At 45.8% G+C, this 121,896-nt stretch overlaps 1 protein-coding gene across 5 annotated transcripts; it reads left to right on the top strand.

Moving 5' to 3' along the window:
• Nucleotides 1-810: 810 nt before the first annotated feature.
• On the top strand, nt 811-101,013 carry LOC132399936 (PHD finger protein 20-like). 5 transcript variants are annotated; one of them, XM_059980887.1, is made up of 22 exons: nt 812-1,500; nt 27,978-28,079; nt 34,428-34,599; nt 40,020-40,104; nt 44,767-44,855; nt 47,598-47,916; nt 48,009-48,146; nt 50,733-50,882; nt 53,687-53,881; nt 54,833-54,880; nt 56,956-57,237; nt 58,471-58,683; nt 64,332-64,424; nt 67,759-67,896; nt 68,541-68,711; nt 71,768-71,952; nt 77,015-77,114; nt 79,393-79,588; nt 84,404-84,821; nt 85,343-85,363; nt 91,897-92,077; nt 100,476-101,013. In XM_059980887.1, exons 2-22 carry the CDS (start codon nt 27,997-27,999, stop codon nt 100,616-100,618), a joined length of 3,420 nt encoding a protein of 1,139 aa, XP_059836870.1. In that variant the 5' UTR covers nt 812-1,500; nt 27,978-27,996; the 3' UTR covers nt 100,619-101,013. The 5 variants fall into 5 exon arrangements, with proteins under 5 accessions (XP_059836874.1, XP_059836870.1, XP_059836869.1 ...); XM_059980886.1 differs by having other exon boundaries at nt 54,833-54,892; XM_059980891.1 differs by lacking the exon at nt 50,733-50,882 and having other exon boundaries at nt 811-1,500; nt 54,833-54,892.
• The last annotated feature ends 20,883 nt before the right edge of the window (nt 101,014-121,896 follow it).

Below are 121,896 nucleotides of genomic sequence, written 5' to 3'. Positions count from 1 at the left end.
TTGCGTGCAGGTGTTCAGCCTTTTGAACGTAGCCAATGAAACACCTGCATTTATATGTTGCTTTTACCACATCATATTTGAAGCAGTTTCCCGATGACGGGTCTCCGTCTGAAACGTCGACAGTTTATTCCCCTCCGTAGATGCTGCCTAGCGTGTAAGACTCTCAGGACCTTCTGTAGAGCAGGGAATCTTAATCTGGGGCCTACCGACCCCTTGCTCAATGCTGTAGGTTACAGATAATAGATAATGGGGATAATAGGTTCATGGCATAGCAAAGGTTAGGAACCCTGCTTTAGGGAAATCCAAGTTCCTGCTGCCTCTAGATGTCGACGAACTAAACCCCGTGCAAAAGCCTTTTGAACACTTGGAAGTTTGTAGGGGCTACGTGACAGTCGAAGCTGCTAACACTAAAGTATATCGAACCGATGGATCTGTAAACAGCTTGCACCTTCTCTTTGTATTTCGTGTGTTTATCTTAATACATTTCATAAACCCTTATTGTCGAAATAAAAAATCCAATAAATTGTAAACATTTTTTCCTCAAACGCCTCTCCTGTTCCCACTTTAAAAGTACGACTAAGGTTTTGCAGGAGAACGCAACTACACGATTTGATCAATAGTAAGTGATAAAGGGAATGAAACGCAAGCGGGACCATAAAGATGTGCAGTAATTATCACCGTTCGTATGGACTAATATCTTCAACGCAGCACTTCTTTTCCTTCCTTTTCCAGTTGATACACGAGGTCGGCTACATTTCCTTGTATCGACGTTCCCTCAGCTGCGCGCATGCGCCTGGGGATCAGGAGGGGGAGGGTTAGCAGTTGCTGAAGGGGAGGAAGGGCACCGCCGGCCGGTGTGAGTAATACTAGAAAGAGCCGAGTCCAAGGTGGGGATTACAAATCCGATGGAGGTCAATCAGTCGGGGCGTGCAGTACGCCGGCGGTAGATGATCCACGTTGCTCGCTCTTCGCTTTGCCCATTGTATGCACGTCCCCTCCGGTTCCGCCCTGCCCTGCCCTGCCCTGCCCCGGGAACCGAGGCCGACCCACTCGCCTCCCTCCTCCGCCGGGTCCGGCCTCCCCGACCCCGCCAGACGGAGAGAGAAAAAAACCGGGGCTGGTGGAAAAAAAAACGCGGCGCACTCGAACTTGCTTCTGATTGACGGCGGAATTCCAGCCAACGAGAGACTAAGCCCATGTCGGTGCTCCAATCAGGAAATCCGGTAGGCGGTGCCGTCCCCGCTCGGCCCCGCCCCTAGTTTGGATGCGGCGCGCAGCCGAATCCCACCCGGATTGTGTGTTTATTGCTTTTTCCCTTTTTAAAAATCCCCCCCCTGCGGCTGATTTGCATATTTTGGGAAGTTTGTACTCTCACCCTTCCGAGAAAGGGGAGAGGAAGAGACACCAGGATCTGTGTTTTGCTCCCCCTACCTCCGTGGAGTTTGTACATGAGGGAGAAAAGAAGAGTCGTCACAGCGAAGGCGGCATGGACAGAGCAAGGTACGGGGTGACGGCGGCGGCGGCGGGCAGGCGGGCAGCGGCTGGTCGGCCTGCCGATCGCCCCGGGAGCGGGTCCGCTGGTGCCCGCGGGCGCGCTGCCATTTGTTTATTTATGAACGCGGCCGCTCGATACACCGGCCGGGGATACATCTCCACGCGGCGGGACGGTTCCCCACCCTCTCATCTTCACCCCCACCCTCGCCCAACCCCTTCCCCCACCACCTTCACTCCAAACCCCCTCCAGCGACACCTCCCCTCAGCAGCTCCCCCCCACACACCACTCCCACCCGACTACACCCCTAGCACCACCCTACTACCCGCCTCCAGCACCCCACTTCTCCCAGACACCTCTCCACTAACACCCACCACCACCCCACTACCCCCCCAACACCACCCCACTTCTCCCCAACACCACCCCACTACCCCCCAACACCACCCCACTACCCCCCAACACCACCCCACTAACACCCACCACCACCCCACTAACACCCACCACCACCCCACTACCCCCCACCACCACCCCACTACCCCCCAACACCACCCCACTAACACCCACCACCACCCCACTAACACCCACCACCACCCCACTACCCCCCACCACCACCCCACTACCCCCCAACACCACCCCACTTCTCCCCAACACCACCCCACTTCTCCCCAACACCACCCCGCTTCTCCCCAACACCACCCCACCCCCAGCACTCCACTAACCATCACCCCCACCATCACTCCACCTCACCCCCCCACCAGCACCACTCCACTACCTCCTCACCACCACCCCCTCAGCCCCCTCCCTCACCTCCCCCCACCATACCCACTCCCTTATATCCCACACCCCTTCCCTCCTCGCCGCTCCTGTGGGGCAGTACGGGACTTTCCTTCCATTGTTCCCCTCCCCCAACACCCTACCTCTTGCAGGACTTTACTAATTGCTTCAAACCTCTCTCCCCACCCAACCCCTCCACGCCTCTCTCTGCTGGGTAGAGAATTCGAGAGGCTGTGTCCCCAGGTTCAATGTGATCCCATCATTCTCCATCCGGTATGTTTCAATAAAAATCACCTTTCTTTTGTTCTCCAAAGAACATACATCTGATTTCTTATACCCACTTACCCCAGGAATTAACCAGTGAGCCTCTGGCTGCCTCTGTAACCTCTGGGCAGAGGCCTGTCCAATTGTTGCAGCGCCTGCCCAGTGCAAGGAGAACCGGCTTGCTGCTCTCTTCCCCCTCAGGCTGTGGCCCCTCCCCCACCCTTGGGTTTCACCCCCCCCCTCCACTGGGGCCACCCCATCCCTTGGAGTTTATTCAACTCCTTTGAACCCCTCCGTCCTCCAAAGCAATCCTCTCCTCTGGGTCTCCTTTATCTGCCTTTGTAAATTTACTATACCAGCCCCACCCCCACCCCATCCAGTCACTGCCAGTGTCTTCCTCACCCCTCTAATTCTGTCCTCTCCCCCACCATCCCTCTCAGGTAACGTCACTCTCTGAGCTTAGCCTCTTCCCTCTGCTGGGGGTTCAACACCTCCCACTAGGTGCTGTTCCAACCCCTTTAAGATGTGGCTACCTCAATGCAAGGGGTTGCTCTCTGCCCTTGGGATCGGCTGACCCCCCCCCCCCCCCCCGCCCCATGGGCTTTTCGCTCCCCTCTGCAATGGTTGCCCACTCTCCCTGGTTAAGATGGGTAGATGGGTTTAATTTCACCCAGGACACACCCAGATTTCTGCAGCCCTGGGGAGTTATCCAGTCTCTATTCTCTCACTCGGTAAGTCCTTTTTCTCCATGCACGCACTCCCCCCCCCCCCCCCCCCCGGTTTAAATCTCCTACCCCTCTTCCATCTCAGATGGGCTTCAGACATCTCCACTCACCCCCAGCTGACTTTAATCCTGCCCACATCTCCCCTCCCCCATCCCCCATCCCACATCCCTCTATTTATTGATTTCCCTCCAGACCTCCAATTCACTCCCTCTGGGCTCATCTAGCAATTCACCCATCCATCCTGACCCCCCTCCCCCACCCCAGCCAGGTATTCAGACTCTCACTGCATTTCCCTAATTGCCAGGGTTGTAAACTACCAACACAAACCCTCACTTCTTGGTTCTCAGCCCGAGGTTCAGAGGATCTGTTGATGTTCCCTGCTATAAAGAAGGAATCCATTTTGCTCTGGTGCCAGTGTTGGCTCTCTGGACAATTTTTCCAATGAGTCCCTCTGGCCCTGTAGACGAATGTTTCATCTTCAGTTTCCCCTAATCTTCAGGCGTGGGAGGAACATGATCAATGCCGGGGAAGAGGGATTAGATTAATCAGTCATTGGTTTAAATAGTTCAGCACACTGTGGACTGAAGGGCCAGGGCTGGACTGTTTTGTGCTTACATATTTCTCCGTCGAGCATTTACGAATCAACCTCTTAACCACTCTGACCTCTGTGCTAAGTATCTCTCTTGAGCTTCGAATGAAGTGTTTCATCTTTTATCTGCTGTGAAAACCCATGCCTTCTAGTTGTTGGTGTTACCCAGGTTACAAACACCCTATTTGTGGACACTATAATTGGGAGCCGAGTCTCACTGGGCCTTTGACTTGGGTCTCTCACTGGAGTCACTGAGGCCTGCTCTTCCCTATCTCGCTCGGTTTCTGTGATCCTCACTCACAGTCTCTCATTTCCAAAGTACAGACAGCACAGGTTATGGTGGGTGGCGATGCGTCTCTACCAAAGGAGGGTCTCCTTCCCTCCGCTAACCTTGGCAAGGTGTAGCACCCGCTTAGCCTCCTAATCAGGGGCACAGGAGCAGGTGGTGGATGGTTGTATGAGCAGCCGGTGTACATCACAAGTCCTGGTTATGCGACCACTGACACCAGGCAGACAATCTCTGAAGTGTATTGATAATGGCTGGGGTCACCCATCTTGTAAAGACACTGCCCAGAAGAGGGCAATGGTAAAACACTCCTGTAGAAAAATTTGCCAAGAACAATCATGGTCGTGGAAAGACCGTGATTGCCCTTGTCATATGACATGGCATATAAAGAACAAGCAGGTTAATGGACGGTTCTGAGGAATAGAACCTTGGTAGTAACCCAGAGACAATCCTTGCTAATCCTGCAGGTGGAAGCAGTTTCTGTTTGTTTATTCCATCTGTATGGTTGAAATCTCCTTCCAATCTTCACTGTTTGGGATTAACTTGGTCTTCCAGTCTCACTGTTACAGGAGCCCAGCAACCTGGTTGGAAATCTGCCTCCTCTGAGGCCTGAATGTCCTTTCTTTACCATGGAAATTCCAAACTATTGCTCACTCTGGTGAAGGGGCTTGTCATGGCCATTCTGGGACACCCCAATTACCTGTCGTCCCCACTGGATATTCAGCTTTCATCTGTGGCTCCAAGGAACCGTTTGCATGTGACAGGTTCTACACCCTGGTACACCGCTTTGGCAGGCACATTGAACCAGGTGAGGGTAGCTGGCGGTGAGATAGGGACGTGTCTGTCCTAGCATGCGGGGTCAACTTCGGTGGACTGAGCTGATGAGATCCAGTAGGTGGTTCTGCAACACTCTGTGGAGAGCGAAGGGCATGACAAGGTACCGAAGACGTCATGGTCATCCACTGCAACCGAGGAAGACCCTAGTTTGTGATGACTATTCATACCCTGGACTCGGACTTCAGAGGTCAAGAGAGTGGAACTGCCCCATGTACAATGGCTTTTGCACTTTAAAAACGCTCCCGCACAGGCTTTCTGTCTTAGCAGACATCCAGCCAATCCTCGCTTCATTCGCATTTTATTCTGTAGAGGTAAATGCAAAAGTTTATGAATGTTCAGTGGCCAGTTTATTAGGTACAGGAGTAGACCCGGTGTGCTCGTCTGCTGCTGCAGCCCATCCACTTCAGGGTTTGACATGATGTGTGTTCAGAGGTGCTCCTTGCACACCACTGTTGTAACACATGGTTATTTGAATTATTGTCACCTTCCTGTGGGCTTGAGCCAGTCTGGCCGTTTTCCTCCAACTTCTCTCATTTATAAGGCGTTTTTACCCCTCACGGGATGTTTTTTTTTCTTTCTCACACCATTCTCTGTAAACTCTAGAGACTGTTATATGTGAAAATCCCAGGAAATCAGCAGTTTCTGAGATACTCATACCACCCCATCTGGCACCAGCAATTCTTCCATGGTCAGTGTCACTTTGGTCACATTTCTTCCCCCTTCTGATGTTCGATCTGAACCGCTTGACTGTGTCACATGCTTTTATACATTGAGTGGCTGCCACATGACTGGCTGATTCAATATTTGCATTAGCAAGCAGGTGTACCTAATAAAGTGGCCACTGAGTGAGATTATCAAAAGTTAAACATGTATGGGCAGAGATTGGGAAGGTTAATGAGATTTAAAAAAAATAGGAAACTGGGGTAGATAGCTTTAGCAAAGCGTCAGAGCGTCCCCACTGGACTGATTGATAAAGCATAGAACACTACAGCCTATACCAACCGATAAGTCTTTGGACTGTGGGAGGAAACCGGAGCACCTAGAGGAAACCCAGGTGGTCACATACAAACTCCTTACAGGTGGTGGTGGGAATTGAACTTGGGTCACCTGCGCTGTAAAGTGTTGTGCTAACCACTACAAAACCATGCCATATTGTGCCGAGCTTTATAGCCTCCTCTTAAGACCACCCTTCCCTCCTACATAAACCTCCATTTTCTAGTATCCATATGGCTATCTAAGAGTTCTATAAAATGTGCCCCTAATGTATCGGCCTCTGCCACCTCCCCTGGCAGGGCATTCCATGCCCCCACCACTCTGTAATGAAAAACATACCTCTGGCATCCAGTCACCTTAAAACTATGCTCATACTAACCATTTCCACCCTGGGGGAAAAAGTCTGTAAGTGAAAGACTTTTGTTTTACATGCCATCCATACAGATCATTTCATGGCATGAGTGTATTGAGACAGTACCGGGGAAAAGACATAACAGACTGCAGAATGGAATGTTACACTTACAGAGCAGGCAGGCTGTGAGGTGCAAGGCCATGTGAGATGGGTTATGAGGACAAATGTCCATATCATACAGGAGGGCAATTTGATTCACTCTGTCATTTCTCTTTCACTGTCCTGGTACATATGGTAATGATGGACCTGTTTCGTCATCGTTATGTGCTGTGTCGTAAGCTATCGTGGTCTTTGGCCACAATTGTTCCTTGGCAAAGTTTTCTGCAGAAGTGGTTTGCCGTTGTTCAGTGTCTTTACAGGATGGGTGACCCCAGCCATTATCAAAACTCTTCAGAGATTGTTTGCCTGGTGTCAGTGGTTGCATAACCAGGACTTGTGATATGCACCAGCTGTTCATAAGACCATCCACCATCTGCTCCCGTGGCTTCACGTGACCCTGATCGGGGGCTAAGCAGGTGCCACCCCATGACCAAGGGTGATCTGCAGGCTAGTGGAGGGAAGGAGCGCCTTACACTTCCTTCGGTAGAGACTTACAGTAGCTCCACCCCACTACCCCTATCAGAAGCAGTTTGCTATTTTAGTTATTGACTTTCTGCTCTGTGTGACTTGGCCCTTTGTCTCCTATTTGTCAGTTTAGTACGGCTTTCATTACTGAAATATGCATGCATTCCCAGAGCAACAACAGGCTCTGCTGGAGGCGCTCAGTGGGTGTAGCTGTATTTGTGAGGGGGTGGGGGGGTGTGAGGAATCGTCAATGTCTCAGGTCAAAGCCCTGCATCAGGTCTATGAAGGGTTTCAACCCCAGAACCTTGAAGTTTCTTCCCCACTGTCCTCCACTCTCCCCCATGCTGCTTGGCTTGCAGAGTTCCTACTGCAGATTATTACATGCAAAATGCTGGAGGAACTCAACAGGTCAAGCAGCATCTCTGAACGGAAGTGAACAGTTGGTGTTTCAGGCTGGAACCCTTCATCAGGGCTTAGGCCAGTGTAAACTGGCAAGTTTACAGAGCATTTTGCAAGTGTGTTAAGTGTTATATTGTGGCGACCCACTTTCTGCGCAGGTGAACCGGCTCACAAATAGCCAGCGCGCGGGGGGGAGACTTTAGTAATGCACCTCTGATGTCATTTCCGCCGGGAGAGGGCGGGCGCTAGGGATTTAAATGCCAGTACCGCGAAGTTTGAATAAACTAGTCTCGAAACGACTTACGACTGCGTGTTGTTATTTCAGCGCTGTGTGTAGCACATCGCTACATTGGTGACCCCGACGGTTCAAACGGGATTTGGACCAAAGATGACCGACTCTTCATCTGTTCACGCAGTTTCACTAAAACTGCCGACTTTCTGGACACTGCAACCACGTGTGTGGTTTAGCCAAGCAGAAGCCCAGTTCCAGATTTGGCAGATATCCTCTGATTCCACGCATTACTACCACGTGGTGAGCGCCCTTGACCAGGAGACGGCCGCCCAGGTTGCGTATTTCATACAGTCGCCCCCAGAAGAAGGCAAATATGAAGCATTCAAGGCGCTGCTCATTGATACCTTTGGCCTCTCAAGGCGTGAGCGGGGTGTCCGCCTGCTTCACCTGGACGGCTTGGGAGACAGACTGCCGTCAGCATTGATGAAGGAGATGCTGTCCCTGGCTGACAGACACAAGTCCTGCCTCACGTTCGAGCAAGAGTTTCTAGAGCAACTGCCCGAGGACGTACATCTGCTGCTGGCTGACACAGATTTCAGTGACCCCCGGAAGGTGGCGGCTCGGGCAGATGTGCTGTGGAAAGCCAAGAGGGAGAGTGTGGCGTCCGTCAGTCAGATTACCAGACCACGCGCCCAACAGCATACCAGACCAGGCCCGGCAGGGGGGCGCACACAACACAGAGGCAGGAGTGAGGAGGCCAGTGAACAGTGGTGTTTCTACCACCAGCGGTGGGGCACAAAAACCCGTTGTTGTCGCCCGCCCTACAAGGGCCAAGGCCAGGGCCAGTTGCTGCTAATGACTATGGCGGCTGGCCACCAGGACAGCCTCTTGTACGTCTGGGACAAACAGTCCGGACGCCGCTTCTTGGTCGACACCGGAGCAGAGATCAGTGTCTTGCTCCCGACGGGGTACGACACCCGCAACAGGAAGCCAGGACCCACCCGGAGGGCCGCAAACGGCAGCATGATACGGATCTACGGCTCCCGCACAGTGCAGCTGCAGTTCAGCGCCAGCCGGTTCACGTGGGACTTCACACTGGCCGCCGTGGCCCAACCACTCCTGGGGGCAGACTTCTTGCGAGCTTACAGCCTGCTGGTCGACTTGCAAGGGAAAAGACTGGTACAGGCCGAGGCTTTCCAGACATTCTCCCTGGGTGAAGCCAAGTTGCCGGCCCCACACCTGGACTCCATCACGCTGTCGGACAACGAATTCACCAGAATCCTGGCGGACTTTCCATCGATTCTGGCACCGCAGTTCATGGCAGCCATGCCCAGACACGGGGTACAGCACCACATTCTGTCCCAGAGACCACCCCTCCACACCAGCGCACCAAGGCTCCCCCCCCGGAAAAGCTCCGCCTGGCGAAGGAGGAGTTCAAGAGGATGGGGGAATTAGGGATCGTACGGAGGTCCGACAGCCCATGGGCCTCCCTCCTGCACATGGTGCCCAAAGCAGCCAGGGGTTGGAGACCATGCAGCGACTACCGCAGACTGAACGAGGCTACAACTCCAGACCGTTATCCCGTGCCGCACATACAGGACTTTGCAGCAAACCTGCACAGGGCAAGAATCTTTTCCAAATGTAGACCTCGTCTGGGGGATACCATCAAATCCTGGTGCACCCTGAAGACATCCCCAAAACAGCACTCATCACCCCGTTCGGCCTGAAAAATGCCGCACAGACGTTCCAGCAGCTAATGGATGCAGTGGGACGCAACCTGGACTTTGCGTTCATCTATTTGGACGACATCCTTATAGCCAGCAGTTGTCGTCAGGAGCATCTGTCCCACCTCTGCCAGCTCTACTCCTGCTTGTGTGTCTTTGGCCTCACGATCAACCCAGCCAAATGCCAGTTCGGTCTCGATGCCATCGACTTCCTGGGCCACAGGATTACCAAAGACAGGGCAACACCTCTGCCCGCCAAGGTAGACGCGATCCGCCACTTTACCCGGCCCAAAACGGTCAAAGGCCTGCAGGAGTTCGTTGGTTTAGTGAACTTCTACCACCGTTTCCTCCCCTCAGCAGCCCGTATCATGCGTCCTTTGTACAGCCTGATGTCGGGTAAAGGCAAGGACATTACTTGGGACGAGGAGGCCGCGGCTGCTTTCGTTAAAGCCAAGGAATCCTTGGCAGATACCGCGATGCTGGTGCACCCCAGAACGGACGTTCCGACTGCCCTCACGGTGGACGCATCCGACACAGCAGTCGGTGGGGTGCTGGAGCAGCTCATCGAGGGGCGCTGGCAACCCCTGATATTCTTCAGCAAGCACCTACGACCACCCAAACTCAAGTACAGTGCTTTCAACCAGGAGCTGTTGGCACTGTATCTGGCAATCCGGCATTTCAGGTACTTCTTAGAAGGCAGGCCGTTCACCACGTTCACGGACCACAAACTGCTGACCTTCGCGTTCACGAAGGTGTCCGATCCCTGGTCGGCTCGCCAGCAGCGATACCTGTCCTACATCTTGGAGTACACGACGGACATCCAGCATGTCTCTGAAAAGGACAACGTCGTGGCGGACACACTCTCCAGACCAGCTGTACAGGCCCTGTCCCTGGGGGTGGACTATGCAGCACTGGCGGAGGCACAGCAGGCAGACAACGAGATGCCCAGCTATGGGACCGCAGTCTCAGGTTTGCAGCTGCAGGACTTCCTCGTAGGCCCAGGGGAGAGGACCCTCCTGTGTGACGTGGCTACCAGCCAACCTCGCCCCATCGTCCCGGCAGCCTGGAGGCGGCGAGTTTTCGACTCCATACACAGTTTGGCGCACCTTTCTATCAGGACAACTGTCCGGCTGGTCTCCAGCAAGTTCGCGTGGCACGGACTTCGCCAACAGGTCAGTGAATGGGCAAGAACGTGTCCCCAGTGCCAAACAGCCAAGGTGCAGCGGCACACTGAAGCCCCGCCGCAGCAGTTCAAACCCACCCACCGGAGGTTCGACCGCATTCATGTGGATATCGTGGGCCCCCTACCAGTGTCCCGAGGAGCGCGGTACCTCCTAACTATGGTAGACGGGTTCACGAGGTGGTCAGAGGTGGTCCCACTCACCAACACACCTGCCGATTCCTGCGCCCGAGCTCTGATCGCAACCTGGGTAGCATGCTTCAGGGTACCGGCCCACGTTACCTCTGACAGAGGCGCCCAGTTCACCTCCAGCCTGTGGTCGGCTGTGGCAGCCTGTTGGCATCATACAACTGCCTACCACCCACAGTCTAACGGACTAGTGGAACGCTTCCACCATCACTTGAAGTCGGCTCTCATGACCCGCCTGAGAGGACCTAACTGGGTGGACAAGCTTTCCTGGCTCCTGCTTGGAATTCGTACATCGCCCAAAGAGGATCTGCACGTCTTGTTGGCTGAGTTGGTGTATGGCGCACCCCTGGCCGTCCGGGAGAGTTCACACCAGCCCCAAGAGAGGAAGAACCTGCAGCAGTCCTGGACAGGCTATGCAAAAGGCTCGGCAACCTGGCCCCCATACCAACTTCACAGCATGGACGGACCCCGGCCCATCTACCCAAAGACCTGCAGAACTGTAAGTTTGTGCTTGTACAAAGGGGCGGACACCGGGCACCGCTACAGCAGCCGTACAAGGGACCATTCAAGGTGATCAACAACAACGGGTCCACGAACGTTCTGGACATTGGGGGAGAGAGGAGGTTTTCACAGTGGACTGACTCAAACCAGCCCATGTGGACTTGGCGCAGCTGGTCGAGGTTCAGGCACCGTGGGGTGTATTGCCGGTTCTGGGGGGGGGGGGGGGGTGAGTTATGTGGCAACCCACTTTCTGCGCAGGCGAACCGACTCACAAATGGCCAGTGCACGGGGGGGAGACTTTGGTAATGCACCTTTGACGTCATTTCCGCCCGGAGAGGGCGGGCGCTAGGGATTAAATGCCAGCGCCGCGAAGTTTGAATAAACTAGTCTCGAAATGACTTACTGACTGCGCATCGTTATTTAAGCACCGTGTGTAGCACATCGCTACAAGGTTGCGTTTACAGAGGAAGTTCAGAGCAGGCAGGCTGTGAGGTGCAAGGCCATGTGAGGTGGGTTATGAGGACAAATGTCCATATCATACAGGAGGGCAATTTGATTCACTCTGTTATTTCTTTTTCACTGTCCTGGTACATATAGTAATGATGGACCTGTTTCGTCATCGTTATGTGCTGTGTCGTAAGCGATCATCTTTGGCCACGATCGTTCTTGGCAAAGTTTTTCTACAGAAGTGGTTTGCCATTGCCTTCCTCTGTTCAGTGTCTTTACAAGATGGGTGACCCCAGCTATTATCAATACTCTTCAGAGATTGTCTGCCTGGTGTCAGTGGTCGCATAACCAGGACTTGTGATATGCAGCAGCTGCTCGTATGACCATCCACCACCTGCTCTCATGTCTTCACGTGACCCTGATCCGGGGCTAAGCAGGTGCTACACCTTGCCCAAGGGTGATCTGCTGGCTAGTGGAGGGAAGGAGCGCCTTACACTTCCTTTGGTAGAGACGTGCAGTAGCTCCACCCCACTACCCCTATCAGAAGCAGTTTGCTATTTAGTGACTTTCTGCTCTGTGTGACTTGGCCCTTTGTCTCCTATTTGTCAGTTTAGTACGGCTTTCATTACTGAAATACGCGTGCATTCCCAGAGCAACAGCAGGCTCTGCTGGAGGCGCTCAGTGGGTGTAGCTGTATTTGTGAGGGGGTGGGGGGGGGGAGTGTGAGGAATCGTCAATGTCTCAGGTCAAAGCCCTGCATCAGGTCTATGAAGGGTTTCAACCCCAGAACCTTGAAGTTTCTTCCCCACTGTCCTCCACTCTCCCCCATGCTGCTTGGCTTGCTGAGTTCCTACTGCAGATTATCACACGCAAAATGCTGGAGGAACTCAACAGGTCAAGCAGCATCTCTGAACGGAAGTGAACAGTTGGTGTTCCAGGCTGGAACCCTTCATCAGGGCTTAGGCCAATGTAAACTGGCAAGTTTACAGAGCATTTTGCAAGTGTGTTAAGTGTTGTATAACTGATTGTCAGCCTCTTTCTATTGAGTCAAGAGAGGTGTCGACCATAAGATTTGGGAGCACAATTTGGTCATTTGGCCTATCTAGTCTGCTCCAGCATTTCATCATGGCTGATCCAATTCCTCCTCGGCTCCAATCTCCTGCCTTAAATATACGTAACGACTGTTATATACATAACAGCTGCCTGTGGCAAAGAATTCTACAGATTCACCACCCTCTGATTAAAGAAATTCCTCCTTACTTCCATTCTAAAAGGTGGCCCATCTATTCTGAGACTGTGGTCTTGGACTCTCCCACCATAGAGAACATCCTCTTCACATCAACTCTATCAAGGCCTTTCACCATTCGGTAGGTTTCAAAGAGGTCACCCCTCATTCTTCTGAATTCCAGTGAATACAGACCCAGAGCCATCAAACATTGTTCACGTGACAAGCTGTTCAATCCTGGAATTATTTTTGTGAACCTCCTTTGAACCCTCTCCAGTATCAGCACATCCTTTCTAAGATAAAGGCCCCAAACCTGCTCACAGTACTCCAAATAAGGCCTTACTGGTGCTTTATAAAGTTTCAACATTACATTCTTGTTTTATATTCTAGTCGTCTTGAAATGAATGCTAACATTGCATTTGCCTTCCTCATCACCGACTCAACCTGCAAGTTAATCCTTAGGGAATCCTGCACAAGGGCTCCCAAGTCCCTTTACGTCTCAAGTTTTTTTAATTTTAGAAAAATACCATTTAGAAAATAGTCAACCCTTTTATTTCTTCTACCAAAGTGCTTGACTATATACTTCCCGATATTGCCATTTCTTTGCCCATTCTCCTAATCTGTCTTAAGTCCTTCCGTAGCCTCTACTTTCCCAAAACTACCTGCCCCTCCCCCATCTTCATATTGTCTGCAAACTTTGTAACAAAGCCATCAATTCCATCACATAACGTAAAAGGAATAGGTCCCAACACAGACCCCCGTGGAACACCACTAGTCACCAGCAGCCAACTAGAAAAGGCTCTCTACATTCCCACTCTTTGCCTCCTGCCGGTCAGCTACTGCTTTAACCATGCTAGAATCCTTCCTGTAATGCCATGGACTCATAGCTTCGAAAGCAGCCTCACATGTGGCACCTTGTCAAAGGCCTTCTGAAGTATACAACACCAACCAATTCTCCTTTGTCTATCCTGTTTGTTATTTCTTCAAAGATTTCCAACAGATTTGACACGGCAAGATTTTCCCTTGAGGAAATCATGCTGATTACAGTCTGTTTTATCATGTATCTCCAAGTACCCTGAAACCACGTCCTTAACAATCGACTCAAACATCTTCCCAACTGCTCAGGATTGACTATAATTTCCTTTCTTGTGTCTCTCTCCCTTGTGGAAGAGTGTGCAATTTTCCAGTTTTTCAATTTATAATGTTTCTTGAAAAATCATTACCAATGCCGCCACAATCTCTTCAGCCACCTCATTAACCACCTGGGGTGTACACCGTCTGGTCCATATGATATCTACCTTCAGACCTTTCAGATTCCCAAGAATCTTCTCCCAAGTAATGGTAACTTTACACACATCATGCCCGCTGACACCTGGAGCTTCCCCAATAATGCTGGTGTCTTCCACAGCGAAGACTGATGCAAAATACTTGTTCAATTTTTCTGCCATTGCCTTGTCTCCCATTACTACCTCTCCAGCTTTGTTTTCCAGTGACGTGATCTCCACTTGAGTCTCTTTTACACTTCCTGTATCTAAAGACACTTTTGGTATCCTCTTTACTATTATTGTCTAGCTTACTTTCGTTTTCTATCTTTACCACCTTAATGACTTTTTTAGTTGCTTTCTGTTGGTATTTAAAGGTTTTCCAGTCCCTTATGACTAAGTTTTGCTCTATTATATGCTCTTTCTTTGGCTTTTATGTTGGCTTTGACTTCTCTTGTCAGCCACGGTTGTATCACATTGACTTTAGAATATTTCTTTCTCTTTGAGATGTTTATATACCATGCTTTCTGAATTGCTTCCAGAAATTCCAGCCATTGCTACTCTGCTGTCATTCCTGCCTATGTTCTCTTCCAATCAATTCTGGCCAGCTCCTCTCTCATGCCTCTGTAATTCCCTTTACTCCACTGGAATACTGATACAACTAACTTTATCTTCTCCTTCTCAAATTTCAGGCGGACTTTGATCATATATGATCATTCATCCCCAAGGACTCCTTTACCTTAAGCTCTGTAATTATTTCTGGTACATTGCACAACACCCAATCCAGAATAGCAGATTCCCCTAGTGGGCTCAACCATGAGTTGCTCTAAAAAGTTATCTCGTAGGCATTCAAGAAATTTTCCCTCTTGGAATCTAGCGCTAACCTGATGTTTGCAATGTACTTCCATATTGAATTTTTTTCATGACTATTGTAATATTTGTCCTTTTGGCATGCATTTTCTATCTCCCATTGTTACTTGTAGATGACGTTCTTATGACTGTTTGGGAGCAGTCTCCCATTAGGGTCTTTTTACCCTCACAGTTCACTGGTTCTGTCCACAACAATTCAGCACCTTCTGACCCTATCTCATCTCTTACTTTTTTTCTTAGCAATATTTGTATTGTTTTTTAAAATCAGGAAAGCATAGTACAAGGTAGGTTTGTGCAGTACGTAACAAATGTACAGTTCACATCTATGAAAGAGATGCACCCATAGTACAAACATGCTTTGGTTGCCTCCCTGCCCCGACCCACCCCTCCTAATCCCCATCTCCGAGCCATCATTACATTAGCAAAAAGGGTTAAACAGAACCTTTATCCCCACAGAGCTGCATTGGTGTAGAGAAGGTGTATTTTCCTAACACACAGTAACTGTGATATGCTTACATGTCTGAGTTCGTAGAATTTTACCGGAGAATGCTGCAAGTCAGGGAGTTATGTGCAAGGGAAAGGAAGAAAGGATGAACCTTAAGTTTGGCTGGGAGTTCTGAAAATATTCAAGAAAGGGTCCCCGCACCTTTTGGAACTTTATGTCCAAATTGAGAGTTGAATAATGGATCTTCTCGAGTTATAGACTGGACGTGATGTCCGTAAGCCACTGAGCATGGGTGGGCAGGACTGTGCGCCTGGCCAAAAGAGAGGCAAAAGACAGTGTGCCATGTTTGGTCGGACTTAGGTTCGTGTCCCCCTCTTGGGAGGGGCCGAAAAGAGCAAACAGTATTTGGGATAGGGTTTGGAAAACAGCTTTTCCAAGCTGGGGCATGTCCGATACATGTGAATAAGGGAAGCCTCGCCCCTTTTGCATTTGTCGCAGCAGACATTAACATCTGGGTAAATGTGAGGTAATTTAGTTTTAGACATATGGGCCCTGTGTACGACCTTGAACTATAACAGGCAGTGGCGGGCACGTAAAGAGGTTGAGTTAACTAACTTGAGAACTGAATCCCATACATTGTCTGACAGTGAAAAATTTAAATCTTGCTCCCAGGCAGTTTTAATTTTGTCAGGGGGGCGCGCCTCAAAACCGCTAGCTTGTCACAAATAGATACTAGACCTTTGCGCAATGGATTCATGCAGAGAAACATATCAATGACGTTTGTGTCGGGTGCCTCAGGGAAGTTTGATAACAAAGGGCTGATAAAATGTCTAATTTGCAAATATCTGAAGAAATGAGTGTTGGGTAAGTTAAACATTGCAGACAACTGTTCAAATGATGCAAAGCAGTTGTCTATAAAAAGATCTTTAAAGCACCTGATGCCCTTTCTATACCAGTCTTGAAATGTTGGATCATGTATAGAAGGCTGGAAGAGGTGATTATGTAGAATAGGACTTGAAAGAGAGAAGCCATGGAGACCACTATACTTACTGAACTGAACCCATACTCTCAGGTCAGGGTGTGCCTGATAACAGGATTAGCAATTGGTTTAGCCGTAAGAAAAGGGAGTGCGGATCCAAGAAGTGCGGGAATAGAGAAATTCTTAATACAGTTCAGCTCCATTGCCACTCATAGTGGGCAGTCAGATTGGTTGTGGAAATAACCAGTAATGTAAGTGGAAATCATCTCTTTCTAATGATTTAATTTCATTTTTTTTTATCAATAAACCCACGTTGACCCTGCTGCCTTTCTGCCTGTCCTTTTGATACAATGTGTATCCTTGGTCGTTAAGCTCCCAGCTTTAATCTTCTTTCAGCAATGATACAATGATGCCAGTCTGTAACTGTGCTACAAGTTCATCTACCTTATTCCATATACTGCACACATGCAAATAAAACACCTTCAGTTCTGTATTCACACTCTTCAATTTTGTCCGCCTTTTATGTTGCAACTCAGCCTGTTGACTAATTTTGGCCTCTCCTGGCCAGGAGTCTCATTACACACTGCTTCTGTTTGTAAACCAACCACCTCATCTTCTGTACTATCGCTCCAGTTCCCGTCTCCCTGCCAAATTAGTTTAAACACATCTAGCCAATCTGCCCGCAAGGATGTTGGACCCTTCACATTTAGGTGTAACCTGTCCCTTTTGTACAGGTCACATCAATCGCAGAAGAGATCCCGATGCCCCTGCCCCCTGCGCCAATTCCTCAGCCACGCATTCACCTGCCAAATCATCCTATTCTTACCCTCACTGGCACGTGGCACAAGTAGCAAACCAGAGATTACTACCCTGGAAATCCTGTTTCTCTGCTTTCTACCTAGCTCCGTAAAATCTCTCTTCAGGACCTCCTCACCTTGTCATTGGTGCCAATATGCACCAGGACTTCTGGCTGCCCACCCTCGCCCTTGAGAATAAAAACATAGAAAACCTACAGCACATTACAGGTCCTTTGGCCCACAAAGTTGTGTTGAACATGTCCCTGCCTTAGAAATTATGCTGTCTGGTCGCTCTTCAATTCAGAGAAACTGCCTTTAAAACCTCGATCGACATCCTGAATAAAAAGTAGCTCTTCTTAGCACCCCTGATTGTATAGATAGGTTAACTGTTAAGGAGACCTTTTCCACTGAGGTTAGGTGGGACTACAGCCAGAGGTCATGGGTTAAGGGTGAAAGGTGAAAAATTTAAGGGGAACATGAAGGGAAACTTCTTTACTCAGAGAGTTGCACTTGCCAGCGCAAGTGGTGCTTTCAAGCTCAATTTTAATGTTTAAGAGTAGTTCAGAAAGGTACATAGATGGTAAGAGTATGGAGGGCTATGGCTCAGGTGCAAGTTGATGAGGCTAGGCCAGGGGTCGGCAATGTTTACCACTGAAAGAGCCAATATGGACCCATTTTCCACAGAAAAGAAAACACTGGGAGCCACAAAATGAAATAACACTGCATACAACGGGTTTTTTTTGCCTTTATGCTATGTATAAACAAACTATAATGTGTTGCATTTATGAAATTGATGAACTCCTGCAGAGAAAACGAAATTACATTTCTGCATGCAACAAAAACATTTTGAACTCTGAAAAAAAGACGTTGGGTTGAAGGTTACTCCATAGTTAGCCTACCTTGGATCGAAGAATTAAAAGAAAGTGCGCACTGGCGGGTGTCAGGCATTGGCAGTGGTGATGTATATTAATAGCGATAAAAAAACACGTTGTAGCGGTGTGCTACACGCAGCGCTAAAATAAAGACTGCAGTCAAAGGTAACTTTATTCAAACTAAAAAGCCTTGCTTTAAAGCCTCCCTCAACCCGTCCCCGTGGGCGCGGATGCTCCAAAAGACACGTACTCACAAACCCCCATAGGCTATCTCCCTTAGCCGGAACGGTGGCTAATTGTGAGCCGGTTCGGATGTGCCAGGAAATGGTGTCTACACAAAGTTTTCAGATTGTACAAGATCACCATAATCTTCAAATTTCAAATTACATTTCAAAAGCTAACAAACCACGGGGAGCCGCATCACAGAGATGAAAGAGCCGCATGTGGCTCCGGAGCCGCAGGTTGCCGACCTCTGGGCTAGGCAGTTTAAATAGTTTGATATGGACTAGATGGGCCGAAGGACCTGTTTCTCTGCTGTACTTTTCTATGACGCTTGAGTCCTGATGAGGGGTTTTGGCCCAAAACGACTGTCTGTTCCAATCCATACAGAACAGCCTGACCTGCTGAGTTGCTCCAGTATCATGAGTGTGTTTCTCAACCCAAAACATCAGCTGCTTATTCCAGCCCATTCAGAGCAGCTGGACCTGCTGAGTTCCTGCCGCGTTACATCTGTGTTGTCTCAGCCCAAAACATCAGCAGTTTATTCCTCTCCATAAGGAGCAGCCTGACCTGCTGAGTTTCTCCAGCATTTTGTGTGTGTTCCTGTCTTTTAAGAATGCTTGTAGTTCCCTCTTTAGTCGAGGTGTTGGGCCTGATGCGTCCGTGATCGTCAGAGTATTTTCTTACCTAGTCGATTCTGGGATGCAGAAGTGCATTTACTGGAACTCGATACAGGCCAGGTCACTTGCAGTGGATTCTGTTTGCCCTTGCCTGCTTTGGGCACTGCAATGAGTGATCAGACCTGAGTCTCCTTGTTCTTTAAGACATTGGTCAGAGGGCCGCAGCTCTTGGTCTGGTCATTATCATTTACCTGCTTACTGATTGTTTATTGAAGGTTTAAGATGGAGGATGTCCCTCCAGTAGTGATTTTTATTTTTACACACACACACACACACACACACACACACACACACACACACACACACACACACACACACACACACACACACACACACACACACACACACACACACACACACACAGACACAGACACAGACACAGACACAGACACAGACACAGACACAGACACAGACACAGACACACACACACAGACACACACACACACAGACACACACACACACAGACACACACACACACAGACACAGACACACAGACACACACACACTATTCTATTCCCCACTCTGGCCTACCTATCACCTCCCACTGGGTTCCCTCCTCTTTCCTTTTCTCCTATGGTCCACTCAGTCTCTCCCATCAGATTTCTCCCTCTCCTTTTGCCTTTCCCAATCACCAGGCTTCACCTACCACCTTCTAATCAGTCCTCCTTCCCCTCCCCCCATCACCTTTTAATTCTGGTATCTTGTCCCCTTCCTTCCCAGCCCTGAAGAAGGGTCTCGGCCCGAAACATGGACTATTTATTATTTTTCATAGATGCTGCCTGATCTGCTGGGTTCCTCTGGCATTTTGTCTTTGGTTTATAGGATGCTGTGATTGATTTTATAAGACTCCTGCCATCTATTATCAGCTTACTATAAGGTAGCTGTTACTAGGCACTTTCTGATTGAGTTGGGCAAAAAAGCCTAGGCTGATTAGCAAACACGAGGAAATCTGCAGATGCTGGAAATTCAAACAACAACACACACAAAATGCTGGTGGAACACAGCAGGCCAGGCAGCATCTATAAGGAGGAGCACTGTCAACGTTTCAGGCCGAGACCCTTCGTCAGGACTTGGCTGATTAGCGGCTGTGCTTAATAAGATTTCTTTGGTGATTTTGGTGACTAAGTAAAGTCAAGATCTGGTTAAGGTATAATTTTTTCACTCTTCTGACAGTATAATTTATTTTGCAGCATGTTAGCAGAGTGGCTAGCACAATACTTTACAAAATTCAAAGTAAACTTTTTATCAAAGTACATCTATGTCACCATATACAACTCTGAGATTCATTTTCTTCTGGGTGTTCACATGGAACCTAGAACATAGAAGTCTTTAGCACATTACAGGCCCTTTGGCCCATAATGTTGTATCGGTCGTGTAACCTGCTCTAGAAACTACCTAGAATTACCCTACTGCACAGCCCTCTTTTTTTTTTAGTTCCATGTACCTATCTAAGATTCTCTTAAAATATCCTATTGTATCGACTTCCACCATCATCGCTGGCCTTGCATTCCATGTACCCACACTCTCTTTGTGAAAAACTTACTCCTGACCCCCCCCCCGTACCTACCTTCGAGCCTTAAAACTATGCCCCCTCATGTTAGCCATTTCAGCTCTGGGGAAAAAGCCTCTGGCTATCCACAGTAGGACAAAAAAACAATAGAATCAATGAAAAACTGCACCCAAGGACTGGCAACCAATATAAAAAAGACTATTTGTGTAAATAGAAAAAAAAGACTTAATAATAAATAAATAAATAAATAAATAAATAATAGTGAACATGAGTTGTACAATCTGAAAGTGAGTTCATAGGTTGTGGAATCAGTTCAGTGTTGAGCTGAGTGAAGTTATCCAGTCGGGTTCAGGAGTGTCACCGATCGGGGTTCTATTTCTGCTGCCAGTTAAGGAGTTTGTGCTTTTTCCCTGTGGCCACATGGGTTTCCTCCGGGTGCCCTGGATTCCTTCCATATTCAAATCACATATGGGTAGGGTTAGTAACTTGTGGGCGTTCTATGTTGGTGTTGGGAGCTTGACGACACTAGCCGGCTGCCCCCAGCATGTTCAGGGACCGTGGTCGTTGAAACAAATCCCGTCATTTCACGGGATACTCAGTGGCCACTTCAGTAGGTATACCTGTATACCTCATTAATGCAAATACCTAATCAGACAATCGTGTGGCAGCAACTCAGTACATAAAAGCATGCAGAAATGGTCAAGAGGTTCAGTTGTTCAGACCAAACATCAGAATGGGGAAGAAATGTGATCTAAGTGACTTTGACTGTGGAATGATTGTTGGTGCCAGATGGGGTGGTTTGAGTATCTCAGAAACTGCTGATTGCCTGGGGCTTTCATTCACATCAGTCTCTAGAGCAGGGGATCCCAATCTGGGGTCCAAGAACCCCTCGGTTAATGGTGGGTATCCACGTACCCCTCGGTTAATGGTGGGGTCCACGTACCCCTCGGTTAATGGTGGGTATCCACGTACCTCTCGGTTAATGGTGGGTATCCACGTACCCCTCGGTTAATGGTGGGGTCCACGTACCCCTCGGTTAATGGTGGGGTCCACGTACCCCTCGGTTAATGGTGGGTGTCCACGCACCCCTAGGTTAATGGTGGGTGTCCAAGCACCCCTAGGTTAATGGTGGGTGTCCACGAACCCCTCGGTTAATGGTGGGGTCCACATACCCCTCAGTAAATGGTGGGGGTCCACATACCCCTCGGTTAATGGTGGGGTCCACGTACCCCTCGGTTAATGGTGGGGTCCACGTACCCCTTGGTTAATGGTGGGGGGTCCATGGCATGAAGGAAGTCGGCAACCCCTGATCCAGAATTTACAGAGAACAGACGAAGAACAAAATTTTGCAGCCAGTGAGCGTCAGTTCTGTGGGTGAAAGTGCCTTGTTAATGAGGGAGGTCAGAGGAGAATTGGCAGACCAGTTCAAGTTGACGGAAAGGCAACAGTAACTCAAATAACCACACGTTACAACAGTAGTGTGCAGAAGAGCATTTCTGAACACACAGCACGATGAGGATGGGCTACAGCAGCAGAAGACCAGGAACATACATTCTGTGGCACCGTATTAGGTACAGGAGGTATCTAATGAAGTGGGCACTGGGTATATGTTCCAATGTGACAAAAAGCTAAAGTCAGTCTCTCTTAATGAATACGGTGATGGAGGAAATGCACAGTGAGTCTTTGCCGCTAGTGCTGATGGATGGAAGGGGAAGTATTGGTGTGTAAGTGCTGTTGAGTATCAGACGTCTGTCTCGGAGGGAAAGGAGACTTTTAACTTCAGCGCAGCTGACACCAAATGAATAACCCATGTGAGGATCTGCAGCTTCAATCTCACGCTGTGTTTATTGTTGGGTACAGCTGCAATGAAAAACTTGCTGGGAGCAGCATTATAGGCACAGACTCAAACAACAACACACAGGGCATAAGTTAGACACACGTCAGTGAAGGAAAAAGGCTGTAAAGCAAGACCCTAGTGCAAAAAAAAAGCTGTAATCAGAGACCTGTCCATGGTGGTCCATTACTGAGATGTTACTGGGATTATGCAGGTCAGTTGAATCTTACCTGTTATCCATGATCAATCCTGTGGCTATCACCTTCCTCTGCCTCGACCCACTTCCTGTTGGTGGTACGGTAATGTAGCAGTTAGGAATCTGCATAGGTGATGAAAGATTAGGGTTCAATTCCCACTGCTGTCTGTACAGAGTTTGCACGTACTCCCCGTGACCACATGGGTTTGCTCCGGGTGCTCCGGTTTCCTCCCACACTTCAGAGACGTACAAGTTAGGGTTAGTAAGTTGCGGGCTCGTGACGTTGCCGCCAGGAGCCTGGCGACACTTACAGGCTGCCCCCAGTGCAGCTTCCGGCCGAGTCAGTTGTTGGCACAAACAACACTTTCCGCTGTATGTTTCGATGTACACGTGACAAAGCAAATCTAATGTTTATGATTGTCAGACTCCAGTATTTCATTACTCGTTGTTTGTCTCTGTGAACTTGAACCTCTGCAAACTCTGCAGCCTTCGTGCTAACATCTCATCTGTCCAATGTCCATTATCCTTGTGTCCGCAGACCAGCGCTGACCCTCCCAGGATCTCCCACCTCCCCATGCTCAGAGGGAGTGCACAAGGGCCACATACAGATGGCACCTGGAGTTGGTCCGTGGAGCTGAGAGGCAGCAGCTTTACTGAGCCGCCCAATCTCGTGAATCTTCACTGCACTCCCTCTATTGTAATCGTACCTTTCCTTGGTTAGAGAGACCAGACACCTCCCTTCCTGCATAACCTGGCAGTCGTGCCAGTGAGTTTCTTTCTCGGGGTATGTAGCCCAAGATGGTGCACAGTGCTTCTGCTGTGGTCTTGCCAGTCATTGCTCGGGTCACACCGGATTTACAACACTGCCCTATTTTGTCCTACCTTCTGTACTACATTCACAATCGACTCGATCTTCCCCACTGTGAGGCTGAAACAACAGAGAGACTCTTAAATAGGCACATGGATGAAGGAAAAATGGAGGGTTATGTGCAATGCAGAAGGGAACATATGTTCAACATGAGGTACAGACTCAGTGGGTTTAAAGGCCACGCAGACTGGGAGACTGTTTCGCTGAACACCTACGCTCTGTCCGCCAGAGAAAGCAGGATCTCCCAGTGGCCGCACATTTTACTTCCACGTCCCATTCCCATTCTGATATGTCTATCCATGGCCTCCTCTACTGTCAAGATGAAGCCACACTCAGGTTGGAGGAACAACACCTTATATACCGGCTGGGTGGCCTCCAACCTGATGGTATGAACATTGACTTCTCTAACTTCCATTAATGCCCCTCTTCCCCTTCTTACCCCATCCCAGATATATTTAGTTTTTTTTTCTCTCTGCCCATCATTCTGTCTGTTCTCCATCTCCCTCTGGTGCTCCCCTCCCCCTTTCTTCTCCCTAGGCCTCCCGTCCCATGATCCTTTCCTTTCTCTAGCTCTGTATCCCTTTTGCCAATCACCTTTCCAGCTCTTAGCTTCATCCCACCCCCTTCAGTCTACTCCTATCATTTTGCATTTTCCCCTCCCCCTCTTATTTTCAAATCTCTTACTATCTCTCCTTTCAGTTAGTCCTGACGAAGGGTCTTGGCCTGAAACGTCGACAGTGCTTCTCCCTATAGATGCTGCCTGGCCTGCTGTGTTCCACCAGCATTTTGTGTGTGTGGCTTGAATTTCCAGCATCTGCAGATTTCCTCGTGTTTACTTTTGAAAAACAGGACTGACTGGTCTTGGCAGACATTTAGGTTGGTATGGGCGAGTTGGGCTGAAGGGCTGTCTCCGTGCTGTTTAGCTCTTGAGAATTTGCAGAAACTTCTGACCAATGTCACACACACTTTACAAGATTCAAGTTTATTTGTTGCATTTACATCTCAGTATACAGTGGAAAATGTGCTGTTTGCTTTTAACAACCAACACACCCAAGGACATGCTTGGGGTGGGGGGGTGGGGTGAGAAAGCCAGCAGTGTCGCCAGACAGTCTGTTGTATTTATCGTTAGTATTCCTCAATCTGTCATGGTTGTACATCCTGAGACCAAGATGAGTATAATGGTGATCTTCCCCAGCAGCTCCCTCGAACAATATAAATCACAATCGGACCTCACTTGAGTGACATTGATTAAGACTTGAATGTCGACTCAGTACACTCCCCCTGCACCGAAGTGTGTTGGAATTATTTTAACTACAGTCAGGAATGCTGTTTCCTTCTCATCTGAAGGACGCCATTTCCAACTGCGGCCATCCCTCACTTTCTGCTGCTCCAGGATTTAAACACACAACCTTCTGACGAAGGATCAAGGGTACCCGGCTGACCCCAGCAGGTCTGTCACTCTGTGTACTTGCGGGCGAATTCTCCCAGCTTTAACCATGAAGTGTTGCAGAGGTTTCAGTGGTGAGTTGTGTGGAACAGAAACTGCAAGGTATCACCCTGCAGAGGATAGTAAAATCCCCAGGGTCTCCCTCCCCCCTATCTGTGACATTTACTGGCAGCCCTGTAGACAAAGGGCAGAAAGCGCTGTTGAGGATTCCTGCCACCCATCCCACAATCTCTGACCCACTGCGCCAGGAAGGTGGCACAGGAGCATAAAGACTAGAGCTGCCAGATTGGTTGACAGCTTTCTCCCTCAGGGTGTGAGATTAATGAATACCCTGCCGCCACTGAGGTCTCCTCACTAGTACAGCAAGCTGTTTAGTGCTTCATGCACAGGCACACTATTTGAATCATATTTAATTAACTTGTATCTGGTAATATTTTTGTTTATGTGCTGTGTACGATATATACCCAGAACAGTACAACACAGGAACAGGCCCTTCAGCCCACACTGTTGTACCGCACCAGCTAAAGAGCAAATCAAAAGCCTCCGAGAACTAATGCATCCCACCTACACCATGTCCATATCCCCCCCCCCCATCTTCCTCACATCCCTCTGCCTATGAAATGTCTCTTAAAAGCCCCTGATGTACTTGCCTCTACCAGCATACCAGGCAGCACATTCAAAGCATCTACCATTCTCTGAGTTAAAAAAAAACTTACCCCTCACATCCCCCTCGAACCTTCCCACTCTCACCTCTCAATGCAGGCCCTCTGGTATTAGACATTTCAGCGCTGGCTCACAGTTACTGCCTGTCCACCCTATCTACGCCTCTCATAATCTTGTAGATCTCTATCAGCCTCCTGTGCTTCAGAGAAAACAACCCAGCCTTGCTTGCTCTGTAAACCAGAGAGCTTCCTGCTAAACCTCTTCTTCACCCTCTCCAAAGTCTCAACATTCTTCCTATAGTGGGGTGTCCAGAACGGTCCTCAATACTCCAGATGTGGCCTAACCAGAGTTTTATAAAGTTACAACATAACCTCTTGGCTTTTGAGCTCAACCTGTATGTCTTGTGGGTGTACCGCGCTCCTGAGGAACATTGTTCCGTTTGGTTGTGTGTGTGTATATATATATATATACAGTCAGATGACTACAGTCTTGAACTTGAGTTTTATTGTGCACAGACTCTGAGCTCATTGAGTCACAAAGCTATTCTTGGATAAAGCAAGTTCCCTGTTTTACAGAGCAGTGAAACTGATAATTTGACATGCTTGGGCTTTTACAGATCATACTGTTCAGCTTGTTGAATGGTATTCCGAGAAATAACACCAGCGTTTTTAATTCAGTGCAGGTGGTGGATGGTCATACGAGCAGCTGGTGCATATCACAAGTCCTGGTTATGTGACCACTGGCACCAGGCAGACAATCTCCGAAAAGTATTGATAATGACACTGCTCAGAAGAACGCAATGAGAAACCACTTCTGTAGAAAAAAAATTGCTAAGAGCAATCATGGTCAAGACCACGTCATAGAGAAGGGGAATCAACATGTTTATTTCTTTTGATAAACACTAGCCAACTTGCCGAGTTCTTCCAGCGTTTTGTGTGTGTTGTTAAGATTTCCAGCACCTACAGAATCTCTTGTGTAAAGAATTTTGCACTTTCCTCACTTATTTATATTTGACAACAAATTTCATTACATTTGTCAGGGCTAGTACACCTGAACCCTTAATTCCCTGGTCTTCCTGACGTTACACAACACAGCTGAACATTATGAGTTCCAGTGAGATTAAAGGGAGTGCGGATGTGCTTTGAACCTAGGGCCCTGGAGAGTTCAGAGGGAGTGCTAGTGAGCCAGGAGCTGAACCACTGGGATTTCCAAAGAGTAGGTTACTGTATCATTGAAAAGCAGCACAGTAGAGCAGTGGTTAGCGTGAGGCTTTACAGTAGCAGCAAACAGAACAAAGTAGTTCACTTCCTGTTGTAATGTGAACAAGATCACCGGAGAGACACTGAAGATAGTGGATATAGAAATGTTCTATCCAACAAAAATGAGCAGCAGGCATCATACTGAGAGCAGGCCTCCCGACCCAATTCTATTTGTGCTGAAGATCAAAATAGCAGCAGGACAGTTCTATGGTTACATCGTATCTACAATGCTTCCTTTGAATTACATATAAAGTTTTCACATACCTGCTTCACACCCGCGCTCTGGACACCCATAATGAATATTAATTAGCTTTATCAGTCCACCGGAGTCCACAGCTTCAGGACAACTGTTGTTCAGGGCGGCATTTTAAATTGAGTCCACGCTCATGTCTGAAGATTGGTTGCTGGTGAAATCATTATTTGCTATATACCCTGACTGCAGAATATGCCCTAGCCCCACTGTCTGTGAGGAGTTTGTACATTTCCACTCTGATGCATAGTTCCCTTTGGGTGCTCTGGTTTCGTCCCACATTCCTAAGATGTACGTGTAGTAAGTTGTGGCCAGAGGCACAATGACACTCGCAGGCTGGCCCCGGCACTTCCTTGGACGGTATGGGGACTTAGCTGCAAACGATGCGTTTCACCGTTTGTTTCGCCACATGACAAATGAAGCTAATCTTTAATCCTTAAGAATTGCTGCCGCTTTGAGGGCACAAATTAGATGCCCCGCTCCTCTCCACGTTATTTCAGTAACAGCGCGTCACGAGATGGGCGGCGCGGTAGCATGTGACTAGCATATCGCTTTACAGCGCTGGCAATCAGCGTGTCAAAGGTTACAGGGAGAAGGCAGGAGAATGGGGTTCAGAAGGGTAATAAATCAGCCATGAACAAATGGTGGTGCAGATTTGATGGACTGAATGGCCTAACTTGCTCCTGTGTCTTCATGGTGTTATTCATCTACACATATTAGGGGTAATTTAATGCGGCCAATCACCCTGCTAGCCGGCAGGTCCTTGGGATGTGGGGAAGAAAGAGACTGCCTGGAAGAAGGCCATGTGGTTACGGGGAGCAGGCGCGGCTTGTTACGGGGAGAAGATTCAAGCAGTGCCAGAGGTCAGAACTGAGCCCAGATGCTGGAGCAGAGAGAAAGCAGCTAGAGCTTCTGGTTCGCGGGGACGCTATGCACGGTGTGTTTTGGCACTGGCACATCATTAACTTACAAAGGTTCGTCTGTTCCGTACAGGGAATAAAGTGTGTTGAAGATGTCCAAGAAGCCTCCGAGTAGGCGGGGTATTACGTTTGAAGTGGGTGCTCGCCTCGAGGCACGAGATCGACTGAAGAAATGGTGAGTGTTGTGGGTCGGAGCCACTGCTCTGCTCAAAGCCTAAGGCCTTGCACAAAAGTAAAATTGGCTCCTGTCAGAAAGTACTGCGATATTTATTTTCCCCAGTCTGCACAGTCAGTTCATCTACCCAGTCTCGACATTTGAAATTAAAATTTATTTGAATCCTGCTTTGTGTACAGCTGTTCTTCACAAGTGCGAGCTGCTTTCAGCACCAGAATTATCACTGCACACACAAAATGCTGGACGAACTCAGCAGGTCAGGCACTACCCATAGAGAGGAATGAACGGTGGACTTTTCGGGCCAAGACCCTTCAGCAGCAGAATTTGCTGCCTGATCTGCTGAGTTCCTCCAGCATTTTGTGTGTGTTATTCCAGACGTTCCTGTGTTGAAACACTGAGGAGAAGGTGTGTCCTGGGTGGTAGGGGTCGTTAATCCTTTAAGTCTTTCAGCTTTTAAAGGTTTGATAAATTTCTCTTTAAGAAATTAAGGCAAGTTGCAGGAGGAGGGGTTAGTAGAAACTGTTTTTGTGGTTTGTAGAGTGTAGGTCAGTAGAATGTTGGAGTCAGATCTTTCAATGATAAAGTCAGGAAGCACTTGTGAGCACATACACATACACACTATGGACAATTGTAAGGTTTCCACAAATAGCATATCAGTCAATCTTAAATATGAGGTAAGCTGAATATTGAAAGGCCAAGATAGAGTGGATGTGGAGAGGATGTTTCCTAAACTGGGAGAGTCCAGGACCAGAGGGCACAGCCTCAGAATACAAGGATCTCCCTTCAGATGAGGAGAAATTTCTTCAGTCAGAGGGGGTTGAATCTGTGAATTCATTGCTGTGGACAGCTGTAGGGGCCGAGTCATTGGGTATATTTAAAGCAGAGGTTGATAGTAAGGGTGTCAAAGGTTACGGGAAGAAGGCAGGAGAATGGCGTTGATCAGCCATGGTGGAATGGTGGAACAGACTCAATGGGCCGAATGGCTTAATTTTGCTCCTGCGTATTATATGCGTTTCTGTTTGTGTTTCGTATGCTCAATGCAGTGTGTCAGTGAGGTCCTTGTTACATCGAGACTGCTGACTGAGTCATGCATTTCCCTTGGGCAGAAGTTCTCTGCCCCTGTTTTTTTTTCAGATTCTCCTGTCCTTTTGATTAATAAGGGAGCCAGAAGAATGGGTTTTGAGAGGGATAATAAATCGGCCGTGACTGAATGGTGGAGCAGACTAAATAGGCCGAATGGCCTAATTCTGCTCCTGTGTCTTACAGTCCTATTAACCAAGCTGCTCAGCTGCACAGTCACAATGGTGTATGACAGGAACAGTGATCCCTTGTTCCCATCTCTGTGTTAACACGCAAGGGTGTCCTGGGATGGTGAAATAGTAACGTTATTCAAACAGACACTTACTTTCGAATCATTGTCCGTAGTTCCGAAGACCCGTGGGACATTGTAAATCAAATTAGTAACTGAAGGAGAAGTGGGTGACATTGAAACATTTATTTAAGATGTTTTATTTCAAAGTTCAAAATGGAAGTTCAGAGTACATTTATTATCGGAGTACGTATACCTTTTACAATCATTTGAGATGTGTCTCCTAACAGGCAACCACAAAACAAAGGCACCCGCACAAAAAAAAAGAGTAAAACAACTCATGAAAAAAGAGCATTGAACATCTGATGTCTGATGAAAAAAGAAACATGCAAACAGTAACCACAAGCAAATAGTGTTTCTGAGCTGAAGTCTGCTAAGAGAGTCCCAGAATTCAGCACAGAGCTGAGTAAACGGCGTGGAGCACCAATCTGAACTGGCCCCCATCTCACCTTGGGGCCCCTCCACCCGGACCTTTTCAGTCTGACCGATCATTGATCATTGGGTTCTGCCGCTTAGAGCAGGGATCTGAACTGGCCCATCTCTCGCCTCGGACCTCAAAACCCTGACCTTTGCAATCTGGTTCCTTGCCTTCGGACCGCGACACCTTGACCTTTTCAAACTGGCCCGGCGCTTAAATTTCTGTCTGTACAGCAGGTTTTGCCACTTGGAAACGCTATATTTCACCACCTTGATTTGGTCTGTAAATCTCTGTCCAAACATCGTGTCCAGTAGCATTGACACACACTGGGGCCTGGACCCCAGGGCTTCAATTCGGCCTGTGCCTGACCTTTCACGCTCTTACATGCTCTTGGTGACAGGCCCTCTACCTTGCCTTGACTTGGTTCTGTCACATCAAATTGCCTCCAGGCCCAAAGGGAAGTTAATGACTATACTTTTGCAGTGATCATTTGCATGAAAAAGTGTGGTTAACAAAGTATTAAGTTGCTTTCCTTGTTTTATTGGCTACCAATCAGAAGTTGCAGGATGCAGTGGGAAGGGAGGAGGTCTGAGTGCAGGCAAATTATACTGGACAACAAACTTTTTCAAAAATGTTGCTTCCTCAGAAAGTTTTCCTGATTATGATAGAACTCTAAAGAAGACAAATTTGAGAGTTAAACACGAGGAAATCTGCAGATACTGGAAAATTCAAGCAACACACACTTTGATAATAAATGAACCTTTGAACCTCTTTAAGCTGAATACAAATATGATTTCAGAGTACTTGTATCAACGTAGGAATTTGGAGAAACAAAAAAAGTTAACTTTTATTGAATATAATGGTTAATTGCATAACAGTACTGACGCTTTGCTATAGTTCAACTAAGTTAAAAATATTTTGTTAATGAATTTCTGTTAATGAGTATCTGAGGTTATTGCTTAAGTGTCCAACAATAATTCACTGACATTGATGGATTCCAGTTGCCCTGATACCATTTCCCCATGACCACAGTGTCCTGGTAAAACCTTTCACCGTGCTCATCACTGACAGCGCCAGGATTTGTGGGGAATAAGTCTAAATGGGAATGCAGAAAATAAATCTTCAGTAACATTTTGCACTTCATGGTTTTGTATGCTTTTTGTCAACCAGCTGCATGTAGTTTGGTGCTCTGTAGTTGCGAAGAAAATTTACAGCAACTTCCTTGAATACCTTCCACGTGATTTTCTGCAGTACCGTTAGAAGTTCTTCAAGTTGCCTGTCATTGATGACCTGTTTTGATTTGTGGACCAACAAAAATGCCTTCCTTAACCCTGGCATCAGTTATTCTGACTTGACAATAATAGGTGCAGGAGTAGGCCATTCAGCCCTTTGAGCCAGCACTGCCCTTCACTGTGTTCATGGTTGATCATCCACAATCAGTATCCCCGTTCCTACCTTCTCCCCATATCCCTTGACTCCGCTATCTCTAAGAGCTCTATCTAACTCTTTCTTGAAAGCATCCCCAGAGAATTGGCCTCCACTGCCTTCTGAGGCAGAGCATTCCACAGATCCACAACTCTCTGGGTGAAAAAGTTTTTCCTCAACTCTGATCTAAATGGGCTACCCCTTATTCTTAAATTGTGGCCTCTGGTTCTGGACTCCCCCAAATATCGGGAGCATGTTTCCTGCCTCTAGCATGTTCAATCCCTTAATAATCTTATATGTTTCAATCAGATCCCCTCTCATCCTTCTAAATTCCAGTGTATACAAGCCCAGTCACTCCAATCTTTCAACATATGACAGTCCCGCCATCCCGGGAATTGACCTTGTGAATCTACGCTGCACTCCTTCAATAGCAAGAATGTCCTTCCTCAAATTTGGAGACCAAAACTGAACACAATACTCTAGGTGTGGTCTCACCAGGGCCCTGTACAACTGCAGAAGGACCTCTTTGCTCCTATACTCAACTCCCCTTGTTATGAAGGCCAACATGCCATTAGCTTTCTTCACTGCCTGCTGTACCTGCATGCTTACTTTCAGTGACTGGTGAACAAGGACACCTAGATCTCATTGTACTTTCCCTTTTCCTAACTTGACACCATTCAGATAGTAATCTGCCTTCCTGTTCTTGCCACCAAAGTGGACAACCTCACATTTATCCACATTAAACTGTATCTGCCCACTCACCCAACCTGTCCAAGTCACCCTGCATCCTCCTAACATCCTCCTCATATTTCACACTGCCAGCCAGCTTTGTGTCATCTGCAAATTTGCTAATGTTACTTTTAGTTCCTTCATCTAAATCGTTAATGTATACTGTAAATAGCTGCGGTCCCAGCACCGAGTCTTGCGGTACCCCACTGGTCACAGCCTGCCATTCTGAAAAGGACCCATTAATCCCTACTCTTTGTTTCCTGTTTGCCAACCAATTTTCTATCCATGTCAGTACCGTACCCCCAATACCATGTGCTCTAATTTTGCCCACTAATCTCCTATGTGGGACCTTATCAAAGGCTTTCTGGAAGTCCAGGTACACTACATCCACCGGCTCTCCCTTGTCCATTTTCAAGGTTACATCCTCAAAAAATTCCAGAAGATTAGTCAAGTATGATTTCCCCTTCGTAAATCCATGCTGACTTGGACCGATCCTGTTACTGCTATCCAAATGTGCCGCTATTTCATCTTTTATAACTGACTCCAGCATCTTCCCCACCACTGATGTCAGGCTAACTGGTCTATAATTCCCTGTTTTCTCTCTCCCTCCTTTCTTAAAAAGTGGGATAACATTAGCCACCCTCCAATCCTCAGGAACTGATCCTGAATCTATAGAACATTGGAAAATGATTACCAATGCATCCATGCTTTCTAGAGCCACCTCCTTAAGTACCCTGGGATGCAGACCATCAGGCCCTGGGGATTTATCAGCCTTCAGTCCCATCAATCTACCCAACACTATTTTCTGCCTAATGTGAATTTCTTTCAGTTCCTCTGTTACCCTAGGTCCTCTGGCCACTATTACACCTGGGAGATTGTCTGTGTCTTCCCTAGTGAAGACAGATCCAAAGTTACCTGTTCAACTGTCTGCCATTTCCTCGTTCCCCATAATAAATTCACCTGTTTCTGTCTTCAAGGGCCCAACTTTGGTCTTAACTAATTTTTCCTCTTCACATACCTAAAGAAGCTTTTACTATCCTCCTTTATATTCTTGACTAGCTTATCTTTGTACCTCATCTTTTCTCCCTGTATTGCGTTTTTAGTTATCTTCTGTTGCTCTTTAAAAGTTTCCCAATCCTCTGGCTTACTGCTCATCTTTGCTATGTTATACTTCTCTTTTATTTTTATGCTGTCTTTGACTTCCCTTGTCAGCCACGGTCACCCCCTACTCCCCTTAGAATCTTCCTTCGTCTTTGGAATGAACTGATCCTGCACCTTCCGTATTATTCCCAGAGTTATGAATTGAAATAACAGATATAGGTAATTTCAAAGAAGTGGTGTGTGGCAGGGAAATTTCATGGTGATTTCCATAATCGCCAGCCCAAAATCTCTAAGATATACCCAGAAGTATTCGGGAAACACAATCTTTGTTGTCCAGTATTATTCACATCAGGTCCAGTGAAACATGTGGTGAAAAGCATTGTTTGCTTTGACGACTAGCATATCCAAGGGCAAGTGTCATCACATGTTGTGACGCCGGCACAGTGTGCTCAAAATATTCTGCAGAACAACACGAACATCAACAATAACCAGAAAACATGTTAACAACAGGAAAACCCACCCTCTCACTCACATACACGAGATCCGTTCCTGAGGACTGCTAAGTTCTCCATTGGTCAGCAATGTGTCATATCATTGAACATAGGCTTTCTATCTTCCGTTTTATAGAACATTCGCTCTGGCCCTACCCACGCACAGAGAGCTGCTGCTCACTGGGTAGTTTGTTTACTCCACCATTCTCTGTAAACTAGAGACGGTTGTGTGTGGTGTTCAGCAGTTTCTGAGATACTCAACCCACCCTGTCTGGCACCAACAATCATTCCACTGTCAAAGTCACTTAGATCACATTTGTTCCCCGTTCCGTTGTTTGGTCTGAACAACAACCGAACCTCTTGACCACGTCTACATGCTTTTATGCATTGAGATGCTGCCATGTGATTGGCTGATTAGATAGTTGCATTAACGAGCAGGTGACAGGTGTACCTAATAAAGTGGCCACTGAATGTACATCAGAATGCGCATCATTTGAGCTAACACACCTAAGGATGTGCTGGGGGCGGCCTGTGCGTGTTACTGTATATTACATGCCCACAATCCTCAGCAGAACATCACAGAACACAACAATAGCAACAGAACAGCAGCAGCAAACTACCCATTCATATGAACAGGCCTTCAAATCCAGGACAGGCCTCAGGCCTCCAAAATCCAGTCTCGGCCTTCAACTTATGGACTTCCAATCAACCTTTGGGCTCTGATTTTCCAGTGTTGACCCCTGGACGTGCCAGTGTCATCCGGAGAATAGGCTGGCACTGACCATGAACTTTGGTTTCCATGTGTTTCCCCACAGGTACACGGCGCACATAGAGAAGATTGATTATGAGGAGGGAAAGGTGTTGATTCACTTCAAGCGTTGGAACCATCGGTACGATGAGTGGTTCAGCTGGGATAGCGTGTACCTGCGACCCCTGGAAAGACCCCTCCTGCGGAAGGAGGGGGCCAAACTGGACGAACCAACCGTGGTGAGTTACTGGTCGCATTCCACTCTGTTCCCCACTGGGGAGAGTCTTAAAGCTTTAGTCAAATGTAGGAGGGATTCTCCACAAGAAACACAGAAACATCTCAGAGAATCACTGATGGTAATCAGCAAACAATAAAAAATGGAGAAAATGTTGATGAGTTGCACGTTGATTTAAGAATCCTTTATTTGCCTTTAGCTCCCATTTATTTCTCCTAGACCAGGAGTTCCCATTGTTTTTATGCTGTGGAACGGTACCGTTAAACAAGGAATCCGTGGACCCCAGGTTAGGAACTCCTGCTTCAGACTGATTAGTTGCAATGAACAAACTTTCTCCAGTCGTCTTTGGCTAGCTGCTGTCTCTTTTGTGCAGTGCTCATAGTCTCTGTCGCAGACATTTTCCTTGTATTTCCAGATAGTGATAATGATCTTAATTCTGATTTTTATTTTATTGATGTATCGCATGGAATAAGCACTTCGAACCACGCCGCCCAGCAATCCCCCAATTTAATCCTAAACTAATCACAGGACAACTTACAGCAACCAATTAACCTACCAACTGGTACGTCTTTGTACTGTGGGAGTAAAACTGGGACACTCGGAGGAGACCCACATGGTCACAGGGAGGACGTACAAACTACTTACAGGCAGCGGCGGGAATTGAACCCACGTCACTGGTACGGTAAACCGTCGTGCCAACCAATACAATACTGTGCTGCTCCATCTGGAACCCCCGCCCCACCTCCCACCTACCCTGCTGTCCCCACCAATTCACCAGTACTCTCCCAGCTCTGTCTATAGCCTTGGGGCCCTTGGGACCTGCCATTCTTCCCAATTGTGTTCCATCTCCAGCCCCTCTCTCAAGGTCCCCATTAGGATCTATGCCTTTCAGCAATCATTTAGTCACTGTTGCTACCTATGGCACGGTTTCTCCTCTTTCTGATTTCTCTGAAATATTCTGCGGGTGCCTGAAATCTAGAGTGAGACACATGAGGTGCTGAAGGAATTCAGCAGGTCAGGCAGCGTCAGAGGAGGGGAATAAACAGTCTATGTTTTGGGCTGAGGCCTTTACCAGGACTGGAAAAGAAGAGGGAAGAGACCAGAATAAGAAGGTGGAGGAGGGGAAGGAAGGTGATACCAACTTCCTGCCTCCTCAAATAATTCCAGAATCCTCGTGCAATCTGTCAAAGTGGGGCCATGTTTAACTTCCGGTAGCTTCTCTCCACTCCCCCTTCCCTCGTTCCCCAATTCACGTCATAATATGGGGGCACAATTTTAAGTTGATTGGAGGAAAGAATAGGGGGAGATGTCAGAGGTAAGTTTATTTTTATTACAGAGCGTGTTGACTATGTGGAATGTACTGCTGGGCTGGTGGTAGAGGCAGATACATTGCGGACATTTAAGAAACTCTTCAATTGGCTGATGGGTGAATGAAAGCTGGTGGTGTCATATTGGATGGAAGGGTTAGATTGGTCTTGGGGTAGATGAAGGGGTCAGCATGATATTGTTGTCCAAAAGGCTTGTACTGCCCTGCTTTATTCTGTTTTCCTTTCTCAGCCCTTCTCTACTCCTCACCTGATGACAACCCCCTTTGAAGGTTCTTGGCTTGTAATGTTGACCCTTTATTCCTTCTCATAGATGCTGCCTGATCTGCCAAGTTCCTCCCGCATTTTGTGTGTTACTCTCCTTGCCTCCCTCTGGTGCCTCTCCTCCTTTCCTTTCTACCACTCTTCTATCATATTTCTTCATCTCCGATCTTTTACCTCTTCGATCTATTCCCTTCCAGCTTCTTATTTCATCCCCTCTTCCCCCACCCATCCACCCACTTCCCCCCTCACTCGTCTCACCTATCACCTGTCAGTTTGTACTCTTTCCTCTCTCTCACCTAATTATTCTGCCTTCTTTCCTCTTTCTTTTCCAGGCCTGATGAAGGGTCTCGGCCTGAAATGTGACTGTTTATTCCCCTCCAGAGATGCTGCTGGCTTGTTGAGTTCCTCCAGCATTGTTTGTGTTGTTTGTGTGTGTGTGTGTGTGTGGGGCTCAAGATAATCCAACATCTTCAGCCATGTTGTTGCTTTTCCTGCTGTTCAGCAGATTGTCCAAAAGGTGGCGATGTTGTTTATGGGGAAATATACAGCAACAAGTGTTCCAATTGTTACAGCTGGTATTATACAGGTTCCCCCCCCCCCCCCCCCAGCAATCTGAAGGTAGAGCGTTCCTATAAAACCATTTGTAAACTGAATGCAAAGAAGCAAAGAAGCAATTACCATTAATTTATATGGGAAAATTTTTTGAGTGTTCTCAGATACAAAAAAACCTACCAAATCAAAGCAAATAACACATAAAACCTAAAATAACACTAACATATAGTAAAAGCAGGAATGATATAATAAATTTATACCCTATATAAAGTAGAAATATTGTAGGTATGGTGTAGTTTCACTTATCAAACTCAGGAAGGTAGCGAGCCAAAATCGATTTGGAGAAAAAAAATCGGCACATACACGCATGTGCAAACAACTGCCCGCACAAGGCTTCACGGTCATTGTAGTCTTTCTCGGGGTAAAAACATGTATAAAGCAGGCGTCTTATTTACATAAAAGTGAAAATCCTCTTTGGTTAGCGAAAACAGGTACTAATGTAGGTCTTTTGTAACAGTGAGTTGTTGTAAATCGAACGTTCGAAAAGTGGGGGCCACCTGTATATAAAACAACAGCAGCAAGTGTATTGGTCAGTGTCTTGGAAGCCAAGGACTTGCAGCAAAAGATATACTTTTCTGCAAAGTCTGTGCTTAGTAAGCAGGGTCTAATTAAACAGCCAAGAAAATCTGACGGTGCTGGAGATCCAAGTAATGCACACAAAATGCTGGAGGAGCTCAGCAGGTCAGGCAGCATCTATGGAAAAGTATAAACAGTCGTTTTGGGTTGAGAAATGTCGACTGTTTACACTTTCCATAGGTGCTGCATGGCCTGCTGAATTTCTCCAGCATTTTGTGTGTCTTAGTCTAATTAAACGGTGTATTTTTGTATTGGTAAACAGGCGGTAGATGCTGGAATCTGGAGCGACAAACAATCTGTTAGAGCAACTCAGTAGTTCGAGCAATATCATTAGGGGAAAATATTGCTACTGTTTTTGGTCCTGATCCTCATGACTCCTCCCCGTCACAGCCACTCCCTTTGTACAGAATCAGAATCAGGTTTATTATCACCAGCATGTGACATGAAATCTGTTAACTTAGTAGAAGCAGTTCAGTGCAATACATAATATAGAAGAAAAAACACAAAATAAAATATTAATGAAAATAAGTATATCTATTACAGTACACGTATATTGAATAGATTAAAAATCATGCCAAAAACAGAAATATATATTTAAAAAAAGTGAGGTAGTGTCCAAAGATTCAGTGTCCATTTAGGAATCAGATAGCAGAGGGGAAGAAGCTGTTTCTGAATCGCTGAGTGTGTGCCTTCAGGCTCCTGTACCTCCTATCTGATGGTAACAGTGAGAAAAGGGCATGCCCTGGGTACTGGAGGTCCTTAATAATGGACGCTGCCTTTCTGAGACACCGCTTCTTGAAGATGTCCTGCATTCTTTGTAGGCCAGTACCCAAAATGGAGCTGACTAAATATACAATCCTCTGCAGCTTCTTTCAGTTCTGTGCAGTAGCCCCTCCATACCAGACAGTGATGCAGCCTGTCAGAATACTCTCCACGGTACATCTGTATAAGTTTTTGAGTGTATTTGTCAACATACTAAATCTCTTCAGACACCTAACAAAGTATAGCCACTGTCTTGCCTTCTTTATAACTGCATTGATATGTTGTGACCAGGTTAGATCCTCAGAGATCTTGACACCCAGGAACCTGAAACTGCTCCCCTCCCCTGGTGCGCACTCTCCATTAATGCATACTAAAACATCCTCGTTCTGATGAAAAGTCATTGACCTGAAAGTTCACTCTGATTCTGTGTCCATGGATGCTGTTTGACCCATAGACCTTAAGGCACAGGAGCAGAATTGGGCCATTTGCCCATCGAACCTGCTCTGCCATTCCATCGTGGCTGGCTGATCTATTTATTTATTGAGGCAGATTGGGAACAGGCCCTTCCTGCCCTTCGAGCCATGCCACCCAGCAATTCCCTGATGTAACCCTAGCCTAATCACTGTGGGAGGAACCTGGAGCACCCGGAGGAAACCCACTTGGTCACGGGGAGAAGGTAGAAACGCCTTACAGGCAGCGGCAGGAGTTGAACCCGGGTCACCTGTACCGTAAAGCGTTGTGCTAACGCTACGCTGCCGTGTTGCCCATCCCTCTCAACCCCATTCTCCTGCCATTTCCCCGTAACCCTTTAATGCCCTGTCTAATCAAAAACCTATCAACCTCCACTTTAAATATACCCAATGACTTGGACTCCGTAGCCATCTGCAGCAATGTATTCCACAGATTCGCCTTCCCTGGCAAAATAAACTCTCCCCAATCTGTGTTCTAAAATGGCATCCTTCTATTCTGCGGGCTGAGCCCTTTGGCCCTAGCCTCACAAAGTCACTTTCTGCCACCCAGTTCTCAGCCTCAGAGTATGGGATAAGCATCTCCTATTAAAAGTAGCTTTGCCAGGAAATGTTTCTACCTGAATAACCACTTTTAAAACTAAAAATAGAACCTGCCAGTTTGCAGCTAGCCGTACCATTATCCATTACTGTCACAATGAGGACAAAGATTACAAACAAACAAAAAATTGATAGATCTAACAAAAGCCAAAATTAGCTGTCCCCAATTTCTGGAGTGGCAAGATAATGGGCTGTGGTGAACATCTGTGGTTGGTTTTTGCTAAGATATGAAAAGAGTTTTTGAAATATCTAGAGGCCACGGGTTAAGTGGGGGTGGGGGAGAGAGGTGAAATGTTTAAGGAGAATGTGAGGGGGAACAACTTCACTCAGAGAGTCTGGAATGAGCTGACAACAGAAGCAGTGGATGCGGTTTCGATTTCAACATTTAAAAGAAATTTGAATGGATGGGTGGGAGGGGTATGCAAGACAATGGGACTAGAAAGCTTAATAGTTCAATATGGAATAGATGGGCCAAAAGGTCTGTCTCTGTTCTCTATGACTTTCTGGAAGGTGTATCAAAAGGATGTATCTTTCAGGAGAACTCTCCACAACCAAAATGCAGATATTTATTGTTAAAAGAGGAGCATATAGTTATATTAAATAAAATATTCGTACCGGAACTTTGTTGAAATCCTCAGCAACAAGATAGAGTGCAACTGCAGTTATAACATCCATTGAGTGTCTCCTGCAACTTGTTTTTATTGCAGTATTGTTTTCTTCAAACTTGTGTATACACTGTACAGGAGAGTGCAGATCTCTGTGTTTTTCTTGGCATCAGTGGCAGCACATTTAATCTTGATTGTTTCTCCTGTGTTTAGGAGTTCCGGCCCAGTGAGCAGGTGCTGGCGTGTTGGTCAGATTGCAGGTTTTATCCAGCCAAAGTCATTTCAGTCAACAAGGATGGTAAGTGGGCGAGGTAACGCAGGCCCGTGCTGCTGGAAATCCGGACACACACACACACACACACACACACACACACACACACACACACACACACACACACACACACACACACACACACACACACACACACACACACACACAGACACAGACACACACAGACACACACACACACACTATTTCGGCCTGAGATCCTGTGTCAGGACTGAAAAGGAACAGGAAGAAACTGGAAAATAATGCTGAGATCTTGAGTTTAAAGAGTCTTTGAAAGTCTGGCTTCTTTCTCCCTTCCTTTACAGTCTTGATGAAAGTTCTTGGCCTGAAATGTTGACTGTTTATTCCTCTCCATGCATATTGCCTGACCTCCTGAGTTCCTCCAGTATTTTGTGTGGTTACTCTGGAACTGAGGGTTTTTTGTTGCTGAAAGCAGGGTGTCTTTAAAATGGGAATGGAAGAGAGGGGAAGACAAGGGAGGGGGAATTGCAGATAATCCAAGAGGAGGACAGAAAGGGAAGGAGTTAAGAAGAGTGAGGCAGTTCTTGAACGGGAGAGGTGGAGAGTCTAAAGAAGGAGATTTGGGGTTTTTGCTTGTGAATGTGCCAGGAGCAAAGAAAATTAGACATTTGCTAGAGCCTGGAACGTGCAGATATATGTTGGTTGGATGCATGTGAAAAGATAACTAAGTTTATTAGTTAAGTAAGGATTAAGTAAATAAATAAGTTAAATAAGTAAATTAATTAAATAAATTAGTTAAATAAGAATAGCGAGAACCACATCTTTGTATTGAATGGCATACAGAAACAATTAATGGAACAAGCATGCTTATCACCAGCACAAGATATCTGCTGTCTCTGCATGATGACATCTTTCTCAGAGTTCAAAGTAAATTTATTATCAGGAAGTATGTATCTGTTAACATAACTTACCGTGAGATTCGTTTTCTTGCTGACATTTACAGGAACATTTTAAAAAAAATGGAATCTATGAAAAACTATACACAAACGATGACTGATAAACAGCCAGTGTGCAAAAGGAGAGAACTGTGCAAAAACAGTACTGAGAACTTGAGATGTAAAGAGTCTTGGAATCAGCTCAGAGTTGCGGTGTGTGAAGTTATCAAAGCTGATTCAGAGACTGTTGGTTGTGGGGTAATAACAGTTCCTGAACCCAGTGGTGTGGCACCTTTTGTACCCGCGTAAGACATAGAACGTACAGCACTAGACAGGTCATTGGGTCCACAGTGTTTAGTGTCCTCTGTCCCTCCACAGACCTTCATTCCCTTTATATTCATGTGTTTATCTATAAACACGTTCCCTCTGATTTTTGTTTTACCCCCACACAGACCAACCATTGCTCTGAGCAGGAAATTTTTCCATAGCTTGAAAACTTCATATGTTCTGTGTTTTATTTGTAATATGTATACTATGAATATTTAGAATGAAAATTTAAAAATCACATACTTTTGACTTTATTAATTAAAGTGTATAATGAATTACATTGGAACAAAGAAAATCTTCCATGTTTCATAAATTTTTTTCTGGTTTGCCTTCAATCCAGCTGCAGGGCAACAAAGGCTATGTGCGCGGAAGCATTGCCGTACACGGACGGCTTAGAGGCAGCAGAGTCTGCAAGCCTTTTATACTCCCAGACCGCCTACTTTTCATTACTACCTCTGATAACCTATTCCAAGTACCTACCACCCTGTTGATTTTTTTTTTAAACCTACCCCTAAAAGTACATATGAACTTCCTCACCCCAACCGTAAAAGCGTGTCCTCATGTTTTTGACATTTCTACCATGGGGAAAGAATTCTGACGTCCCACCTATGCCCCTCTAATTCCCACAAAAACCTCTATTAGGTCGCCCCTCAGCCTCTTACGCTCTAGAGAAAGCAACCCAAGTTTGTACAACCTTCGAATACCTTCTAATCATTGGGAAGGAGATGCAGAATCCTGAAGGCACAATCTCAGTGATTCAGGAACAGCTGCTTCCCCTCTGCCATCTGATTCTGGAATGGTCTTTGAACCCATGAGCGCTACTACCCCCAATGCTTTTTTATTTCTGTTGTTTTGCACTAATTTTAATTATTTAATAGACAAAGATATATACTGAATGTAATTGAGTTTATTTTCTGTATTTATTTTTCACGTACAGTTTCATTGTATTGCTGCCATAAAGTTAACAAATTTCACGACCTATGCCACTGATATTAAATCTGATTCTTTCTAATCCAGCCAGGCTGGATTAGGGGTGCCTTCAGTGGATGGAGGTGGAGGGGGGGGGCTTTCTGGGCAGGGAGGGATAAGGAGGTTAAGGGATGGAGATGGGGAGGTGGTTCTGGGGGAGGGAGGGGTGTGCAGGTTAGGATTAGGGGTAGGTTTAGGGGATGGGAGTAAGTGCCTGGCGGGCAGAGAGGGGCCTGGCGGAGAAGTTCTTCAGCACTCTCTCCGCACCCTTTCCATAATTGGGTGACCAGGGCGACACACAATACCTGAAGTTCTTGTGGAGTGAATCCTGGTAGAATTGACTCCAGGTTTTGAGCATCTTTGTTGCTCACAATGTAACATCGTCGCTTCAAGCAATGATCAGGAGTTTGAATCTTACAGTAGGGGCTAGGGAATTTATACTCGTTTACGTAATGTGCAACTGTAACGCTGAAGAAACTGCTAAGCTGTCATACAATACTTTTCTGTTCAGTGATCTAATTGTCGATATTGTGAATCTTTTTATTTGTGAATTTTTTGTTACTTTATATTCTGTGGGTGAGTTACAGTACTGTGCACAAGTCTCAGTCACATTTCTGGCTAGGGAGCCTAAGACTTTTGCACAGTACTGCAGTAATTGGTAATTTTATGTATTGCACTGCCACAAAAAAGCCCTAAATTTCATGCCGTATGTGAGTAATGATAAGCGTGATACGAAATGTCATCTCTGTGCGAGCTGGAGAGCAATCAGAAGCGAGAGTAAAGCCTCCCATGGGGATTTTGGCACCCGCTCACGACTGACCAGGAGAAACAACTGAAGTTCCCACAGAGACCAGACGACCTCCTTGCCTCAGAGGCGGTAAAACACATCGTCCTGCTGGAGCCGAGACCAGACGTCCTTCTTGTCTCAGAGGCAGTAAAACACATCGTCCTGCTGGAGCCGAGACCAGACGTCCTCCTGGAGCTGAGTCCAGACGTCCTTCTTGTCTCAGAAGCGGTAAAACATATCGTCCTGCTGGAGCTGACAGTGCCGTGGGAGGAGTGCTTGGAGGAAGCCTGCCAGATGCGAGGAACTAGTCAGCAACTGTCCAAGGCAGGGATGGAAGGCAGAGCGCGTGGCCGTTGAAGTAGGCTGCCAGGGCTTCACAGAGCCCTCAGTGATTGGGCATCACTGGTACAAGGAGGCAGAGAGCCAATGGCAGCATCACTGAGGCATCAGAGGAAACCCTCAAGATGGCTCTGGATGAAGAGAGCCAGTCCATGGGGATCTGCAGCACACATGTGGTCACTTTATCAACCACAGCTGGTTGCCTGGGTGAGGGTTATTGATCCCTCTAAGGTGTTTGCCACATACACATCTTTTGCTACTAGCTCAGGGAATTTCATAAAGAACTTGTATTGTGAGGGTGGACTTTAGGACCCGGAGGAGCCAGGGAGCTCAGGAACCACCGCCCATGGCTGCTGTTGAATCCACCGTATTGTCGTTCCGTGATGGAGGCAGTTAACACATTAAAATTAATGGATAGATATTTCTCATCGTGTTTATTTCACTCACCGCAGATTTATATTTACGTTAACTTACTCCTGTCTCTGTCTGGGGACTCAGCAGCAGTTGTGGACGGCGTTCCTGAGCTCCCCGACTCCCCCGGGTCCTAAAGTCCATCATGACACAAATTCTTCGTGCAATTCCTTTGTGTGCTAGTGGCAAAAGACATGTGGACACCTTAGAGGGAGCATTGGTGAGGGTGTCTGATGTGAAAGACCTGAAATATCTGATGACCTCTGGATACATCATCATGTGTTCAGAGCGTCGTGAGATGTATTCTTCAGAAGAATTCTGATATGGGTCTTTATTGTGAACTGAGAGTGGGAAGGGGACAGGAAGAGGGGAATCATGGTTGGGAAAAGGGGAAAGGACAGGGGAGGGGAAGCACCAGAGGGACATTCTATAATGATCAATAACCATGTGTTTGGAATCAAATGACCATTCCTGGTGTCAGGGCTGGGACTGTCTGTTTACTTGTGTCATAAAGACACCTAATGTCAGACTTCTGGAGTATATTTTATAATTTAAAAAATTTATTTGTAGTAATGTTACTTTGTGTTGAGTGAATTATATGCACTAGGCTTTCCACATTGGTCTGGTGGAACGTTTCACTTGGTGGTATATGTTTGAATGACAATAAATTTCAACTTGAACTTGGTGTTAAAGGAATTGGTTGTCTTTGCCAATCCTATTCTCTGTGTCCGTGAAGTGGTGATTTTGGAAATTACCATCAAGCCAAGAGATTTCCAGGACATTGGGTCCGTGTTACGAAGGCGAGCTCATCCTGTGGGTGAATATAAAACAATGGAATCAGTTAGCATGTGGGAGACAGATAGTGTCTTGCTCTTCTCCTTCAGTGTTCTGCTGTTTGGGACACGAGCTGGTCTCTGATCGATTGTATATTTTGTGTTTCAGCTTCTTACACAGTCGAGTTCTATGATGGAGTTGTTCAGAATGTGAAGAAAATCCACGTCAAGTCCATTCCTAAATCCTCCCGGGAGAAGGTATGTCTCCGGTTCTTGTAAGCCCAACCTCTGCACGTTGAAGATCATTCACTTGGAAATGTTAACCTTTCTCCAAATGAGTGTTAGCGTTACAAAACACAATATGATTGGACTATAGTAAAAGCAAGGATGTATTGTGAGGCTTTACGTACACCACATTTGGCATACTTTGAGCAGTTTTGGGCCCCTTATCGAAGAAAGGGTGTTGTCGCATTGGTGAGGTTCAAGAGAATGATCCCAGGTATAGAAGAGTCAATGTATGTGGAGGGTTTGGGGCTCTGTGCCTGTGCTCACCGGCGTTTATAAGAATGGGGGGGGGTTTCTTATTGAAATCCAAAAGCCGTAAGACCTAAGAGCAGAATTAGACCATTCAGCCCATTGGATCTGCTTTGCCATTCTATCATAGCTGATTTATTACCCCTTTCAAATCCATTCCCCTGCCTTTTCCGAGTAACCTTTTGATGCCCTTCCTAATCAAGAACCTACCAACCTCCGCTAAATATACCAAGTGACTTGGCCTCCACAGATTCATCAACATCTGGCTAAATAAATTCCTCTTCATCTCTGTTTCAAATGGACATCCCTTTATTTTGAGGCTGTAGCCCCTCGTCCTAGATTTCCCTACTTTAGGGAACATCCTCTCCACATCCACTATCTAGACCTTTCAGCTTTCATTGAGATCCCCCTTATTCTTTTAAACTCCAGTGAGCACAACCCGGAGCCATCAAACACTCCCGGAACATTGACCCTTTCATTCCCAGGATCATGTGAACCTCCTGGATCCTCTCCAATGCCAGCACATCTTCTTTTAGATAAGGGGCCCAAAACTGCTCACAATACTCCAAGTGTGGCCTTGGAATGAATTTTGAGAGGATGTTTCCAGGAGTGGGGGGAGCCTAGGATCAGAGGCCACAGCCTCTGAAAAGAGGGTTGTCCTTTTAGAAAAGAGATGAGGGATTTCTTCAGACAGAGGGTGGTGAATCTTTGGAATTCATTGCCACAGACAGCTGGAGACACTAACCTATGTTTAAAGCGGAGTTTGGTTCTTGATTAGCAAGGGTGTCGAGGGTAGAATGGGTTTAAAAGGAATAATAAATAAACCTTGATGGAATGGTGGAGCAGACTCAATGGGCTGAATGGCCTAATTCTGTTCCATTATTTTATGGTGTAAAGCAGGTGTTTCCCAGCCTGGGGGCCCACCAGCCCCCTTACTTAACGGTATTGGTCCATGGCATAAAAAAGGTTGGGGACCCTTGGTCTGAAGTATTTTGCAGAAGAGTTTAAACATTTTGCTGGATGTAGAGCAGGGGAACTATCTAGAAAAGGGCTGGATTGGGTGATGCTTCAAATGATCAAATCATTTCCACGTACTGTTCGTACAGATACAATTATTGCACAGTGCATTGAGGCAATGGCAGTGCTATCACTCGAGTTGAGTATGATGTTCTCCTGAGGGTTATCTATTGGTGGGTCCTCAGGTGTCTGTAGAGGCCGAACAGGGATCCACATATTCTGGTGCCGTGTGGGCATGAGTAAGTGGTGGCTGTGGTTGGTGTTGGGTCTTTTGACTGTTCAGTCTCCTTTAGGAGCTGCTGCTTGTTCTCTGGGGCACAGCAGAGGTCGTTCTCATGTAGCGCAGCTCCCTCTCAACCAGATTTCCTCCAGGTGTATCTGTTTGTGCAGTGCCCTCCCAGTTTTAGGTGTAATGTTAAATCTGTTCAGGCTGAGTTTGATGTTAACTTTGAAGCATTTCCATTGCCCCCCAGGTTACTTCAGCTGGGAGGAAAAGATTTGTTGAGGAAACGTGTTGGGCATCCAAATCACATCCCTGCCCATCGGATTTGATATTGCTTTACTGTGGTGGAGATACTGTTCGTGTTGGCCTCCTCCAGTACACTGGTGTCAGTGGGTCTGTCCTTCCAAATGATCCTTAAAATCTTTCCTAAGGATCTTTGGTGGCATTGTCCAGGGATTTCAGGTGTCTACCGTAGGTGTCCATGATGCAGTTCCATACAGTAATGTAGAACACACTACTGCTCAATGGACCAAATGTTTTGTTTTTGACCTATAGGTTGCCATCTTCAAGTTGAGGTAGTATAATGTGATGTAATGTAATATTTTAATTCCGATTCCCACTTCCGTTCTGACATGTCAATCCATGGCCTTATGCCAAGACGAGGACACCCTCAGGGTGAAGGAGCAGCACCTTATATTCTGCCTGGGCAGGAATATCGATTTCTCTCTCCCCCTCCTCTTCCTCTATTCCCTACTCTGGCCTCTTACCTCTTCACACCTGCCTATCACTAGTCTTTGGGTCTCCTCCTGCTTCCCTTTCTCCTATGGTCCAGTCTCCCTCCTATTAGATTCCTTCCTCTCCAGCCCTTTACCATTCCCACCCATCTGGCTTCACCTATCACCTCCCAGCTAGCCTCTTTGCCCTCTCCCCACTTATTCTGCCATCTTCCCCCTTTTTTCCCAGTCCTCATGAGAATGCCATCTGTGTATTCCTCTCCATAGATGCTGCCTGACTTGCTGAGTTCCTCGTGCCTTTTGTGTGTGTTGCTCAGTATAATGTGATGATCTCTTCTGAGCACTGGAGATGACTCTATGTAATCTGAATCTATTTGCCTGTTGTGATTCTGCTGAAAGCAAGATTTGCTTTGTAGCTTTGCCTTACTGTGTTCGTGCACCGAACACTAAACTCAGCCTGAATGTGCACCTCACACTTGCTGTTGTTTTCAGAATGCAGCGAGTGGGCGGAACAAGGAGAACGGTTCCGGGGGTGGCCGGCGAAGGGAGAGGTTCAGGAAGAGCTCGCCGTCTCTCGTTGGTCAGCAGACCGGCGAAGGCAAGCTGGCCGAGAAGGATGGGAGGGAGGAAGAGGCCAAGCCTGTCCAGAAGGAGATGGAGCAGGGGCAGCGCAAGTCGCCCCAGGAACTGGCCGCGGAGCCAAAGACGGCAGCGAGCTCTCTGCCGCCGGGGACCCCGCCCCCTGCCCCGCAGCCCCAGAAGCCAGAGGAAAAGCGGAAACGCGGGAGACCCCCTTCCTCCGGGCACGCAGGTGAGACGCGGCACTGGCCGGGCCTCCGGGCGTGGGGGCGGGCTGGGCGTAACTCGCAGCTAACCTTCCTCCCCGTGTCTTCGCCCCACCAGGTAGCCATTCTAAAGGGGCAGCCTCCCAGGATCGCCGGTTACTGCCATCGCGTCAAGGGGGCACCGGAACGGGGAAGAGGAAATGTGCCTCGGCTGCCTCGATGCTGTCCAAGCAAATGAAGTTCAGCAAAGCCTCGGGTCAGTGTCCCATCTAAGGGTCCAGAGGGAAAACTTCAGATCTGCAATGAGTGGAAGCGGGAGCAGGCCATTCAGCCCATCCTCTGGCTGCACCGTTTCACCTTCCTGTTACCCAGAACATAGAACAGTACAACACACTACAGGCCCTTCGGCCCCCATGTTATTCAACCCATTAACTTACTCCAAGGTTAATCTAACTCTTCCCTCCTACATAGCCCTCCATTTACCCTTCATCCAAGTACCACCTAAGCATCTAACGGTCTGTTAAATGTCCTGAATGTATCTGCCTCTGTCACCTCCCCCAGCAGCGCATTCCACACACTGTCCACTCTGTGTATAAAGAAAGCTCTCCCTTGCACTTTCCTCCAATCATCTTAAAATTATGTCTTCCCCTATTAGTTATTCCTGTCCTGTGGAAGAACTCTGTGGCTATCCACTCGATCTTATCTTATACACCTCTATCAAATCACCTCTAATCTCCTTCGCTCTAAAGAGAAAAGCCTTAGCTTGCTCAACCTATCTTCATAAAATATGCTCTGCAATCCAGCAACGCCCTGGTAAATCACCTCTTTAACCTCTTTAAAGCTTCCAAATCCTTCCTATAATGAGGCGACCAGAACGCAACACAATATTCCACGTGGGGTCGAACCAGGGTTTTATAGAGCTGCAGTATTTTCTCACAGCTCTTGAAATCAATCCCCTTACTAATGAAGGCCATCACACCTTCTGAACCACTCTGTCAACTTGCACAGCAACTTTGACGAATTTATGGACCCCAAAGTCTCTCTGTTCCTCCATGGTACTAAGAATCCTGCCATTAACCCTGTTCTCTGAAGCCTGGAAGTTCGACCTTCCAAAGTGAATCACTTCACACTCTTCCAGATTGAACTCCATTTGCCACTTCTGAGTTCAGCTCTGCATCCTTTCAGTGCTCTGTTCAAACACCATAATCCCTAGATTCACTTAACACACACAAATCTTAAGCAGTTTCCATCCTGAGTAATTTCAGAAACTGTGCCACCACAGCCCTTTATGCTACCTCCGAAGAAGTTTTGTATCACTGTCCTGAATGGCCAATTCTTCCTTTTATCTCTGTGATATCTAGGTCTAGCTGCTCTGGTCAGGGGAGGGACCCCTGTATTGCCCTAGGTGTTACTGCAAGCTCAAAAGAATAGTTTGCTTCTTCTCCGTGCTAATGCCAATCCCAGGAATTGCCCTGTTCAGAGTTTGCTGCCTATTGTTTCTTGCACATCTCTGATTATTTATCTCATCTTCTGTCGTCACAGCCACGCCTTCACCTGTCCAGGCCTCGTGTGTGAAATTCCCTCCGTCTCCACTCTCTTCTCCTTTACCTTTATTCCTTAGATCATTATTTCATGGTTAATGATCAGCTACGAATCACATCTTGCAGACAGCCTTTGTGCATAAGACATAGGATCAGAATTAGGCAACGCTGAGTCTGCACCGCCATTCCATCATGGCTGATTTATTATCCCCCTCAATCCCGTATTCCTCCCCGTAACCTCTGATGCCCTTACAAATGAAGAACCTATCAACCTCTGCCTTACATATACCCAATGACTTGACCTCTGCAGACGTCTGTGGCAATGAATTCAGAATCAGGTTTATTATCACCTGTGTATGTCATGAAATTTGTTGTTTTGTGGCAGCAATACAATCAGATATATGTATTATACACACGTAGACACATGTACATAAATATAAATATGATATATCAACACATACAAACAAACTGGATGAACTCAGCAGGGCACCCTGGGCACCATCCGTTGAAATTTGTCAGGACGAAGGGTCTCGGCCCAAAACGTTGGCTGCTCATTTCAACGGATGCTGCCCGACCTGCTGAGTTCATCCAGCTTGTTTGTACGTGTTGATTTGACCACAGCATCTGCAGTGTACTTTGTGTTAAATATGACAGGTGTGTGTGTGTGTGTGTATATATATATATATATACAGGTGTTCCCCCCCCCCCCCAAAGGTAGAGCATTCCTGTGAAACCTTTCTTAAGCCGAAATGGCGTAAAGCAAAGGACCATTAATTTATATGGGAAAAATTTTCATAAAAGCGAAAATCCTCTTTGTAATGCGAAAACAGGTTACTAATGTAGGCCTTTTGTAAAAGCGAAGTGGAGTAAAGCAAACATTTGTAAAGCAGGGGACGCCTGTGTGTGTGTGTATATACATACGTCTGAAGAAGTAATGCAAAAATAGTGAGGTACTGTTCATGGGTTGGTTCATAGTCCACACATTCACCACCCTCTGGCTAAAGAAATTCCTCTCCATCTCCAATCTAACGCCGTTTGAAGTTTTTAATGCTGGAAATCCAGAGTAACACATGCCGAGTGCTGGATGAACTCATCAGGTCAGACAGCATCTGTGGAGAGGAATAAAGAGTCAACAGTTCAGGCTGAGATCCTTCATCAGTCGTGACAGAGGGTCCAGGCCCTAAAACGACTGTTTATTTCCACGGATGCTGACTGACCTGCTGAATAACTCTGGATTTCCAGCATCTGCGGAACCTCATGAGCTCATCACTAACGCATATACCTTTATGTTGCTTGGACAGACCAGGGTCCACCCACAGGCAGCCAGGGGCAGAATAGGAGGCGGTCCTTGCGTCTTGCTTCTGGTGACAGCAACCCATCAACCACAAACACACCCAGTGATGGAGTGGAGCCCCGAGGCAAAGCAAAGGAGCCCGAGAAAGCAGAGGAAGGTGAAGTATTCGATGCTGCCTGTACTGTGCTTCCACCAAGTGTTCATCAATTTGAGGAAACAGCGAGCCTGCAGAGAGTTTAGGGGAATGGGCAAAGAGATGGCAAGTGAACTACAATGTTGGAAAGTGTATGGTCATGCACTTTGGTGGAAGAAATAAACAGGCAGACTATTATTTAGTTGGGGAGAGAATTCAAAATGCGGAGATGCAAAGAGACTTGGGAGTCCTTGTGCAAGAGACCCTAAAGGTGAACCTGCAGGTTGAGTTGGTTGTGAAGAAGGTGAATGCAATGTTGGTATTCATTTCTAGAGGTATAGAATATAAGAGCAGGGATGTGATGTTGAGGCTCAATAAGGTACTCGTGAGACCACACTTGGAGTATTGTGTGCAGTTGTGGGCTCCTTATTTCAGAAAGGATATACAGTCGGCCCTCCTTATCCGCGGGGGATTGGTTCCGGGACCCCCCACAGATACCAAAAAACGTGGATGCTCAAGTCCGTTATTTAACCTGTCCTACTGTGGTCGTCTTTAGGACCCAGCAGAACCCTGGACTTTATTTAACATGACTCAGTGCGGTGGACATTAGGACCTGGTGGTGCAGCTCTGAATCCACAGTGTTTCTGTTCACTAAAATAATGACGATTGAAAATAACGTGGAAGTATTAAAGCGATGGGAAAGAGGTGAAACTCCATCGGTCATTGGAAAAGCGTTAGGTTACGGTTGGTCAATGATCGGAACAATTTTAATGGAGCACGTGAAAGGCCCTGCCCCGATGAAAGCTACAATTATTACTAAGCAATGCAGTGGTTTAATTATTGAAATACATATGTTTCTTAAGTGTTTTATATGCAGAGAAGGGTAAAATATATACTATATACTAAGAAAAACGTTGACTAACTGACACTAAATAATACCGGATATACCTGTTCCAACTTCAAATCCTTCTTAAAGACGGACTCAGGAACAGAACTCGTTCATAACACGGGGACTGCCTGTACTTTTAAGTCATTTCTAGATTATTTATGATACATAATACAATGTAAATAGTTGTTATAGTGTATTGTTTAGGGAACAACGACAAGAAAAAAATAGTCTGTACATGTTCAAACAACGAGTACTGGAGAGAGAACTTCAGGGTTTTCCCAATCTGCGGTTGGTTGAATCCATTCATGTGCAATCCGCGGATAAGGAAGGCTGACTGTACTGACATTGGAGAGGGTTCAGAGAAGATTCACGAAAATGATTCCAGGAGTGAAAGGGTTACTGTATGAGGAACGTCTGGCGGCTCTTGGGCTGTATTCCCTGGAGTTCAGGAGAATGAGGGGGGATCTCATAGAAACATTCCAAACGTTAAAAAGCTTGAACAGATTAGATATGGCAAGGTTATTTCCCATGGTAGGGGTTTCTAGGACAAGAGGGCATGACTTCAGGATTGAAGGATGTCCTTTTAGAACAGAGATGTGGAGAAATTACTTTAGTCCAAGGGTAGTAAATCTGTAGAATTTGTTGCCACGAGCAGCTGTGGAGGCCAAGTTATTGGGTGCATTTAAGGCAGAGATAGATAGGTTCTTGATTAGCCAGGGCATCACAGGGTATGGGGTGAAAGCAGGGGAGTAGGGATGACTGGAAGAATTGGATCAGCCCATGATTGAATGGTGGAGCAGACTCGATGGACTGAATGGCCTTCTGCTCCTATATCTCATGGTCTTGATATGTCCATGTCTGCATACGTTCCAACCCCACCCCGGCACTCATTTGCCACCATTCTTGCAGCGCTCCATGTCGCTGTTCCTAACATCCAAACTTCTCTCAAACATTGAAATCGAGCTCTCATGCACCACTTGTGATGGCAGCTCATTCCACACTCTCATGACCTCTGAGTAAAGAAGTTTCCCCTTGTGTTCCCCTTAAACTTCTCACCTTTCACCCTTAATCCCAGACTTCTGGTTATAGGCCTTCCCATCTTCAGTGGAAAAAGCCTGCTTGCATTTACCCTATCTATACCCTTCATAATTTGTATCAAATCTCTTAATCTTCTACACTAAAGAATAAAGTCCTCACCCGTTCAGTCTTTCCCTGTAACTCGGGTCCTCCAGACCCGGCAACATCCTTGTAAATTTTCTCTGGAGGTCGGTGACCAAAACTGCACCCAATAGTCCAGATTAGGCCTCACCAATGTCTTACACAACTTCATCATAGCATCCCATCTCCTGTACTCAGTATATTGAGAGAATCTCCCACGTGGGTGGGATCTTTGATTATGCTGGCTACTTTACTGAGGCGATGAGAAGTGTAGACAAGAAGCCATAGAACAAAGGTTTCTAACCTAAAAATGCCATGGACCCCAACCATTAACTGAGGGGTCCATGGCATGGAGCAATGTCTGCGGTTTCTTGCAGTCATGTGCAGATCAGTTGTCACACTGAGCTGCAGTACATCCAGACAGAATGGTGCACTGATTTAAAAGTTAGTAAGAGTTGACAGGGACATGCTGAATTTCTGTGTGAAGGGAACAAAATGGGAGCTGTTAAGATTAGGATGATCGGCATACCCTCAGTGTCCTGAAGGTCCTGTTTCAATGCAGCACTTCTCCACGACTCTGTGATTTACATGCACTTTGCAAAGGATGCAGTGCTTCAAAGAAGGGTCTCGGCCCAAAACGCTGACTGTTTACTCTTTTGCTGAGTTCCTCCAGCGTTGCGTGTGCGTGCGTGTGTGTGTGTGTTGCCGTGATTTTATGAGCTGTATTGTGGTGGTGTGCTGAACTGCTTACAAGCTCTGTGACTGTGTTTGCTTCTCACAGCCGCAGCAGCGTCCGAGCCCCCAGCCGAGGCCCAGCAAGCCCCTGCTATCCAGGCCCGGTGTTCCCCCGAAGCTCCGGCCACCCCTTCGGCGCCCGAAGTCGCTGCTGCCGCTCCGGAGCCCCAGGCCAAAGAGGCAGCCAAAGCAGACTCCCCCGAGCCAAGCGCTGAGCCGAGAGAGGCTCCACCTGAAGCTGGTAAGACGGAAGTGGGTGCTGGTATTGCACAGATAGTGTGTGCTGAGGACGGTGCGCCGACTGCGTTGGTGTGGTTTATGAGAAAGGATGTGAAAAGTATGAGCTGGTAAAGGTTACCTGGGTCTCCTGATCAGCTGAATTCAGTCTTCAATACATTTGAAGATGCCTGGTGTGTGTTAGTCATGTGTTCCACAGGGAGGTCCATTATAATCGGGGTGCTACGGAAGCACAGTGGGTGGCGTAACACTGTTACAGCACCGGCCACCAGGATTCAATTCCTGCCACTGTGCGTAAGGAGTTTGCTCATTCTCCCATAACCTTGTCGGTTTCCTCCCACGTTCCAAAGACGTACGGGTCAATTTAGCTGTTACTGTGCTAAATCATTATTTGGGATGAAAGTAGAAAGGAGTATCGTGTGCACTGCCCCCGTCACGTTTCTCACCTCACCTGGAGAGAGAGCCTCTCCTCTGGCTCTCTAGGCGACTCCTAAAGGCATTAGAATTTGGAGATGTGGTGCTTCACTGTGGGGCTGTCAGAGGTCAGTCACCCTCTGCCCTTCTGTTGCTTAAATCCGTTCGGGATGGCATGGCCGCCTGACACTATTACAGTATCAGCGATCCGGGTTCAATTCCCGCTGCTGCCTGTAAGGAGTTTGTACGTTCTCCCAGTTCCTCCCACATTCGAAAGATGGTTAGTCGATTAATTGGTTATATGGGTGTAAGAGCCTTGCTCTATCTTTAAAATAAAAACGTGACTTCACTGTTTTCAGCAGTAATGTTGCGATTATAAGGCATTTTATTTTTTTGGAAAGTGGAAGAGAGGGCACCTTCTCACACCCTCCCCCCCCCCCCCCCTTCAGAAGCATCATCCCTCTCTCCCACATTTAGGAAAGACACTTTCCGACAGTGCACAGGACCCACAAGTAATTCTCTTCTGTTTTCCTCTTCTCAGCTCCTGTTGTGAAGCGTGTGCCTCGATCCCAGAACCCAAACAGATACAGTAGGGAACCCTGTATGTTTCTGTCATAGCGAGCCCAGCAAGAGCTTGCTGCTGCGACGTCCCTATCCGTCCGCCTGCTGCCTCTGTGGGTGCGCGCGTGTGTGTGAGAGAGCACGGGTGTGTGCGCGTGTGTGGGCAGGTGTGACCGCGGGTGGGAGTGCAAGCACGTGTCTATGTGTCCTTCTGCTTATCCACGCTAACAACGCTTGTGTACGGGCTGTGTGAAGCACGAGCAGGAGAACTTCATCGCCGGTTAGCCTCCAGAATAACGGGACGTGCCTGAGTTACAGACTAACAGGGCTTGTTTAAGTTCCAGATTCTCGTAAGTAATGACAGAGAAACGGTGCTTGTCTCAGTTCCGGTTTCTTGTCAGTAATGGGGCAGACCCCAGTGGCAGAGCAGAGGGGGCGGGCCGAGTGGCGGGACAGACGGGGGCGGGCCAGTGGTGGAGGAGGTAGAGACGGGCCTTGTTTGTTCACCAGAAGGCTCTAGTGTTGCGGTTCCTTAGTCCATACTGCAACCAACGCCGGCGGTGGAAATGAAATGGAAACAATACCTCACAAGCTGGGTGGCATCTGTAGAGAGAAGTGCTTGAGATAATAGTGTGGTTCAGTGGACTTTCAACAGAACCATTGTGGGTTACTATTGGGCCACAGATTCTGGACTCGAGATTCGGACGTGGAAATCTTAACCAATACGCACTAGGTGCTACAGGAACTCAGCAGGTCAGGCAGCGTCTATGGAGGGGAATGGACAGTCGTCGTTTTGGGTCCAAGCCACTTCATGGGGACTGGATGAAGACCCAAACCATTGACTGTTCATTCCTCTTCTTAGATGCTGCCGTTTAGGCCACCTGCTGAGTTCCTCCATGTTGCTCAAGAAATGCTCATGCTGTGAGGAACTCAATCCTGTCCGTTGTGTGCTATTTGGAGGAATTGAACCATTCGGTGTCTTCTGTGCAGGGGATTTTCCCGTTGACGTCTGTGGCTGATGCGTGTTGAAACACTTGCTTCCCGCATATCCTTGCTGTCGACAGGCGGGTGAATGGGGAGCCAAGTCAGTGGCCCCGGTCAGAAGTTGGTGTAGAGTAACTCCCCACTTTCTCCATCTTCTGACTTTGTATATAACCAACCTTGCTCAAGGCCACGTTGTACCCTTCTTCCTGCTGCCTTCCCTGCTCTGCTCCTGAAGACAAACCCCTTGTGTGACTGAAGTCATTCATCGTCCAGCAGCCAGTCACATTGAGTGTAATTCTGTTGGAGTGCCAGCAACCCAGGCTCAGTTCTGCCACTCTCTACTTAGACCTCTTTTCTGTGATCTCGTTACCCTGCCGGGGCAAGTCTTAATGCAGGGATTTTGACCCAAAGTGTCGACACTCTCCCCGCCCCACATAGACACCGTTTGAGCCGCTGAGTTCCTCCAGCAGGTTGCAGCTTTCTTAGAGAGGGCACTACAGGACAGAAACAGGCCCTTCAGCCCATCTAGTCATTGCCAGACTTATTCTGCCATCAGCCCACACCCGGATGGTAGCCCTCTGAATCTCCCCCATCCATGTATTTATCCAAACTTCTCTCAAGTGGTGAAATTAGATCAGTATCCACCACTTCCTTTCCACGCTCTCACCACCCTGAGTGAAGAAGTTCACCCCAAACTCTTCACCTTTCACCCTTAGCCCATGATCTTTGGTGCTAGTCTCACACCAACCTCAGTGGAAAAAGCCTGCTTGCATTTACCCTATCTATACCCCTCACGATTCCTTGCAGTTTGTTTGGAAACAAAGGCACGGTTGTGGCTAGGATTGCTGTCCCCCGCTGTTGAACACTCTGTCTTACTCCTTGATGGTAATATTGACATAACCAGCAGGGTGCTTTTCCTTGCTTCACACTCTGAGCATAACAGCCAAGTGGATCTTGCTGTCACTGCACTAGCTTAACGTAACAGTAACTCCTCTCTAAGCTGCTGATGTATGGTGGGCTGGAGGGGGGGTGTAGGGCAAGAGAGTTGCCAAATGATTTTAGAAACACTTTTTCCTTACTTCTCTCCTCTTACCCTCTCCTACCCCGATTCTCCCTCAGTAACCAATGCTGCCCAGAGCCCTGAGGAACAGCTCCCACCCAAGGCGTTGATCATTGACCTGGACCACAACAAGTTCAAGTGCAAGATTGCCGAGTGCTCGAAGGCGTTCCGCAAGGCCAAGATGCTGCACTACCACATGAAGTACTACCACGGTATTGAGAAGGCAGAGTCGGAGCAGGGGTCCCCCAAGCGGAGCATGCAGACCCGCGGCTCCTGCCCCTCGGAAACCGAGTCGCTCCTGGACAGTCCCAAGAGACGCCGCACCACCTCGGGATCCTTGCGTGAGTATCTAGCCATGGGGTCAAGTGTGTGTCGCAGGAGCAGGCAGTTCGGTCCATCGAAACTGTGCTGGCCCTTTACCAGCTACTTTGTTACAGATTGTAATTTCATGATTAGATTTTTCTCCAAATTGCAGAAATGTTTAATGTATTTAAATCGTTCAGTTGTCAACGGATTGGAACACATGTGTCCAGCTGACTAGCCCTGAACTCTGACTACTGCTGGAGACAGGCAGTCAATTTGCTATCATGTCATACAACCATAAAGTACAGGGACAAATTAGGCCATTTGGCCCATCAAGCCTGCTCTGCCATTCGGTCATGGCCTGATTTATTAACCCTTGCAACATCATTCTCCTGCCTTCTCCCTTTGACAGTGTTACTAATAATGTACCTATAAAGTCCTGAAGAAGGGTCTCAGCCTGAAGCGGCCCAAGATGCTGCCTGGCCTGCTGAGTTTCTCCAGCATTTCGTATGTGTTGCTTTGGATTTCCAACATCTGCAGACTTTCTCATGTTCTAAAGTACCTATCAACCTGTGGCAATGAATTCCACAGATTCAATATCCTTTAGCTAAAGAAATTCTTTCTCATCTCTATTCTGAAGCTGTGCTCTCTGGGCCTAGACTCCATCACTATTGGGAACATCCTCTCCACGTCCTCTCTTCCAGGCTTTTCAATATTTATAGGTGTCACTGAGATTTCCTCTCACCCCACCCATTCTTTTGGACTCCTGCAAGTACAGGCCCAGAACCATCAAATGCTTCTCGTAGTTTCATACCTGTAATCATTCTTGTGAACTTCCTCTGGAACCTCTCCAATGCCAGCACATCCTTTCTTCGATAAGGGCCCAGAACTACTCTCAGTACTCCGAGTGCAGTCTATAGATGCCTTATATATCCTTTTATATTCTTGTCTTCTTGAGAAACGAATGCTAACATTGCATTTGCCTTCTTCACCACTGACTTAACTTGCAAGTTAACATTTAGGAATCCTGCACTAGGACTCCCAAGTACCTCTGCACCCCCAAGTTCTGAATTTCCTCCTCATTTAGAACATAGTCCTTTGCTCCTTCTACCAAAGTGCCTGAGTATACGCTTCCTGACGTTGTATTCCATCTGCTGCGTCTTTGCCCGTTAATGTACGTCCGGTGTGAACACTGAAGGTGCTGCCTATCATTTGGTCAATCACTCCAGTAGGAAGCAGGTCTCAAAGGCGGCGTTTGTGTTCCCTTTCAGATGGGTCCCAGAGCACGTCCCAGCGGGACACCCCATCGTCCAGCGTTGACCTGAAAGCCGCGAAGCTGAACGAGAAGAGGCGCATTTCAGCCCCGTCCTCCCTTGAATTGTCTGCTCAGACCAGGCTGTCCCTGCGGGACAAGAGCAAGGACAACCAGGTGGAGAGGTCCCACAGGAGGCTGCAGGATCGGGAAAGGGGCTTCGTGGACAGTGGTGAGAAAGAGGGGATGAGTTTGTACCCTGAGAATTTCCCACCTTGGAGAAGCTGCCTCTAGTTCTGCCTATTTGTGAGAATTATCCCCAGAAAGAAAGGGTTAACGTACAAGAAGTATTCGAAGGCTCTGGGCCTGCTGGAGTTTAAACTAATGAGAGAGGATCTCACTGAAACCTATTGTATATTGAAAGGCCTAGATAGAGTGGATCTGGAGAGGATGCTCCCTATAGTGGGGGTTCATGGTCCAGAGTACGCTGCCTCAATAGAGGAACGTCCCTTTAGAACAGAGATGAGGAGGAATTTCTTTAGTCAGAAGGTGGTGAGTCTGTGAAATTCATTGGCACAGTCACTTGGTATGTTTAAAGTGGAGGTTGCTGGGTTCTTGATTAGTAAGGACATCCAAGGTTACAGGAAGAAGGCAAAATAAAAATATGGAAATTATATATAGGCCTCAATAGTAGGCAGGATATGGCATTGAGATTGCAAATGGAAAAGATAAAGCCTTGTAGTAAGGGTAATAGCACAATTGTAATGGGGGACTTCAATATGCAAGGGGATTGGGAAACTCAGGTTGGTGTCGGATCACAAGCGAGGGAACTTGTTGAATGCCAGGAGGTGGCTTTTTAGAGCAGCTTGTGCTTTGGGAAAGCCTATCTTAGCTTGGGTGTGGTGTAATAACGTGGATCTTATTAGTCAGCTTAACATAAAGGAACCCTTGGGAAGTAATGATCATAATACTGCAGTTTGAGAGGGAGAAGCATAGCTCACACGTATCAGTGTCGCAGTGGAATTACAGAGGCATGAGAGAGGAACTTGTCCAGGTGGGTTGGAGGAGGATACGGCAGAGCAGGGATGACTGAAGTTTCTGGGAATAGTTCACAAGACACAGGATAGATATGTCCCACAGAAGTAGTTCTCAAATGACAGGGGTGGGCAACCGTGGCTGATAAAGGAAGTTAAGGACTGCATAATAGCCAAGGAAGGGCCATATAAGGTAGCAAAAGTGAGTGGGCAGTAGGATGACTGGGAAGCTTTTAAAATCCACCAAGAGGCAACTAAAAAAGCTATAAGAAAGGAAGAGATGAAATATGAGGGCAAACTAGCCAATGATATAAAGCAGGATACTGAAAGTTTTTTTCTGTTATATAAAGAGTAAAAGGATGGTGGGAATTGATATTGGACCACTGAAAAATGATAAGGTAGTAATGGGGAACAAAGAAATGGCAGATGAACTTAATAAGTACTTTGCTTCAGTGTTTACTGTGGAAGACACTAGCTATAAGCTATATGCCAGAGGTCCATGAGAGTCGGACCAGAAGTGAGTGCCATCACTATTACAAAGGAAAAAGTGCTGGGCAAACTCAAAATCTTAAAGTGGATAAGTCACCTGGACCAGATGGACTACATCCCAGAGTCCTGAGAGAGGTTGCTATTGAGATAACAGATGCATTGATCATGATCTTTCAAGAATCACTTGATTCAGGCATGGTCCCGGAGGACTGGAAGATTGCAAATGTCACTCCACTCTTTAAGAAGGGAGGAAGTTACAGGCCAGATAGCCTAACCTCAGTGGATGGGAAAGTGTTGAAGTACATTATTAAGGACGAAGTTTCGGGGTACTTGGAGACTGATGATAAATACGTCAAAGTCAGCATGGTTTCTGTAAAGGGAATTCTCACCTGACAAATATGCTAGAGTTCTTCGAGGAAGTAACAAGCAGGGTGGACAAAGGAGAGGCAGTGGATGTCATTCACTTAGATTTTTAAAAGGTATTTGATGAAGTGCCACACATGAGGTTGCTTAATAAGATAAAATCCTATGGTGTTACAGGAAATCCTATAGTGTTTCATGGATAGAGGAATGGCTGACAGGCAGGAGGCAGTGAGTGGGAATAAAGGGGGCCTTTTCTGGTTGGCTGGTGGTGACTAGTGATGTTCCTCAGGGGTCAGTATTGGGACCGCTGCTTTTCACATTGTTTGTCAATGGTTTAGATAATGGAATTGTTGGCTTTGTGGCAAAGTTTGCGGATGATACGAAGACAGGTGGAGAGTTAGGTAGTGCTGAGGAAGCAATGCGATTACAGCAGGACAGACAAATCGGAAGAATTAGCAAAAAGTGGTTAGTGGAATTCAGTGTTGAGACATGTATAATAATGCATTTTAGTAAAAGGAACAATACTGCATACTGTTACCTAAATGGTGAGAAACTTCAAACATCAGAGGTGTAGAGGGACTTGGGAGTCCTTGTGCAAGACTCCCTGAAGGTCAATTCACAGATTGAGTCTGTAGTAAAGAAGGCAAATGCAATATTGACATTTATTTCAAGGGGTATAAAATATAAAAGCAAGAACATAATGCTGAGGGTTTATAGGACACTTGTCAAGCCACACTTGGAGTATCATCAACAGTTTTGGGCTCCATATCTCAGAAAGGATGTGTTGTCATTGGAGAGGAGGTTCATGAGGATGATTCTGGGAAAGAAAGGGGAACATATGTAGAGCGTTTGGCAGCTTGGAGCCTGTATTCATTAGAATTGAGAAGAATGCATGGGTATCTCATTGAAACCTACTGAATGCTGGAAGGACTAAACAGGGTGGATGTGGAGAGAATGTTTTCTATGGTGGGGGTATCCAGAACTGGAGGGCACAGCCTCAAAATTGAGGGCAACCTCTTAGAACAGAAGTAAGGAGGATTTTTTTTTAAAGCCAGAGAGTGGTGAATCTGGAATGCTCCGCCACAGGCTGTGGTGGAGGCCAAGTCCGAGGGTATATTTAAAGTGGAAGTCGTTAATTCCTGATTGCTCAATATGGAGCAGAGAGTGAATCTGTAAATCTGGCAGGGGCAAAGGATGTTGGGAATGGTGAGGGTGGAGAAACGCTGGAGAGGTGGGGGGGGGGACGGACAGGTGGCAGAGGAGAGCCGGGGCGGGTGCAGGTACACCCAGCCCTGAGACCCCAGGCAAGGTCATTTGATTCCAAACAATTAGGCTATTGATTATTACAGAATGTCTCTCTGGTGCTTCTTGCTCCCTTCCCACTCTCAGTCCACGAAAGAGACCCATATCAGAATCGGTGTATCATTACCTGCATGTGTTATGAAATCTGCAGCAGCAGTACAGTGTAATACATAAAAATACTACTGGACTGTGTAAAAGGCTTAGGCACCCTAGTGCCTGAGACCATACTGTATTTCTGATGGTCTCATGGTTAGAGAAGTGCCTAAGATGTTTCCCTTGGGCTGCTGGGTCTTATTTCTGGTGGTCACCAGCAACTGATCATTATCCTTTTGGTAGATAACGGGATTGTTTCCAGTTACTGTGGTCTTGTCCTGACACGTCAGGGATCTATGGCTGCTGTGCCACTCCGAGATCAAGACTCAGATTTATTTATCACACGGACATCGAAACAAACAGTGAAATGCATAGTTTACGTTAACGACCAACCCATCCGAGGATGTGCAGGGGACAGCCCAAACGCAAGACTTGCCACAAGTTTCAGTGCCAACATAGCATATCCACCATGCTCAGCAGAACAACACAGAACACAACAAACCCTGTTTTCCCCCCTCCCACCCACACATGTACACAGTCCCCTAACCTCAGGAAGGTCAAGGCCTCGATATCGGACTGCCAATTCAAGCCTCAATCCTCATAATCAACTCCTGTCACCAAGCACTAAGCCTCAAGCTCTGCTCTCACTGATTTGTGAACCTGGGGGAGAGGAGTGGTTGGTGGTGTTTGACACTTACCCCTCTTGTCCATTCCTGTCCGTGTACCTCTCAAAGTGTCTTCGAAGTGTTGTTAATGTATTTGGAATCATGTGTCCAGTTTTGATCACTCTGCTGTCGAAAAGATATCATTAAGCTGGAAAGATAGCTGAGAAGATTGTTGGCTGGACTTGAGAGACTGAGCTTTGGAGAGAGCTTGGGACTTCCCTCACGTAGTGTGGGAAAATGTGGGGTGATCTTATAGGAGTGTGTAATATCATCGGCTGGTGGGTGGTGTGGTGGCATCGACACTGGACTTCGAAGTGGATGCTCCTGTTCGAATCAGGCTGGGTCCCAGCCTGGACAGCAGCACTATCTGCATGGAAGAAAGGCCTGGTAATATACTTCTGCATCTTGCCACGAAAACTACACAATCCATAGGGTCACCATGAGTCGAATGTTGAAAGGGTTGGACAGAGTAGATGTGGAAAAGCTGTTTCCCTTGGTGAGTGAGTCCAAGACAAGAGGTCACAGTCTTAAGAATTAGAGGGTACCCATTTAAAACAGAGCTGAGGAGAAATTTTTTTAGCCAGAAGGTCGTGGATTTATGGAATTTGTTGCCACATACAGCTGAGTCCCAATCATTGAGGGTGTTTAAGGAAGAGATTGATAGGTATCTAATTAGGTAATTGATAGGTATCTAATTAGTCAGGGTATCAAGGGATATGGGGGGAAAAAGCTGGAAATTGGAACTAGATGGGAGAATAGTTTAGCTCATGGTGGAGTGGCGGAGCAGACTTGATGGGCCGAATGGCCTACTTCTGCTCCTTTGTCTTGTGATCTTGTGAGTCGACGGCACTCAATAACAACAATATAATCATGAGGGGCAGAAAAAAGGAGAATGCCTTTTTCCCAGGGCAGGAAAATCACAAAGTAGAGCACCAGGGATTATGATGAGAGGGGAGAGATTTAATAGGAACCTGAGAGGTAACCCTTTCACTCAGAGGGTGGCCAGTATATAGAATGCATTGCCAGAGGAAGTGGTTGAGGCAAGTAGTGTTACAACATTTAAAAGGGACTTGGACTAGTTCCCCTTGTTTGGCCCATATTCCAGGTTAGAGGGATTTAGGAGAGGTTGCGAAAAATACAGGCAAGTGGGACCAGCTTAAGATGGGGATCATGGTTAGCATTGACCATTTGGGCCGAAGGGCCTATTTCGGTGCTGTATGACTCTACCTGCCCAGTTTTTCCAAGATAGAATGCATGAAGCACAGAGACCGGGTGCACCACCATCTGGTGTGGAGCCTCCACTGCACAGGATCAGCAAAAGCTACAGAGGGTTCTAGACTCAGCCAGCTCCGTCGCAGGCACAAACCTGCCCACCATTGAGGACATCTTCAAAAGGTGTTGCCTCACGAAGTGGGCTCCATCATTAAGGACCCTCGCCATCCAGGCCAAACCCTCATCTCATTGCTACCATCAGGGAAGAGGTACAGGAGCCTGGAGACACACATTCAATGTTTTAGAACAGCTTCTTCCCCTCCACCGTCAGATTTATGAATGGACTATGAGCACCACCACACTCATTTGCTCTCTTTTTGAACTACTTGTTCACTTATTTATTTGTTTGTTTAATATTTCTTACTATAACTTGTAGTATACAGGTCACCAAAAACCATCAAATTTCATGGCGTGGGTCACTGATACTAATTCAGATTCTGAACTCTGCTGGTTTCCTATGCACAAGCTCTGTGTATGTATGTTTACACAGTTTATGTTCTCGAACACTGAGTGTGGGCATGCAGCCTTGTACCAGGCAGCTCGCCGCACACCCCGCTTTTCCATTAACACACCCGCACTGAAAAGTTGAATAATTAACCAGTGTCTTTGTCGGTTTTCTAAAATGACGTATATTGTCTCATTTCTCTGCTGTGGCTACACAGGAACGAAAGAGAGGACCAAGGAGAAAAAGCTACGAGATTTCCTCAAGGTTAAACTGAAGAAAAAGAAAAAAAAGAAAAAGAAAGTGAAGTCTGGTGAGAGGATTTTAATGCATGGGAAATGTTTGGAATTGGCGACACAGGTAGCTAGTCACTGAGCTGGTGACTTTCCCTAGCTTTCACAAGCAACTGGAAGAACTCAATGGATGAGCAGTCTCTCTGAGAGGAATAGAATTGTTGACATCCTGTTTTCAACCTGAAGTGGCGACAGTGCCTTTCCTCCCACAGATGCTCTCCGGCCGCTGAGTTCTTCCAGCAGATCTTTGTGGCTCCAGATTCCAGCGTCTGGGGTCTCTTTCATGGTCCTTGCCTGGGCTACCGGCTGAGGCAACATGCAAAGCGCTGGAGGGGCTCACTGGGCAGGCGGCATCCGTGAAGGTAGATCGCCAGCTGAAGTGCTGCACAGTCTCCTGTCTACCGGTTGACCCTGCCCTCTCGCAAGCAAAGATCAAGGTCTCCCACCTGCTGTGAACACAGGTAGGTATCACTACCACTCCTTATCCACACCCAGTTCTGGAGGGGAGGGTGGGGAGGTCTCTCCCTAACACTGAGTAGGTATTAGTATGAGGTGAAGACTGCCCAAAGAGGGTGAGTGAGGTGCAGTTGAAGTGAGACAAAGGGTTAAAAAGCAGCAAGTGGAATCTAGCGTGATTGTGTTACAGGACTGAACTGTGATCAGGATGTACAGATTTAAACCCCACCCTGTGAGCTAGAGAATTTAAATTCAATGAATAAAGTTAACTTCAGATGTAGTATTGAATTTCAGTAGGTGCAGCTATTAGTGCTGTACGGACAAACTCCGCTGTAAGGAGTTTGTACGTCCTCCCCATGGGATGTGTGGGTTTTCTTCAGATGCTTGTTTTCTCCCACAGTCCAAAGACGTACTGATTAGTGGGTTAATTAACCATTGTAATGTGTCCGGTGATTAGGTTAGGGTTAAATTGGGGTTGCTGGGCAAAGGCTGCTCAAAGGGCTGTGGAAGGGCCTATTCTCAATTGATTGTCGTGAAGCACATCTGGTTCTTTAGAGGAAGTGATCTCTCTTCCTGCCTGGCCTGTGTAGAGCTCCAACTTCATGACTCTTCACCATCTCCCAAAGTGGATCATCTTGCTGCCTGCTTCAAGGCATCACAGAGGAAGGGAGGGAGGTGGATGTTGGAGTTGTCAAAAGTTTTGGGAGTGTAAAGCAATTCAGTGTAGATTCAGGCCCACAAGGTGTTACTAGAGGCAGCACCTTTGTGTTGACCAAGGTGTAAAGCAAGCTTCAGCTTTCATCATGAGAGATATAGGACATGAAAATAAAGAGTCTGCATGAACCCTGAAAGCCCGGTAGCATAGTGGTTAGTGTGGCGCTATTACAGTTTGGAGCGTTCTGGAGCTCGGAGTTCAGTTCTGGCACTGTACTTAAGGATATCCTCTTTGTGGAGTGTGTGGGTTTTCTCTGGGATCTCCAGTTTCTGTCCACAGTCCAAATACATTCTGGTAGGTTAATTGATCACTAAATTGTCCCATGGTTAGGTTAGGGGTAATCGGGCTTGTCGGGAGCTGGTGGGGTGGCGTAGCTAGAAGTACCGGAAGGGTTTACCCTGCAATATATTGCTAAATAATTACATTTAACAGTAAAACTTCAAAGTACAGTGGCCCAGTGATTTGTCAGAGCTATAGTGAGGTTACAGTGCAGTCACAGAGCTGCTCAACAGACGTGAAATAGAACAATTAGAAACATACAGGTACAATAATGGTTGTTTCTGTGCCAAGGTAGCAGGAATTAAACCACAGTTCAGCTCGGGACAAATTAGATGGAAGGTGAGCGATTCCGGTTATTGGGAGCCCATTGAATCTTGGAGCTGGATGAACATAGACATAGAAGAGTACAGCACAGAAAAGGGCCATTCAGTCCATCTAGTCTATGCCAAATCCATTCAAACTGCCTCTTCCCTCTGATCTGCCCTCCATACCCCAACCATCCATGTATCTATCCAAACTTTATTAAAGCGTTGAAATTAGCTTGTATGCACCACCTTGGGTTGGCAGCTCATTCCACTCTCTCACCCCCCCTCTGAGAGAGGCTTGGACACCACTGCCAGCTGAGGCAGATGCACGGAGTAGTTTGACCAGGTGGGTGAAAGAAAGAGAGGAAGGGACAAAGGAAGAAGATAATCAAATGCTATTATTGGTTTGCACGGACAGCCGCTTGCAGACCAGACTGGATATTGAAATTCAGTATATTTCTGTGTCTGAGCTGGTCTGCACATCTTTGAGCCCAAGAACGGGGAAAAGAAGAAATGGATTTAATTATGCAGTTCCAGTACTCTTGACAGCAGATGGCAATTATGTCGCGTGGGCATGAGTGTAAGTGTGTGCATACAAACATGCGAGTTTTTGTGTGCATGGCTGCACGAGTGTTTGCATTAAACAAGTTTGGCATCAGGTCCTAACCGAGCCCCCGAATTATGTTCCCTTCTGTCCATAAGATTACCTCTGAATTTTGCATTTTGTCTCTGGAGCACCAATGATTTGTTTCCAGGCAGATGGTTGATTGCTTAACATATGGACAATGCATTGTTCCCTTGGACTGTCCTCCCCGCTCCCCACCCACACCCCAGGTAGAAGGGGCAGATAAAATACCCTGTCTGCTGCCAGCAAGGATTGCCTTCCCAAGGCTCTGGGCCTGTACTCACTGGAGTTTAGAAGAATGAGAGGGGAATCTCATTAAAACCTATTGAATACTTAAAGGCCAAGACAAAGTGGATGTGAAGAGGGTGTTTCTTATAGTGGGGAAAGTCTAGGACCAAAGGGTGCAGCCTTAGAATAGAAGGGCGTCCCTTTAGAGCAGGGATGAGGAGGAATTTCTTTAGCCGGGGGTGGTAAATCTGTGGAACTCATTGCCACAGACGACAGTATAGGCCAGGTTGTTTGGTATATTTAAAGTGGAGGTTAGTAAGGATGTCAAAGGTTATGGGGAGAAGGTAAGAGGATGAGGTTGAGTGAGATAATAAATCAGCCACAAAGGAATGGTGGAGCAGACTCGATGGGCTGAATGGCCTAATTCTGCTCCTGTATCTTAAGGCTTTATGGACTAGGGCTACAGTTGAAGTGTTGTATGTGCCTATGTTTCGTATGAAGTTCTCCATATGTTTCATGCTGACAGTGGATGAGGAAATTGAAGTTCTGCACAGTCAGCTAAGCAAAAATATAAGACTAACAATTTCTGAAATGCTTGTCACATTAATACTCCAAATCAGGGTGGTGCCAGTAAGTTTCTGATCTTATTACAGATCTGTGAAGACATGCAGGGTTAAGTCAAAGTAAATTTATTTTCAAAGTACAAATATGTCGCCATGTACTACCCTGAGATCCATTTTTTGCAGTCTTTTACAGAAAAATACAGAAATACAGTAGAGTTTATGAAAACCTGTACGTAAAGACTGACAAACAATGTGCAGAAGAAGACGAAGTTTGCAAGTATAAAACTGATGCCGAGAACATGAGTTGTCAAGTCTTTGAAAGTGAGTCTGCAGCTTGTTGAGGTTTTGGGCTGAGACCTTCACTAGTTCAGAGTTGTGGATTCAGTTCTGAGTGCTGTAGGTGAGCGCAGTCTTGGGGATTGAGGGTACGGAAAGAGGGAGGAAAGGCGATCACTCTCCTAAGGAGTAAGCAGAGCCAACCCCAGTCTGAAAGGTCTGTTCTTAAGCTCCTGGTGAAAGGATTGCACATTAGCCAGGGACTGTGTTAGGTAACTGTTCCCCACTAATTGAACATGCAACAGGCACCTGCAGCTTCTTATCTTTCAGCAGCTGGCATAGCCGACGAGGATGGGCTCTGTCATGTTCTCCCTCGAATCCTAGCCATGTCCCAAAGTGACTCGGTGTTCCACCCTGTTCAGGAAGGGGTGGGATTTATGGAGCAATGATCTAAAAGGGGGTACTGGTCTCCCCCAGAGATGTGGACATCCCAGTAACAAGCAGAGGGAGGTGTCTCTCCATCAGCCCTCCTTTTCCACAAGATACCTCAGCCCTCTCATGATCTGCCGACTCAACGCCGGTTTATCCTCTCGCTCGTCCTGGTGTCTGTTTATTTATCTTGCTTCAGCCCGGTTTGTGCAATGTCGTTGAGCGTGTTGTGCTGACGTCTTTGAATTCTTTGATCGCAGAGTTTTCTGACAGTGAAGAGAACATAGATGTCTCCAGAGATTACCCACCCAAAAAATCCACATTCCTTTCAACCAGATCTTCCTCCTCTTACAAATTTCCTTTCTCCCATAAATACACATCCTTATGCAGTTCTGACTCGGGATACCACATGGATGGACTGAAATTTGACGGTTGGTGATCTGATTTTATTTTTCCATTCCCCCCCTCCCCCTCCCCAACCTTCTCTCCAAAATGCACTAATGCAGTGTCCTCTGATGTCTTTAACATATTCTGGGGTAGAAAAGAAAGCCTTGGAAAAACCTACAGACAGTGAGATCTCTTCGAGGTGCAGTCAGTGTAGGGAGAGAAGGCTGAGACACATTGACAGAACGGATCGTAGCGAAGATGTTTCAATTTGTGTGGGGGGAGAGGAAGCTGGCGGGACACACATTTAATTTGGTGCTGACAAACCCATCTAAGGGAACATCTCCGTTACAGAGACGGTGGAAATTGTCAGTGACTAGAACCAGTTGAGATGAATAGTGCAGGTGGATTTAAGATGAGGGAGAGAGGGTTGGGCAAGGCAAGGGCAATTTGGACCACAAACACCAACATGGACTGTTGAGGCTGGCGTTACACAAGGTTGTCAGAATGCTTAAGCAACTATGAATTATAGTTCTGGACATAACTATCGATTTAGAGCAGGGGCTAGATTACACTTACATAACAATCCTGAAAGCGTACCTAGGAGGTTTTGTGTATTAAGGAAGAGGAATTGGCGAAAAGTGACTCCTGCTTTTATAGCCTCAGTGACGGCAGAATACTTTCAGTACAGGATTGGTCAGGAGTTCAGACTTCAGCTGCCTAATGTGATTTAGTCGAAGGTTTTGTAGAGATACAGGACAATACAGCACAGTTACAGGCTTTTCAGCCCAATCAGGCCAAGGTGACCACCCAGCCAGTCCCAATTTCCTCTTGATAGTTGATCTGCACGTGAGCTGTGAATCTGACAGGGTAGCAAGATGAGGTCAGTAGAATGTATTTGCAGAAGTAGAGTTGCAAGTGATTGCAAATGTTTGGCAGTTGATTTTAAAGTAATGTTGAGAGATTTGGGGAAAGTTGCTCGTGAACATAGGTTAGTACAGTCATGTGGAATGTGTTGGCTGAAAATGCAATTTACTGCATGTGGGACGAGTTTGCTGTGTTACGCAGAGGCAGCAGACAGCAAGGGTAGTGTTAGCGTGTATATCCTTGGAGTTCCAGAGCTTTGGATAGCAAGTTTACGATTTGACAGAGCAACATGCACACAAATAATCAGAGGTCTTGTTTCCCTTTCATTTATTTTTCTGCCCTGCATGTATGAAAACATTAATGTGATATTTGAACCCAGTTCACCCCAAGACCATTGGAGTGAAATTTTCTCTAACGTCGTCACAGTTACAGTGCGATGTTGTACCAGAATGTTCATTGAAAGCTATTTTGCTTTGAAAAAGTTTGCCAATAGCTTTTACAGGGATAATGCACAAAGTGGGAAGATTAAGTAACTGAGGCGGATTTCGAGGGGGTGAAAGGTGGTAGAGAAGGACGGGGGATATTACACACACGCACACACAGAGACACAGACACACACACACACACACACACACAGTCAGTACTTACTCCAAGGTCCATCAATTAAAATTCTGATTTTTAATCAAATGGTTGTTAATGCAGAAAACAAAAACTAAAGTTGAAACAGTACCGGGGAGAGAAGCAGGAGGAATTCTTCACTGAGATAATTTTATTAAAGGTTGTTGAGTATTTGAGATCTTTATGCAGTCAGTTTAAAACGGGTGATAGAAAACTTGCTGAGGAGAGATCATCTAGCTGGCTGAAAACATGGTTAAAATGTGGGTTGAGGACTTGCACAGTGAATGGTAGGGCTCTGACGTGTGGTGGAACAAAGGGATCTGGGAGCACAGATCCATGATTTCTTGAAAGTGGCGTCACAGGTAGATTAGATCGTAAAGAGAGCTGTTGGCACATTGGCCTTCGTAAATTAAGAGTTGAGTACAGGAATTGGGATGTTATGATGAAGTTGTATAAGACATTAGTGAGCTCAAATTTGGAATATTGTGTGAGATCTGGTCTGCTTCCTACAGGAATGATATTAATAAGTTTGAAAGAGTGCAGAGAAAATTTACAAAGATGTTGCTGGGATTTGAGGACCCGAGTCATAGGGAAAGGTTGAATAGGTTAGGACTTTATTCATGGCATGTAGGAGACTGAGGGGAAATTTAATAGATGTACAAGATTATGAGAGTATGAAGTGCAAGCAGGTTTTTTTTAACTGAGGCTGGATTAGATCAGAACTAGAGGTCATGGGTTAAGGATTAAAGATGAAATATTTAAGGGGCACTTGAGGGGCCATATCTGCCAGTAGAAGTGGTTTGATTTCAACATTTAAGAGAAGTTGGAATTGGTACGTGGATTGGGGCATGGAGGGCTGTGGTCCAGGTAGATGGGACTAGGCAGAATAACTGTTCAGCACAGACTAGTTGGGCTGAAGGTCTTGCTTCTGTGCTGCGGCACTCTATGGAAGTGTGGAGTAGAATTGCGGAGGAAGAAACCTCCGGTGTAGATTCAGGAGATGAGCTGGGCTGAGAGATTAATGTAGGAAAAGTCATGGATGTTGGGAAATTTCAGTGGCTCTGCAGTAGGTAAATGAAATGAACCTTTAACTGTGCATTGATTAGAAGACAGTTAAAATCCACGTGAGCACTGCACTGATGCACCTGAACAAACTCATCCGGTGAATGCTATTTATTGTATATGCCGAAGTGTGGTGCTGAGAGAAGTGCGTTGACCTCATTTAGTGTGCTTCTCAAGAAAGAATGAAGACAGTCCTCTGTATTGACACCAACCTTCACTTTAGTGTTCTCTCTGGTACTTTCACACTCCTATTCTCACCATCGCACTGTATTGGTACTGTCTTTCACTATCTGTCCTTATTCACCCTGCCTCATATCAGACACTGGCATGCTTTAATTTGCCATTTCTTCATCTTGCTCTTGCTCACTCTCACCTGGGGAACATTCAGTCTCCCCTTGTGTTTTTCCAAGTGAGTTCAGCTCTCTTTCCACTCGCAGGGTGCGTTAACTCCAAGGTGTCTCTTGCACTCGGGCGGACGAGTGAGTTGGTGTCTTTTTGAATTTCTTTGCTTGGTCCCTAACACTGGCCAAGTCTGACAGCTGTCCTGGTGTGTCAGATGTTTCAGATGACGACCCCACGAGCGACTCGTCCACAGACAGTCTCCTCTGGAGTGACGACGACTACAATCAGGATGTAGATGTAACCACGAATCCTGACGACACCGGGGACGGCGAAGACAGCCAGCTGGAGATTGTGCGCTGCATCTGTGAGGTAGAGGAGGAGAACGAATTCATGATTCAGGTATTACATGTTGTGTAACTAGTATAATTTCTAATCCGTACCCTGCATCCCCGTATTATAAATGGGTTGTGTTCCCACAAAACCATCTGTATTACAATATTTCTATAATGACAATCATTGACACAATCAGTAAATTGGGTTATTATCGAGAGACTTCATTCCGCTTGCCAACCTTTTAGATTGGGAGTTCCCAACCTGGGGTTCACGGACCCCTTGGTTAATGGTAGGTCATTCTATGAGGGGGGGGGGGATCTCATTGAAACCTTTCAGATATTGAAAGACCCAGACAGTGTGGATGTGGAAAGGATGTTTCCCATGGTAGGGGAGTCTAGGACAAGAGGGCACCCTTTCAAAACAGAGGTGATGTGAAATTTCTTTAGCCAAACGGTGGTGAATTTGTGGAATTTGTTGCCACAGGTAGCTGTGGAAGCCAAGCGTTCGGTGTATTTAAGGCAAAGATTGATAAGTTCTTGATTGGACATGGCATCAAAGATTACGGGGTGAAGGCTGGGAACTGGGTTTCGAGGAGGAGATAGAAAAAAGGATCAGCCGTGATTAAATGGCGGAGCAGACTCGATGGGCCACATGGCCTAATTCTACTCCTATGTCTTATGGTCTGTGGGTCCATGGCTTAAAAGAGGTTGACTCTAGATGATTTCATCACATCCATGTAGTCAGGTAGTACAAGAAAACAATAACGGAATGCAGAATGAAATGTTATAGAGAAAGTGCAGTCCAGGCAGACAACCGGATGAACACAATGCCTTCTATCCCCGCTTTGAAAGCGAGAACATGACTACAGCTATGGATCCCTGCTGCACCTGATGACCCTGTGATCTCCATCTCAGAGGCCGACGTTAGACTGTCTTTAAAGAGAGTGAACCCTCGCAAGGCGGAAGGTCCCGATGGAGTACATGGTAAGGTGTTGAAAACCTGTGCCAAACAACTAGCGGGAGTATTCAAGGACATTTTCAACCTCTCACTGCTATGGGCGGAAGTTCCCACTTGCTTCAAAAAGGCAACAATTATACCAGTGCCTTAGAAGAATAATGTGAGCTGCCTTAATGACTATCACCCGGTAACACTCACATCTACAGTGATGAAATGCTTTGAAAGATTGGTCATGACTAGACTGAACTCCTGCCTCAAGAAGGACCTGGACCCATTGCAACTTGCCTATCACCACAGTAGGTCAATGGCAGATGCAGTCTCAACGGCTCTCCATGTGTTTGGACCACCTGGGCCAGTGGTCCCCAACCACATGCACAGCACGTGCTACCGGGCCGCAAGGAAACGATATGAGTCAGCTGCACCTTTCCTCATTCCCTGTCATGCCCACTGTTGAACTTGAACGCACGCGAGGTCATCAGTCAGTCATTATTTGATGAGTAAAAAAACAAACATTGCTTGAGAGTTTCTTTGGAAGAGGTGGTAGGGGACATAAAGGCCTAAGGGTGATGATAACGCAGAGACAGCTGAGGCCGAGACTGCAAAAAAAAAAGCTTCCATCAACAGAAAATACAATGAGTCGTACATAAAATATGGCTTTAATGCGACCGGTGACTCGTACGTTCCAAGCCCCCTGTGTGTGATATGTGGAGACAAGCTGTCTAGTGAGGCAAAGAAGCCCTCAAAACTGCTTCGGCACCTTGAGTCCAAGCACCCTGCATTTAAAGACGAACCCGTTGAGATTTTTGAGTGGAAAAAACGTGAGCAGGGTGGGACAGAAGCAAGTGCTGAGAGCCACCACCTCCACAAATGCTGCTGCTCCGAGAGCATCGTACTTAATGGCCAGCCGTATTGCTAAGGCTAAGAAGCCTTTCACTGTTGGTGAAGAATTGATTCTGCCTGTTGCCAAGGACATGTGCCGTGAACTGTTGGGAGAAGCTGCAGCTAACAAGATGGAACAGGTTTCTCTTTCAGCTACCACAGTTTCAAGGAGGATCGATGACATAGCGGAAGACATCGAAGCACAGCTGTTGGAACGGCTTAACGAGTCACCACGGTATGCTATCCAGGTCAACGAGTCTACCGATGTCGACAACAAGGCAATACTGCTGGTTTATGTGCAATATATATTTCAAGACGATGTGCACGAGATTGTGTTGTGTGCACTGCCGCTGCCAACTAACACAACTGGGGCAGAACTATTCAATTCTTTGAATGACTACGTGTCAGGCAAACTGGACTGGTCATTCTGTGTTGGAATATGCACAGACGGGGCTGCAGCTATGACTGGACGGCTGTTTGGTTTCACTACCAGAATCAAAAAGGTCGCTCCTGAATGCCAGTCTACACACCGTGTCATACACAGGGAAATACTGGCTAGCCGAAAAATGTCACCTGATCGTGGAACAGCATATTGAGTGATGTTGTTGAAGTTATCAATCACATCAAAGCAAAAGCCCTTAACTCACGTTTGTTTGAGCAGCTTTGTGAGGAAATGGATGCAGAGCCCAAATGCCTTCTCTTACACACTGAAGTCAGGTGGCTATCAAGGGGGAGAGTCCTGGCCAGGGATTTTGAGTTAAGAGAGCCGCTACAGAGATTTCTTTCAGGAAAAAAGTCATCACTGGCAGCACACTTCAGTGGCGAGGAGTGGATAGCAAAACTCGCTTATCTGTGTGACATCTTCAACCTGCTCAATGAACTCAAGTTGTCACTTCAGGGGAGAATGACAACTGTCTTCAAGTTGGCAGATAAAGTGTCTGCTTTCAAAGCCAAACTGGAACTGTGGGTCAGTGAGTGGACAGAGGCATAGTTGACATGTTCCCAACATTAGCTGGGATTTTTGGGAGAGACTGAGGCTGCACCGGCCTTCTCACAGCTGGTGAGCGATCACCTATCTTTGCTGTTGACAGAATTCAGGGCATTACTTCCCAACCACAAATAACCCAGGAAATGCAAAGGAATGTGTCCGTGACCCATTTGTGAATGTCCCCAGTGAATCATCCATGTCAGTGCGGGAAGAAGATCAGCTCCTCGAGCTTGCAAATGACGGTGGGCTGAAAAGTATGTTTGATGTAACATCTCTGCTGACATTCTGGATCAAAGTCAAGGCTGAATATCCTGAGATAGCCATGAAAGCACTGAAAACATTGCTTCCATTTCCAACATCATATCTCTGTGAAGCGGGGTCTTCTGCAATGAATGCAACAAAAACTAAATTGCGGAATAGACTAGACATAAGGAGCCCACTTCTATATATCGCTGTCTCCCATCACCGCTCGATGGGACCGTCTTGTTGCAGGGAAACAAGCCCAGGCTCCCACTGATTCAGCGATATTGGTGTGTTGCAATGATTTTATATGTTCATATGAGGAAAATATGCGCTGTGTGTTTAATATTAAATTCGTTAGATAAACCCTTTTAGAAACGAAATTGAGTGTATTAGTCACTTATAGTTGACTTATCACCTATTTTCCGGTCGTGATGAACCACACACCCCCGTCAGCCGGTCAGCAAGAATATTGTCAATATTAAACTGGTCCGGGGTGCAAAAGAGTTTGGTGACCCTTGACCTAGACAACACAACAGCTACGTCAGGATGCTGTTCATCGACTATAACTCACCATTTAGTACCATCATTCCCACAATCCTGATTGAGAAATTGCGGAACCTGGGCCTCTGTACATCCCTCTGCAATTGGATCATCGACTTCCTAACCAGAAGACCACGATCTGTGCGGATTGGTGATAACATATCCTCCTCGCTGACTATCAACACTGGTCCACCTCAGGGGTGTGTGCTTAGCCCACTGCTCTACTCTCTGTATACACATGACTGTGTGGCTAGGCACAGCTCAAATACCATCTGCAAATTTGCTGACGATACAACCATTGTTGGTAGAATCTCAGGTGGTGTGAGAAGGTGTACAGGAGTGAAATATGCCAACTAGTGGAATGGTGCCGCAGCAACAACCTGGCACTCAACGTCAGTAAGACAAAAGAGCTGATTGTAGACTTCAGGAAGGGTAAGACGAAGGAACACATACCAATCCTCAGAGGGATCAGAAGTGGAGAGAGTGAGCAGCTTCAAGTTCCTGGGTGTCACAAGATCTCTGAGAATCTAACCTGGTCCTAACGTATCGATGTAGTTATAAAGAAGGCAAGACAGCAGCTATACTTTATTAGGGATTTGAAGAGATTTGGTATGTCAACAAATACACTCAAAAACTTCTATAGTTGTACCGTGGAGAGCATTCTGACAGGCTGCATCACTGTCTGGTGTGGAGGGGCTACTGCACAGAACTGAAGAAGCTGCAGAAGGTTGTAAATCTAGTCAGCTCAGTTCCATCTTGGGTACTAGCCTACAAAGAACCCAGGACATCTTCAAGGAGCAGTGTCTCAGAAAGGCGGCATCCCTTATTAAGGACCTCCAGCACCCAGGGCATGCCCTTTTCTCACTGTTACCATCAGGTAAGAGGTACAGAAGCCTGAAGGCACACTCTCAGCGATTCAGGAACAGCTTCTTCCCCTCTGCCATCTGATTCCTAAATGGACATTGAATCTTCGGACGCTACCTCACTTTTAAAAAAATATACAGTATTTCTGTTCTTACACATTAAAAAAAATCTATTCAATATATGTAATTGATTTACTTGTTTATTATTATTATTTTTATTTAGTTTTTTTCTCTGCTAGATTATGTATTGCATTGAACTGCTGCTGCTAAGTTAATAAATTTCACGTCACATGCCAGTGATAATAAACCTGATTCTGGTTCTGAGGTGCAAGGCTGTAACGAGGCAGATTCTGAGGCCCAGAGTCCCAATTTATCATACTACGAACCGTTCAGTAGTCTTATAACGAACAATGGGATAGAGGCTGTCATTGAGACTGGTGGTACGTGCTTTCGAGCTCTTGTATCCTCTCCCTAATGAGAAAAGGGAGAATCCCGAACAGTGATTGCTGACACTGACCGTTAAAGCAATTACGCCAACTGTTACCCTCCCGCATCGCCGTATCTTTGGGGATAATTTGAAGTAGATTTCCAGGCTAATTGGTGAGGGAGAGTGGATGAGTGGTGTACATCATTTCCACGTTGTTCTGCTCTTTGACAGTGTGAGGAGTGTCTGTGCTGGCAGCACGGTGTCTGCATGGGTTTGCTGGAAGATAGCGTTCCCGAGATCTACACCTGTTACATGTGCCGCGATCCGCCAGGTGAGTGAGCACTGCAGAGTCGTTTGTTTCACGTAAACCTCTTAAATGCACGGGAAAGGAGGTTGGCGTTGTTGGATCTGGAGAGGTTATAATCCAGGGGTTTCTCTGGAAGTCAAGAATGGGACATAAAACTTGTGGTTACAGTCATTGTATTAGGTGTTCATAATAAAGAAATAATAGCCAATTCAGTCCACTGTGTCGGGAAGGAGAGTGAAGCGTGAAAATAAAGAATGAGAAAGTAAGCAAACATGAGAAGTCCTGGTCACCTAACAGACCAGGAGTCCCCAATCTATGGTCCACCCCTTAGTTAATGGTAAGGCTCCATGGCATAAAGAAAGTTGGAACCCCTGAGCTAAACAAATAAGACACTTTCCATTGATAAGGAACAATCTATGAGACAGATTAAGTGGTGTGGCTCAGGCTGTGGAGAAATGGCTAGAAAAATAACAGAACTAACTACTACACTTATTGAAAATTCTTTAAACAATTGCCAACAAACAGGTGACTATATAAAAATGCAAGCAAGCACAAAGTAAGTTAAATGCAATAAAGATAACGGTTTCGTCTCTTGACCCAACAGTAAGCAACCCTTTGGCTGAGCACTAACGAGTCTGGCATCAGGTTCACCTGTGGTGAATGCATTAGTTGAGGGAAGATAATAGGACAGGAGGACCTGCTGTGCTTTGGATGGTGTCAGTGGATTTTGAGTCATCAGTTGGTTTGTTTAGAGTGATACATGCTTTCAGGCTAATGTATCTTCTACCAAATGAAAAGGATGGAAGTATCTACTTTCTCCTCAAAGGCCTATCGGATTCTTCCTTCTTCAGCTGCTTACCTCTTCCATCTATCCCCTCTTGATTTGTTACTTCACCCTTCTCTCACCTAGTTTCACTTATCACCTGTCACCTTGTGCACCTTGCCTTTCCCCCATTTTCTTATTCTAGCTTTTCCCCTCTTCCTTTCAAGTCCTGATGAAGAGTTTCGGCCCGAAGCATCAACTGTTTATTCCTCTCCATAGATGCTGCCTGACTTGCTGAGTTTCTCCAGCACTTGTGTGTTGCTCTGGATTTCCAGCATCTTTGCATTTATGGCCTCGATATCTACCCTGTTAGGCCCTTGAGATCTTTTTATGTTGCATTAAAATCGCTCCTTGTTCTTTTAAGCTTCAGAATATAGCTTTAATTTTTTTAAATGCCTGCGATGGGACAACCTAGTGCAGGGGTTCCCAAACTAGAGTGCCTGCACCCCCAGGGGGTGCGAGATGGAATTTCAGGGGGTGTGACAAGAGTGGCTTGTGTGCTTGAGTGATAAGTCACGAGTCATCACTCAGCCAGCTGCCAGTGTGCCTTGAGAAATGTTAGTAACGTTTGTCCCAAGCACACTCCAGTCTCCCGCTGCCCGAGTCGAGAGAGACGTAAACTCACTCCAGTCTCCCGCTGCCCAAGTCAGCGTTGAGGATTCTCATCAGTGTTACCTGGGAAGTTACACCTCAGAGTTGAGTCTCATCAATTTACTGTTTACAATTTTTTCTGAATAAATTAGAATCTAATTGCTCAATTTATATTTGCATTTTATGCACCGAGTTAAAAGCTTATTTTTTTAAATTCAATTTGTTCACCTTAAGTATTGCATGTGGTTCAAAAATTAGAAATTGGACTTCTTCATCCATTACTTTTGTAGGGGGTGCGAACGTTAATCAAACATTTCCTAGGGGTGTGGGGCATAGAAAAGGTTGGGAACCACTGACCTAGTGAGTCTGCTGAATTGCCTACAATAGATCTTGGATAAGGCGACCAGAACTAGGAACAGTACTCCTAGTTTGATATCACCAGTGTAATTGTCGCAACACTTGCTCATTTCTAAGAAAGATGAGCTGTGTTTGTCACATGTTCATTGGAAACAAGCAGTGAAATGTGTCGTTTGCATCAACGACCAACACACTGCGGATGCGCTGGAGGAAGCACGCAAGTGCTGTCAAGCTTCCAGCGCCAATGTAGCATGCCAACAACTTACTGACCCTAACTTGCAGTCTTTGCAAAGTGTGATGGAACCCACGCAGTCTCATGGAGAATGTACGAACTCCAAATGGCAGGAATTGAACCCAAATCGATGGTGCTGCAAAGTTTTGCACTAACCAGAGAGCTACTGAGGCACCTTCTTTTAACCGAGGTCAGTGTGCTGTTTTACTGTGAATCTGACCTTTTGCGTGCCCATTTGACTGAGGGGTATGTTCCGTTCTTGACTGTTGTGGTTAATAGTTCTGTTCTTTCTGCCGTAGAGCACCGCTTGAGTTCTCGCTACTGGTACGACAAGGAGTGGCTGGCCAGTGGCCACATGCATGGCCTGGCCTTCCTCAAAGAGAATTATTCCCACCAGAACAGTGGCAAGATAGTGGCCACGCACCAGCTGCTGGGAGACGTTCACAAGGTCATTGAGCTGCTGCATGGGCTGCAGCTGAAGATATACATTCTACAGTAAGTAGTGGCACAGCTCTGTGTTAAACCCAGCAAAGCCTACCATCACGTGGGGGAAAGGTCAGCATCTATTGTCCAAAATGCCTGACCACTGCATTTTCGTAAATTAAAAAAATAATTACTTACGTAATTTCCCCTTTTGTAACAATTTTACCTTTCGTAAGTATGTTCAGGAAACCTTCCTGAACACACCCAACAAACTACAACCATCTAAACCCCTTGCTTTGGGGAGATGCCAGTCAGTATTTGGGAAATTAAAATCTCTCATCACAACAACCCTGTAATTACTACACGGTTCCAGAATCTGTCTCTCTATCTGCTCTCGATGTCCCTGTTACTATTGGGCGGTCTATAAAAAACACCCAATCGAGTTATTGACCCCTTCCTGTTTATAACGTCCACCCACAGAGACTCCATAGACAATCCCTCCATGACTTCCTCCTTTTCTGCAGCCATGACACTATCTCTGATCAGCAGTGCCACACCCCACCTCTTTTGCCTCCCTTACTGTCCTTTCTGAAACATCTAAAACCTGGGACTCTAAGTAACCATTCCTGCCCCTGAGCCATCGAAGTCTCAAGGTGTGGCAGCTGTATCGAGGGTGCAGAGGGTGTTGTGTGGGTTAGAAATCTCAAGGTGTGGCAGCAGTATCGAGGGTGCAGAGGGTGTTGTGTGGGTTAGAAATCTCAAGGTGTGGCAGCTGTATCGAGGGTGCAGAGGGTGTTGTGCGGGTTAGAAATCTCAAGGTGTGGCAGCTGTATCGAGGGTGCAGAGGGTGTTGTGCGGGTTAGAAATCTCAAGGTGTGGCAGCTGTATCGAGGGTGCAGAGGGTGTTGTGCGGGTTAGAAATCTCAAGGTGTGGCAGCTGTATCGAGGGTGCAGAGGGTGTTGTGCGGGTTAGAAATCTCAAGGTGTGGCAGCTGTATCGAGGGTGCAGAGGGTGTTGTGCGGGTTAGAAATCTCAAGGTGTGGCAGCTGTATCGAGGGTGCAGAGGGTGTTGTGCGGGTTAGAAATCTCAAGGTGTGGCAGCTGTATCGAGGGTGCAGAGGGTGTTGTGCGGGTTAGAAATCTCAAGGTGTGGCAGCTGTATCGAGGGTGCAGAGGGTGTTGTGCGGGTTAGAAATCTCAAGGTGTGGCAGCTGTATCGAGGGTGCAGAGGGTGTTGTGCGGGTTAGAAATCTCAAGGTGTGGCAGCTGTATCGAGGGTGCAGAGGGTGTTGTGAGGGTTAGAAATCTCAAGGTGTGGCAGCTGTATCGAGGGTGCAGAGGGTGTTGTGTGGGTTAGAAGTTTATCTTATGAGGAAAGATCGAGTTAGCTAGGGAATCATCCCTGGTGAAGGTGGCAGAGTTTGTCATCGAAACTTTGGTTATAGTCGATCCCTACACCTGGCTGGAAGCCTGAGAAGAATGTATTTGTCGTATGACAGGAAAGCACTGGATCCCTTTTCAGGTCAGGGTGAGTAGGTTGTGGGAAAGCTATGTTGGCGCAAGAATCACGGCGACTCGTGCAGGCTGCCCCTAGCACATCCTCGAGCACGCGTTGGTCATTGATGGAAACAACGCATTTCGCTGTGTGTTTCGATGTAAATGTGCATCGTGTTATTGTAGTGTGCTGGTTAATCAGCTTACAGAGTAAATAGACTTTACTGAGGAATAGACTGTGAAGCTTAAAGATTCAAGATGGTTTAATATCGTTTCCAGTACACAGATGTAAAGGAGAACGAAACAATTGTTACTCTGGATCTGAAGCAGTCCAAATAAAAACAGGAGATAAAGAACACAAAACATGCTGAGTACCTGATCTGAAATGCTTGGGGCCGGAAGTGTTTCGGATTTCAGACTTTTTGGAACTTTAGACCATAAGAGCAGAATTATGGCCAGTTGGCCCAATAGGTCTGCTCTGCCATTTCATCATGGCTGATCCCTTTCCCTTTCAAACCCACTCACCTGCCTTTTCCCCATAACGTATCATGCCTACTAACCAAGAACCTATCAACCTCCGCCTTAAATAAACCCAATCAGATTCATGGCCCTCTGGGTAAAGAAATCCCCCCTCATCACTGTTCTACTTGTTCACCCCTATAATGTGAGGCTGTGTCCTCTGTTTGTAGACTCCCCCACTGTAGGAATTATCCTCCCCACATCCACTCTATCCAGGCCTTTCAATATTTGATCAGTTTCAGTGAGCTAGGTCTCTAACGTCAGCACATCTTTTCTTAAATAAGGGGCCCAAAACTGCTCACAAGGTCTCTGGGAAACTGAAAGGTGTGAAGGTAGACAAGACACCTGGACCAGATGGACTACACCCCAGGGTTCTGAAAGAGGTAGCTGAAGAAATTCTGGAAGAATTAGTAAAGATGTTCCAAGAATCACTAGATTTTGGCATAGTTCCAGGGGACTGGAGAACGTGTAAAGTAAAGAGAATTGGTCCCAACACTGCCCCCTGCAGAACATCACTTGTCACTGACAGCCAATCAGAAGAGGCTCTGTTTATTCACACTCTCTGTCTCTTGCCAATCAGCCAATCCAGTAACTTTCTTGTAATGCCATGGACTCTTATCATCTTAAGCAACCTCATGTGCAGCACCTTATCAAAGGCCTTCTGAAAATCAAAGTATACAACATCCACCAATCCTCCTTTGTCTATCCTGCTTGTTATTTTCTCAGAATTCCGACAGTTTTGTCAAGCAAGATTTTTCTTTAAGAAAACCATGTTGACTACAGCCCATTTTATCATGTGCCTCCAAGTACCCCAAAACCTCATCCTTAATGATCAACTCCAACATCTTCCCAACCACTGAGGCCAGGCTAACTGAAGAGTGGAGTAACATTTGCAATTCTCCAGTCCCCTGGAACTATGCCAAAATCTAGTGATTCTTGGAACATCTTTACTAATTCTTCCAGAATTTCTTCAGCTACCTCTTTCAGAACCCTGGGGTGTAGTCCATCTGGTCCAGGTGTCTTGTCTACCTTCACACCTTTCAGTTTCCCAGAGACCTTTACTCTAGTAATAGCAACTGCACTCACTCCTGCCCCTGACACTCTCAAACTTCCAACATACCTCGTGTGTCTTCCACAATGAAGGCTGATGCAAACTACTTTTTCAGTTCATCCACCATTTCCTTGTTCCTCAATTACTACCTCTCCAGCATTATTTTCCAGTGGTTCAATACCTACTCTTCATATATCTGAAAAAACTTCTGGTATTCATTTGGATATTGTTAGTGAGTTTATCTTCATATTTCGTCTTTTCCCTCCTTATACCTTTTTTCAGTTGCCTTCTGTTGGTTTTTGCTCTATTATGTCCTCTCTTTTGTTTTTTATATTGGTTTTGGCTTTCTTTGTCAGCCACAGTTACGCCATCCTGCCTTTAGAATATAACTACATCTTTGGGATGACTCTGTCCTGCGTCTTCCAAGTTGCTCCCAGAAATTCCATCTGTGGTTGCTCTGCTGTCATCACTGCTAGCATCCCCTTCCAATCAACTTTGGCCAGCTTCTCTCTCAATCCTCTGTAATTCCCTTTACTATAATACGGATACATCTTACTTTAGCTCCTCCCTCTCAAACTGCAGGGTGGATTCTGTTCTATCATGTGATCACTACCTCCTCGGTTCCTTTACCTTCAGCTTCCACATCAAATCCAGTTCACTACGCAGCACCCAATCCGGTGTAGCTGATCCCCTAGTGGGCTCGACCACAAATTGCTTTAAAAAGCCATCTTGTTGGCATTCCACAAATTCTCTCTCTTGGGATCTAGCACCAACCTAATTTTCCCCATCTATCTGCATATTGAAATCTCCCATGACAATTGTAAAATTGCCCTCTTGACAAGTCTTTTTTGGAGTAAATAATGAGACAGCTCAGGATCGTCATAATTTCCGACTCTGAGTTCATGTGCTGGGGGAAAGCAATCTTTGACTTGGACTTGTTCATCCCACAAAGGTACTAATGTAGCCGTTTAGCGTCTTAGATTTTCATCAGCAACAATCTTGGCAAACTCATCAACGGATTTCTGTGCTGCCTCATGATCAGCAGATGCTTTACCACCACAAACCTTTAAAACATTTATGCTATGCTTTTTTCTCAAATTACTGCGACCAGCCTGCTGAGTGTTCACAATTACCTTCACTTTTCCATTCATCATGATAGATCTTTGCTTGTTTCATGGATCAGCATTACCATTAAGCAGCACATGTTCTGACAAATCTCTCTTTCAATGCACTATCAAGATCTTCACGTTTCGTTTTATAAAGTTTTTTTTAAAATTTCATTAACTGGTGCTCATAACACATGTGAGATCATTTCTCAGAACTGTCTGTGGTGTGCAGAGACCTGTACATCTCCTGGAACCTTCCCAGTGCCTTGTGCAATTTTCCATTTGTGATGTCATGTCGGCACCCAAAAAAATCTTGTATTTCTCAGGTTTTCAGAGTTTGGAAATTCAGATAAGTGGTGTCCGACTTGTAATTTAAAAAAATATATACATATATATACATACAAAAGTTATCTTGTATACATTGATTGTATGTGCATAAAGTGTTGCTAGACAGAAGAGTGTCTGTACATAAAGATGACTGACAGGAAGTGATAAAGTAGTTGTGGGGGGTCTTGGATGTGTGGGCTAGTGGGTGGAGGTGTTGATCAGCCTTACTGCTTAGGGAAAGTAACTGTTTTTGAGTGAGATGGTCCTGGTGTAGATGCTACACAGCCAAGTCCTGCTCACTTCACTCCTAACTCATTCGGGAAATGTCAGAGGTAGGCTTTGTTATACAGAGGGTTGTAAATGGCCCTGTTCTCTGAATCATTCCCCAGGAATAAAGATCAACCAGACCTGAAACTCTGGTGCAAGCCTTGGCACGTTTCTCCCTCCACCATCGAAAAGCTGTGGGAGAGGCATCTGGCTCCCAGCGAGGACAGCAACAGCGGCCTCAGCACCAGCACCAGCACACAGGGAAGGACCCCTAACGGCACGGCTGAGCGGCAGGCCCAGATGCCTGTCATCGAGGAGTCCTATATCACCAGTGAGCATTGCTACCAGAAACCCCGAGCCTACTACCCTGCCGCGGAGCAGAGGCTGGTGGTGGAGACCAGGAATTCCTCCCTGGATGAGGGCTTCGGCCGGATGCGGGAAAACGGTGACGAGGCACTGGCTGAGAGGTTCGGGAGGAACGTTGATGAAGATTCAGGGCGGACTGACTTCGACCTTCGAGAGCAAGACAGCCTCTGTAAGGTCAGTGACCCCGGAGAGATCTTTATCTGATGTTCTATTTAAAGATTCGACATTGTTAAATGTCATTTCCTGTACACAAGTGTGAAGGAGAAGGAAATGATTGTTACTCTAAACCTGATGCAGCACAAACACACACAATGAAGATAAAGAACACAATAATAAAAAGACCACATTAAATGTAAATACATAAGATAGCTTGAGTAGGTAGATTGATTATATGTCCTTAAAGTAACACTAGGCATAGGAGTTTATGTACATATGGTGACTGACAAGAAATGATAAAGTGATGGGGAGTTGGAAGGCTGGGTTAGTGGGCAGAGGTGTTGATCATCCTTATTGTTTGGGGACAGTGGCTGTTTTTGATTCTGGTGGTCCAGGTGTGCCTGCTCTGTAGCATCCCCCCAATGGCTTTGGGATAAACAGCGCAATGCATGGTAGGTGGGATCCTTCATGACGTTACTGGGCCTTTTCCTCCCATCTATCGCAGCAGCCGCTGATGTGCTCTTTCTATCTGTTTACAGGGTGAGAGTGGCACTGGCAAGGTAAGAGTCTCTTATTGGCCAACCTTATCTGCCCCTGAAACCCAGGGCGTAACTGGACTCTAGATCTGGAGACACGTGGCCACATTAAATACGAAAAGCTTATTCCTTGGGGACGTCAATAAATTGGGTGACTTTCTATAGCAGAAGTCATAGTTTCACAATATTGGTATGACCTCTGAAATTCCAAATTTTAACACCTTGAATGTAACTTTCTTGGCTGCTGGAAGGATTTGAATGTGTCTCCAGGTCACTAGTCCAACCTTTAGATCTGAATAACCATCACTAATACTGTCTTGTGTCAGTCGGTAATAATAATCACATCACCTCTCCTGTGCACTGTCTTGTGGACTCTCTGTGTTGTTGAGTGGGGAGTGCGGTCTTGAGAGCCCGTGAAGGTAGAGAAACTTCACTAAAAGCACCGAAAAGAGGTGGCGTGTGTGTGGGGGTCTTACCATTCCATTTCAAGTTTCACAGTGCACTTATTGTTGAAGATCATGCAAATTATACAACCTTGAGATTTGTTTGCTTATAGGTGGTTGCACATGTTTGAGGTTTGATTTTATAATCCTCTGTAAAGTCACGCCTCAGCCTCCTCTGGAGAAAAACACCCTGGCCTCTAACTCATACTTCCTGTCCTGGTTGCATCCCCATGAATCTTTTGTACTTCCTGTCCCGGTAACGTCCCCGTGAATCTTTTAGTGAGGTAGTGTTAATGGGTTCAGTGTGCATTCAGAAATCGGATGGCAGAAGGGAAGAAGCTGTTCCTGAACTGTTGAGTGTGTGCCTTCAGGCTCCTGTACCTCCCTCCTGATGGTAGCAATGAGAAGAGGGCATGTCCTGGGTGATGGGATCCTTAATGATGGATGCTACCCTTTGAGCCATTGCTCCTTGAAGATGTCCTGGATACTACAGAGGCTAGTGCCCGTGATTGATAGCAAAGACATATTTTTCTTGTGGGAAACCCCAATCCAGGGACAATCCATGGAACCTGCTCCACCATTTGATTTTGGCTGATTGACTAAACTTTTGATCCCAAATGTGGCTTAGAGTCATGAAGTTGTAGAGCCAGAGAGGGGTGGGGGGGAACAGACCCTTCAGCCCACTAGTTCATGCCCATCAGTACTAACCACATAGGACCATAGTTTTACTCTTATTGTGTCATTTTAAAAAATTTGTGGATCCCCTTCTTATCACAATAAAGCTGCATTTTATTTCTTGAGGCTAGTGTGTTCTGTATTCCAGCCACTTTCTGTTCAATTCCTTTTGTTAGATTGCCTTCAAATTATCATCACCCTGGGGAAATGGTTTAGTAATTGTCCGTTCCTGTCAGTGTAGTGTAATGATGCTGTTCTATAACAAGACAACAGAGCTATGGTTGCCATATCGACGGTCTTTTGTGTATTTATGATTGCGAATGTCTGTAAAAATGGAACCCCTCATTACCTCGTGATGGCATGTGTGTTAAACATTATCTAAGCCACAGTGCAGTCACAGATGCATTTCAGCTCACTACAACAGAAGGAAGAGATGGATGCACTGAGAGAGTGTTTCACCAGATTATCGCCCTGGATAGTAAGCTCCAGGATTAGATTTATTTTCTTGTTTTACTGTGACCTGACTTGAGTGTGCAGAATTATGGTGTGAGCGGGTTATGAGAAACTCCCCCCTCCCCCCCTTTTCCTCTGCAGGCCTCAATAGCAGACAAAGGATTGCTAGCCCAATTGGAAAAGTCTAAAAACAGCTGGATAAATCTTACATTAAAAGTATGGCAGAAGGTGGCTAATTTATGTGGAATTAATAAGATGTTAAAACTTTTAGATGGTATGCATATGATACCGAATTTCTTCCCAACAGAGTAGATAAAAGATTTGAACTATGGATAAAGAAAGGTCTTACTCTTTTCTGTGTAAATGAGAGATAAGTTGTATTTCAAAGTTTCCAATCCATACAGGACAAACATGGCCTAGAACATAATGACTTTTTAGGTACCTTCAAATACGACATTATGTTGTTAACCAGGGTTGTAGATATACAGATTTATCAACAGTAGAATTAGAATTTTTCAAGATTCTGAATTCAGCTTACAGTTCAATGCCAAGTAAATCAATTTCTTGATTATACAATGTACTCTTAGATGCTAAAAATGAAAACAGATTGTATATTAAAGAGAAGTGGGAGAAAGAAGCGAGGTTGGTACTTTCAGTGGAGGTTTGGGGGAAAATATGCAGCTTTCAGTGGTCTTCGACTAACTCTTCGATCTGGAGAGAACATTGTTGGAAAAATATTATAAGATACTTCAGACCACGTCAGGAAAAATATAAAGACACAAATGTGACGTTTTGGAGAAGGTGTGGCTCCAAGGAGGCAGATCATTTCCATATTTTCTGGGATTGCCCTAAATTAAGTTTATATTGGAAGGGTATCCATAGAACTTTAGGTCAGGTATTTGAGACCCCGATACCGCTGAACTTTGAGACGCTCTATTTAGGACACGTACTGTTTTTGGATCAGAAGAAAGACATAAAGTTGCTACAGGTCCTCTTAGCGGCAAGTAAGAAATCAATCACCAGAAAGTGGCGAAATCCAATTTCACCTACATTAGAAGATCGGCATGAAATTATTTTGGAAATAATTAAAATGGAAAAGATGACCTACTCTTTGAGAATTCAAAAAGAAAAATTTAATCAAATCTGGAATAAATGGATTGAATTTATAACCCCAAAGCAAGCAGACTTTGGAGGACTCTGCTAATGATTTATACTGCTTTTTCCATCAACACTGTAATATTGCTACTGTAAGCACCCTTGGTTCAATTGTTTACTGTTTTTTTTGAAAATAGGGAATTAACTCAAGTAAAGGAAGAGATTTGGGAAAGGGGAAAAATATGAAAAAATTAAGTAAATAAGTACATAGGGATTGGATAATTATGTTTGGGGGTAGGAGCAAACATGAACGAGTTCGGATATAAAATCCTACAATGGTAGTTACTTAGGGTTACATATAATATTTTGGACCAGAAGTAATGGTTCAGAAGAGATACATGGAAATTATTATTAATCCACTATTATTACTATTTTTCTTAACAATTAAATTTTAAAAAAAGAGAAACTTTCCCCCATAACGAAGGTGTCCATAAACAGAGCAGATGGGTAAGTAGATTTAGGGAGGATTTGAAGAAGAAATCTTTCACCCAGAGGTTGGTTGAGATCTCGAACACACTGCTGGAGGTGGTGATAAAGGTGTGTAGCCTCACAGTTTATGAACGGTGTTAGGACGGCATGCAAGTGTGGATGGTTAGAATAACGCTACAACACCAGTGACCTGGGTTCAATTCCGATGCTGCAAGAAGTTAGTTTATTTATTTATTGAAATACAGCGTGGAATAGGCCCTTTGAGCTGTGCCAGCCAGCAATCACCCAATTTAATCATAGCCTGATCACGGGACGGTTTACAATGATCGATTAACCAACTAGCCGGTATGTCTTTGGGCTGTGGGAAGAAACTGGAGTGGTCAGAGGAAATCCACGTACAAACTTCTTACAAGCAGTGGTGGGATTTGAACCCATGACCCCACAGGTTTCCTCCGGATGCTCATGTTTCATAGGTTAGCACTATTTGTCACATGTACATGGAATACACTAAAATGCATCGTTTGCATTAATGACCAACACAGTCCGAGGATGTGCCCTTACAAACAGTGGCAGGAATTGAACCCCGATCACAATTGCTAGCACTGTAAAGCATTATGCTAACCGCTCTGCTGCATGCCGTCCACGTACAGGTTAGTAGGTTAATTGGTCACATGTGTTTATTGAGCAGCAGTGGCTCTTTGGGCTGGAAGGAATCGTTACCGTGCTGTGTCTCAAACAAGAACAATTGATTTGAAATATTAAGGCATATAAGGATGAGTACTGAGTGCCCAGAAATGGAATTGGGCATTTAGCTATGATCACAGTAACCTAAAATTGGCACAGTAGCGTAGCGGTTAGCACAATCACTTCACAATGCCAGCTGTAAGATCAGGGTTGTGTGAGGAGCTTTGTCCATTCTTCCTGTACAAATGTGTGGGTTTCCTCTGGGTGCTCTGGTTTCCTCCTATATTCCAAAGGCTTGCAGGTTGTGGGCATGCTGCGCCGGATGTGTGGTGACACTTCGACAATCCTCGCTGATTTGATTTGATGCAAACAATTTATTTCACTTTTTCCAATGTGCATGCATCAAATAAAACTAATCTTTATCTTTGCTTTATGACATTTGAAAGGCGTTTCGGCAGGTAAACGAAAGATGGAAAGCTCAGGGATATAAGGACAATGCAGTCAAACGAGACTTGCTTAGATGGTCATCTTGTTCAACAGTCTTGGATTAGCATGCAGATGTTGGGCAGAAGGGCCTTTTGCCATGTTGGATGGCTGTGACTCTTGTGAATCTGCATGGGAAGGTACAGAATGAGGTCAGGTGTAGCAATGGAGGTATTCAAAAACAAAATTTAATAAAGTGTTTCTGGAGCAGGAGCTTGTGTGGGTCACTGAGCACACAGGCGGTGATCAGATCAGACAGGATACAAATATGTTTACATCAAGTAAAAGATTTGCCAATAGATTTGAGGCAACAAATCTTGGGATTTGTTCTACATGAGTAGCTTCTGCCGCCTGTCGCTTCAGGAGATTAACAAGAGACGCAGATTCTAATAACCGAGCATCTGTTGTAAACAAAACAACGGCCACAGTTCAGCAACTCAGTTGGCTGCAGGCAAAAAGAACCGGGCTTTGCTTTTCATCAGCAAATATTTAAAGGCCGTAATCTTAATTACATCAAGAGATTGAGCAGCTAAAGAAACAACGGTGTTAGGTTCCCTTTGGTGCTCCCATTGGTTCCCACATCCCAAAACTGTGTGGGCTGCTGGGTTAATCGGCTGCTGTACGTTACCTTTCATACATAGCTGAGTGGGAGAACCTTGGCGGGGAGCTTTTTTATATATTTATTGATTGAGAAACAATGCGGAGTAGGACCTCCTGGCCCTTTGAGCTGCCCAGCCCAGCGATCCCCCCGATATAACCCTAGCCTGATCATAGTCAATTTACAATGAGCAATTAACCTATCGACCAGTACATCTTTGGACTGTGGGAGGAAACCGAAGCACCCGGAGGAAACTGTCGCAGTCACGGAAAGAACGTATTCATTACAGACAACAGTGGGAAATGAACCCGGGTCACTGGTACTGTAAAGCATTGTGCTAACCAGTACGCTACTATACAGCCCCAATGTGAGGTACAGAGAGATTTCAAGGTGGTGCTCATGATACAAGGCGTCTCACTAAACTTCTGGATATACTCTTCTGACCTACTATCGCTGCAGTATTCAGCCTATGATTTCCCTTTAAGCAATGTACTTTAAAATCATGGGGTGGCAGGATGGAAATGTGTCTCTACCCAAAGAATGTTTAAGGTGGTCGGTCCTTCCCTCCATTAGCCTGCAGGTCACCCTTGGGCAAGGGGTAACATCTGCTCTCTCCCCCTGCCCGATCAGGGTCACGTGAATCCACAGGATCAAGTGGTGGATGGTCGTATGAGCAGCCGGTGCATATCGAAAGTCCTGGTTATGCGACCACTGACACTAGGCAGACAATCTCTGAAGAGTATTGATAATGGCTGGAGTCTCCCGTCTTGTAAAGACACTGCCCAGAAGAAGACAATGGCAAACCACTTCTGCAGAAAAATTTTCCAAGAACGGTGATGGTTAGAGATCATGATCATCTATGTCATGCAACACGGCACGCAACGAATGAACTTTTAAACTGGCCAAACGTACAGTGTGTTGTCTTTTGCACTTTGGTCCTTTGTCCATCTTCTCTGTGTGCTGTTTTTCATTGATTCTGTTGTGTTTCTTTGTATTTATTGTGATTGCCCACAAGATAATGAACATCAGGGTAGTATACGGTAACATATATGTTCCTTGATAATAAATTTACTTTGAGAAGACAGCCAGTATCCTTTGCCCAGGGCCAAAATGCCTAGAGGACATGCATTGAAAGTGAAGAGGGTGAGAGATTCAAAGGAGATGAGTGGGGAAGTTTTTTTTTTCCGGAGTGGATGCATGGAATGTTCTGCCAGAGGGGGTAGACACACTAGAGATGTTTAAAAGGCTCTCAGAGCATGCAGAAAAGACCCTGTAGTAGGCAGAAGGGGAAGAAGATTCAAGGTGATAATGAGCTTTATTTGTAACATATAGTGAAATGCATCAGTGACCAGCACAGTCCAAGGATCTGCTGATGATAGCCCACGAGTATCAGCATCTTTCTGGCACCAACGTGGCGCACCCGCAATTTACTACCCCTAACCTGTATGTCATTGGAATATGAAAGGAAACCGGAACAGCCACAGGGAGACCTTGCAGACAGTGGCAGGAATTGAACCAGATTGTTACCCTAACCATTACGCACTAACTAGCACTTAATTACTAGTTCTGAACAATGTTGTGGTCCTGTTCTGTGTTCTGTGATTCCACTCTAACTCACCTCTCTGCCCCCCTCTCAGGTTCGGGGTACTGAGTCAACGGCGGAAGTGCAGAACGAGGAGAGCCGGGGGCCGAAGGAGTCAGAGGAAGGGGGAGACAGTGACCCCCAGCTGCAGTGGCAGGTCAACCTGCTGGCGCACATCGAGTCCTTGCAGGACGAGGTCTGCCACCGGATGGACTTCATCGAGAGGGAGCTGGATGGTGAGCTGAGGTGTTCGTCTGTCATAGCTCGTACGGTGCAGGTGGGAGGGCGGTCAGCAGGGAACCAAGCACACAGAACTGCAGGAACTGTTCCCCCGTTCTGATCCTTTCCTGTGCTTACTGGAGTTCAGAGGAATGAGTCAGGAATGGAGGGATAGAGGCCATGTTCTGGCAGATACATTGGCAAAATGACCAGCACGTGGGCTGTACAAGTCATATGAAGCAAGGTTAGCAGACCAGGGACTTTTCTCTTTGGAGCGTAGAAGAATGAGAGGGGACTTGATAGACGTCTACAAGATTATGAGAGGCATAGATAGGGTGGATAGTCAGTACCTGTTTCCCAGGGTACCAATAGCAAACACCAGAGGGCATATGTACAAAATTAAGGGAGGGAGGTTTAGGGGAGACATCAGGGGTAAGTTTATTTTTTACACAAAGGGTTGTGAGTGGCTGGAATGTCTTGCCAGGGATAGTGGTGGAGGCTAAAACATTAGGGGTATTTAAGAGTCTGTTGGACAGACACATGGATGAAAGAAAAATAGAGGGTTATGAGGTAGTGTGGGGTTTAGTACTTTTTTTAAAGGATTATATGGGTGGGCACAACATGGAGGGCTGAAGGGCCTGTACTGTGCTGTAGTGTTCTATGGTTCTATGTTGAGAATGATCCCAGAAATGAAAGGGTTAATAAATGAGAAGCCCTTGATGTCGTACTTGCTGGAGTTTAGAAGAATGAGAGTAGATCTAATTGAAACCAAACAGATATTGAAAGACTTAGACAGAGTAGATATGGAGAGGTTGATTCCTATAGAAGGGGGAGTCTCAGACCAGAGAGTACAGCCTCAAAATAGAATCATATCCCTTCAGAATAGAGATGAGAAGTAATTTCTTTAGCCAGGGGTTGATGAATTTGTAGAATTCATTGGGTATATTTAAGCTAGGACCCTTTGCTTAATGGTATTTGTCCATGGCATAAAAATGATTGGGACCCCTGATTTAAATGGACGTTGACAGGTTCCTGATTAGTAAGGGTGTCAAAGGTTACAGTGTGGAGGAATAGGGTTGACAGGAAATTTAATCAGCCAGGATGGAATGGTAGAGCCTAATTCCACTCCTATGTCTGAAGGTCTTGTCAAGTGTCACTGAATGAGATGGGACAAGTTCCTGAGAGGACTCAATAGGGTAGATGGCGAGATGTTTTCATTTGTGGGAAATTTCCAGAATATGGAGAATAATTACAAGATAACTAACTTACTGCTCGTTCTGCTGCTGGTCTTTAATAATCCCGTTATCTCAGGCCTGTGTCTGGGTGAGCTGGTTTGAACCGGAGTCAGATAGACCAAAGGAAGGGCACCTGAGACACGAAGTTGTGTAACCCTTGGATTGCTTCCAAAGGAAATCTAGCACAGATGAGCTCAAGCCAACGAGATTGAAATGCAACATTTGAACTGATAGGGAACAGTATAAGAATTAGGGGCTTCAAACACAATGCAACGAAAACTCCGGGGACTAACTGTCGCAAAGAATAGCCCCAGGCCTGAGTCTGGGAGAAGGATCGATCATCTGGCCAATGGGAGCTCTCTATTTTGGTGTTATAAACTAGAAAAGTGGTCTGAGGGAACAGTAGAATTCATGTCTTAGGTTGTTGGCCTAGGGTCAACATAGTTACATTGTTTGTTATGCAGAGACAGTGAAGTGCAAGGTTTGATTAAGAGTTGTGTAGAGAGCTGTCTAACCCAGATCAGTTGATGAATTGTCAGCAAAGATGAGAGAAGAGAGATTTAATGAGAACCCGATGGCAGCTCTATTTTTTACGCAGAAGGTGGTTAGAATGTGGAATGAGGAAGTTGTTGGGGCAGGTACAGACAGATTGATGGGGAAAGTTTAGAATAAAGGTCACCAACCTTTTTAAGCCCAAGATCCCCTATTAGTTACATGCATGTGGCCCGGTGCAGAAAAGACCGGAAGTAAAACCCCGCAACCCAGAAGTAGAAATAATATATAAACATCAGGGGTACCCGCCTTTTTTTTTGCACTGCATACCGGTTTAATATTGATAATATTCTTGCGGACCGGCCGATGGGGGGAGAGGGGATGTTAAACACTATGAGAGTACAGTGATACTCGAAGCAGGTTCCTTATGTCCAGTCCATTCTGCAATTTAGTTTTCGCGGCTCTCAGCACTTAGCTTCTGCTCACGTTTTTTTCCGCTGAAAAAACTGGGTTTGTCTTTAAGTGCAGGGTGCTTGGACCCAGGGTACTGAAGCAGTTTTGAGGGCTTCATTGCCTCATTAGACAGCCTCTGGGCCTGACCTCCAGCCTCCCGTCCGCCGCCAGATGCCTTGGCCAGGTGCGGTTGGTCGTGGGTGGGGTGAGAGGACAAGGTCAGGGCCAAGGTCCCCGTGCTGGGGCCATGGCGGTCACAGTCTGGAGAGAACAAGCGGCTGAGTGAGGAGAGCGACAGGTTCAGGCCCGCGCCCGCCCCCCCCTTGTAGGATCTATCGGCCGACAAAAGTTTGTTTCAGTAGATCACAGCGCAGCTCAGCTACTTATGAAACCCTGAGCCCGAATTAGGTTGTCTGTGAATATTTTAGCACCGGGTTCACCACGAATATTCGGTGTGTGAAACAGGTTTAGAGGCAGCACCCATCTGTCCGTGCTCCAGGCCAGTAGCAACGGCGCTTCCCGCCAGCCGCCCGAGGCCAACCAGTGATCCCTGGCGCGAGGGTATCACTGCGTTTAGGCAACTGATGATCTCGCGTGGGTTCAAGTTCAACAGTGGGCGTGACAAGGAATGAGGAAAGGTGCGGCTGACTCATATGGTTTCCTCGCAGCCCGGTGGTTGGGGACCACTGAAGTACACTGTGTAGTGCGTGACGGGGGAGCTACACGCATGCTCACTGGGCAGAATGGAACTAAAACCCCACAACCCAGAAACAGTCTCTCAACAGTGTGCATTTATTTTTCTTTTTTTTTCAGGATCTACTGGGAAAGTCTCAAAGATCGACCAGTCGATCACTATCAACGGGTTGGCGACCACTAGTTTAGAAGGTTATGGGCCAAATGTTGGCAGATAGAACTGGCTTGGTTGGAGTCTTTTGGTCACCATGAATCATTTGGGCCAAAGGGCCTGTTTCTATGCTGTTTGACTCTAGTGTGAAGTATTTAAAGTGAGGGTGGAAAATATTGAAATGTTTGGGGAATTCAGGGTGATGAGGAACTGGCACAGTAGAGGGGTAGATCAGCCACGATCGTATTGAACAAAGTGGCTGTCTCAAGAGTTCCCAGGACTTGAGGATTTGAGTTGTAAGGAACGGTTGAATAGTTAAGGGCTTTTCTCCTCAGTGTAGAAGAAAGGGGAGACAGAGGTATAGTATACAAAATTTTGAGGGGTATAGACAGGGTGAATGCAAGCAGGCTTTCTCCACTGAGGTTGGGTGAGACTAGAACTAGAGGTCATGGGTGAAAGGTGAAATATTTAAGGGAAACGTGAGGGAGAACCACTTCACTGAGAGTGTGGAACAAGCTGGCAGTGGAAGTTGTGGATGCAAGTTTGATTTTGAAACTTGAGAGAAATTTGGATAGGTATTTGAATAGAAGGGGTTTGGAGGGCGATGGTTAGATACAGCTTGATGGGATTGGGCAAGTTAATAATTTGGGCCAGACTAGATGGGCCGAAGGGCCTGATTCGGCACTGTAGTTTTCTGTGACTTTTAGGCCAAGTGGCCTACTGTTCCTTCTATTCTCTTGTGCTCCAGTGAGCGACTGGTTTAAAAAAAAATCTATTCAAAATCCTTGGCCTTTTAAATGGAAATATTATTGACCTATTGTCAACTGATTTGGTTAGTCAGTTCACTACACAACTCTAAACTAATCAAAGTTTGAACTTTGTTGCCTCTGCACAAATATCAACGTAACTAAATTGACCCCAGGCCATTAAGTCAAGTCATGAATTCTGTTGTTGCCTTTGTACCATCATTCATTCAACTTATAACACTGAAATAGGGGGTCTCTGATTGTCCAGACAATTGATCCTGCTTCTCCCTGCTCCTTCTTTGAGTGTTAGTCTCCGGAGATCTCATTGACTCTTGTCCAAGTCAGCATCATTTTATTCCCCTTCTCGCAAGTAACAACTTGTTAATAATGTCTCTTCCTTTGTTCTCCCTGAATGACAACAGCTCAGCCAGTTTGTAAGGCTCAGGTTACCTGGGTCACAAATATGGACTGTCCCATTCATAAATCTCCAGCTTCTTTCTTACCAAAGAACATCTCATGAATAACATCTTACTTGGAAATGATCTCCAGTTCAGCAGATCATCAGTAGAGGCCTCATTGTGTCCTGTTTTATGTGGTTTTATCCAGTTATTCCTGAGCAAAACCAGTTCACAAAATGGTGGCCGCGGAGCAGTTGCCAGCTTTCATGGCAAGAGCAAAGACATTTGGTTTGTCTGCTTCCGCTGACCTCGATTCATTCCAGTTAAATGTTTTCTTCTATATAACCATATAACATATAACCATATAACAATCACAGCATGGAAACAGGCCATCTCGGCCCTCCTAGTCCGTGCCGAACTCTTAATCTCACCTAGTCCCACCTACCCGCACTCAGCCCATAACCCTCCACTCCTTTCCTGTCCATATACCTATCCAATTTTACCTTAAATGACATAACCGAACTGGCCTCTACTACTTCTACAGGAAGCTCATTCCACACAGCTATCACTCTCTGAGTAAAGTAATACCCCCTCATGTTTCCCTTAAACTTCTGCCCCCTAACTCTCAAATCATGTCCTCTCGTTTGAATCTCCCCTACTCTCAATGGAAAAAGCCTATTCACGTCAACTCTATCTATCCCTCTCAAAATTTTAAATACCTCGATCAAATCCCCCCTCAACCTTCTACGCTCCAAAGAATAGAGACCTAACTTGTTCTGATTTTAATTCCTTCATGACCAACAGTATAGAGTGAGAAATGAGGTGACTTCAAAGGCTCAGTGTCAGCTTGGAGGACAGGGAAGAGAAAGTTCCAACTGGGGGCAGCTGCTCCTTCCTGCTGTTTTCCTCAGAACCACCAGCTCTGGGAGACTTGTTGGACTTGTTCAGAGGAACTGTGCTCTGGGGATCCCTCTCCAGGCTTCTCCCCATCTCAATGGCCTCCATTGTTGTACTCATTCATAATGTTTCCAGATTAAATCATCCATCTAAAGTGATGTTTTTTATTTTTGTTTCAATGCCATGAGTATTAATTTCACTTTTCTCTCCCTTCTCTTGCTCAGAGATGGCTTCCCTTTATGGGAAGCTGGATTAGTTGTGCCTGTAGGTGAAGTTACAGCCCAAGTTTTGGTATTTACTGAAGAATATAAATGTTGCCCCTTTCAGTTCTGTTCAGCATTCAGCTGCACAGTTACAGATGCCAACAGTTGGACCAGTGTATCAGTTAAGAATAATCCCCAAACTGATACTCTTCCTCCTACTCCACCTACCCCTTAATCATAGGGAATGTTGAATATGTCAGGTCTGTTCCCTAGAATGTAGAGAAATGTGGGCAGATTTGATAGAGATAGAGAAAATTATGAGGGGTATAGACAGGGTGAATGCAAGCAGGCTATTTCCACTGACGTTGGGTGAGACTAGAACTTCATTAAGTGTGGAACGATCTGCCACAGAAAATGCTGGATGCAGGTTCAATTGCAACATTTAACAGAAGCTTGGACAAGTATATGGAGGGCTACGGTCCAGGCAATGGTGAATGGGACTGGGAAGAATAACAGCTCAGTACAGACTAGATGGGCGGAAGGGCCTGTTTCTGTGTTGTAATGCTCGAAGACTCCGGTTTACTGCAGGAAATTGTAGTCACATTGCAGAAGCAGGATTAGACTGATCCCTTGTGACTGCTCTTGTATTCAGGCACAGGGACACTTCCCTGCACCAGCTTGGTATCCGTTGTTCCCCTCACGTCGGAGAATTCAATCCATCCATCTTTCTGTTCAGCAGTCATGATGCACTTGTTGGACTCAATGGTCAGGATGCGACAGGAATAAGGGAACTATGGAATCATTGCTAGAATCTGAATCATGTTTTACTCACTGCCATATGTTGTGTAATTTACTGTTTTGTGGCTGCAGTACAATGCAATTCGTAATCAAAGGCTAAATTACAATAAGTATATTTTTAAAAAATCAAAAACGTAGTGCAAAAAGAGAGGAAATAGAGGGTCATTCTAGCTTTGTAAAGGGTGGGATGCATTTCTGACATTGCTGTTTTGCCAGAAAGCAGGTTACACTCCAGGTTTAAAGTAACTTTATTATCGAAGTACATCTATGTCACCATTTACAAACCCGAGATTCATTTACCTGCGGGAATACTCAGCAAACCTATACAGATGTCCCCTGCAATCCGAAGGGAGAGCGTTCCTATGAAAACGTTTGTAAACCGAAATGTTGTAAAGCAAAGAAGCAATTGCCATGAATTTATATGGGAAAAATTTTTGTGTTCCCAGACCCAAAAAATAACCTACCAAATCAAAGCAAATAACACATGAAACCTAAAATAACACTAACATATAGTAAAAGCAGGAATGATATGATAAATATACACTCTATATAAAGTAGAAATATTGTAGGTACGGTGTAGTTTCACATCAAAATCGGGAAGACAGCGAGCCAAAATCGATTTGGAGAAAAAAATCGGCACATACACGCATGCGCAAACAACTGCCCACACAAGGTTTCACGATCGTAGTCTTTCTTGGGGTAAACACATGTATAAAGTGGGCATCTTTTTTTCGTAAAAGCGAAAATCCTCTTTGGTTAGCGAAAACAGGTACTAATGTAGGTCTTTCATAACAGCGAGTTGTCGTAAAGCGAACGTTCGAAAAACGGGGGCCACCTGTAGAATAGTAACTGTAATGGTCAGTGAACGACTGCCAAACTAGGGCTTTCCAGCTGAGTGCAAGCTGTTCAAATGCAGAAAGAAGAAGCAATGATAAATGAGCAAAAGGAGGGCACCCCTACCCCCTGCTACTGCCCTGCACACAGTACTGTGCAAAGGTCTTACCCACATACAGCTAGCATGCCTAAGACTTCTGTACCGTACTGTATTTGTCAGTCTGGAGCAGAGAGCGAGTTCCTAAATCTGGTGTGAGCGAAGGATGTTTTGAAAGACAAGGGTGGAGTGCTGTGGGAGGGGTGTGGGGCAGGTGTCAGAGAAAGACTGCCCCGGGGGGGGGGGGGGGGGGAATGGTGGCATAGGTGTTGACACACCCAGCCTTGAGACACCAGATAAGATAATTTGATTCCAAACAATTGGTTTTTTGATCATTACAGAATGTCTTTCTGGTGCTCCCGGCTCCCTACCCTTTCCCTTCCCCTTTTCTCAACCAGGATTCCCCTCTCCCTGCCTCCTTCCCACTCTCAGTCCGCAGTAGAGACCATATCAGAATTAGTATTATCATCACTCACACGTGTCATGAAATTTGCTTTTTTTGCAGCAGTACAGTGCAGTACACAAAATTACTACAGTATTGTGCTGGCAATTGTGTCAATGCAGCAGAGAATTGCCCACATTTTAGTGTGGAAAGCCTGTGAAAGGCCTGTCACCATGCTGCATCTCTAAGTAAAAGAAACAGACAGACAAGATGGACTCTTGACCTCATGAGATCTTGCACTTTATTATCTACCTACACCGTACTTTCTGTGTAACTGCTGCACTTTTTTCCTGCGTTCTGTATGCCATAAGGCATAGGAGTAGAATTCGGCCTTTCAGTCCATCAAATTACCTTGTTCTACCTTCAGAAGGAATTCGGTAGAATGAGGGGGTGACCTCATCGAAACCTATCAAATGTTGAAAGGCTTCAGTAGAGTGGATGTAGAGATGATTTTTCCTATTGGTGATGAGTTTAGGATCAGAGGGCACAGCCTCAGAATATAGAAGTGTCCATTTAGAAAAGGGATGAGAAGGAATTTCTTTAGCCAGAAGGTGGTGCATCTGTGGAGCTGATTCATAGGCATCTGTGGAGGCCAGTTCATTGGGTATATTTAAGGCTGAGGTTGATACGTTCTTGATTAGTGAGGACATGAAGGGTTGTGGAGAAGGGAGGAGACTGGGGCTGAGAGGGAAAGTAGATCAACCATGAAGAAATGGTGGAGCAGTCTTGATGGGCCAAATGGTCTAATTCTGCTCCTATGTCTTATTGTCTACCTCAATGCACTGCTTAATGACTGCATCTGTATGAACGGTAGACAAAATAAGCTTTTCACTGCACCTTGGTACATGTGACAATAGTAGACGAATTCTGTTGAAGAGTTCTTCTGTGAGAGTGTAGATGAAACCAGGGAATAGATTGTAGGCAGGAGCAAGCACTTGCTTGTGAGTGATTCCTTCTCCTCTGTTTGACCCCCTAGTATTGGAGAGCTGGCTGGACTACTCCGGAGAGCTGGAACCTCCCGATCCTTTGGCGCGACTGCCTCAGCTCAAGAACCGGATGAAGCAGCTCCTCGCGGACTTGGGCAAGGTGCAGCAGATTGCTTCCTACTGTCCTGTGTGAGCAGTGCTTCGAACACTCTCTCCCCATCCACAGGTCACTCTCCCCTTGCGAGCCAGGACCAGCACCAGACGGAAGCGACTTGGGTTTGGTGCCGATGTTCAATCCGGACACCAGTTTGCATTCTCATTCATGTTGCCTGACGTTTCTCGTCAGTTCTCGGAACCTTTCGAACCTTTCTAGGCTTTCCTGGATATCGGCGGAAGGAAGCGGGGAGCCTCGGCCTCGGTGGAGGGGGTGGTCTGTGAGCCACTCGTCAGCCAGCATACGTCTCCCGCATGCCGCGTGTTGCTTGGGTCCAGCTGTGTCTGAACTTGCGATTGTGCCAGGCCGTCCAGGAGTGATGAGAGGGAGGGAGGCTGGAAAAATCACTGTAAAGAATTTAGTACTTTCTTCAATCCCTGTGTCAACCTCTCTTAGTGTTCTGTGTTGTTTTTGTGTGTGGGCGAGGCCGGGTGGGTGTGATAGTGTCAGGTGCCACAGTCTGCAACCACCGAGTGGAGGGAGGGTCAGAGTGGACACGGTAGGAGGAATGAGGGAATCTGTGCGTAGGGATGATAATTCCGGATCTGCCAGTGCACTCAGGGTTAAGTGCTGCAGTCCCCAAGTGGTTAATTCCGCGTGGCTCATGTCGCAGTCTCAGCCGGTCTCTCTCTTCACCCACGTCGAAGGCAGCCAGGTGGCACGCGGCTGGGATCTCTGCTCCCACCTGCTGCTTCTTGCCAGTGCCATATCCCGGCGGCACGCCTGACTGCCGTGTGCATAACCGGGCACCTGAGATGGAATTCCCGACGCAGCTGCGGTGAATGTCGGCTGCAGAATAACAGGGGAGTGGTCAGGCCTCTCCACATCTGGGCTACAGCTGTTGGCACATCAGCCTTTGGCTCATCGCCAGCTGAGCACTTTGCCCCCGTTCACCGCGGACTCTGTCCAATGTTAGGTATGTGGGTTATGACCAAGGGAAAAAATTGCTGGAATCACTCAGCACTTCAGTGCAAGGGTGTTTATTAAAAATCAAACTTCCAAATTATCAAAAATTGTAAAAGAAAACTGCCAAAGTTACAAAAAGATATTTGTGAGAAAACACAATAAATAGCTCCATACTCTTTTTATCCAGTAATAACTCCTGGCAGCCCTGATATCTCTCTCCTCTCTCCTCTCTCCTCTCTCCCCTCTCCCCTCTCCCCTCTCCCCTCTCCCCTCTCCCCTCTCCCCTCTCCCCTCTCCCCTCTCCCCTCTCCCCTCTCCCCTCTCCCCTCTCCCCTCTCCCCTCTCCCCTCTCCCCTCTCCCCTCTCCCCTCTCCCCTCTCCCCTCTCCCCTCTCCCCTCTCCCCTCTCCCCTCTCCCCTCTCCCCTCTCCCCTCTCCCCTCTCCCCTCTCCCCTCTCCCCTCCTGAAAGCGATGAGCTCTGTTTATTAGACACGAGGACATATCTTTAATTACCCACAAAGTTAACATAAGACTACACATGAAACAGAATACAATGCACCCCACAATCATATTACAACATAAACAGAAATACTGTACCTTACCTTAAATACAATATTCAAACAACATAAACACATTTCAGCAACGGGAAAGTGTATGATATGGAATATTTTGCTATGTATCGTGGGGAAAAATGCCACAAAACTAAACCCTTTAGGACCCATTATGAGAACGTACCAGGGAAGACACTAATGTGTGTTCATTCACCGCAACAACAGCAGAATAATGAGGCAATGTTTGTGCGCATGAGGAGTGTGTTTACCATGCGCTCCCTGTCACACCCACCCTCCGCTGCCTTACTACCCGTTCAGCCACGCACCTTGAGCCCGCCTCTCTGGAGACAGTCAGAAATCAATCGCCTCCGGGCATTGCAGATGTGTACAGATTGTCAGTAATCTATTAGAAGCCCTGTTTTGTCTCTCCTTTCCGGCAGTTCTCGCCTGGCATTCACGTCATTGAATGCAGCCTACCAGCCTGTAGATCGGGGAGGAGAGCAACCAGAGTCCTGGCCTCATCCCTCTGGATCAACCTGCAATTCTCCCCCATGCTCCCTCAACTGCTCAGAGGTCCCTCCCAGTCTTCCCTCATTGAGAAGACCAGACTGGTTGTGATCAAGTGGAAAGGAGGTCTACACTTCCACAGAAAATCACAACAACTTTTTAAAAAAAAATACAATAAAATATAAGTGATCATCCCCTGATGATTCACCTGAATTTGGTAGTTTTCAGTCACTTGTATGTTTACACTTTGGGAAATTAAACAGAGGCACAAGAGTCTGTAGGTGCCGGAATCTGCAGCAAGAAACTGCCAGAGGAGCTCAGAGGATTGAGCAATATAGAAGGGATTGATCTAGTTTAAAGGTTTCTCTGTTCCTGGACCATCCTTCTCTCGAAATGTTTAAAAAAGAGTTAAATGTTGGAATTACTAATCCAAGGAGAGCATCAACAGAAAACGAATCGGATCAGAGATAAGGAGCACAGTTGTGTTTGATGTCTGTATAGAGATGGTCAGGCTCCTTGCCTGCTGTTGGCTTAAGAATTCTTTGGTCTTCAGCTACAGTGTTGATACTGTCAAATTACACTGGGTAACAAATTTTTTTCTAAAGTGTTGCTTCCTCAATTTTTTTTTGTTTGTGATAGACTGCTTAAAGATGAACACAAATACAATTTCAGACTACTTGTATCACGTAGGGATTTGGAGAAACAAAACAATTAACCTTTATTGATATATTGCATTTAATTAAGTGAGCTGACACTTTGAATAGTTCAACTAAGCCAAAGATGTTGATGATTTTCATTTGTACTCAGTGTTTGAGGCTTCTCTCTCAAGTGTGCAACAATAACCAGCCAACACTGATGAATTCCAGTTGTCCTGATACCATTTCTCCATAACCACAATGTCCTGGTGAAACCTTTCACCGTGCTCATCACTTGTGGTGCCAAGATTTACAGGGGAAAAAGTCTAAATGGGAATGGAGAAAATGAATTTTTGGTGAGATGCTGCACTTCATGGTTTTGTATGCTTGAAGCATGTTGTCAACCAGCTGCACGTAGTTTGGTGCTCTGTAGCTGCCAAGAAAATTTTCAACAGATTGCCTTTGGCTCAACAGGCTTTGGCATGAACAGGCAGAGGCCAGGGTAGGTTCCAGTAAGTTGTTTTTTGTTCCTCATTCGATTTCTTTTTTAACTAGTAAGTTTAGAGAGAATGGCAGGCAGGATGTTGGAATGCTCCTCTTGCAGGATGTGGGAAGTCAGGGAGACCTCTGGTGTCCCTGACAATGACACCTCCAAGAAGTGCATCCAGCTGCAGCTCCTAACAGACCGCGTTAGGGAACTGGAGCAGGAGCTGGATGACCTCTGGATCATTTGGGAGAATGAGGAGTTTATAGAAAGTAGTTTCAGGGATGTAGCTACACTAAAGGAGCAGGGCACAGGTAATTGGGTTACCGTCAGGTGAAGGAAGGGGAAAAGGGCGGGCAGAACAGGATTCCCCTGTGGCCATTCCCCACAACAACAAGTATACTGGTTTGGATACTGTTGGGGGTGATGAATTACCAGGGACAAGCTGCGGCAGCCAGATCTCTGGCACTGAGTCTGGTTCTGCAGTGCAGAAGGAAGGGTGGAAGAAGAGGAGAACAGTAGTAATAGGGGACTCCATAGTTACAGGAGGTTCTGTGGTCGTGACAGAGACTCCCAGATGGTTTGTTGCCTCCTGGGTGCCAGGGTCAGGGATGTCTCTGATCGCGTGCACAGCATTCTGAAGTGGGAGGGTGATCAGCCAGATGTCATGGTACACATCGGTAATATGACGTAGGAAGAAAGAGTCCTGAAGAGTGAGTATAGGGAGCTTGGTAGGAAGTTAAAAAGCAGGACCTCGAGGGTGGTAATCTCAGGATTGCTCCCTGTGCCACGTGCCAGTGAGGGTAAGAACAGGATTCTCTGGAGGATGAACACATGGCTGAGGAACTGGTGTAGGGGGCAGGGTTTCAGGTATTTGGATCATTGGGACCTCTTCTGGGGCAGGTGGAACTTGTACACGAGAGACGGGTTACACCTGAACTACAGGGGGACCAATATCCTTGCAGGGAGGTTTGCTAGTGCTACTGGGGAGGGTTTAAACTAGATTTGCAGGGGGATGGGAACCAGAATGCCAGACCAGATAGTGGAGTGGGGGTGAAAATAAATGATGTTAATGTTTCATGCAAAGTCAGAGATAGAGAAGGGTTGTGTGTGGTGGCTCTAAAAGTAATCGGGGAAATTATAGGCCAGTAAGTTTGACGTCAGCAGTAGTAATATTATTGGAAGGTGTACTAAGAGTTAGGATCTACAAGTATTTGGATAGACAAGGACTTATTAGGGAGAGTCAACATAGCTTTGTGTGTAGTAGGTCATGTTTAACCAATCTATTAGAGTTTTTCGAGGAGGTTACCAGGACAGTGGATGAAGGGAAGGCAGTGGATGTTGTCTACATGGACTTCAGTAAGGCCTTTGACAAGGTCCCACATGGGAGGTTAGTTAGGAAGATTCAGTTGCTAGCTATGTGTGGTGAGGTAGTAAATCGGATTAGACATTGGCTGAATGGGAGAAGCCAGAGAGTGGTAGTGGAGGATTGCTTCTCTGAGTGGAGGCCCTTGACTAGTGGTGTGCCACAGGGATCAGTGCTGGGTCCATTGTTATTTGTCTTCTATATCAATGATCAGGATGATGTTATGGTAAGTTGGATCAGCAAATTTGCTGATGATATGAAGATTGGAGGTGTAGTGGACAGTGAGGAAGGTTTTCAAAGCTTGGACTGGAATTGGAGCAGCTGGAAAAATGGGCTCAAGCTTGGACTGGAATTGGAGCAGCTGGAAAAATGGGCTGACAAATGGCAGATGGAGTCAAATATAGACAAGTGTGAGGTATTGCACTTTGGAAGGACAAACCAAGGTAGAACATACAAGGTTAACTGGTAAGGCACTGAGGAGTGCAGTAGAACAGGTATTTGGGAATACATACGTAATTCCCTAAAAGTGGCGTCACAGGTAAATAAGGTCGTAAAGAGCTTTTATAAATCAAAGTAAAAGTTAGAGTGTTATGGTGGGGTTGTTTAAGACATTGGTGAGGCTGAATTTGGAGTATTGTGTGCTGTTTTGGTCACCTAATTACAGGAAGGATATTAATAAGATTGAAAGAGTGCAGAGAAGGTTTACAAGGATGTTGCCGGGACTTAAGAAACTGAGTTAGTTTGAATAGGTTAGGACTTTACACCCTGGAGCGTAGAAGAATGGGGGCAGATTTGGTAAGAGGTATTTAAAATTATGATGAGTATTGATAGAGTAAATGCAAGCAGGCTTTTTCTACTGAGGCTAGGGGAGAAAAAAACCAGAGGACGTGGATTAAGAGTGAAAAGGGAGAAGTTTAAAGGGAACATTGGGGGGAGCTTCTTCACACAGAGTGGTGGGTGTGTGGAATGAGCTGCCAGATGAATGCAGGCTCACTTTTAACATTTAAGAAAAGCTTGGACAGGTATATGGATGAGAGGAGTATGGAGGGATACGGGTCAGGTGCAGGTCAGTGGGACTAGGCAGAAAAATGGTTTGGCACAGCCAAGAAGGGCCTAAAGGCCTGTTTCTGTGCTGTAATGTTCTATGGTTCTAACACTCCTGAATGACTTCCATGCAATTTTCTCTGGTCCCACTAGTAGTTCTTCAAATTGCCTGTCATTGATGGCCTGTTTGATTTGTGGACCCAAAAAAAATGCCTTCCTTAACCCTGGCATTAGTTATTCTGACTTGAACTATAAATTGAAATAGCGAATATATGTAGGTGATTTCAAAAAATAGAGCATGATACGGAAATTTCATAGTGATTTTCCTGATCAGCAGCCTGAAGTCTGTAAGATACACCCTAAAGTATTCAGGAAGCAAGATTTTTGTTGTCCAGTGTAATCAGTTGCTCTCTTTTGCCTTTGGTAAACTCTGCCCCCTGTACTTGTACTGTCATATTGTCCTCACACCACAGCACTTGCACTTAATCTTCACAGGATATCAAGGCTTCTCCAAGTTCTGCTGCATGAATCTTGTGGATGGAAAGGCGAGGAAGGGAATTGATCCTGGAGGAAGTGCCAATTTCTTCATTGTATTCCCATTCCAGTACATCAGTCCATGGCCTCTACTGCCACAACGAGACTGCTCTCAGGTTGGACGAGCAACATCTCATATTCCACCTGGATAGCCTCCAACCTGACAGCATGAACATCAATTTCTACCCTCCGACTTCTCACTTTGTCCATTCCCTATTCTGGCTCCCCTCTTCTCAATCTTAGTCTCCTGTTTTCAAAGAGCTACTTTTCATTGCAAAGTCCCTGATCTTCCACCTAGATTTAGTAGAGTTCAGTCACTTGTATATTTACACTCCAAGAAGTTTAAGTAGAGACGCGAGAGCTGCAGATGCCAGAATGTGGAACAACAAACAATCGGGTGAAACTCATTGGGTCCTGCATCTGTGGGAAGAAAGGAATCCTTGAGGATTCGGTGCACCTTGATTCAGGGTTTCAACCCAAAACGTTGACAGTTCCCTTCCTTACTCAGATGGTGCTTGGCCCGCTGAGTTCCTCCAGTAGATTGTTGCTGAAGGGAGTTAATTGTATATTGGGATGTGTAGGAATGTGGTTCTTGGTGAATTCTTTGATGGGGTGAGCTAACGTTTAATATAATTTCCAACTGCCCTCCTAAAGGTGATAATTCAGAGTTCCCTTGAACCACTGGAGCCCCTGTGATGAACATTCCCTTGTGGTGCTCAAGGAAAGGAGGTCAAAGGTTATGGTGGAACTGTCAGAACAGTTTATGTTTTTAAATCGGCTGCCTCTGTCTGTTGCACCTTCCCTCCAGAGTGTAGTACAAGGCAAAGTTTCTGAAATTTACTGCGGTCTTCCACTTCTCTGCCTAACAATTTGCCCTGAAACTTGGTTTATCGGCTATGAAATTCTTGACCATGTTGTATTAGTGGCACAACCCACTTCCTTATTCTGGCTCCTTCCTTTCCAGTTCTGATGAAGAGTCTTGACCCAAAACATTGAATCTTCATTCCCCTTCATAAATGCTGCCTGACCTGCTGAGTTCCTCCAGCATTTTGTGTGTTTTATCCATGACTTTTGAGTTCCTCGTGATGATGAAACTAAGTAGATGGTGGCAACATCAAAATTGTCCTTGTTGATCGGTTCCAGATGACAATATTTATAGGGTTTATTGCAAGAGAATTGAAACGTACATATCTGACAATCTCTTCCACCTTTGACAAAAACTATATTAAGTATTCTGGTGTGTCCTGCTTGATCTAAAAATCTCTGTTCTTTACAAACAGTAATACCTGTTGCAGGACCTCTTGAACATATGTCTAAAACTTATGCACAGTATCCATGGCAGCTGAACAGCTGGAGGCATTTCAGAAATATGGCTCTCAGTCTCCTTAGCCAGCCCACATTGACAAATTCCATTCAGACTAGGTTTGACCAAGGCAGAGATACGAGTTTGACTCCTTGTCCATCCTGCCCCAGCAGTCATCCTTCCAGTTCTCTAACTGCACTGAGTTTGATTCCGTTAGCTTTGTCCCTAACATCATCTTCTAAAGAGCTCACGATGAATCCACTCCTGTATTATTGGTGAACGTGGAGTTTCTGGATTCAGTGCCTGTGAACCTGAAAGTGGCTACTCTCGTATATACAATATACAGCTGTCATGCTTTATGTGTCTGGGTGGTGGGATAGAAATGATCAGTTTGTGTGGTCCTGTCACGGGAAACTTGGCCAATAACTACAGGACATCCTGTAGATGGTACACACTGAACCTGATTGGAGTCAGGTTTATTGCCACTGGCATATGCATTAATATTTGTTGTTAGGTTGCAGTAGCACAATGCAAGACAAGAATGCGATACATTTCAAAAAATAGTGTAAAAGCGGAATAGTATGGTGGTGTCCATGGGTTTGATCCATAAGACATAGGAGCAGAATTAGGCCATTTAGCCTATCAAATCCGCTCCATCACTTGATTCTGGCTGATCCATTTCCCCCTCGGCCCCTTTCATCTGCCTTCATGCTGTAATCTTTCATGCCCTGACTAATCAAGAACCTATCAAACTTCACTTAAAATATAGCTAATGACTTAATATAGCCACCAGTGGCAATGGCTTCCACGGATTCATCACCATCTTGGAAACATACCCTCCACATCCATACTACCTAGGCCTTTCAAAGTTTGACATATTTCAATGACATCTCTGTTGTTCTATTAAATACCAATGAGTACAGGTCCAGAGATATCAAACGCTCCTCATATGATAAGCCTTTCATTCCTGAAATTGTGAACATGCTTTGAACCCTCTCCACAATCAGAACATCCTTTCTTACAAAAAAGCATAAAAGTAAGGCCTCACCAGTGTCTTATAAAGTCTCAGCATTACTTGCTTGCTTTTATATTCTAGTCCTCTTGAAATGAATGCAGACATTGCAATTGCCTTCCTCATCACCAACTCAACCTATAAGTTAACCATTCGGGAATCCTGCATGAGGATTACCAAGTCCCTTTGCACCTTGAAAATTTAGATTTTCTCCCCATTTAGAAAATAATCAATGCTTTTATTCCTTCCACCAAAGTGCATGACCATACACTATTCCATCTGCCACTTTGCCCATTCTTCCATTCTGTCTAACTACTTCTGCTGCCTCCATTTCCTCAATACTACCTGCCCCTCCACCTATCTTCATGTCATCTGCAAACTTGGCCACAAGGCCATCAAATCATTGGCATACACTGTAAAAAGAAGTGGTCCCAAACGACCCCCATGGAACACCACTAATCACCGGCAGCCAATCAGATAAGGCCACCTTTAATTATCATTCAACCATACATGAATATTCTCACTCTCTGCCTCCTGCCAATCAGCTAATGTGCTATTCATGCTAGTATCTTTCCTGTAATCTCAAGGGCCCTTATCTTGCTAAACAGCCTCGTGTGGCATATTATCAAATGGCCTCTGAAAATTCAAGAACACAGTAGCCACCTGTGTCTATCCTGCTTGTTATTTCTTTAAATAATTCCAACAGATTTGTCAGGAAAGATTTTCTCTTGAGGAAACCATGCCAATTTTGGCCCATTTTATCATGAGTATCCAAGTACCCTGAAACCACATCCTTAGCAATTCACTCCAACATCTTCTCAACCACTGACGTCAGGCTAGCTGGCCTACAATTTTTTTCTTCTGCCTCCATCCATTCTCAAAATGTGAACACGTTTGCAAATTTCCAGTCTTCTGGAACCATGCCAAAATCCGCTGGTTCTTGAAAGGTCATTACTAATGCCTCCACAGTCTCTTCAGCCCCTCTTTCAGACCTCTGGGGTGTCGTCCATCTGGTCAAGGTGACTAATCTACCTTTATCTACCTTTCAATTTCCCAGGCAGCTTCTCACTAATAATCGCAACTGCATTAATTTCCGTCCCTTGACACCCTTGAACTACCAGCACACCTCTAGTGTCTTCCATGGTGAAGACTGATGCAAAGTATTTATTTAGTTCATCCACCATTTCCTTGTCCCTATTACTGCCTCACAAGCATCATTTTCCAGTGGTCCAATATCTACTGTCGCCTCTCTTTTACTTTTTATATATCAGAAAAACCTTTCAGTATCCTCTTTGTTATTATTGGTGAGCTTACCTTCATATTTCACCTTTTTCTTTATGGCTCTTTTTAGTTGCATTCTTTTGTTTTTTAAAAGCTTCCCAATCCTCTAACTCGCCACTAATCTTCGCTCTGTTATATCCCCTCTCTTTTGCTTCTCTTGTCAGCCATGGTTACATCATCCTGCCTTTTTGAATACTACTACTTCCTTGGCATGTGCCTTGCAAATTGCTCTCAGAAACACCAGCCATTGGTGCTCTGCCATCATCCCTGCTTCTGACCCAATGTCACCTCTTTCAAAGGATTTGATTTCATTTTTTTTTACCAACAGAGCTATGCCAACTCCTCTGCCTACCTGCCTGCCCTATGGATACAATGTGTATCCTTGAAGTTAAGCTCCCAACTATAGTCTTCCTTCAGCCATGACTGAGTGATGCCCACATGATACCTGCCATTCTCTAACTGTGCCTCAAGATCATCTACCTTATTCTCTATACTGCACACATTCAAATGAAACACTTTCTGTTCTGTGTTTGTCACCATTTTCGATTTTGTCGCCCTTGCAACTCATCCCATTAACTGCAAATTTACCCTGACTCTGCTTATCCTAGCTGATATCTCAGACACTGCTTCTGCTTGCATACCATCTGCATCATCCGCAGCCCTACCTTTCATGCCCCTGCCAAATTAGTTTAAACTCTCCTCACCAGATCTTGCAAACCTGCCCACGAGGTTATTAGTCCCCCTCTGGTTCATGTGTAATCCAAACCTTTTATACAGGTCATGCCTCACCCAGAAGAAATCCCAACGATCCAGAAATCTGAAACACTGTCCCCTGCTCCAGTTCCTCAGCCATGCATTTGTCTGTCAAATCAAACTATTCTTTCCCTCAACTCGGGTGGCATAGGCCGTGCTCCAAAGATTACTACCCTGGAGTCTTGCTTTTCCACTTTCTATCTAGCTCCCTAAATTCTCTCTTCATGACCTCCTCTTTTTTTCCTACCTATGTCATTCATGCCAAGACTTCTGGCTGCTCTCCCTCCCGTTTTAGAATGCCGTGTACCTGATCTGAGAGGTCCGTGACCTTGGCACCTGGGAGGCAATACACCATCGGGGTGTTTGTGTCACATCCATAGAATCTTGTGTCTACTCCTCTAGTTATGGAATCCCTTATCACTACTGCAGCCCTCTTCTTCCCCAGCCCCTCTTTCCATCAGAGCCATCACCCAGACTCTGCCACAGACCCAGTCACTGTGGCTCCACCCTGGTAGGTTGTGTAGGTTGTTCCCTACCTAACCCCCCCCCCCCTCCACAACAGTATCCAAACCAATATACTTACTATTGAGAGGAATGCCTTACCCTGTCCTGACAGTCACCCAGCTGTATACATCCTGCAGCTTAGCCTAAGATGTGTAGCAGTTAGCGCAATGCTGTTCCAGTCTGGACGTCAGATTTTGGAGTTCAATTTTGGTGTCATTTGTAAGGAGCCTGTACCTCCTCCCTGTGAAATGTGTGGGTTTCCTCTGGGTGCTCGGGTTTCCTCCCACAATCCAAAAATGTACTGCTCAGAAGGTTAACTGGTCATTGTAAATTGTCCTGTGATTAGGCCAGGGGATGCTGGGCAGCACAGCTTTGGCTTCAATGTCCTTGAGAGAAACCGTTAAATAACATCAGGTCAAAGATCCTTCTGCTTTGGCTGCTATTTGGACTTGAACTCTGGACTTCTGAGATCATAAGGCAAAGGAACAGAATTAGGCCATTTGGCCCATTGAGTCCACTCCCAACATCCCATCATGGTTGATTTATTTTCCTTCTCAACACCATTCTCATTTCTTTCCAAAACCTAATCCAACACCTATCAACCTTCACTTTAAGTTAACCAAATGACTTGACCTCCTCATCTGTCCATGATAATGAATTCCACAGATTCACCACCCTCTGGCTAAAGAAATTCCTCCACATCTCTGTTCTAAATCTCTGTGGTGCTTGATAGGAGGCTAATGCAAATACTATCACTTGTTCTGATGATGCCTTTTTGACCTGAATTTATAAACTTTTCTCTCCATGGATGCTATTTGACCTGCTGAACTTTTCAGCATTTTGTATAGTTTCAGATTTCTAGGATCTGCAGTGTTTTTTTTTTCATTTTTTGATTAAGCTACCCGTTTCTCAGCCACTAGAGGGCTATAAATTCTCAGTTAGCAAGCATGTCAGGCCAAGACCAATAGACCATTTGTACCTTGGTGAATGAAGGGATGTGGAGATAGGATGAGAGCTGAGGTACTGGATTGCCCAAACTATTGAACAATATTAGAGGTTTGGATTCGGTCTTAACTCTTATGTTCTTGGACGTTAATGGAACAGGGGTTCTTGTGTTCATGGAACACATGAATGGAACAGGGGTTCAGTATCCTCTTGTGTTCTAAGAGGATACTGAAATAGGGGTAATGAGCTGTCATTTTATCGGTCTTCTCTCATCCTTTTGTCCCCTTATGGAGAAACGTGCAGGCTATCTTTCCAATTCTTGAACCCTGACCTAATGTCGTAGAGAAGGACAAGTGGGACATCAGTTTGGTATTTATCTCACTGTCCTGAATTGGAAATGTACTGTCTGACCCTCTGGCAATCCAGGCTGGGCTGTAAGGGTTCTGTTCCTGATAATTGTCTGTAATTAAGAAATGTCTATTTTCTACAGTATGTTTGAGCATTCAATGAACACTTGCTATAATTCTTTCATGTCACTGTCACTGTAAGAGTACTCATAGAGTGAAATAGGCACAGAAGTGAGCCCTTTGCCCCAACTGCTCCATGCTGGTTAAGATTCCCATCTAAGCACGTCCCATTTGCCCATGTTTGGTCCATATCACATAGGGCAGCGTGGTAGTGTAGCAGCATATACACTTTACAGTGCCAACAATCAACAATTCTCGCCAGTAAGGAGTTTGTAACACATTCCAAAAATGTATGGGTTAGTGTGAGTATGTTGTACACATGCTATGTTGGTACCGGTGCGTGACGACTTTCGTGGACTGCCTCAATGATTTGATTATTCGCAAGCAACGCATTTCATGGTATGTTTCAATGTACATGTGACAAATAAAGTTTACCTTTCTCTTTAATTTCTTTCTTCCCCCAGAGCCTTTCCTATCCATGTACCTGTCCAAATACCTTTGAAATATTGTTAATGTCCCTGCCTTCAAACAGTTCAGCTAGCAGCTCATTCCATAAACTGATCTTGATTCCATAACCCTGAGATAAAGGCTGAGTGCATTTCTCCCTTTCTACACCCCTCATGATTTCACCCCTCATGATTTCACACACCTCTATAAAGTCATCCCTCATTCTCTAGCACTCCACTGATCAGAATACCAGCCTGTTCCACCTCTCTGCATCCCTCACTCCCTTGAGTCATCAACATCCTCGCAAATCCCCTCTGTGCTCTTTCCAGCTTAATGGCATCTTTTCTAGAATCAGCATCAGGTTTAATATCGCTGACATATGTCGTGAAATTTGTTGTTATGCGGCAGCAGTGCATTGCAACACATTAAAAAAAACTAAATTCAATAAGATATACATATATTTAAAAGTAAAATTAAATAGTGCAAAAAGAGAGCAAAGAAAGGAATAAATAATAGTGAGGCAGTGTACATCGGTTCATTGTCCGCTCAGAAATCTGATGACAGGGGGAAGAAGCTGTTCCTACAATGTCGAGTGAGTGTCTTCAGATTCCTGTACCTCCTCCAGAGTGACCAAAGCTGAACACAATATTCCAAGTGAGGCCTCACCAACATATTGTACAAATGTAACATACCATCCTGATGTCTACATTCAGTGACCTGACTGATGAAGGCCAAAAGATTTCATTACCACCCTGTCTACCTGTAAATGTCACTGCCATTAAACTAACAGAATTAATGAATACAATGACTAGCTTAGAAAATACTGTAAAAAAAAGTACAGAAGAGTATGCATAGAGTTGGATTCCTGTAAGTCAGATCATTGGTAATCCAGACAGCCCCCAGAATCATAGAATGCCCTACCCAGTGGCTCTGGTAGTTTTCACAAGACACAATGCACCATGGCTCGCTTTGAGACCATCACCAATGTCCTGGTAATGTTTATTACAAAGTAGAAGGCAGATACACATACTGGTTATGTGACACCTTTTAAAAACTTTGGAGGGGAAACTAAACCTGCTTCTGAATAATATGATGATGTTTGTTTACCAGGCCCATCTTAGTTTTACCAAAATTATATAACTTTTCTACTGTGGATCAAACAGTTTACACTGAGGTTTTACTGTTTTTCCATTGTTGCTGGTATGTAGGGCACAGGTGGCTGGTGTTATTGAATAACCAGTTCTGACCTGAAGGTGGATGTCTGTTTTTAAGTTTAAGGTGAAAGTGGCTATGAGTTATTGGTGATCCAGCAAAAGGGCTCCTCACCGCACCACTGCCAAACACAGCCATCCAGATGGTGAAGCCCGGCTTGAAATTTGGTAATTCTGGCACTTCTGCCACGTTATTCTTCTGCCACAGTCATGTGGTGTTTGTTTCCTTTGTATTCTGAGAAACACCTAACAAATACTGAAGTATTTCCTGGTGTAGCTAGCACCTTGTAACACGTGCTACTCGTGAAATGATCTAAATTAACAGCTTCATCTGGTAAACCACATAAGAATAAAATTGTAAGGTTGCAATATGTAAATACACTCAGTGGCCGAAGTATCTTATCAGCCAATCATGTGGCAGCAACTCAATGCATAAAAGCATGCAGACCTGTCAACAGGTTCAGTTCAGACCAAACAACAGAATGGGGAAGAAATGTGATCTAAGTGACTTGGAGCATGGAATGATTGTTGGGGCTCGACTGTCATAAACTGTTTATCTCCTGGGATTTTCACATACAGCACTCTCTAGAGCTGAGGTCCATGGTCCTCTTGGTTAACAGTAGGGGCCCACAGCATCAAAATGTTGGGAACCCTTGCCCTGCTGTGTGCATACATCTACTGATGCTTCTGGACACATCATCAGTGATGTTCCTGGAATCATCGGGTGTTTCAGGTCTTTCAACGTCATACACCCTCCTCCAGGTGACCCGGCCGGGGCTGATCAGACCCCAGCTTGTGTCCAGATGGCTAGCTACACATGACTCCATGGCTCCCCTCTCTTGAGCCACAGCCATCTTGAGGCCCTCTCTGCCACATCGGTCGTACTGTGGATGGCTCTCCTCTTCCTCTCTCCCTCGATGCCCAAGTTGCTGTAGGCTCTGGCTAAGGAATGGGCTGTGAATCCCCTACAACCAACCTCCACTGGGAGACACCTCGCTCTCCATCCAGCCTGCTGGCAGTTACTGACCAGTCCTGAGTACTTGGAGAGCTTCCTTTCAAAGGCCTCTTCCAAGCGATCTTCCCATGGGACTGTCAGCTCCAGCACCACCACCAGCTTCGTAGGCTCAGACACAAGGACAATGTCTGGTCACAGGGTGGTGGCTGCGATATGGTCAGGGAACCTCAGCTGCCTTTCGAGGTCCACCAACAGCTGCCAGTCTCTTGCAGAGGTCAGGATACCTGCCGATGTTCTCTTGGCGGGTATTGGCTGCTCCCCAGCTCTTACAAAGGCAATGGTCTGCTTGGAGGGTCGGGACCACTTCGCCCACTGCGCTCCTGCACTGATGGCTTCAGCAATGGTCTTCAGGACCTGATCATGCCTCCATCGGTACCGTCCCTCACCAAGTGCCCTTGTGCAGCCACTGAGGATGTGCTCCAGGGTTCCTTGCTTGGAACACAGCTGATGACTCTGCTTTGCCCCATGTGTGCAGGTTTGATGGGCTTGGAAGCACATCATACACTGCCTGGATGAGAAATTGGATGCGGTGTGGCTCGGCTTTCCAAGGCTCAGCCCAGGTCACTTTCCTCCCAGCATTCTCCCATCTAGTCCAAGCTCCCTGTTGCTTCATTCCCACCACCTTGCAGGTTCTCCTCTCCTCCACTGCTGCTCTCAGCTCCTCCTGAGCTAGGCGGCACCTTTCCTTCCCTCGGATGGTGTCCATTTGGGGAGTTGGAAAGGGTCCTAGCCCAGCTCGGCCTCCTGTGACCGCTCCCACCAGCCTCTGCTTCCTGAACAGCTTCCTCTGTTTTCTATTGTGGGGGAGTCTGGGACCAGAGGGCACAGCATCAGAAAAGAAGGATGTCCCTTCAGAACAGAGACGAGGGTGAATTTCTTCAGCCAGGGGTGGTGATTCTGTGGAATTCATTGCCACAGATGGCTGTGGAAGCCATGTCTTTGGATAGATTCTGATAGATTCTTGTTTAGTAAGGATGTCAAAAGTTATGGGGAGAAGGCTGGAAAGAGGGAAAATAAATCAGCCAGACTCAGAATCAGCCTGATTCTGCTTCTGTGTTTTATGATGTTATGGTATATCCAGTTCAGGGTGGGTGGGTATTGGAGGTGGCATTCATGCATCTGAGAGCTTAAGCGAAGAGTTAGCAACTGTTAATTGATGAGTGGTTATAAACTTTGTTGTACAGGTGAGTGATTGTTGTTTATAAAGATTAGCTTTATTTGTCATGTGTACTTTGAAACATCGAAACATACAGTGAAATGTGTCCTTTGTATCAGTGTCCAACACAGTCCAGGAATGTGCTGGGGTGGCCCACAGGTGGCGCCACACTTCCAGCACCAACATCACATGCCTGTCACTTACTAACACGTACATCTTTGGAGCGTGGGAGGAAACCCACGTGGTCACAGGGAAGAATGTACTATCTTCTTACAGACAGCGGTGAAAGTAGGATCCTGAACTTGCGATCTCTGTCGCTGTAAAACTGCTACACTACTGTGGTGTCCGGTAGCTGTGAGTTGTTGTTAAAAGTCACCGCGGCAAAAAACTGCAGTGCATTTTGCAGATGCTGGAAATCCAAAGAAACACGCACAAAATGCTGGAGGAACTCAGCAGGTCAGGCAGAATCGATGGAAATGAATAGCCAGTTGACATTTTGGGCCAAGACCCTTCTTCAGGGCCATTATTTATGTCCATGCCTAAATGTTGCTTGGATCTTGCCGTATGCAGGTATAAATTGTTTTTTTTTAACCTGTTATACTGTTGTAAATGGATTTGAGTTCTGCATATTCAAAAGGTGATGCCTCAAGAAGGCCATTTCCTTCAATAAAGACCCTCACCATCCAGGTCTCTCATTCTACTCAGTATTCTCATTGCTACCATCAAGGAGGAGGCACAGGAGCCTGAAGACCCACACTTAATGCTTTAGGAACAGCTTCTTCCCCTTCATCATTAGACTTCTGAACAGTGCATGAACTATTTTGCTCTGCCTATTTATTCTTTTCTATTTCTCATTTTAACATCCAGTTTATTTTAATGTGTTGCACTTTATTGCTGCCACAAAACAGTGAACTTCACAACATATGTCAGTGATAAGCCTGATACTGATTCTGATGTTTGAAATCAGACATTCTGACTCACAGAAAGAAGATCAATGCTGACACAACTGCAAATCTTTGGACCTGAGGATCTCCTGAAGTGAAGGGACACTTGATCTCCAGGGTCCATTATCATTTCCCAATCATTCCATCCATTCTCTGCGAATCCACTGATTTCAGTTCCTTGATGCCAAATGCTGCTTCATGCATTTCTCTTCATGCCTCTGGTAGTCAACTCCTTGGCCTACATTTGCAGTGGTCCTGGGGAAACCCAAGGGCAATGTTGTCAAGACTTTGAGATTCAAAGCGGTGAAAAACAAACTTGAATGTTTTGATTTGTTATTTTACAACTTCTAAGGTGGTTGAGTTTACAGTCATTAAAATGCAGGCGAAGAGAAGCAAAATTGTGCACTTGCTGAAAACCTGAAATACAAACAAACTAAAAAAACTGCTGGTTACACTCATCTGGTCAGAAGCAGATTTGTTTATTTATCACATGTTCATTGAAACATACAGTGAAATGCATTGTTTGCGTTGGCAGCCAGCACAATATAAAGATGTTCTGGGGACAGACTGCAAGTGTCACCACGGTTCAGTGCCAACATGTCATGCCCACCATGATCAGCAGAACAATACAAACAAAAACAGCAACAGCAAAACAAGCTTCTTTCCCACCTTCCTACACCCGCTTACTCACTCCAACAGGACAGGCCACTTCTGGACCTCCATCACCAGTTCTTGGCCCCAGCCACTCAAGCTCACAGACATTGGAATTCTGACCACCAGACCTCGGCCCGAATCTCTCAAACATTGAGCTCTGACCTCCTGTCCCTGGCTCAGGCTCACAAACTCTTAATCCTCTGACCTCTTGATATGTCCTCCCAGGGGCTTTGATCTTCCAGCCATGACCTCTTTACTTGCCTCTGTGGAAGTAGTTAACCATAAGATAGGAGCAGAATTAAGCCATTTGGCCCATCGAGTCTGCTCCGATATTTCACCATGGCTGATCTGCTTTCCCTCTCAGCCCAATCTCCTGCCTTCTCCCTGTATCCCTTCATGCCCTGACCAATCAAGAATCTATCAACTTCTGCCATAAATATATCCAGTGACTTGGCCTTCACAGCTGCCAGTGGGAACCAATTCCACAGATTCACCACTCTCTGTCTAAAGAAATCTCTCCTCATCTCTGTTCTATAAGGATGCCCCTGTGTTCAGAAGCTGTGTCCTCTACTCTTAGACTCTTCCATGTTGGAAACATCCTCTCCACATCCATTCTATCAAGGCCTTTCTATATTCGATAGATTTCAATGAGGTTACCACCTCAGACTTCTGAATTCCAATGAATACAGGCCCAGAACCACCAAATGCTCTTTATGTGACAAGCTGTTCAAACCTGGAATTATTTTCGTGAACCTTCTTTGAATCCTCTCCAGTTTCAGCACATCTTTTCTAAGATAAGAGACACAAAATTGCTCTCGATAATCTAATTGAGGCCTCACCAGTGCTTTATGAAGTTTCAACATTACATCCTTGCTTTTATATTCCTGTCCTCTGGAAATGAATGCTAACATCGTATTTGCCTTCCTCTCCACAGACTCAGCCTGTAAATTAACCTTTAAGGAATTCCTACACAAGGACTCCCAAGTCCTTTTGTGTCTCCATTTTGTATTTTCTCTCCATTTGGAAAACAGTCAACCCTTTCATTTCTTCTACCGCAGTGCATGGCCATACTTTTCCTGACACTGTATTCCATCTGTAAATTCTTTGCCCATTTTCCTAATCTGTCTAAGTCCTTCGTAGCCACTCTACTTCCTCAAAACTCCCTGCCCCTCCACCTATCTTCATATCATCTACAAACTTTACAACAAAGTAATCAATTCTATCATCTCAGTCATCGACAAATAATGTAAAAGTTGGTCCCAACACAGACGCCTGTGGAACGCCACTGGTCACTGGCAGTTAACCAGAAAAGGCTCCCTTTATTCCTACTCTTCACCTCCTGCCAGTCGGCCACTGCTTTATCCATGCTAGAATCTTTCCTGTAATATCTTGGGCTCATAGCTTGTTAAGCAGCCTCACGTGTGGCACTTTGTCAAAAGTATACAACAACAACCGATTCTCCTTTGTCAATCCTGCATGTTACATCTTCAAAGAATTCCAACAGATTTGTTGGGCAAGATTCCCTCGAGAACACCATCCTGACCACAACCTTTTTTATTGTATGCCTCCAAGTTCCCCAAAACAACATCCTTAGAAATCAGCATCTTCCCAGCCACTGAGCTCAGACTAACTGGCCTATAGTTTCCTTTCTTCTGCCTCCCTCCCTTCTTGAAGAATGGAGTGACATTTGCAATTTTTCAGTCTTCTGGAACCATTCCAGAATCTAGTGATTCTTGAATGTCATTATTAATGCCTCCACAATCTCTTCAGCCACCTTTTTCAGAATCATTGTGTGTACACAATCTGGTCCAGGTGACTTACCTACCTTCTGATTTTTTCAGTTTTTTAAGAAACTCCTCCCTTGTAATGGTAACTTCACATTCTTCATGACTCATGACACCTGGAACTTCCACTATGTAGCTAGTGTCTTCCACAATGAAGACTGATGCAAAATACTTATTCTGTCCATCTGCCATTTGTTTATCCCTCATTACTACCTCTCCAGCATAATTTTCCAGCAGTCCAATATCCAGTCTCAACTCTTTTTTACACTTTACATATCTGAAGAAACTTTTGGTGTCCCCTTTAATATTATTTGATTGCTTCCCTTTGTATTCCAGCTTTACATTCTGAGTAATTTTTTTAGTTGCCTTATGTTGGTTTTTAAAAGCTTCCCAATCCTTCAACTTCCCACTTATTTTTGCTGTATTATATGCCCTCTCTTTGGCCTTTACGTTGGCTTTGACTTGTTAGCCACGGTTGTGTCATCTTTCTTTTAGAATACTTCTTCCTCTTTGGGATGAACATATCCTTTCTTTCTTTTTTTCTTTTTCAATCTTTTTATTAAATTTCATATATTAAAAAAAACAACACATAATAATGAATAGATTACAGATTCAATAAACTTGAGATTACATTAGTAATAGGATAATAATATCCTATTAAAACATCCATCAACAAAAGGTACATAAATCCATCAAGTCTATATAAATATATATGAAAAAAAAACAAAAATAATCATCAAAAAAAAGAAAAAAAAATTGAGATTATATATGAGAAAAAATATATATTAAAAAAAATACTAAACTATAACTAACATGGGCAATAATAGTACTTTATAAATATATGAAGGTGTCAAGAAAAGAACTCCGGAACTCCATACCTGAACAAGGATAAGGGATGAACATATCCTGTGCTTTCCGAATTGCTTCCAGAAATTCTAGCCATTGCTGTTCCACCATCATCCCTGCCAGTGTTGTTTTCCGGTCAATTCTAGTCAGCTGTCCTCTCATGCCTCTGTAATTCCTTTACTCCATTTAATACTGATACATCTGTCTTTAGCTCCTCCTTCTCAAAATTTAGGGTGAATTTGATTATATTATGATCACTTTCCCCTAAAGCTTCTTTTACCTTAAGCTCTCTGATCAATTCCAGATCATTGCACAACACCCAGACCAGAATAGCTGATCCCCTAGTAGGTTCAATCACAAAAAAACACATACAAACAAGCTGGATGAACTCAGCAGGTTGGGCAGCATCCGTTGAAAGGAGCAGTCAACATTTTGGGCCGAGACCCTTTGTCAGGACTGAAGAATGACGGGACAGGGGCCCCATAAAGAAGTTGGGGGGAGGGTGGAAAACCAACCAGAGGAAAGATCAAGAGGTGGGGGAGGGGAAGCAGGGAGGGGATAGTCAGGAGAGGTGAAGAAGGAATGTACGGGGAAAGCACTATGGGTAGTAGAAGAAGGCAGAATCATGAGGGAGGTGATAGGCAGCTAGAAGAGGAGGCAGAGTGAAGGTGGGATGGGGGAAGGGAGAGGGAGGGAATTACCGGAAGTTGGAGAATTCGATGTTCTTACCAAGGGGCTGGAGACTACCCAGATGGTTTATAAGGTGTTGCTCCTCCAACCTGAGTTTGGCCTCATCATGACAGTAGAGGAGGCCACGTATGGACATATCTGGATGGGAATGTGAAGCAGAGTTGAAGTGGGTGGCAACAGGGAGATCCTGTCAGTTGTGGCGGACGGAGCGGAGGTGC

Source organism: Hypanus sabinus, chromosome 9 (genome assembly GCF_030144855.1).
Source record: "Hypanus sabinus isolate sHypSab1 chromosome 9, sHypSab1.hap1, whole genome shotgun sequence".
NCBI classification, from domain to species: domain Eukaryota; kingdom Metazoa; phylum Chordata; class Chondrichthyes; order Myliobatiformes; family Dasyatidae; genus Hypanus; species Hypanus sabinus.
Note: the sequence above shows the minus strand (reverse complement) of the source record. Positions and strands in the feature narration are given on the sequence as shown.

Excerpts from the sequence above, each read along its gene's own strand:
- LOC132399936 (XM_059980886.1), top strand. The coding sequence starts at position 27,997 with ATGTCCAAGAAGCCTCCGAGTAGGCGGGGTATTACGTTTGAAGTGGGT. Across the intron at positions 54,893-56,955 it reads CAGATACAGTAGGGAACCCT|TAACCAATGCTGCCCAGAGC; the intron begins GTATGTTTCTGT and ends ATTCTCCCTCAG. Across the intron at positions 71,953-77,014 it reads AGAACGAATTCATGATTCAG|TGTGAGGAGTGTCTGTGCTG; the intron begins GTATTACATGTT and ends GCTCTTTGACAG.